Source organism: Rana temporaria, chromosome 1 (assembly GCF_905171775.1).
Source record: "Rana temporaria chromosome 1, aRanTem1.1, whole genome shotgun sequence".
Classification (NCBI taxonomy): Eukaryota; Metazoa; Chordata; class Amphibia; order Anura; family Ranidae; genus Rana; species Rana temporaria.
The window spans coordinates 601,544,202-601,688,380 of NC_053489.1; the positions used below are offsets into that span (position 1 = coordinate 601,544,202).

A 144,179-nucleotide genomic window follows, 5' to 3' on the forward strand; every position below is an offset into this window, starting at 1 on the left:
TGAGCACCAGAATGGGGAAGAAAGGGGATTTAAGTGACTTTGAACATGGCATGGTTGTTGGTGCCAGGCTGATCTAAGTATTTCCAAAACTGCTGCTCTACTGGGATTTTCACACACAACCATCTCTATGGTTTCCAGAGAATTGTCCAAAAAAGAGAAAATATCCAGTGAGCGGCAGTTGTGTGGACGAAAATGCCTTGTTGATGTCAGAGGAGAATGGGCAGACTGGTTGGAGATGATAGCAAGGCAGCAGTAACTCAAATAACGCACAACATATCAAACCTTGAAGCAGATGGGCTACAAAAGCAGAAGACTTCACCGGGTTCCACTGCTGTCAGCTATGAACAGGTAACTGAGGCTACAATTTGCACAGGCTCACCAAACTTGGATAATAGAAGATTGGAAAAGCGATGTCTGGTCTGATGAGTCCCAATTTGAGCTGCAACAATCAGATGGTAGGGTGAGAATTTGGAGTAAACAACATGAAAGCATGGATCCATCCTGCCTTGTATCAACGGTTCAGGCTGGTGGTGGCGGTGTAATGGTGTGGGGGGATATTTTCTTGGCACACTTTGGGCCCCTTGTTACCAATTGAGCAATGTTTAAATGCCACGGCCTACCTGAGTTTTGTTGCTGACCATGTCCATTCTTTTATGACTAGAGTGTGACCATCTTCTGATGGCTACTTCTTCCAGCAGGATAATGCACCATGTCACAAAGCTCAAATCCTCCCAAACTGTATTCTTGAACATGACAATGTTCTCTAATAGCTTCTACAGTCACCAGATCTCAATCCAATAGAGCACCTTTGGGATGTGGTGGAACAGAGATTCAGTTGCCTCCCCAGTGTCATGTGACTCGTTAGGCCCCATACACACGATAGAATCCATCCGCAGATAAATCCCAGCAAATGGGTTTCTGCGGATAGATCCTATGGTGTGTACACGCCAGCGGATCTGTTTCCGCGGATAAATCTCCCCTGGGATGGATTCCAGCAGATCGGATATTTGCTGACATGCACAGAATATCTATCTGCTGGAATCCATTCCAACGGATGGATCCGCTCGTCTGTACAGACTTACCGGATCCATCCGTCCAAAGGGATTCCCCGCACGCGTCGTAATGATTTGACGCATGCGTGGAATTCCTTATATGACAGCGTCGCGCCGTCGCCGCGTCATAATCGCGGCGACGGCGCGACACGTCATCGCCAGAGGATTTCCGCGCGGATTTCAATGCGATGGTGTGTACACTCCATCGCATAGAAATCTGCGGAAATCTTTGAGAGGATTTATCCGTGGAAACGGTCCGCTGGACCGTATCCGCGGATAAATTCTCTTGTGTGTATGGGGCCTTAGTGTTACAAGGTCTGGTGTAAATGGGGAGCAGGTGTGTTAAATTTGGTGTTATCGCTCGCCTCTCACTTTCTCATACTGGTCACTGGAAGTTCAACATGGCACCTCATGGCAAGAACTCTCTGAGGATTCTAAAAAAAGAATTGTTGCTCTACATAAAGATGGCCTAGGTTATAAGAGCATTCCAAAGACTCTGAAACTGAGCTGCAGCACGGTGGCCAAGACCATACAGCGGTTTAACAGGACAGGTTCCACTCAGAACAAGCCTCGCCATGGTCGACAAAATAAATTAAAGCGGGGGTTCACCCTTAGAGGGCACTTTTCCCCCTTAGATTCCTGCTCGTTATTACTAGGGGAATCGGCTATTTATTTTAAAATATGTGCAGTACTTACCCGTTTACGAGACGCATCCTCTCCTTCGCTTCCGGGTATGGGCTTGGGGAATGGGCGTTCCTTCTTGATTGACAGGTTTCCGAGAGGCTTCCGACGGTCGCATCCATCGCGTCACGATTTTCCGAAAGAAGCCGAACGTCGGTGCGCAGGCGCAGTATAGAGCCGCACCGACGTTCGGCTTCTTTCGGCTACGAGTGACGCGATGGATGCGACCGTCGGAAGCCTTTCGGAAGAATGTCAATCAAGAAGGAACGCCCGCTCCCGAAGACCCATACCCGGAAGCGACGGAAGAAGATGCAGCTCGAAAACGGGTAAGTACTGCTCATATTTTAATATAAATAGCCGATTCCCCTAGACCGAACGCTAAGGGGAGATTTTTTTTTTTTTTTTAAATGGGTGAACTCCCGCTTTAAGTGCACGTTCTCAGCATCATAGCCAGAGGTTGTCTTTGGGAAATAGACTTATGAATGCTGCCAGCATTGCTGCAGAGGTTGAAGGGGTTGGTGGTCAGCCTGTCAGTGCTCAGACCATACGCCGCACACTGCATCAAATTGGTCTGCATGGCTGTCGTCCCAGAAGGAAGCCTCTTCTAAAGATGATGTTTGCTGAAGACAAGCAGACTAAGGATATGGATTACTGGAACCATGCCCTGTGGTCTGATTAGACTAGGATAAACGTATTTGGTTCAGATGGTGTCAAGCGTGTGTGGCGGCAACCAGGTGAGGAGTACAAAGACAAGTGTGTCTTGCTTACAGTCAAGCATGGTGGTGGGAGTGTCATGGTCTGGGGCTGCATGAGTTCATTGAGGGAACCCTAATTGCCAACATGTACTGTGACATACTGAAGCAGCGCATGATCCCCTCCCTTCGGAGACTGCGCCGCAGGGCAGAATTCCAACATGATAACGAACCAAAACACACCTCCAAGATGACCACTGCCTTGATAAAGAAGCTGAGGGTAAAGGTGATGGACTGGCCAAGCATGTCTCCAGACCTAAACCCTATTGAGCATCTGTGGGGCACCCTCAAACGGAAGGTGGAGGAGTGTAAGGTCTCTAACATCCACCAGCTCTGTGATGTCGTCATGAAGGAGTGGAAAAAGATTCCAGTGGCAACCTGTGAAGCTCTGGGGAACTCCATGCCCAAGAAGGTTAAGGCAGTGCTGGAAAATAATGGTGGCCACACAAAATATTGATACTTTGGGCCCAATTTGGACATTTTCACTTAGGGGTGTACTCACTTTTGTTGCCAGCGGTTTAGACATTAATGGCTGTGTGTTAAGTTATTTTGAGGGGACAGCAAATTTACACTGGCCTAGATTCAGGTACATTTGCGCCCTCTTGCGGAGGCGCAGCGTACCGTTTTTACGCTACGCCTCCGTAAATTACCTGCGCTACGCTTCATTCACGAAGCAGTAGCTCCGTAATTTGCGTGGGCGCTCCGTAAAAATGGCCGGCGTAAGCGCGCGTAATTGAAATGATCCCGTAGGGGGCGTAGATCATTTAAATTAGGCGCGTTCCCGCGCCGAACGTAGGGCGCATGCTCCGTCGGGAAACTTTCCCTACGTGCATTGCGGCAAATGACGTCGCAAGGACGTCATTTGCTTTAACGTGAACGTAAATGGCGTCCAGCGCCATTCACGATTCACTTACGCAAACAACGTAATTTTCAAACATCGCGACGCTGGAACGACGGGTATACTTAGCATTGGCTGCTCCTGATAATAGCAGGAGCAGCCTTACGCGGAACCCGACGAACGCAAACGACGTAAAATGCGTACGGCGGGCGCGCGTAGGGTTGTGAATCGGCGTGAGTATGCAATTTGCATACTCTACGCTGACCACTACGGGAACGCCACCTAGCGGCCATCGTAAGAATGCAGCCTACGATACGACGGCATAAGAGCCTTATGCCAGTCATATCTTAGGCTGCAGTCGGCGTAACAAGCTTTCTGAATACAGAAAAGTCGTTACGCCGGCGCAACTAATCAATTGCGCTGCGTATCTATGGATACGCAGACGCAATTGCTTACTGAATCTACCCCACTGTTATACAAGCTGCACACTCACTACTTTACATTGTAGCAAAGTGTAATTTCTTCAGTGTTGTCACATTAAAAGATATAATAAAATATTTACAAAAATGTGAGGGGTGTATTCACTTTTGTGATATACTGTATATTGTATATATATATATATATATATATATATATATATATATATATATATATATACACACACACACATACTGTATACATACACAGTATATCTTTGCACACTGGTAGTGACCAGTATTCCAGCTTTTCGCCTCTGCCCCAGTCTCTCTCACTCATTTAGCCAACGTGACCCCATCGCTGATGGAGGGGGGCGGGGAGAACAAGGACAGACCGAGGTGGCGAAACATCCTTCTTACCAACCTATGACATCATCAGTTGCTGGGACACCAGCAGCTGGCCAACATGATGTCCAAGCTTGTATTGCTGCACATTAAAACTATGTGGCTTTGTGTAACAAAATAAAGCAGGCTTGATTCACCTGCTGGCTTGTTGACAATTTTTGGGCAATTTTTGGGCGTTTTGCCAAGGAACACCTGAAGAACCCAGAAGCCACCCAGGTTCCTGGTTGAAAAAGGCTGATATAAACAAAACAAAATAGTAACAGCCAATAGAACAGCTGAGCTACTGTACATTTAGCTCATTGCAGTCCCCCATCCTCCATGGTAGCTGACTCATCTGTAGGCAAAAACATTTGTTTCCATAACCTGCTCCCCATCTCTCTTTTATTGCCTTAATATGCTTAACATTGCCCTAAAATATTTAATATTTTTAACAGCAATCTTGGGTCTATTCCAGTGATATTAGCAGCCACTCCCCTCCTTAATGAGACCAAATTGGTCTAAATACATTTTCCCACTCTGTATAATGCGTACGGAATGGAGCTACATATGAGGTCACCTTTTTGGTTCATTGTTAGTAACCTAACCTGATTGTTAGTAACCTGATAACTCAATATGAAATAATGGATCAGATCATCACAGAGTGGGGCTATGGAACTGAGGTTTAAGGAGTTCACAGTGCCATGTCCCGATAATTCTAAATTGAAAAAAACTAAATGGCAGATGATGGACTTTGAAGGCGTATATAAGTAAAAAATTGAATATTTATTGGAAAAAAAAAGAGAAACATATAAAATCATTAAAAAGCATATAGATAACAGTTAAGGCTATTCCTAAGAATGCCTAGAAACGCTAAAAATTAGCATAGCACAGCACCTATGACCTAGGGATACAATATATAAATAAGAGTGGAGAATTAATGATCAATTCCCACTACTAATATGTAAAAAACAGCCCTTGTGGTTTGTAGGGGGTGGTGTGTCATGAGTAGCTCAGCCCGACATGTTGCGCGTTGCAAGAAAAACGCTTCTTCAGGAGCTTTAAGCGATTCTGGTTTTGGGATATACTCGCCGTATAAGACTACCCCCTTCCTACTAGTCTGTCTGGAAGCTGAGGGCTAGCCAGAACAACCGCTGACAGGAACAACTGCTGACAGAAACAGGCATTTTTCAAATCTCACTGTGCCAATACATTAAATGACATGCCTCACTGTGTCATTACATTACATGCCTCACTGTGCCATTACTTTACATTACATGCCTCACTGTGCCATTCCATTACATGCCCCACTGTGCCATTCTATTACATGCCCCACTGTGCCGTGCCATTACATGCCCCACTGTGCCATTCCATGCCCCCACTGTGCCATTAAATGCCTCCACTGTGCCATTACATGCCTCCACTGTGCCATTACATGCCTCCACTGTGCCATCACATGCCTCCACTGTCCATCACATGCCTCCACTGTCCATCACATGCCTCCACTGTGCCGGCCAAGACGATCTCCCTACCTTATTTTTTTGCTGCGGACATCCATGTTTCAGGCTGCGGGCATCCATGATTCAAATGCCGCGCCTCCTCCTCAGACTGTTCCGTGATAGGCGGAACACTAATTTTCCCAGCGGGGGCCTCTGTTCAGTGTTCCGCCTATCACGGACGTCCTCTCGTCCGAGGATGAGAAGGATTTTTCATAAAAACTGGCACTTTTTCCCCCCGTTCGTAAATGTCCATGGTTGCTGGAATGTGCCAGTAAAAATTGCCGAGATCGGTTCGGCTTGGAACTGCGCATGGAGATTGGAGGCAGGGGGTGATTGGAGGCAGGGGGTGATGGTGGCTGCGGTGGCACCGCAGAGGGGGATGGGGGCAGGGGAAGATTGGAGGCAGGGGGTGTTAGTGGCAGGGGGTGATTGGAGGCAGGGGGTGTTGGTGGCATAATAAAAAATAATAAAAAGAGGGGGTGTTGGTGGCACCGCAGAGGAGGATGGTGGCACCGTAGAGGGTGGGGGATGGAGACAGGGGTTGCTAGTGGCACCGCAGAAGGGGATGGAGGCAGGGGGTGATGTGACTAAATAATTTGCCCTTATTATATCGAAACTAACAAAAATATGTTTTTTTACCTTTAATATCTACCTTTAATATTTAATATTTAGGATCACTAAAGGAAATTTTTTTTTTTGCTGAAATGACTGTTTACAGGGTATAGAGACATAATAGTTAACTGATTCCTTTTAAAAACGATTAAAAATAGATAAAATTCAATCATATAATGTGCCTCTAAGGCCCCGTACAGACGACCGAACATGTCTGCTGAAACTGGTCCGCGGACCAGTTTCAGCAGACATGTTCGGTCGTGTGTAGGCCCGAGCGGGCAGGATTCCAGCAAACATTTGCCCGCCGGGCCTTTTCCCAGCGGGCAAATATTTCCGGACTTGTTTTAAAACAGCCCGCTGGAATCCTGTCCCCTCGGACATGTTCGGTCGTCTGTACAGACCTACCGTACATGTCCGAGCGCCCGCCATCCCTCGCATGCGTCGAATGACTTTAACTGCATTTAACTGGCAGGGCCGCCCACGTCGCTGCGTCATCGTCATGGCTAGGAAAACTAAACTAAACTCTCCCATGACTTTTTTCATATGGAGCCAGACAACCAGGAAGTGTCCAGAACAGAGCAGTTTTACAGCAACATCAGAGCAAAAACGAGCAATGAGGACATGAAACCAGGACTGCAGTAAGGTAAAGGAAGCTATTTAGCTAAAAAAAAAAAATCCTTTAGTGACCCTTTAAATCACATTGCTATTTGCCTAGCGAACTTGTTTGTAGCCTAAATACTGAAATTTGCACCTAAAATTGTAATTTAGTAACTTTTGTGAAATTCCAGTAAATTTCGGGTGTCGTGCCAATAAATTTTAATCTGGTAGGTTGGCAACACTGGGGTGGAGTCTCATAGGACGTAGGTCGAATGAACGTTTGGAATCATTCAACCTGGAAGAGGAGTGGTGCCGCATTTCTGAATTGGTGAGCCAGCTGGGGAAAACACGTTTTTTTTAATTTATAACGTTTTGGGTGTATCCACTTTTGGGTTTATTACCTACACTATTAAGCTTCTATATATCTGACAATATTCAGGTTCTTTAATTTTATATTTTACAACTAATTTGAATAACTTTTTGTTTTTCAGAATTCAGAAAATAACAAATTTGGAAAGCCTTAAAAATCTTGATGTCTTGGACTTGCATGGAAATTAGGTATTGTTTCAACTTTCATTAACTTTCATTGGTTTTTACTTTTCACTTACTTTTTCCAGAGAGGGCGCAACATTTTTTCCATAGCCCTGTGCTACATTACTCTTCAGGCTACCAGAGTTGACAAGAGGGATCGAAAAGGGCATCCCGCTCACCCTTCTTCCCAGTGTGATGCTGAGGGGATGAAGGTGACAACTCTTGGGGGACAACTTTCACTCCAGGGAAATCAGTAATTTCACCCTGTTGGAGGAAGGCCCAATCATTGGCTTATTTACCAGGTATTTATTAAAAAATAAATAAAGATTAAAAAAAAGATTAACAAGTTAAAATACGTAGCTGACTTTACTTGATTGTAATGCTTCATTGGTTATTTTTTTCTTGGTCATAGACTATTGTTCTATTTTGAATGTTGACCATTGTTAGGTTATTATGAGTGCTTTCTATCAAAATAATATTTTTTTCTACTCTAAAAAGTTGGTAAACTTTGTGATACAAATCATTTTTTTTTTATTCTACTCGAGCCTGAAAAGAATGGAGTTAATTTGTTACTAAGGGAAAGAGTGGATTTTACCCTCTGTGCTGCCATAAAAGTAAGGATAGCAGAGTGATTAATGGAGCATTATAGAAGAAGCAAGATAAGGAGTGTGTTCTATGACCAGTTCTAGAACACATTAAAACACATTCAGACTGGACTGAGACGGTTCCTCCTAAACTTTCATCCAGACCTCCACTATGACCGTCCTTAATACCCTCTTATTTGGGTTATTGCTTGCAGTTTGTACTACTGCCCAAAAAGGTAAGACCGCCATGTTGGCTTTTTTCAAGTAAAATTTTGTTTTGCTGTTGTTATACTTATGACTGGATTTAATAATGAGTGAAACATTTGTTCTGTAAATATAAAGGGTTAGCCTACGCAAAACTGATGTAAGATAACACTGGATTTACCCATAGATGTGTCTGGGTGTCTGTTGTATCCACCTGGCACGGCCTTCACAAGGGGGTCTCACTTTCCCCTCAGATATGTGGTACAATTATTTTACTTTATAGAGACTGCATAGGGAGCACTAAGGATGGACTTTAAGGTATAAGGCCCCGTACACACGACCGAGTTTCTCGGCAGAATTCAGCCAGAAACTCGATCGGAGCTGGATTCTGCCGAGAAACCCGGTGGTGTGTACACTTTTCACCGAGGAAGCCGACGAGGAACTCGTCGGGCCAAATAGAGAACATGTTCTCTATTTCCTCGTTGTTCAATGAGGAAAGTTGGCCCGCCGAGATCCTCGGCGGCTTTAACACAGAACTCGACGAGGAACTCGATGTGTTTGGCACGTCGAGTTCCTCAGACGTGTGTACGGGGCCTGAGAGTCAGAGCTAAGATTTGGTTTTGTACAGGAAGATCATGTTTTCAGTATTGACCCATTAAGGCTAAATTCACACTGAATTGCAATAAAATGCAGGGAAACTGGATATACATTTCTGCCGATTTTTGCACATTTTGTCGCGCGCTGACTCTCATTGATGCACGTTTTTACGCGCGTCGATGCGTATTTTAGAGCACATTAAAATGCACTGCATATTTTTGTATTTCCTGTGACATCACATCCTGTGGGTTAGAGATGGGGAGATGAGTGAAGACGGTAATCCTTTTGCTGGGTGTCGGAAAGAATTTTATGTGCCCAAACATGGGCTACAAAGTTGTCAATGTCGATACATCCTGACACGCTAACAGAAGGCACCTGATCTGCACACACTTCTCTTTTCCTCTCCCATCCCCCAAAGATGGCCGCTGGTATGGGTGATTGTATGGTCACTGCGTTGACCTACTGCGTTGACCTACATTGTGTTAAAATGCATACATGTTTCATTTTAACGTAATGCAACGCAGATCAACAGAGCACTGTAGTATGAACAGGACCCATAAAAAATATTGTTTTTTAGGTGTCCTTGCGTTGACCGGCATTTTACAGCTGCGCTAAAATACAGATGAGCGCACTAGTGTGAATTAGCCCTTCACTGTTAATGCTACACGAGAATGTTTTTTATCATAATAACAATTGGCAACAAAACCAAATTTCATAGGAATCCTGTACATAGCTTTACTAAACCTCACAGCAGTTGCCTGGATCCTGGGAGGAGTTATGCAAATATCAAAAATGCCTTGATAAGTTGATGTCATTCTGGCGGCATCAACATTCTTAGGCAGACTGTATTGGCATGTAGACTGTCCTAGGTAATGCCCATATGTGATGCTGAACTCCATGATTGAAAGTACTGAAATCCAATGCATAGAAAGGGTGGACCAGGCACAGTAACACTAGGGGAGGGAGGGCTAGATGATACTTGATCTCTTCCAGCCAGGAAATGAGACAGGCTATATTTATTTTTGAACTTGGTCAACCCCAGTTCCAGAAACGATGGGACACTACAATATACATAAAAACAGAATGCAATGATTCACTTACATATAGGTTAAATAGAACAGGACCCAGTAGAGAGCCTTGTGGTACCCACTAGTGACTGGTCTCTGTTCTGAGTGAACCCCATTTACAACCACACTCTGGTTTCTATCCTTTAGCCAACTGAACAGTGGCGGCTGGTGCTCAAAATTTTTGGGGGGGCGCAAACGAAGAAAAAAAAAATTCGCACCACTGTGCCATGCCATCAAACGCAGTCATTGTGCCATCAATTCGCACCACTGTGCCATGCCATCAAACGCAGCCACTGTGCCATGTCATCAAACGCAGCCACTGTGCCATCAATTGTCACCACTGTGCCATGCCATCAAACGCAGCCACTGTGCCATCAATTGTCACCACTGTACCATGCCATCAAACGCAGCCACTGTGCCATGCCATCAAATGCAGCCACTGTGCCATGCCATCAATTGTGGTCACTGTGCCATCAATTGTCACCACTGTGCCATGCCATCAATTGTGGTCACTGTGCCATCAATTGTCACCACTGTGCCATGCCATGAAATGCAGCCACTGTGCCATGCCATCAAATGCAGCCACTGTTCCATGCCATCAATTGTGGTCACTGTGCCATCAATTGTCACCACTGTGCCATGCCAAACGCAGCCACTGTGCCAATTGTCACCACTGTGCCCATTCATGCCGCTGTGCCAATTGTCCCCACTGTGTCACTGTCCAGTCATCCATCCACCTCGGAGCTTTATATTATAACCTGCTGGGACTTGTAGTTCTCCATAGTCTCCTGGGGCTCAGGTGCATGCAATCCACCATCTTTGTCCAGTTTTTCTCACTGCTGGGACTTGTAGTCCCATAGATGGTGGATTGCATGCACCTGAGCCCCAGGAGAAGATGAACTACAAGTCCCAGCAGGTTATACATACAATAAGGCTCTGAGGTGGATGGGTGTGGATGGCATGCACCTGAGCCCAGGAGAAGATGGGGAACTACAAGTCCCAGCAGGTTATAATATAAGACACCCATCCACCTAGGAGCCTTATATTATAACCTGCTGGGACTTGTAGTTCCCCATCTTCTCCTGGGCTCAGGTGCATGCCATCCACCTCAGAGCCTTATTGTATGTATAACCTGCTGGGACTTGTAGTTCTCCAATCTCCATCTTCTCCATTAGCCCCAGGAGAAGATGGAGAACTAAAAGTCCCAGCAGTCTAACTACAATAAAAGGCTCCGAGGTGGATGGGTGGGGATCAGGCAGTGAATGTGCATTTTAAAAAAACAATAATAGGGGGTGCTTCCTGACGGCAGACATTTAAAAAAAGTTTTCAACCAGCGGGAGGGGGGGGTGCTTCCTGACGGCATGTTGAAGTCTCAATAAGCGGGTGGGGAGGTGTGCCGGCCGCCGATGCTGTTGCTGCTGCCGCCGAAGCACAGAACAGTACAAACTGGGGTGAGGGGAAGACATGGAATGCAGCTTACCTGTTCCACGAACGGGCGCACTGAGCTGGATAGTGCCGACGTCACTTCCTGTTTGTCCAGTGACGTCGGAACTAGCACAGAGACGGGCGGGTGCACATAGAAAGTGTATGCACCCGCCCGCCAATGACAATACTACTGTCCATCGCGCCGGAAGCATGTGGCGCGCTGGGAAGCGCCACAAAGGCATATTTTGGCTGCCAATGTAGCGCCACGTCTGCAATCCCGTGATTGCACAGACGTGGCGCTACTCCTACTGCTCTGTGCCCGGCGCGCGGACACAGTGCACATAAGGACCTTTTTAGGATTTTTTTTTTTTTAAAGGCACAGGTTTAAATAAAAAAAAAATTTTTTTTCTTCTGACTGGGGGGGGGGGGGGGGGGGGCGGCGCCCGGGCGCCCCCTATGGACGGGCCGCCACTGCAACTGAACCACCCAAGGGTTAAAGGGGTTGTAAACCTTCGTGTTTTTTTCACCTTAATGCATCCTATGCATTAAGGTGAAAAAACACCTTGCACTCTCCAGCCCCTCCGAGCCTCCGTTTTACTCATCTGAGCCCCGAACTTCCGTGGGCGCGATCCCGCATCGCTTTCCAAACGGCTTGGCGGCTCTTCATTGGTTAGATTGATAGCAGTGCAGCCATTGGCTCTCGCTGCTGTCAATCAAACCAATGATGCGGCACACCAGGGGCGGGCCGAGTCATACACTCGGCGGCTATGGCCGCCGACTGTATCACACGGGAGTGCGCCGGCAAGGTAACCCCTTCGGGAGAGAGCTTCCCAGAGGGGGTTAGCTCTTGCGGGGAGGAGCCGCAAGAGCCACCCCAGAAGAGGATGTTCGGGGCCACTCTGTGCAAAATGAACTGCACAGTGGAGGTAAGTATGACATGTTTGTTATTTAAAGAAAAAAAAACCTGAACCTTTAGTGTCCCTTTAAGTCATAGCTTGTACAACTTTTATATTAGATCATTGTGTGGAACTGTATCAAATGCTTTGCTGAAATCAAGATATTCTTTGTCCACAGCATCACCCTGGTCCAAAACACAGGTAATATAGTCAAAAAATTCAACCAGAACTGCAGTTGGTAAAGGATAGATACAAGAATGTGGCTGTAAACGGGGTTCACTCAGAACAGAGACCAGTCACTAGCGAGGTTCCACAAGGCTTTGTACTGGGTCATGTTCTATTTAACCTATACAGTATCTCACAAAAGTGAGTACACCTCTTACATTTTTGTAAATATTTTATTATATCTTTTCATGTAACAACACTGAAGCAATTACACTTTGCTACAATGTAATGTAGTGTACAGCTTGTATAACTGGGTACATTTTCTGTCCCCTCAAAATAACACAACACACAGCCATTAAAGTCTAAACCACTGGCAACACATGAAAATGTCCAAATTGGGCCCAAAGTGTCAATATTTTGTGTGGCCACCATTATTTTCCAGCACTGCCTTAAAGCGGAGTTCCACCCAAAAGTGGAACTTCCACTTTAAGCACTCCTCGCCCCCTTACATGCCACATTTGGCATGTAATTTTTTTGGGGGGGAGTGGGGGCTTCAGTAGGAGTGGGACTTTCTGTCCTACTTCCTCCTTTCCGCCCAGGAACCGCTTAGGCGACTCGTCATATCACCTTAGGCGGTCCCTCTCTGTAGGCGATCACCTGGGATACGTGACAGGTCTCAGGGGATCGCCTGTCCACTGAGGGAGCGCAGCGCCGCTCGCCCATGCGCAGTGAGTGCCCGGCCGTGAAGCCGAAAGCTGTCACGGCCGGGTGCCCACAGTTAGAATGGAGGCGCCGGCGGAGAGGGGCTGGACAGTGGAACAGGTAAGTGTCTGTTTATTAAAAGCCAGCAGCTACACTTTTTGGAGCTGCTGACTTTTAATAACCATAAAACTGGCTGGAACTCCCCTTTAACCCTGGGAGCTTCACAGGTTGCCACTGGAGTCCTCTTCCACTCCTCCATGATGACAGCACTCATGCAGCCCCAGACCATGACAATCCCACTCCTCACCTGGTTGCCGCTACACACGCTTGACACCATCTGAACCAAATAAGTCTATCTTGGCCTCATAAGACCACAGGACATGGTTCCAGTAATCCATTTCCTTAATCTGCTTGTCTTCAGCAAACTAAGGACATGGATTACTGGAACCAATTTTATGCAGTGTGCAGCATATTGTCTGAGCACTGACACCCCTTCAACCTCTGCAGTAAGGCTGGCAGCACTCATAAGTCTGTTTCCCAAAGACAACCTCTGGATATGATGCTGAACACATGCACTCTACTTCTATGGTTGACCATGGCGAAGCCTGTTCTGAGTGGAACCTGTCCTATTAAACTGCTGTATGGTCTTGGCCACTGTGCTGCAGCTCAGTTTCAGGGTCTTGGCAATCTTCTTATAGCCTAGGCCATCTTCATGTAGAGCAACAATTCTTTTTTTCAGATCCTCAGAGTGTTCTTTGCCATGAGGTGCCATGTTGATCTTCCAGTGACCAGTATGAGAGAGTGAGAGAGAAAACACCAAATTTAACACACCTGCTCCCCATTAAAATCTTAGACCTTGTAACACTAATGAGTCACATGACACCAGGGAGGGAAAATGTCTAATTGGGCCCAATTTGGATATTTTCACGTAGGGGTGTACCAGGGGCAGATCCAGAGTCTAGTCTCGGGAGGGGCACTGCCAGAAAACAATTTTTTTTCAGGCAATTTATCGGGGAAATGGCTGGTGTTGGCGCTTCAGTCATCCTGGTACTATGGTTGTTATTGTGTCAGGATGATTGAAGAGCATTATTTCTATTATTACATGGTAATATAAAATTAAATGGTTCAACTCACCATAATGCAGAATCAGTGGGTGCCCCAAGTTTGTCACTTGCTACCGTTGCCTTCCACCAGATGCGGATTGTCACTTGCCATGTCACCTGCTACAAGTTGCGGATTGTCACTTGCCTGCCACCAAATGCGGATTGTCACCTGCCACGTCACCTGCCACAGGTTGCGGATTGTCACTTGCCACGTCACCTGCCACACATTGCGGATTGTCACTTGCCACGTCGCCTACCACATCTTGCGGGTTATCACTTGCCACAAGTTGCGGATTATCACTTGCCACGTCACCTGCCACACCTTGCGGATTGTCACTTGCCACACGTTGTGGATTGTCACTTGCCACACCTTGCGGATTGTCACTTGCCACGCCGCCTGTCACAAGTTGCGGATTGTCATTTGCCAGTTGCCACGTCACCTGCCACACATTGAGGATTGTCACTTGCCTGCTAAGGTGGTGTTTTGCTTGTCTCTTGCTGTGTCCCATCCAGAGTCAGGCAGCAGAGAGATGATGTAATCTCTTTGCTGCCTGCACAGTGAGGGTGGAAGTTACTGCAGGGATGCAAGGCGGGCCTGGGGCGGTGAGATATGAGGTCATCTCTTTGCTCCCCTGCCTGCCGGCTTGCTGATTGGCCAGCTGCCCGCTCACACACCGAGCCGCCCAGCTGACCAGCCGCCGCCAAGTCGCCCGCCCGCTCACACACCGAGCCTCCCGACAGCCCGGCCCGCCTGTTCATTCATGTACTGTCTGGAAGAAAGAAGGGAAAGGGGAGATATGATTCAAACCTTTAAATACATCAAAAAATTCAGTTTTTATGTCGATTTTACACAGCGTTCCAACTCTATTTGGAATTGGGGTTGTAAAAAGCTCACAGTGTGCAGTGAACTCAGAGTCAGCACATAGGTGCACAACGGAAGCTAAGGCTGCAGATTAGCTTAATTCCATTCATATAAGCGTAGTACAAATAACCATATCTATGTTTATATTATCCTCCTGTGATTCCTAACACAATAAGGCTCTTAAAGCCTCGTACACACAATCAAACTTTCTGCGGACAAAGCCTCTGACTTTTGTCCGAAGGGCGTTGGCCGTGAACTTGTATTGCATACAAAGGCAAAGAATTGTCGGCCAACAAACACAAAACTACGTGTTTTTACAGCTCTTTAGCGTCACCATTTGGGCAACTTCTGCTAATGTTAATGGTAAGTATTGCTTCCGAGCACTTTGGACTTTTGTGTGATGGACTTGTGTACACACGATCGGATAATCCGACAACACACATTTGTTGGTGGACAATTTTAAAGCATGCTTAAAGAGGAAGTAAAGGCACAAAAAAAACTGAAAAAAACCCCTGCAAGACAAAGGCATAATGAGCCAGTATGCACAGCATACTAGCTCATTATGTAATACTCACCTCCGATCAAAGCTGTCCTCGTACACCGCTCGGGCGGCCGACATCTTTCCCAGGGGTTACTTACAGGCATCGCAGGTATCGCATGCTCGCAGGAGCCGCCAGTCACAACACGGCCTCCCTTTGCAACGGCACGATCGCTGTTGCTAAAGTGCGCCTGCACCAATGTCTACGTCCGTGATTTTAGTAAATATCTCCTAAACCATGTAGGTTTAGGAGATATTTGTTGCACTTACAGGTAAGCCTTAATCTAGGTTTACCTGTAGGTTAAAGTGGTTGTAAAGGGTAAGAGAGGGCACCAGTATAAGGCAATCATGCATTGCACAGTAATGTCAAATTAAAACTGTATGTGCTCCTCAAATCTAGTAATGGGGGCAATCAGTGATATTTTTTTGGTGACTGCGACATTATGGCGGACACTTTTAACACATTTTTGGGACCATTGTCTTTTCACAGTGAAAAGTGCTATAAAAATGCACTGATTACTGGGAAAATGACACTGGCAGTGAAGGGGTTAACCACGAGGGGCGCTGTAGGAGTGTTCTTACTGTGGGGGGGGGCGTGGCTATGAGTGTGACGTCACTGATCGTCGTTCCCTAACACAGGGAACATGACGATCAGTGACAGCCACACTAGGAATAACAGGGAAGGTTTGTTTACATTTACCTCTCTCCGTCCTTCCTCTCTGCGACCCGATCAGGCCTGCGGGTCCCGCGTCTACGGTCACAGACAACAGGACCAGGTCGCGAGCGCGCCGCCGCTGGCACGCTCGCGACCCATAGCTGGGTTCTTAAAGGCGACGTACAGGTACGTGCCTGTGCCCAGATGTGCCCTTCTGCCGACATATATCTGCGTAAAGGGCTCCTCAAGTGGTTAAGGAGGAATGGGCTCCCTCCAGGAAAACCTGTCTTTAATTTATCTATTGTTTTATATCCTCCATCATGGGGGCTCTCATTGATTAGAGTTAATGCCCATCCACACGATCAGAAAATTGTAAGGAAAATATCGCTTTTAAAACGATCGTATGTATTTGAGTCCCTTGGCCTGCTGGGACTGCCTATTTATTTGGGTGGAGTCAGGTGATCCGGGTTCTGTGCCACCTGGACGGCTGTCTGGGTGGACGTGTGTTGTACTGCCTTGGGCTGCTAGGCCAGAGACCTGAGGCCTATCCCGGGGGCATATGGCTGCTAGGCTGTCTGAGGGCCTATCCAGAAGCAAGGTAGCAGCGTAGGGTTGGGACTGGGGCTTGCAGTCCAACCAGAAGTAACGGTTCTGCCGGCCGGAGAACCTGTCATGATCAGAGGTAGAGGGGAAGCTGTCGCCACCAGGGCTGGACTGGGACAAAAATTTGGCCCTGGACTTCATCCAGACTGGCCCACTTTGACAGGTCTCTCCCATGGCGGCCGGACAACTCCCGCACCCCCCCAGCCACCCAAGCCCCCTCTTCCCCTTCACTAGCCACTAGCCGTTCTACTTTATTAGAGTAGAACGGCTGGTACTGGTATTCTTATAGGCAGTACCAGTGGGGAAGCTAGATATTATTTCACCGGGGTAAAGAATCAGTTTGGTGCCCCCCTTATGGGACAAGATTAGGCAGAAGTGAGAAACTCCCAGGCCATAGCTGTTGAGTCAGCTGTCTGTCCCCTCCCCCATGCTCCTCTGTCATCCCCCCTGTTTCTCTGTTCCCCCCAGGTGAGCGCTGCGGGGAGGTGAGCGCTGCGGGAAGGGAGAGACAGAGGAGCGGAGGGGGGCGGCGGTCTGCTGTCACTGAAGCCGGCCCACTGAGCCATCGGCCCACCGGGAAACTCCCTGTAGTCCCAATGGCCAGTCCATCCCTGGTCGCCACTAAGGGACCATCATCCATGTTACCAGGGACCACGGTGAGTAGCTGAAGCAAGTACCAGAGCATTTTTCTAACCAACTGGGGACGGCGAAGAATTGGGAAACTTCAGCAGATGTTAAGCTAGGGACCCAGCCAGTGGAGGTGACGCTTGCAGAGCAGTATTTTGTGCCAAGCCAGGGACCAAGCAGGCCAGAGGGGTGATGCTTGAGGAGTATCTGTGAGTGGCAAGCTATGGACCCAGCAGGGATGTGGGGGTGACGCTTGAGGAAGATATTGTGTGAAAAGATTGGAAGAGCTTAGGGGATCCAGTGGCAGTGGATTAGCAAGTCTAGTGAGAGAGACTGGGAGCTCAGATCTACAAGTAAAGGAGTTTGTTACAACTTGTGTTAAAAACTGTTACAAGACTGTTGCCCTGATGTCTAGGTGGATCCTATACCACCTATATATTAATTTATAGCCCTGTTCCTAAAAGTGGTTAGCAATAGAAGAGCTGTGGGCTAATTGGATGCAGAAGTAAAGGATGCAGCAGTAAAAAAACAAATCCAACATTCATAAAAATAAAACTGTGTTTGGAGGGGGAAGCATTTTTCTGAGCACAGCTGACTTCCTGTCCAACACAGGCATGCCACAAGTGACAGTTATGTCATCTCTACCTTCAGAGAAGCTGCATGAAAAGATTTAGCTGGTTTTGGTCTGGGTGAATCATAGGACCAGAATGTTCGATATACTTTTATCCTTATATACTTTTGTATCCAATGTCGTCGTCCAGCCACGCTTCAGAATAGACATGTCTTAAGTTTTTTTCGGAAGGCCGATGGTTCACTTCCATCCGAATGCCTGTAGGTAGAGCGTTCCATAGCCGCGGTCCTTGGACTGCGAATTTTCATTCTCCTTTAGATTTGTAGCAGGATGTGGAGGTGGTTCTGATTAGTTGATCGTAGAGCCCGATTTGGGGTGTAGTGTTTTAATTATGGCTAGCCAGTGGAGGGACCTCAAGACCGGGGAGATTGGTTCCCACATTTTTTTACCTGTTACCAGTCTGGCTGCAGTGTTCTGGACGACTTGTAGACGAGACATCTGGTATTTGGGTAGTCCTAGGTAGAGGGAATTTGCGTAGTCGAGTCTGGAATTGATGAGTGTTCCCACTACTACTGCTGTGTCTTCTGGTTGAAGGGGATGAGTCTACGCAGCAAGCGGAGAAGATAGTGAGATCCGCTGACCACTGATGTCCTTTTGGCAGTGATTACAAAAGGTTTAACATATATACAAAGGCGATTATTGATTGGGAATTCGAGTGCAACTCCTAAAGGGAGTGGAATCACTTGGTGTGGTAATGGTCAAATGTCCAAACAGCTGATGCTTTATATATGAACTGTCACATTGATTCCCCAAATTATTCCTCACCTGAATCCACATATTATTATTAGATTTATTATGTTATAAATGTTTAGCGCTGCTTAAGCCTGAAGGACTAAATATTCGATCTTTTTTGCTTACCTTTTAATTGTTTCGTACCAATATAGCAGCTGCTTAGTTCAAAGTCCAATGGAGCATACACACGGTCGGGATTCCCGACTGAAAGCTCTTATCATCAGGAAAACCGATCATGTGTACGGGGCATCAGATATTTATAAATCTCTAAATACCTTGAGAGTCTCCACAATTTCCAATATCTCATTTAGTGTTAAATAATTATTGGAACCTCCATGTGTAGTATATACTACCACCCCTTTTATATGTTTGATAAACTTACAAACTTCCATCCATTGGTTTCCATGTACTTTATTATTCCTCTCCTATTCCAAAAGAAAAAAAAGGGGGGGGGGGGAGTCCCATCTGTGTGCTACACCCTAATAACCTATCTCTAACTAATTGTGACCAAATCAACCCTAGAGTGTCAAACCATTTTCCCCAGAGTTTTTATAAATGTATCTGGGCATCCCCTATGTTGATAAACCATATGTTCTCTTTGGAAAAAGTTATTTATGGATTTTACCCACAAAGAATAAGTTCAGGGAGCCATTGGAGCTCTATTTCTGGGATATCGACTTTTGTGCCTTATACAACAATCAAAGAATTGCCATATACATCTGAGGGGTATAATACTCTCCATCCAGCCTCCGCAATACACATCTTGGGTTCCAACAGGACATTATTTCTGAACATCTTATTAATAGTATTTAGGGGTAAGGTACAATACCTAACCAACGTAGGATATCTCCACATCATATGTACCAATGTACCAACCTCCCTTTCACATTGTGGACATAAAGGGCATAATAAGCATGATGTATAATCAGGGCCGGATTTGCTCTCCCTGCCGTCCCAAGGCCAGGTTCCACAATGTACCCCCCCTTCTCCCAAATCAACGGAGAATGGTAACCGGATGGCAGGGGCGGCAGGGTTAGTTCAAATATTTTTGGTTTCTTTCTTTTTTTTAACTTTATTACTTTTTTTATTTTTATTTATTTGTAGCTTGTCGTTTACTTTTTTTTTTTATACTTATATATAAATATATATCTCTATATATATAAAACTCAACGTGTGTGTATGTATGTATGTTCCAGCATCACGTCCAAACGGCTAAAGATATTAACATGAAACTTGGCACACATGTTACTTATATGTCAGCAACAAACATAGGATAGGTGGTTTAACCCTTACCCACCCCCATTTGCCATGGTCGGGGTTTTCCTTTAAAGTCCCATTCAACTCTATGGGAAATACGTGTTACTTCATAACTTCCAAACGGCTGTAGATATTTCGATAACACTTGGTCACATGTTACTTATATGTCCACTTAAACTATAGGATAGTTAATTTATCCCTTAACTACCCCCATTTGTGAGGGTCGGGGTTTTTGTTTAAAGTCCCATGCAAATCAATGGGAAATGTATGTTCCCACATAACTTCTGTACGCCTGGAAATATTTCAATAATACCTGGTACACATATTACTTATATGCCAAATAAAAAATATATGACAGTTAAATTAACCCTTACCTACACCCTTATATAAAAGATGGGTATATTTATATTACTATGATTTTCCTCCCCAAAAGGTTAAGATAGGAAGACCGGGCAACGCCGGGTATTCAGCTAGTATATATATATATTTATATTATTTTTCTTATTCTTTACTTTTTAATTACTTTTTTATTTTATTAATTGAATTATTATTTCTTATTTTTATTTTTTTCACCTAACTTCATTGCTATCACAGGAGAAAACAATTCCCTGTGTGATAGCAATTGGAGATTACAGGTTCTCTTTATTGACCCTGTCACCTCCAAAACAGGAGTCCTAGCACTGTGCTAGAACTCCTGTCACAGCTGAGATGGGAAGAGCACAGCTCACCCCTCTCACTGTGTACATCGGGGGGAGGGACAGGAGAAGGACTCGCGGCTAGGGGGAGAACAGAGTCCCGAAGACAGAGCCAGCAGAGAGAGGTATGTGGGGGGGGAGGGGTGGACGGACGGCAGCACACATTTTACAAGTGATTTCGGCAACATCGCCACAATCACTTGTTAACGAGCAAGCGGATTTACCCGCACTACATTTACCCCTGCTAGAAAGCAACTTATCGCCCTTAACTGTATGTTCTGGCCGTCGGGGGACTCCATGCCGCTGCCGCCCCTCTGTGCCCTGCCGCCCCAAGGCCTGGCCTCGGTGGCCTTGTGGGAAATCCGGGCCTGTGTATAATAAAAAGTTAGGCAAGTCTCTGAGATGCAGAAAGATACATTATTAGGAACGTCTGACCACTCCTCATCGGTAAGGGGGCCGTTTGCCAATATGTCCTGCACCTCAGAGAATTTGACTTTGACATTTCCTGTAGCAATGCACTATAAAGCTTTGTAATTTGTCAGCACTTAGAAATTGCTACTAGGTTTTGGTTAAGAATTGTGGGTGCAATATAAACCCAAGAGGTCAATCTCGACTGCATTTGAATAGCATGGCAGAGCTGTAAATTTAAAAAAAAAACTTTAGTGGGCAAGCCAAATTCCTCCTGTAAAGTGTGAAAATCTTTCAAAAGTTGTCTAACATATAACTGCAGAATGTACATGAAACCTCACTCTATAGAGATAGAATTTAATCAGATATATTTCCAAAGCAAAGAGACACTTCGGCCATACAGTAGCAATGAAAATGTGAGATTACTGGAACGCAAAAGCATGATTTGTAATACATAACCTTTCATACCTAAAAAATATCGAAACAGAAAATTTGAAAAAAGATGATGAATTAGATACATGATTCAACTTCTTTTTATCTCATTGACATTTATTTGTAACATGACTAAACTCTGGTTTTATATCACAGCTATATTTTAATTACTGAGATTAGGCCAATAAATTATTAGCAGAGGCCCTAATGATTCAGTAAACCAATGGACGATTGATAAACAGTAACCCATAATAGCTGCAATTGACTGACTGCATAACACCTACAACCTTTGGAATAAGGAATCATGGCTACACCTGACAAAAATCACGTACAAAGCTTTTTTTTTTTTTTACCTGGACCCAGCAAAAAGTTTGTATTTACCAGTTGTTCTCAAAAGTTTGCATCCCCTTGCAGAATTGGTAATATACATTGGCCCGGATTCAAATACATCGGCGCATTTTTAAGCGGGCGTAGCGTATCTAATATACGCTACGCCGACGCAGCGCACAGAGGCAAGCACTGGATTCACAAAGCACTTGCCTCCAAATCTGCGCTGGGTTTCGTAACTCGTCGTAAGTGGAAGTGGGCGTGAGCCATTCAAATGAGGCGTGACCCCATGTAAATGATGGATTGAGCGTCATAAAGATACGAATAACTTACGACGCATGCGCCGTCCCGTCGGAGGCATCCCAGTGCGCATGCTCAGAATCACGTCGAAACAACTGCCTAAGATACGTCGAATCACTGCCTACGATGTGAACGTAACCTACGCCCAGCCATATTCACGGACTACGTAAACGACGTAAAATACAACGGCTGTGTTCCCTGGTCCATACCTTTGCATGAGTTGCGCCTCCTATATGGGGAATAACTTTACGCCGGACGTAAGTCTTATGCAAACCGCGTATATTATGCACTGGGCACAACTACGTTCGTGAATCGCCGTATTTCACTCATTTGCATATTTTAATCGAAAATCAATGGGAGCGCCAGCGTAAATACGCGCCCACGATACGCCGGCATAGGAAAGTTACGTCGGTCGGATGCAGCCTATTTTCAGGCGTATCTTGGTTTCTGGTTCGGCGCATAGATACGATGGCGCAGATTTGTTTTTACGACGGCGTATCTCAAGATACGTCAGCGTAAGTGCTTTGTGAATCTGGGCCTTTATTTAAAAAAAAATACGAAAATTAGAAATAAGTGAGCAGGTAAAACACATTTCTTTATTTCTTATGGGATTCATATTCAACTGTAGGTCATAACAGAATGGCACAATCATAAACCAAAACATGGCAAAAAAAAATTTAAAATTTAAAAATAAACGATCCCTGTTCACAAATCTGCCGTTTTTAACAGGGTGGATACAAATCAATGATTAAAAACAAAAAAAAAAACAGATTTTTTTTATTTATATCGATTTGTTTTGATATTTTTTGAGTAAAAATCTATCTAAAGATAGTTTTCTATTCAGGATACATTAATAATTTAGTTTATTCAGCATGAAACAGAGCTTAGTTATGTAGCATGAGGTTGTATATTCTGCACTATTTACATTTTTGGTAAACTCATTCAATGAATCCAAGCTCTGCAAGCTGAGATAACATGCACTGCAATGATGCATTCACATAATTTCACAGTAACCATGAGATAAAACAAATTTCAGGAATATTCCTTTATCCCATTGTTTTTCAAATCTATGTACACTACGAACTGTATGATTAAATTGGTTCTGATATCGCTGATTTACTAACCTGAAAGCTTATTATTCTAAATAGGAAACCTTCATTTCAAAGATTCTAACTACCAGCATGAATAAGTCCTTACATTTAAAGGGCAACTGTCATTTCAGATCCATCATGACAGCGCCTGTTAGCGGGCATCCACTCACCTGCTGTCGCCACGTCCCTCGCCTTGTTGTTTCACTGCCTCATCACCAGCCATCCCATTAAAATGAATGGGACTGTCGGTGAGTCAACAGCGGGTCAGAGGAGGAGCCCCTGTGGGACAGAGATGACAGTTGCTCTTTAAAAAATATGATTTAAATCAGGCCTTTTTACTAGGCCACCCTGGTTCTTAATATTGTGAATTGCCCCCTTTAGCATCAATGACACTTTGCAGTCTTTTGTAACAGTTGTCTATAAGGCTCTAAATGCTTGCAGGTGGTATAGCTGCCCATTCGTCTTGGCAAAATGCCTCCAGCACATGCAAACTCTTTGGTCCTCTTGCATGAATTGTCTGTTTGAGATCTCCCAAGAGTGGCTCGATGATAAAGGTCAGAAGACAAAGATGGCTACCCAGGAGCCTTCACCTTTTTCTGCTTTAACCTCTGGAGGGTCAACTTGGCCTTGTGCTTAGGGTCATTGTCATGCTGGAAAGTCCAAGAGCGTCCCATTAACAGCTTTTGTGCAGAAGAATGCAAACTATCTGCCAGCCTTTTCTAACATGCTGCATTTACCTTGCTATCAATTTTCACAAGATTCCAGTCCCTTTAGCACTCACACACCTTCAAAACATCAGTGAGCCACCACCATGCTTTGGAATGGTGTTCTTGTTGACTCCTCTCCAAACATAGTGCTTATAGTTGTGTGACCATAAGGCCTCGTACACACGACGGGACCAGTACGATGAAAACGGTCCGCCGGACCGTTTTCATCGGACATGTCCGCTGTCGGATTTTGGTCTGATGGCTGTACACACCATCAGACCAAATTCCCCGCGGACAGCGAACGCGGTGATGTGGCCGCGCCGTCGCCGCGACCATGACGCGGCGACGTGCGCGACCCTGGAAGGTCAATGCTTCGATGCATGCGAGGGCTTTCGGCCGAGCAGACATGTCCGGTGAGTCGTACAGACGACCGAACATGTCCGACGGACAGGCTTCCAGTGGACATGTTTCATAGCATGCTATGAAACATTTGTCCGCTGGAAACCTGTCTGCTAGGCCGGGAATCCGGTCCGGTCGGCCGTACACACGACCGAACATGTCCGCGGAAACTGGTCCGCGGACCAGTTTCAGCAGACATGTTCGGTCGTGTGTACGAGGCCTAAAGCTCTGTTTTGGACAGAAGCTGTGAGGCATGTCAAGGTGTTGTCGGGCATATTGTAACCCGGCTTTTTTGTGGCATTGGCACAGTAAAGCCTTCTTTCTGGCAACTCGACCACACAGCTAATTTTTGTTCAAGCATTGTTATACTGTGCTCCTTGAAACAACCACACCATCTTTTTCCATGTCTAGTCATTTTTTCACGTTTTTGAAAACAAAAGGTATTGTCTCTTTAAGAAGACAAACAGCAGGTTGGGGTAAAACCGTTCAATGTAGAGAAACAGTTTTTAACATTCACATGCACCATGTGCTTTCACAAGATGGCGGATGGCACTGAGCTTGATTGCAGATCAGGCACACACAGGCTGAAGGAAATCTATACATCTTTTGACTGTTCTGACTCTGATTGTTGTGAAGCGATTTATCCCTTGTGAGATCTTTATGTCTGGCCTGTATAGGCAGATATAATCCTCATTATATGTCTGTAGCTTACTATGCAGAATACATGTGTCCTGCTACATGTGGCCTGTTAGTTGCATCCATTACACAGGAAGTACAATCACAGGAATAAAGGGTGGAGCTTTACATACAAAGGAAGTGTGTCATAACATCAGGGAAAGACATGGAAAAAAACAAGTACATTACCATAAAAGGTCACTAGATGGCAGCATGTGAACTAAATATAAACGTCGATTGAAAAATGGTTTAGGGAAACAATTCTATGCCCCATTGGGGCGGCACATTACCCATGTTTTTAAAATCAAGAATTAGGATCTTCCCACATGGAGCACTTCTGACAACACCGAGGATAGATATTTGTAGTGTCCACTTCAGCACCTGGTTTTATTAGACTCAAAGTCTAATTCAAATATATTCAGTATATGATTGATATGTACAGTACAGTAAAATCTTGGTTTGAGAGTAACTTGTTTTGAGAGCATTTTGCAAGACAAGCAACATGTTTTAATACATTTTTCATTGATATACAAGCGATGTCTTCATATAAGAGTAGCATCATGTCACAACTGAGTATAAACAAGAACATTGGAACCTCTAAGGCCTCGTACACACGAGGGGACATGTCCGATAAAAACGGTCCGCGGACCGTTTTCATCGGACATGTCCGCTCAGAGATTTCGGTCTGATGGTTGTACACACCATCAAACCGAAATCCGTGCGGACAGGATACGCGATGACGTGGCCGCGCCGTCGCCGCGACGATGACGCAGCGACGTGCGCGACCCTGGAAGGTCAATGCTTCCACGCATGCGTCGAATCACTTCGACGCATGCGAGGGATTGCGGCCCAGCGGACATGTCCGATGAGTCGTACAGACCATCGGACATGTCCGACGGACATGGTGCCAGCGGACATGTCCGGTCCGCTCGCCCATACAGACGACCGAACATGTCCGCGGGAACTGGTCCGCGGACCAGTTTCAGCAGACATGTTCGGTCGTGTGTACGAGGCCTTAGTGCAGCAATATGGTTACATTTAATGAAGGTACATACAGAATTTAGCAACTTATTGCTACACTTAGAGGTGCCTCTCTTCTTTTTTATACTCTGTAAAAAAAATGCTTTGATATACAAGTGCTTTGGATTACAAGCATGTTTCTGGAACGAATTATGCTTGCAAACAAAGGATTTACTGTATTTATATATGTGATGTCCAGAAATATAAGAATAAAAATAAGAATTTACTTGTTTAAAATATACCTATGTTTATTTTTCTAGATGGATCTCGAGCATCATCAAGTTCCAAAGTATTTCAGCCATGGCTGTTGGGTCTGACAGCAACAGTGGTGTTCCTTTTCCTTGTTTTTTCATTGATGATAATAAATAGACTATTCTGCAAGAAGAAAAAGTATGTACAAAACTCTGTGAAGGATGTTACCCTTTGCATTACACATGTCCCTTTACAGGTAATAGTGTAAAAAAACTATAGATATTTATTGGTAAAAAATTGTATACACAATTCCGTAAAACCGTATACTAACAACATATAATCTCAGTGCATATAACACAAGATAAAAAGGCTTATACTTATGCAGATACACTCATAACATAGAGACGTATAGCACCAGAAAGTATGTATAAGCTTTTTGGTTCTTGAAGCTGAGATCAATATGTGAAAAGGTAAGTCTTGCTTTTACTCTCGACATGTTTCGTGTACAGGACGCTTCCTCAGGAGCATAGAAGTGGATCAGTCAAGTTTCCAAGAAAACATTGGTCCGACCGCTAGTGGTAGAATAAAGCGCGTACAACGTATTTACCTAACCAGCCTCCTAGGCATATGGTGGGTATTTGTTGTATAAAGCGATAAAAGGTTGAAGAATGTCACCATCTGTTGGTAAACAGTAATGAAAGGAGAGCAGCGGGATAAACCATCCAATGTATCCCCAGAAATGCCCTTGACTTGATAAGGCTCCGGGTGGAGGCTAAATGGGGGCTAAACGTTGGAGGGGGGGTAAAACCCTCAGCGTAAAGGCAGAAAAAGAGGGATTTTTAAATAGTCCCTTCAGTGGTTCCGCATTATCTTAACAATGATTAGCCAGAGAGAATAGCTGTGGGAAAAAGAGAGATGGTCATATATGGTCGCCCTGCCTTTATCTCAACAATGATTAGCCAGAGAGAATAGCCGTGGGAAACAGAGAGATGGTCATATATGGCCCCCGTGCCTCTATGTGTAACACATAGAGGCACGACGGCCATATATGACCATCTCTCTGTTCCCCACGGCTATTCTCTCTGGCTAATCATTGTTAAGATAATAATCCCTCTTTTTCTGCCTTTGCGCTGAGGGTTTTACCCCCCCTCCAACGTTTAGCCCCCATTTAGCCTCCACCCGGAGCCTTATCAAGTCAAGGGCATTTCTGGGGATACATTGGATGGTTTATCCCGCTGCTCTCCTTTCATTACTGTTTACCAACAGATGGTGACATTCTTCAACCTTTTATCGATTTATACAACGAATACCCACCATATGCCTAGGAGGCTGGTTAGGTAAATACGTTGTACACGCTTTATTCTACCACTAGCGGTCGGACCAATGTTTTCTCGGAAACTTGACTGATCCACTTCTATGCTCCTGATGAAGCGTTCTGTACACGAAACATGTCGAGAGTAAAAGCAAGACTTACCTTTTCACATATTGATCTCAGCTTCAAGAACCAAAAAACGTATACATACTTTCTGGTGCTATACGTCTCTATGTTATGAGTGTATCTGCATAAGTATAAGCCTTTTATCTTGTGTTATATGCACTGAGATTATATGTTGTTAGTATACGGTTTTACTTTATATGTGTTTTTACCAATAAATATCTATAGTTTTTTTACACTATTACCTGTACCGCCAAAAGTCCACTTTATTAGCCCAGATTAATTTCCAAGTTCACATTATCGGGACGTTGGTACACTAGGACAAGGTGCATTCACAGCTAGTAACCGCCCTGTGATACATGCACATTTTGGCAAGTTCCATTTAAACCTTTACAAAGTGTATCATTAGCTTGAATTCCAGTGAGCTGCTGAGAGCCTGAGCCAGCCGCCCCCCCACAGCTCAGTGAGTATGGGGGAGGGGGCAGAGCAGAGTGCTGGTGACTGATAGTCACTAACTCTCTGCTCACAGAGATGTGAGAACCCAAGCGATCAGCAGTGTTTGATCCGGCAGGGGACAGATGCAGCATCGGAAGCGATACTGCATCCAGCTAGCTAAGTATGATTCTGAAAAAATCCCATACTTCTCCTTTAAATGTAAATCTCCCAATCTGTCTAGGTCCAAGAAATTATGTAAATGGCTATAAATCCTGCCCGTTTCAAACATAAGATCCATTCCATTCTAATCCGATTCAGCAGGAGATTTGTTAATGTATTCTCTTCTGATTTGAACAGATACCACCTGCGTGAAAGGGTCCTTATTCCATAGTCATATTCTTCATAACTGAAACAGTTGTGTGCAAGTTGAAATAAATCGATGTAATTGAAACCTGCATTGATCATGTCTACTGTACAAACACAATTGGTTATTGTTAGGTTGATTTTCTCTTAATTTGTCTGATTTTCTGAGTCCTCCCACCATAAATTAGAGTTAAAGTGGATGTAAACCCTCCATACACCCAGTGAAGTGAACAGCCTCAGATTATACACAGAGATTAACCAAACCTCCCTACATAGGTTTTATATGTATATCTGCTGTCTTCACATTTATATACTGTTTAGAAAGTTCAGATTTTGTAAGGAGATTTTCTCTTCCTGGTTAACACAGAGTGTGATGTCTGGGCATACAGCCAAGATAGCTAAAATGTCTGATTGGAGGAAAGGCACACACCCCCTCTTATCATAGGCAGAGACTCTCAGAGCTGTTTTGTAATAGAGCTGCTCTCTGCTAATCTATTTTAGCAACCTCCTTTGACAAAAGATTCAGGCTGCTTTTGTCTAAAAAGTCAAAAAATATGTCAGGAGTTCTCAGGCTGATAACAGAGGAACCGTTCAGAGAGCTATAAGACTTAGCTCATTGAAAAGAGATAACAAAATACTGCAGATATGTGCCCAGCTCAAATTTCATGAATCAGGTTTACATCCAGTTTAAGAAAGTGGTCCTGGACTGAAAGTGGAAACACACGTGGGGAAAAAAGTTAGGAAGTATACCTACACCCAGCTTCTGCACAACAGAGAGTGACATCACTATTCTCCCAGCAAGATTTCAGGGATTGTTGAGTATCTCACATTCATCGAGAAGATGCTCCTGCACAGTCCAGGAACATTTTAGGTACCCTACCAACTGGGACTGTAGCTCTATGTGTGTTGGCTCACAGGATCAACCAATGTAACACCTCAACACCCACACACTGATAAAGCTGCACTGCTCAAAAAATAAGTATTCTTTGTGGTTTATTTACTAAAACTGGAAAATGCAAAATCTGGTGCAGTTTTGCATAGAAACCAATCAGCTTCCAGATTTTTTGTCAAAGCTTAATTGAACAAGCTGAAGATAGAAGCTGATTGCTTACCATGTACAGTTGCATCAGGTTTTGCACTCCTCAGTTTTAGTAAATCAACCCTTTTATTGGATCCAAAAACAAAAATATCATAAATCAAAATTGCAAAAATGCAGGAGGATAAAAACACAACTCTAGCCCCTGTAAAGAAAATATCACAAAATATGAGTTCTTTCACTCCCCCAGCAGACAGTGATCTTTCATGAACTGTTCCTCGGTGTCATCATGCACTATGCAGGGCTAAAGTCCTTGCGTAGGTCTTGAGAACATCAGGACCATAGACCGCTGGAAGCACGGGGGAGAAGACACTACGGAGACCAGTTTAGCAGTGCGTAGGCTGGGGAAAGTAATTATTTTATTCTATGTCCCCTAGACCTAAGCCCCACTGCAAGGGAGAATTTTCAAGTTTGAGTTGCGCTTCAAGTTGGAGGTTTGTAGAGGTTAGAACCTCTGTCAAGTATTTATTGCTATCTGTGCACCCATTTGGGAAATCTACTATATTACCAAAGTCATTGGGTGCACATGAACTTTAATGGCATCCCAGTCTTAGTCCGTAGCTTGCTTTGTGCACTGGTCCAAATCATTTGGTGAAGGGGGAATTATGATGTGGGGTTTCTTTTCAGGGGTTGGGCTGGGCCCCTTAGTTCCAGTAAAGGAAACTCTTGAAGTGATACTAACATCCTTTTTTATTATTATTACTAAAAATAACAAACACATAATACTTATCTACTCTGTGCAGTGATTTTGCACAGAGCAGCCCAGATCCCCCTCTTCTTGTGTCTCTCGCCGACGCTTCTTGCCCCTCCCCCCTGCGGCACTTGAGCTGAGACGCTGCTCTTTGTGTCCATTCAGACACAGAGCCGTGGCTCGGGAACCAGCCAGCCCCTCTCTCCTCTGATTGGCTCACTGACTTTGATTGAAAAGCAGCAGGAGCCAATGGTGCCCTCTGTGTGTCTCAGCCAATCAGAAGGGAGAGCCCCGGACAGCCGAGTCTCTCCTGCAAAATTGCTGGATTGAGATGGGGCTCAGATAATTATTAAGGCACACAGAAGGCCTTTTTATCTTAATGCATAGAATGCATTAAGACAGGGGTGTCCAAACTTTTTTCAAAGAGGGCCAGATTTGATTAAGTGAACATGCGTGAAGGGCCGACTATTTTGCCTGACATTCTTTGAACCATTAAAATTCTGCCTGAGTGTGTTCGTCTGAGCACTAATACACGGCCCAACAAGAATTCTCTTGCCTTTGTGGCTGTGTGTGGTGAAGAGATGAGCTCGGGCCTGTTATTTGGATCTACTGTATATATTTTATTTGTGGCCCCAACGAATCCCAGAGCGCTGCTTAGGACTAAGGATGAGCTTGGGCGTGTTATTTGGATATACCGTATTTATCAGCGTATAACACTCACAGGCTTACCATTGCCATGTATGCAGCCTCACCATTGCCATGAATGCAGCCTTACAATTGCCATGAATGCAGCCTTACCATTGCAACCAATGCAGCCTTACCATTGCAACCAATGCAGCCGTACATGTGCCATAAATGCAGCCTCACATGTGCCATAAATGCAGCCTCACATGTGCCATAAATGCAGCCTTACCATTGCCATCAGTGCAGCCTGAACGATGCCCATCTGCAGCCTCGGAGGGCAGAGGGAGGGGGCGGGACGAGTGCCAACAGATTAAAAACAGGACAATGCCTTGTTTATCCTGTGGCCTCTTTAATAGACAGAACAGTCGTCCAATGGCATCCCAGCAGACGCTGCTGAGTAAACAGGAGATTCTCTTCATGTAATCTGACGGCGCTCGTCCTGCCCCCTCTCTGTCCCCTCCAAGGCTGCGCCAATAAATACAGTATATATCTTTTGTGGCCCTGGGGGCCACAAACAATATATACATCCAAATCCCCAGGGGGGCCATATTAAATCAACAGGGGGGCCGCATTTGGCCCCCGGGCCTGACTGTGGACATGCCTGCATTAAGATAACTCTTCTGCCTTTACAACCACTTTAAGGTGTCAACATACCAAAAAATTTTGGACAATTTCATGCTCCCAACTTTGTGGGAACAGTTTGGGGATACCCCTTCCTGTTCCAACATGACTGCATACCAGTGCACAAAGCAAGGTCCATAAAGACATGGATGAGTGAATTTGGGGTGGAGGAACTTGACTGTCCTGCACAGAGTCCTGACCTCCACCCTATAGAACACTTTTGGGATTAATTAGAGCGGAGACTGTGAGCCAGACCTTCTCATCCAACATCAGTGCCTGACCTAACAAATTCGCTTCTGGAAAAGAAAACATTCCCATAGACACACTCCTAAACCTTGTGGACAGCCTTCCCAGAAGAGTTGAAGCTGTTATAGCAGCAAAGGGTGGTCCAACTCAATATTGAACCCTACAGACTAAGACTGGGATGTCATTAAAGTTTGTGTGTGTGTTAAGGCAGGTGTCCCAATACTTTTGGTAATATAATGTACTTTATATCAGCGCCATAAAGAAGAAGACTTGAGGAAAATCTGTCAACTTCCTCTTTATTTTATGGGTGTCAGACGTGGCAAAAAGGGAGGGGAAGTCCAACTAAGCCTAAAAAAAAGCCTAAAAAAATAAAACTAATGCAGCCATTGTGGTAAACTGCATTTCTTTTAGAAATACTTAAATTTTATTGTAAAGTAACACTAACAATATTCTGGTAACACTCCCTTTAATTACTTTATAGTTTTCCTATTGTACTAAAGAGCATTTGACTTAAAGTGAACCAGTCATGATTGGGCATATAGAATAATCGCTATTAACGTAGGATGATTCTGCGCTCTTATCTGTGAAATTCAGCTCCCTATTTAGTTTTACTTGATTTTATATTTTCTAGGAATGAGTTTGAGGAGGAAAACAAAGAAAGGTAAGCTATCGGTACTTATATTTGTTGTATTTTAACGTAATGTGTACATTGTAATACAGACGCCTCGTCATTAGATGCAGTCACTGTTTGGGTATTAGGCAGCCATGGATGTTGGACTACAATAGCTGGCAGAGGAGATTCCTCCATCTTTGTAGTCCTCGTGGCTGAACGAGAGAAATCAATTGATTCCCTATCCAGTATCCACATATGGCTAGTCTTGGAGCCGCTGCCATGTTTTGGTTGTTGCCGTGTCGCTGCAGGAGATATTTCCCCTAATTTTCTGACCTGGGGATAATTAGCTAGATTCAGAGAGAGTTAGGCCGGCGTATCAGTAGATACGCCGACGTAACACGGAATCTGCGCCGTCCTAAGTTTAAGTGTATGCTCAATCTGAGATACACTTAAACCTATCTAAGATACGACAGCCTGCGCCGTCGTATCTTAGGGTGCAATATTTAGGCTGGCCGCTAGGTGGCGCTTCCGTTGAGTTCGGCGTAGAATATGTAAATGACTAGATACGCCTATTCACGAACGTACGTGCGCCCGTCGCAGTAAAGATACGCCATTTACGTAAGGCGCTTTCAGGCGTAAAGTTATTCCATCAAATAGCTGGCCTAGTCAATGTTAAGTATGGCCGTACTGGGAAACCAGTATTCAATCAGCCTCTGCAACCAATGTATTCTGATGGGGGGGGGGGCCTGCTGTCCGAATACAATAGTGAAGCATGAGAAATTACGGCATCCACATCACTTGTGTTGATGCAGGGATCTGTGTTTTTTTATTTTTCTCGTTCTACCGACTTGTTGAATGAAAAAAACTCTGGCCCAGATTCAGGTAGCAATTGCGCCTGCGTAACCATAGTTACGCAGCGCAATTGCTGACTTGCGCCGGCGTAATTTGTTCTCCTGATTTAGAGAACTCGTTACGCCGACTGCAGCCTAAAATCTGCGTGGCATAAGGCTCTTATGCCACGCAGATTTTAGGCTGCATTCTTGCGTTGACCGCTAGGGGGCGCTCCAATTGTGGTCAGCGTATAGTATGCAAATTGCATACTAACACCGATTCACAATGTTGCGCGGGCCCTGCGTACGCAAGTTACGTCGGTTGCGTACGGCGTCTTTAGCGTAAGGCTGCCCATGCTAAAAGCAGGGGCAGCCAATGCTAAAGGATACCCGGCGTTCCCGCGTCGCGACGTTCGAATTTTACGTCATTTGCGTAAGTGAATCGTGAATGGCGCTTCCCGACGGAGCATGCGCTGTACGCTCGGCGCGGGAGCGCGCCTAATTTAAATGATTCCCACCCCCGGCGGGATCATTTACATTGCGCGCGCTTACGCCGGGCAATTTTGCCGGCGCGCCTTCGCAATTTACGGAGCTACTGCTCCGTGAATCGAGGGCAGCGCAAATTATTTGCGGCGGTGTAGGGCAAAATCGTTGCCCTGTGCCTCCGCAAATAAAGCGCAAGTCCTACCTGAATCCGGGCCTCTGTGTATACCCAGCTTAACTCTTCCTCATGCTATCCAAAAGCATAAAAATTGTTTTTTTAGCTGGAGTTTCACTTTAAGTCAAGCCTCTAGCCTAAATGAAAGCAATATACAGTAAAACCTCGGATTGCAAGTAACGCGGTTTACAAGTGTTTCGCAATACGAGCTGTTTTTAAAAAAAGACTTGATTTGTGAGCATTCTCTCGCAAGACGAGCAGGATTCAAGCCTCTGGGGTGTGCAATACCACATGTGGCCAGAGGTGGCGCTGGAGACACTCGGAGACTCTTAGCTAGATTCAGAAAGAGTTAGGCCGGCTTATCACTAGAATCTGCGCCGTCCTAAGTTTAAGTGTATTCTCAAACTGAGATACACTTAAACCTAGCTAAGATACAACAGCCTGCGCCGTCGTATCTTAGGGTGCAATATTTAGGCTGGCCGCAAGGTGGCGCTTCCATTGAGGTCGGCGTAGAATATGTAAATCACTAGATACGCCTATTCACAAATGTACGTGCGCCCGTCGCAGTAAAGATACGCCGTTTACGTAAGGCATTTTCAGGCGTAAAGTTATTCCATCAAATAGCTGGACTAGTAATGTTAAGTATGGCCGTCGTTCCCGCGTCGAAATTTGTAAATTTTACGTCGTTTGCGTAAGTCGTCCGTGAATAAGGCTGGACGTAATTTACGTCCACGTCGAAAACCAATACGTCCTTGCGGCGTACTTTGCCGCAATGCACACTGGGATATGTACACGGACGGCGCATGCGCCGTTCGTAAAAAATGTCAATCACGTCAGGTCACCCCCCATTAACATAAAACACGCCCCTTCAGCCTAATTTGAATTAGGCGCGCTTACGCCGGCCACATTTACGCTACGCCGCCGTAAGTTAGGAGGCAAGTACTTTGTAAATACAGTACTTGCCTATCTAACTTAAGGCGGCGTAGCGTAAATACGATACGCTACGCCGCCTTAAAGATGCGGCGGTCTTTATGAATCCAGCTATCTGTCTCCGAGTGTCTCCGGACATATTTCTTAATGGCACCCCAAAGGCAGGTAGCAGGCCCACAATTTATATTGCAACAAAATGCCCAAAAAATGCTTCAAAACTTAGTACACGGAACACAATGCATATTTTGCTCAGTGCCAAAAAAGGTACTTAACCACTTCCCTACCGAGTCATTGTAAAATTACGTCCTTGCATTCCCGGCTGCTAGGGGGTGCACGCCCGCAATCACGGCCATGGATCTGTGTGTGTAAACACACAGATCCATGTCCTGTCAGCGGTAAGGAGACTGATGTGTGTTCCCAGTACAGAGGAACACATATCGATCTCCCCTTGTGAGTTCCCTCCCCCTACAGTTAGAACACACTTAGAGCCCTGGTTCACACTGGGTACGATTTGGAACGATTTGAGATGCGATTTGACATGTCAAATCGCATCTCAAATCGGCGGCAATTGTCGGCAATGGCACTGTCCTAATCAGTGCGACGCAGCATCTGCGATTTCAAAAAGTAGTTCCTGTACTACTTTTTGCGATTTCGGGCCGCGAAATCGCGGTAAAATCGCGCATTTTACCGCGATTTTGAATTCGCAGCAGTGTGAACCTAGGCAGAGGGACATATTTAACCCCTTCAGCGCCCCCTAGTGTTAACCCCTTCCCTGCCAGTCACATTTACACAGTAATCAGTGCAGTTTTATAGCACTAATCGCTGTGTGAATAGTCCCAAAAATGTGTCAAAAGTGTACGACATGTCCGCCGCAATGTCACAGTCACAATAAAAATCGCAGATCGCCGCCATTACTAGTAAAAAATAAAAATGCTATAATTCTATTCCCTATTTTGTAGACGCTAGAACTTTTGCACAAACCGATCAAAAGCACTTATTGCGATTTTTTTTTTTACCAAAAATATGTAGAAGAATAAGTATCGGTCTAAACTGAGGGGAAAAAACGTTTTAAAAAAAAAAATAATTATGATATTTATTAAATCAAAAAGTAAAAGATATTGGGCTAGATTCAGGTAGGGGCGCGCATAGTTACGGCGGCGCAGCGTATCGTATTTACGCTACGCCGGCGCAACTTACAGGAGCAAGTGCAGTATTCACAAAGCACTCGCTCCGTAAGTTGCAGCGGCGTATCGTAAATGGGGCCGGCGTAAGCGCGCGTAATTCAAATGTGGAAGGGGGGCGTGTTTTATGTTAATGTGTGATGACCTGACGTGATTGACGTTTTTTACGAACGGCGCATGCGCCGTCCGTGTACATATCCCAGTGTGCATTGCTCCCAAGTACGCCGCAACGACGTATTGGTTTCGACGTGAACGTAAATTATGTCCCGCCCTATTCACGAACGACTTACGCAAACGACGTAAAAAATTCAAATTTCCAAGCGGGAACGACGTCCATACTTAACATTGGCTGCGCCACCTAATAGCAGGAGCAACGTTACGCCGAAAAAGCCTTATTCAAACGACTTAAAAAACTACCGCCGGGCGCACGTACGTTTGTGAATCGGCGTAACTAGGTAATTTGCATGCTCTACGCCGAAAACTACGGAAGCGCCACCTAGCGGCCAGCGTGAGAATGCACCCTAAGATACGACGGCGTAAGAGAATTACGCCAGTCGGATCTTAGGCTAATGTCGGCGTATCTAGCTTTCTGAATACAGAAAGTAGATGCGCCGGCGCAGCTTTGAATTTACGCGGCGTATCTATGGATACGCCGGCGTAATTCTTTGCTGAATCTGGCCCATTGTGTTTTTTTCAAAATTGTCGCTCTTCTTTTGTTTATAGCGCAAAAAATAAAAATCGCAGAGGTGATCAAATACCACCAAAAGAAAGCTCTATTTGTGGGGAAAAAAGGGCGTCAATTTTGTTTGGGAGCCACGTCGCACGACCGCGCAATTGTCATTCAAAGTGCAACAGCACTGAAGACTAAAAATTGGTCTGGGCAGAAAGGGGGTGAAAATGCCCGGTATGGAAGTGGTTACAGAGGTTTTCCCAGCCTGGGAAAAGTTTTTAAAAGTCAGAAGCTACAAATACTAGCTGCTGACTTTTAATATATGGACACTTACCTGTCCAGGGAGCCTGCGATGTCAGTACCCCAGCCAATCTTCGAATCGGCTGTCGGTTCTGCCGCCATCATGTCCACTAAGGGAAAGCAGCAGCAAAGCCTTTGAGCTTTATTGACGGTTCCCTACTGTGCATGCACGAAGCACGCTGTGCTTTCTAATTGGCCTGGCAGCGGAGGAAGGGGGGCCGAACTTCCCGAGGGATGGCACCATGGCTTACCTGTAGGTAAAAATGACCATGTGGGCAATACAACCGCTTTACGTCACCATGATATCTTCTGTGAAATGTCAGGTTATCTGCATTTGAGTTTAGGTTTGTTTTATGACCCGTATTCCTTTCTCTTTTCATATATCGGTAATAGAGTTACCATGAACGTCTATGATAATGTTATACTTGACGACGAAGAAACAGCCACTGACAAGAAAATAGTAACGGAGGAAATGAAGAAGGCTAAGTGGGACAATGAAAAAGAGGAACAGAAAATCACCGCTATGTGATGCCGCAGCCAAGTCCAATAAATGAAAGCATCTTATTTGCTGGTGTGTCATATAAAATGTTCTTGTAGGGACAGAACTAATAAACGTTCTCCCTCTTGTCTGTTTCAGGCTGTGTTTAGCATTAGAACTGCAATCAGATCCATTTTCCGCATTTAGCTTCTCAATTTCACCATATTGCTTTCACCCATAACACAGTCTATCATGAATTTACGCAGTCCTTTGCCTCTAAATTGCTCAAAACAAGTTCAATTCAATAAATATCAAAACTGACAAATCAAATAACTTTTAACAAAGAGTATATACATGTATTTTATTTTTAAGTGTAAGTGAACTCTAAGGGCCAGATTCACGTAGAGCAGGCGCATCGTAACGTAACCGGTTTACGTTACACCGCCGCAATTTTTCCAATTTAGTGCCCGATCCACAAAGCACTTACCTGGAAATTTGCGGCGGTATATCGTAAACAGGTCCGGCGCAAGGCGGCCCAATTCAAATGGGGCGGGTACCATTTAAATTAGGCGCGCTCCCGCGCCGGACGTACTGCACATGCTCCCATCGCAAATTTCCCAACGTGCTTTGCGCGAAATTACGACGCACCGACGTTTTGTGAATCGCGACGTGAAAAAAGACTTACGCCGGGAAAAATAAAAGATTTAAAAAAAATTCAAAAGCGACGCGGGAAAGACAGGCATACTTTAACATGGTGGAGTACTTTTACACCATGTTAAAGGTGCCCTATCTTTGCGACGGAAATCTAACACTTGCGACGCCGTAACAACGGGAAAAATCTTCGTGGATCGCCGTAACTCCTAATTTGCATACCCGACGCTGGTTTACGACGCAAACTCCCCCCAGCGGCGGCCGCGGTACTGCATCCTAAGATCCGACAGTGTAAAACAATTACACCTGTCGGATCTTCTGGCTATCTATGCGTAACTGATTCTATGAATCAGTCGCATAGATAGAAACAGAGATACGACGGCGTATCAGGAGATACGCCGTCGTATCTCTTTTGTGAATCTGGCCCTAAATGTCTTATTTTTTTTAAGTCTTTATAGAGTACAGAAGGGTAAGAACCTCTTTTAAACTTTTATTGCTGTCTATGTCTCCATTGGTGAGATTTTTTCTCATTTCTTTTATGCCTCTAGAGCAGGAAGTGAAGGCTCCGCAGTAAAATATAACCAAAGGGGTTTTAACCACTTCCCGCCCGGCGCATAGTCAAATGACGGCCGCAGGAACCTTTATTTCTTCCAGGCAGCCATCATATGATGTCCAGGGATTCCCTGCAGTGTGGCCAGCAAGTATTTTCACTTGGTGTACTGTGACCTCTGCACAGTGTGCACCTAAAGCTACGTGAATACAATTGCTGTTGTTCTCATATTAATACCACAGGCAGTGACTGATCAGCAAGTATTTTCACTTGGTGTACTGTGTCCTCTGTACAGTGTGAACCTAAAGCTACGTGAATACATTTGCTGGTGTTCTCATATTAATACCACAGGCAGTGATCAGCAAGTATTTTCACTTGGTGTACTGTGTCCTTTGCACAGTGTGCACCTAAAGCCACATGAATACAATTGCTGCTGTTGTCGTATTAATATCACAGGCAGTGACTGATCAGCAAGTATTTTCACTTGGTGTACTGTGTCCACATGCCCAGCAGTTGAATGCTAGCTTAGGTAAATTGCTAGCACTTCAACTGTTGCCTTTTCAGTTGGTAGATTCTGCCCCCTTCCGTGAGTTTGTGGAATGTGCGGTACCTCAGTGGCAGGTTCCCAAACACTACTTTTTCTCACGGAAGGCGATTCCGGCTCTCTACCGGCATGTGGAAGGCAATGTCCATGCCTCGCTGGACAGGGCGGTCAGTGGTCAGGTGCATATTACCACTGACTCATGGTCTAGAAGGCATGGACAGGGACGTTACTTATCTTTCACGGCGCATTGGGTGACTCTGCTGGCAGCTGGGAAGGATGCAGGACAAGGTACAGTAGTGTTGGAGGTTGTTCCGCCACCACGCCTCCAAAATGCTACTACTGGTGATTGTGACACACCTCTCTCCTCCACCCCCTCCTCTTCTTCTTCTTCCTCTGTGGCCTCTTCCTGTGCTGATGTGTCCTCGGAACCAGCGGTGCTCCATAGGCGTGCAAGGGGCTTCGCAGGTATGGAGGCAAAGAGATGCCAAGCGGTGCTCTCGCTGGTGTGCTTGGGGGACAGGGGCCACACTGGGGCAGAGGTTCTGTCAGCTCTGCAGGGGCAGGCTCAGAGGTGGTTGATGCCACGCCAGCTTAAGCCAGGAATGGTGGTTTGCGACAATGGCATCAACCTCCTCTCCGACCTGCAACAGGGACAACTGACCCATGTGCCCCGTTTTGCTCATGTCCTTAACTTGGTGGTGCAGTGGTTCTTGGGCAGGTACCTGGGCTTAGAGGATGTCCTGAAGCAGGCCAGGAAAGTCTGTGTGCATTTCCGACGGTCATATAATGCCAGTGCTCGACTGGCAGATCTCCAAAAGGAATACAACCTGCCCAAGAACCGCCTAATCTGTGACATGCCCACCAGGTGGAACTCTACGTTGGCCATGCTGCAGCAGCTGAACACGCAGCAGAGGGCCATCAATGAGTATCTGTGCCAATATGGCACCAGAACTGGGTCAGGGGAGCTTGGTTTTTTCCCCACGCCAGTGGGCCATGATCATGTTTCTTATTGAGTACAGCCATGGCTGGGCCAGGGGCTAAGGTGCTACCATAGGCGTACGCAGCCTATTGCATTAGGGTGTGCACCCCAAAGCTCAAATACACACTACCGATCACTTACCATGTTCATTCAGAAAGGGAAGGGGCTGATAAATACATATTTACTGTCCCCTTCCCTTACTCATCCTAAAACATCTCCGCAGCAACAGCCGGCAGGAGAGGAGGGAAGCCGGGGGGGGGGGGGGGACTGCAGAGGGAAGGAGTGGGGTGCCAGGGCGGTAGGGGGAAATCTGTGCTGCACAGAATGATTAGGGTGTGCCTGGGCACACCCTGTGCGCACGACTATGGGTGCTACCAATGAGGGTGGAAAGCATATGCAAAATTTCAGTCCAAAATGATTGGACAAGTGGGCAGCTTCACCAAATATGGAGATGTGTGCCATTGTCTGAGCAGCCTCAGAAACAAGCAGGAGAGTAGGACTTATTTGGCAATCCGGGAAGGGACAAGATACTAGCGCATTAATAGTTTATACCGGATTTTCCGCTCCATAAGACGCACCTAGGTTTTAGAGGAGGAAAACAAGAAAAAATATATATTCTGAAACCAAATGGTGTACCAAAATATCAACCAGTGCCCATGAAATGCAGCCTGACCTGTGCCAAATAAATGCAGCCTTACCAGTCCCATAAAACCACTTCTCTTCTAATTTCAACGAATGGCCGTGTGTCTTTTTAACCACTTGCCGCCCGCCAATGACAGATTGACGGCAGCAAAGTGGTTGTCTAATCCTGACTGGACGTCATATGACGTCCTCAGGATATTGAGCCGCTGCGCGCCCCCGGGGGCGCGCATCGCCGCGATCGTTGTTGCGGGGTGTCAGTCTGACACCCCGCAACACCGATCTAGGTAAAGTGTCTCTCATGGAGACACTTTACCACGTGATCAGCCGTGTCCAATCACGGCTGATCACGATGTAAACAGGAAGAGCCGTTGATGGCTCTTCCTCACTCGCGTCTGACAGACGCGAGTAGAAGAGAGCCGATCGGCGGCTCTCTTGACAGGGGGGGTTCGCGCTGATTGTTTATCAGCGCAGCCCCCCCTCGGATCGCCACACTGGACCACCAGGGAATTAAATAAAAAAAATTGTAAAAAAAAAGATGCCAATCAGTGCCCACAAATGGGCACTGATTGGCAACATGGATCCATCAGTGCCACCCCTCAGTGTCCATCAGTGCCACCCCACAGTGTCCATCAGTGCCAATCCGTGCCCAGTGCTCACCTATCAGTGCCCATCTGTGCCACCCATAAGTACCCATCAGTGCCACCCATATGTGCCGCCCATGAGTGCCCATATGTTCCGCCTATGAGTGCCCAGTGCCGCCTATGAGTGCCCTTCAGTGCCGCCTATGAGTGCCCATCAGTGCCGCCCATGAGTGCCCATCAGTGCCGCCTATGAGTGCCCATCAGTGCCGCATACCAGCGCCGCCTATCAGTGCCACCTCATCGGTGCCCATCAGTACTACCTTATCGGTGCCCATCAGTGCCACCTCATCGGTGCCCATCAGTGCCGCCATATCAGTGCCCGTAATTGAAAGAGAAAACTTACTTATTTACAAAAAAATTAACAGAAAAAAATAAAAACTTTATTTTTTTTCAAAATGTTCAGTCTTTTTAGTTGTTGCGCAAAAAAAAAAAAAAATCGCAGAGGTGATCAAATACCACCAAAAGAAAGCTCTATTTGTGGGGAAAAAAGGACGCCAATTTTGTTTGGGTACAGTGTAGCATGACCGCGCAATTGTCATTCAAAGTGCGACAGTGCTGAAAGCTGAAAATTGGCTTGGGCGGGAAGGTGCGTAAGTGCCTGGTATGCAGGGCCGGCCTTAGGCCTTTAGGCGCCCTGTGCGAGAAAGCTTTACAGCGCCCCCTAGTGACCACGCCCCTCAGTAACCACGCCCATTGGTAACCACACCCCTCGGTAACCACACCTATTTCTCCAATACCGGCTCCATTTAAAGCCTTCCATTCCGTTAAGTTCCCAACAAAAAGATTACAAGCTATGATAAAAAATACAACTTTTATTCACACGCTATAATAACGCCACTTATAAAGTAAATCACAAGGTATAATAACGCCACATATACTGTATATCACACGGTATAATAACGCCACATATAAAGTAAATCACACGCTATAATAACGCCACTTATAAAGTAAATCACACGCTATAATAACGTCACATATAAAGTAAATCACATGGTAGAATACCACTACCTGTAAATTTACTATCAAATATCAAACATAATTACAATAAAGTATTTTTTAACTTTTGCATTTACAGTTCCTTTAAGAAACACCCTATTTAAAAAAGAAAATACAAAACAGACATTAAGCAGTACACTGCACTTATAAAAAAATAATTTACTTACAGAAAAAAGTTTTTACATCTGCTGCCTGCTTCTGTGGATTTTTGCCCTCCTTTGTCTTTTCAGTGCGCATGGCATATGAGCTCCTCATAGCAAGGCAAGGACAGCCGCCATGCCGTCTTTCCGGCAGAATCTGCCTGTGGCCTGCCAGGTGTACCTAGAGCATTTGGCACCCGGGGCGGATTCTATATCTGCCCCCCCCCATAAAATTTAAAAACACCCCACTGTGCCCCCTGCATCCTTCAATATCTCTGTCACTACTGTGTACCCCCTCTCCACAACTGCACCAATGGACCTCTCTACATTACACAGCACCTTGCACCTCTGGACCCCTTTACATTACACAGCACCCTGCACCTCTGGACCCCTTTACATTACACAGCCCCCTGCACCTCTGGACCCCTTTACATTACACAGCACCTCTGGGCCCCTTTACACTACACAGCACCCTGCAGCTCTGGACCCCTTTACATTACACAGCACCCTGCACCTCTGGACCCCTTTACATTACACAGCCCCCTGCACCTCTGGACCCCTTTACATTACACATGTTACGGAACCATGAACCAGACGTACAACAAGAGATAAGTGAAAATAAGAAGGCTTTATTGAAAATCAAGCTGTAAAGCAAAAGTCCAAACGCATGGTGAAACCGAAGCAGAGTCTTGCGAAGCCAGATGTCAGGAACCAGAAGGGTAGTCAGACGAAGCCAGGATCAGGAACCAGCAGGGAAGTCAGACGAAGCCAGGATCAGGGAGCAGCAGCAGTCTTAGAAGCATGTGAACACAGGAGGACCAAGCAAGGAACTGAAGCCACAGAACTCCTATATATATGAGCCAGGCATCCAGCTCCTCCCAGTGGGAAGGAGGAGCCGCAGGGTGGGAGGCTACAAGAGTCCCAGAAACCAAGATGGCCGCCAGCACATGTCAAACGAAGGAGACAGGAGAGAGGTAAGACCATGACAGTACCTCCCCCTCAAGGGCCCCTCCTCCGCGGTGCAAAAAACGGTTTCTGAGGAAAACGTGCGTGGAAGGCTCGGAGCAAGGCAGGAGCATGGACATCTGCGGAGGGAACCCAGGAACGCTCCTCTGGACCATAACCACGCCAGTGGACCAAAAACTGCACCCGACCGCGGACCAGGCGTGAGTCCAGGATATTGCTCACCTCATACTCCTCATGATTGCCCACTTGGACCGGACGAGGCCGAGGAACCGAGGAAGTGAAGCGATTGCACACCAGTGGCTTCAACAGGGAGACATGAAACACGTTGGAGATCCGCATGCCAGGAGGAACCGCAAGGGCATAGGCTACCGGGTTTACCCTGCGAAGCACTCGGAAGGGACCAACAAAGCGAGGAGCCAGCTTGGGAGTGGGCACTCGAAGGTTGAGGTTGCGGGTGGACAACCATACACGATCTCCGACCTGGTAGGAAGGAGCAGGCGCTCGTCTGCGATCAGCCTGGAGTTTCTGGCGCTGCGCAGAGACCTCAAGGGACTTCTGGATCTGTACCCAAGAGGCGCTTAGGACGGAAAGGTGATCCTCCACAGCCGGAATATCCTGGGGGGAGAATGCCTCCGGTAACACAGCAGGTTGGAACCCATAATTGGCCATGAAGGGAGACCTCCCAGAGGAAGAGTTCACCGCCGTGTTCCTGGCAAACTCAGCCCAAGGCAGGAGGTCAACCCAATTGTCTTGGTGATCGGAGACATAGCAACGAAGGAATTGCTCCAAGGCCTGATTGGATCGTTCTGCGGCCCCATTGGACTGAGGGTGGTAGGCCGAGGAGAAGGAGAGATGAATCCCCAACTGGGAGCAAAAGGCGCGCCAGAACCTGGACACAAACTGACTCCCCCGATCCGACACTATCTCCTTGGGCAAACCGTGCAACCGGAAGACCTCCCAGGCAAAAATCGTGGCCAACTCTTGTGCAGAGGGTAACTTCCTGAGAGGAACACAGTGGCACATTTTGGAAAACCGATCCACAATCATGAGAATGACCGTATGGCCTCGGGATGCAGGGAGGTCCACAATGAAATCCATCCCCAGGTGTGACCATGGGCGCTCCCCGGTGGCTATGGGTTGCAGCAGGCCCAACGGAAGGTGCCGAGGGGACTTACTTTGGGCACAAACGGAGCATGCCGCTACATATGCGGCGATGTCGGAACGTAGGGAAGGCCACCAGAACAGACGTGAAACAGCCCAGGACAGCTGATTCTTACCAGGATGCCCCGCGGTCTTGGAGTTATGGTAGGTTCGCAACAACCGAGTGCGCAACTCCTCAGGCACAAAACATCTGCCGTTGGGTCTCCCAGGGGGAGCACCAGATTGAGCCGCCAAAATCTGCTCACCAAGGGGAGAGGTCAGGCTGGTGCGAATGGCGGCCAGGATCTGATTCGGAGGTATGACCGAAGTTGGTATAGATTCCTCCCTGGACAGCTCGGAGTACTGCCGTGATAAGGCATCTGCCCTGATGTTCTTGGAACCGGGTAGGTAGGAGACCACGTAATTAAAACGTGACAAGAACAGAGCCCATCTGGCCTGACGTGGTGTCAATCTCTTGGCCTCAGAAAGGTAGGTCAGATTCTTGTGGTCCGTCAGGATGAGAACCGGAACCACCGAGCCCTCGAGCAAGTGCCTCCACTCTTTGAGAGCCTGCACTATGGCCAATAACTCCCTGTCACCAATCTGATAGTTGCACTCCGCGGGTGACAGTTTCCGGGAGTAAAACCCACAAGGAAGCAGCGGACCCTCTGGTGTTCTACGCTGAGACAGAAGGGCGCCTACTCCCGTCTCAGATGCGTCCACCTCGAGGACAAAGGGCAACCCAGGATTGGGATGAGACAGAATCGGGGCCGACACAAAGGCGGATTTTAGGGCCTCAAAAGCCCGGATGGCCTCGAGCGGCCAGACCTGGGAATTACTGCCCTTCCTGGTCAGATCCGTGAGAGGCTTGGCCAGCGTGGAGAAGTCCCTGATGAACTTCCGATAATAATTGGCGAAGCCCAAAAAGCGCTGCAGGGAACGAAGACCACTGGGCTGGGGCCACTGTAAGACAGCCGAAACCTTCTCAGGGTCCATGGAGAACCCCTCAGCGGAAATGATGTAACCTAAGAAGGTTACCTGGGACCGGTGAAATTCGCATTTCTCAAGCTTACCGAACAGCTTGTTCTCTCGTAACCGTTGCAACACTCGCTTGACATCCAGAATGTGGGCCTCCATGGATTCAGAATATACCAAGATGTCATCCAAATAGACCACCACACACTTCTGCAACAGGTCACGGAAAACATCGTTGATGAATTCCTGAAAGACTGCGGGCGCATTGCACAACCCAAAGGGCATAACCAAGGATTCATAATGACCGGTCCTGGTGTTAAACGCGGTCTTCCACTCATCGCCCGCCTTGATCCTTACCAGGTTATATGCCGCCCTCAAGTCGAGTTTGGTAAAGACCGTGGCCCCCTTAAGGCGATCGAACAGCTCAGAAATTAAGGGTATCGGATAAGCGTTCTTGATCGTGATGCGATTAAGGCCCCTGTAATCGATGCAAGGCCTCAACTCACCGCCCTTCTTTTTCACAAAGAAAAATCCAGCCCCTGCCGGGGACGAGGATTTGCGAATGTGACCACGGGACAGCGCCTCCCTCACGTACTCCTCCATGGCCTCATTCTCCGCAACCGACAGTGGATAGACCCTGCCGCGAGGAGGAACGGCACCAGGTTGTAAATCTATGGCACAATCGTATGGGCGGTGCGGAGGTAGGGCAACTGCGCGCACCTTATCGAATACATCCCGGTACTCCTCGTATTCAGGAGGCAACAGAGAGTCCGAGGAAGTACACAGCAACTTGACAGGCCCATGGATGCAACTAGCCCCACACTGTGGTGACCATGAGAGGATTTCGGCCGATCTCCAGTCAAAAGTCGGATTATGCTTCTGGAGCCAGGGGTACCCCAAGACCACCGAGTAGTGTGGAGACGAAATAACCTGGAAGCAGACCGACTCACTGTGAACGGCACCAATGGCTATCCCCACTGGAAGGGTCTCATGAGTCACGTGTGATGGCTGGAGGGGTCTGCCGTCTATCGCCTCTAGAGCCAGCGGGGAACCTCGAGCCTGCAGAGGAATGGCATTGGCGGCAGCGAACTCACTATCAATGAAAAAACCACCAGCACCAGAGTCCACCAACGCCTGGGTCGTCACCGAGCCCCCGACCCAGGAGAGGACAACAGTGATCAGTGGTTTATCAACACGGGAAACCGGGGACGAGGAGACTCCACCCAAGATCTGCCCCCGACAGGATCTCAGGTGCGAGCGTTTCCCGGACGGTTCGGACATGCCAACCGAAAATGCCCACCGAGACCACAGTACATGCATCGGCCCTCGCGTCTCCGGAGTACCCTCTCCCCCTCGGACAGGCGAGCAAACCCCAGCTGCATGGGTTCACCCCCAGACAAGTCAACCCCAGGAGGCGTGGGAGGAGAGGGAGGCACGGGTGGGACAGCAAACGTAGACGCCAAACTGTTAGGAGGCCTCCGCAGGCTCTCCTTAAAGGAAGGTCTCTCCCTGAGTCTGGTGTCAATCAAAATCAGGAAAGAAATAAGAGCCTCGAGCTCCACTGGTAGGTCCTTAGCTGCAACCTCATCCTTCAAGACATCCGAGAGACCATGAGAGAAAGCAGCGACCAGAGCCTCATTATTCCAGCCCACCTCTGCTGCCAGGGTACGAAACTCAATGGCGTATTCGGCTACGGATCGTGAACCCTGTCTGACGGACATAAGGAGCTTCGCAGCAGAGGCGGCGCGAGCCGGCACATCGAATACCTTCCGAAGAGAAGCAACAAAACCGGAAAACTTGGCAACCACCGGATTGTTGTTCTCCCATAAAGGGCTGGCCCAGGCCAAGGCCTTGTCCGAGAGCAGCGAGATCAAGAAGCCCACCTTTGATCTCTCAGTGGGAAAGGCATGTGGCAGCAACTCGAAATAAATGCCCACTTGGTTAAGGAAACCTCGGCACTGAGTTGGCTCTCCCCCAAATAGCTGTGGAAGGGGGGCAGAACCGGTCATACCCGAAACACTGCAGGCGCAACAACAGGTGTCGGGGTAGACTCTGGCGCAACAACCGGAGCGGCAGTAGGAGCGGGACCAGGAGCGACAACCGACCCATCGGCAACGGGAGCGAAATGAGCTGTGCGTTCAAGCAGGGTTTGCAACACCACAGCGAACTGACCCAACAGGGACTCCAGCTGATCAAGTCTGGCAACCAGCGTGGGTAGCGAGGATGGCCCTGTACCGTCAAAATTCATGGCTTGGTCCTAATGTTACGGAACCATGAACCAGACGTACAACAAGAGATAAGTGAAAATAAGAAGGCTTTATTGAAAATCAAGCTGTAAAGCAAAAGTCCAAACGCATGGTGAAACCGAAGCAGAGTCTTGCGAAGCCAGATGTCAGGAACCAGAAGGGTAGTCAGACGAAGCCAGGATCAGGAACCAGCAGGGAAGTCAGACGAAGCCAGGATCAGGGAGCAGCAGCAGTCTTAGAAGCATGTGAACACAGGAGGACCAAGCAAGGAACTGAAGCCACAGAACTCCTATATATATGAGCCAGGCATCCAGCTCCTCCCAGTGGGAAGGAGGAGCCGCAGGGTGGGAGGCTACAAGAGTCCCAGAAACCAAGATGGCCGCCAGCACATGTCAAACGAAGGAGACAGGAGAGAGGTAAGACCATGACAACACAGCACCTCTGGGCCCCTTTACATTACACAGCACCCTGCACCTGTGGGCCCCTTTACATTACACAGCACCCTGCACCTCTGGGCCCCTTTACATTACACAACACCATGCACCTCTGGACCCCTTTACATTACACAGCCCCTGCACCTCTGGACCCCTTTACATTACACAGCACTTCTGGGCCCCTTTACATTACACAACACCCTGCACCTCTGGACCCCTTTACATTACACAGCACCCTGCACCTCTGGACCCCTTTACATTACACAGCACCCTGCACATCTGGGCCCCTTTACATTACACAGCACCCTGCACCTCTGGACCCCATTACATTACACAGCACCCTGCACCAATGGACCCCTTTATATTACACAGCACCCTGAACCTCTGGGCCCCTTTACATTACACAGCACCCTGCACCTCTGGGTCCCTTTACATTACACAGCACCCTGCACCAATGGACCCCTTTATATTAGACAGCACCCTGCTCCTCTGGGCCCCTTTACATTACACAGCACCCTGCACCTCTGGACCCCATTACATTACACAGCACCTCTGGGCCCCTTTACATTACACAGCACCCTGCACCTGTGGGCCTCTTTACATTACACAGCACCCTGCACCTCTGGGCCCCTTTACATTACACAACACCATGCACCTCTGGACCCCTTTACATTACACAGCCCCTGCACCTCTGGACCCCTTTACATTACACAGCACTTCTGGGCCCCTTTACATTACACAGCACCCTGCACCTCTGGACCCCTTTACATTACACAGCACCCTGCACCTCTGGACCCCTTTACATTACACAGCACCCTGCACATCTGGGCCCCTTTACATTACACAGCACCCTGCACCTCTGGACCCCATTACATTACACAGCACCCTGCACCAATGGACCCCTTTATATTACACAGCACCCTGAACCTCTGGTCCCCTTTACATTACACAGCACCCTGCACCTCTGGGACCCTTTACATTACACAGCACCCTGCACCTCTGGGTCCCTTTACATTACACAGCACCCTGCACCAATGGACCCCTTTACACTACACAGCACCTTGCACCTCTGGGCCCCTTTACACTACACAGCACCTTGCACCTCTGGGCCCTGTTACACCACACCTTGCACCTCTGGGCCCCTTTACATTACACAGCACCCTGCACCCCTGGGCCCCTTTACATTACACAGCACCCTGCACCCCTGGGCCCCTTTACATTACACAGCACTCTGCACCTCTGGACCCCTTTACACTACACAGCACCTTGCACCTCTGGGCCCCTTTACATTATACAGCACCCTGCACCTCTGGACCCCATTACATTACACAGCCCCCTGCACCTCTGGACTCCTTTACATTACACAGCACCCTGCACCTCTGGGCCCCTTTACATTACACAGCACCTTTGGGACCCATTACATTACACAGCCCCCTGCACCTCTGGACCCCATTACATTACACAGCACCTTTGGGACCCATTACATTACAAAGCCCCCTGCACTTCTGGACCCCTTTACATTACATAGCACCTCTGGATGGACCCCTTTACATTACACGGCACCTTGTACCACTGGGCCCCTTACATTACAGAGCACCCCACAGCTCTGGACCCCTTTACATTACACAGCACTCTGCACCTCTGGACCCCTTTACACTACACAGCACCTTGCACTACTGGGCCCCTTACATTACACAGCACCCTGCACCGCTGGGCCCCTTTACATTACACAGCACCCTGCACCTCGTTACATTACACAGCACCCTGCACCTCTGGACCCCTTTACACTACACAACACCTTGCACCACTGGGTCCCTTACATTACATAGCACCCTGCACCTCTGGGCCCCTTACATTACACAGCACCCCACAGCTCTGGACCCCTTTACATTACACAGCACCCTGCACCACTGGACCCCTTTACATTACACAGCACCCTGCACCACTGGACCCCTTTACATTACACAGCACCCTGCACACCTTTACATTACACAGCCCCGGACACCTATATGTAACACAGACACCCCCTAACAGTTCTGGACCCCCTGCATGTTACGCAGACCCCCGTACAGTGCATACCCCTCCCCCTAAAATACAGATCTCTCCTTACAATACAGAACCCCCCCCCTACAATAGACCACCCCTATAGTGCAGACCCACCAACAGTAAAGAACCCCCCCACAATACAGAACATGCCCCTACAATAGACCACTCCTACAGTGCAGACCCCCCTACAATAAAGAACCCCCCCACAATACAGAAAACACCCCCCCCCCTAGAATACAGATCAACCCCTACAGTGCAGACCCCCCGACAATAAAGAACCCCCCACACACACACAATCCAGAAAACACCCCCCCCCCCCCACAATACAGATCAAACCCTACAGTGCAGACCCCCCAACAATAAAGAACCCCCCCCCCCCCCCACACACAATACAGAAAACACCCCCCCCCCACAATACAGATCAACCCCTACAGTGCAGCAGACCCCCCAACAATAAAGAACCCCCCCCACACACAATACAGAAAACAACCCCCCCCCCCCCACAATACAGATCAAACCCTACAGTGCAGACCGACCCCCCTACAATAAAGAACCCCCCCCTAAAATACAGACCACCCCCCCCCCTTTAGCCCTGTAAAGCAAGCAGGCTCAGATAACCTGCTTGCCGCGTGCTGCACACAGTACAGACAAGGGGGAGGCTGCTTCACTGCTCGGCTGCGTGACTAAGACAGTCACAGGCAGCCGAGACTCAGACCCGCGGAGCTGCCTAAGGAGAAGGGGGATCACTGCGGCCAGGTCCCGGGTGTGCCGACGGCTCGCTGGGATGCGGCTTGCACGGCACCCCCCCTGCAAAGCCAGGCACCCGGCACCACGCCATGCCACCCGAAAAAGGTCCTCTTCAGTCGCGGGGGGGGGGGGGGGGGGCGCCGGCCTGACAACCCCAGTGTGCGGCACGCCCCCCGCCCACTACTTAATACGCGGGCGAATTAAAAAATCTGTACGGTCGCCAGGCGCCCATGTTGCTATGGCGCCCTGAGCGATCGCACTGTCCGCACACCGCAAAGGCCGGCCCTGCTGGTATGGAAGTGGTTAAACTCCCTTTCACAGAAAAGTTTTTCCCCTATGCTAGGGTCACCAGTTAGGTATTTGTACATTGATATCATATCCACTCTCAAGCATCTCTTCTCCAGAGAGAATGGGCCAGATTCACAAAGGTTAGCGGATCTTTAGATCCGTGTAACCTATGTGTTTTAAGATCCGCCCTCGCAACACAACACACTTTCCTCCAAACTTGCGACGGCGGATCCTAACTCCCCCGGCGGAATTCTAATTCCGCGGCTGGGGGAGTGTACTATTTAAATCAGGCGCACTCCCGCGCCGATTTAAATACGCATGCGCCGTCCGGGGAATTTCCCGGCGTGCATTGCTCCCACTGACGTCAATAGGACGTCAGTGGTTGCGACGTGAGCGGGACTTGCGACGCGCGTGTTCGTGAATCGGCGTACGCAAACGACGTAGGAAATTTCAAAATCGACGCGGGAACGACGGCCATACTTAACAATACTTACCCCTGCTTTTAGCAGGGGTAAGTATACGACGGGTACCGCGCTACGGAAACGACGTAAGAACACAGCGTCGGGTCTGCGTACGTTCGTGAATTTCGCGTATCTCGCTGATTTACATATTATTCAGTGTAAATCAGCGGGAACGCCCCCGGCGCCATTTTTAAATCCAAAAAAAGAACCGACAGTGTTAGGCTGGGTTCACACTACGGTTTTCCCGTCCGTCAGCCGCATACGATTTCAGTATTGAAAACGTACGGGCACGGACGGGAAAACGTATAGATAGAGAATGCATTGCAAATCGTATGCACTCAGATGCATCCGGGTGCGTACGATTTGCTGGCAAAACGTTTTTTAAACGTTCGCAAAACCGTGTTCAACCACGGTTTTGCGGTCGTTTTTAAAACAGTATGGCAACCGCATACGTTTTCCTTTAACATTAATGTCAATGGAAAACGCACATATGTGCGGTTCCATACGTTCCCGTCCGTTTCAGCCGCATACGGTTTTACATATAAATCGTATGCGGCTGACGGACGGGAAAACCGTAGTGTGAACCCAGCCTAACACAGTGTGACACTGTCGGATCTCAGCCCTATCTATGCGTATCTGATTCTATGAATCAGGTGCATAGATAGGACCAGTAAAAATCAGAGATACGATGGTGTATCTGAGATACTCCATCGTATCTCTTCTGTGAATCTGGTCCAATGGGCCAGATTCACGTAGCGCAGCGGATCTAATAGATCCGCTCGTTCTACGTGAATTAAGATCCGCTCCCGCAAGTTTAGGAGGCAAGTGGCTAATTCACAAACCACTTACCTCCAAACTTGCGACGGCGGATCCTAAATCCCCCAGCGGAATTCAAATTCCGCGGCTAGGGGAGTGTCATATTTAAATCAGGCGCGCTCCCGCGCCGATTTAAATACGCATGCGTCGTCCGGGGAATTTCCCGGCGTGCATTGCTCCCACTGACGTCAATAGGACGTCAGTGGTTGCGACGGGAGCTAGACTTGCGACGCGCGTGTTCGTGAATCGGCGTACGCAAACGACGTAGGAAATTTCAAACTCGACGCGGGAACGACGGCTATACTTAACAATACTTACCCCTGCTTTTAGCAGGGGTAAGTATACGACGGGTACCGCGCTACGGAAACGACGTAAGAACACTGCGTCGGGTCCGCGTACGGTCGTGAATTTCGCGTATCTCGCTGATTTACATATTATTCAGTGTAAATCAGCGGGAACGCCCCCGGCGCCATTTTTAAATCAAAAAAAAGATCCGACAGTGTAACACAGTGTAACACTGTCGGATCTCAGCCCTATCTATGCGTAACTGGTTCTATGAATCAGGCGCATAGATAGGACCTGAAAAAAGCTGAGATACGATGGTGTATCTGAGATACACCGTCGTATCTGCTTCGTGAATCTGGCCCAATATGTTTAATGCTTGCAGTCTTTCCTCATAGCTGAGATCCTCCAGGAGTCTCACACTGGCGGCTCTCCAGCTGATGCGAAACTACAAGTCCCATCATGCCTCTACCTGTGGGAGTCAAGCCTCATGGGACTTGTAGTTTCACAACAGCTGGAGAGCCGCCAGTTTGAGTCCTGTATTGGCTTTGTTGTCCTTCTCTGGACTCTCTCCAGTTCCAGCACATCCTTATAAACAGAAAAATGATTTCAATCTTTTACTACATAATGATTAAAATGATTAGGCCTAGAGCAGTCAGACTCTGGTGGAACCAATCACATTCTATCTTCGAATTGTTCATGCAAGCTTTGTAAATGCAACATAGAAGCTGATTGGCTGTCATGCACATCTGCTCCAGGTTCTTCTACTCATATTGTCGCTGCAGTTGTACTACCAGCTTGTGACTTCTCGTGCCAGATTCACGTAGCTCAGCGGATCTATACATCCGCTCGATCTACGTGAATTAAGATCCGCTCCCGCAAGTTTAGGAGGCAAGTGGCTAATTCGCGGCTAGGGGAGTGTCATATTTAAATCAGGCGCGTTCCCGCCCCGAATTTAAATGCGCAGGCGCCGTCCACGAAATTTTTCCGGCGTGCATTGCTCCCACTGACTTCGCTAGGACGTCAGTGGTTGCAACGCTTACGTAAACGACGTCCGTCCGTATTCGAGAACGACTTACGCAAACGACGTTAAAAAATTCAAATTCGACGCGGGAACGCCGGCTATACTTAACATTGGCTGCGCCTGATAAAAGAAAGGGTAAGTATACGACGGGTACGCCGCTACGGAAACGTCGTAAGAAGACTGCGTCGGGTCCGCGTACGTTCGTGAATTTGCGTATCTCGCTGATTTACATATTATTTCTTGTAAATCAGCGGGAACGCCCCCGGCGCCATTTTTAAATTTAAAAATAGATCCGACAGTGTAACACTGTCGGATGTAGCCCTATCGATGCGTATCTGATTCTATGAATCAGGCGCATAGATAGGACCAGTTTACGTCAGAGATACGATGGTGTATCTGTAGATACACCGTCGTATCTCTTTGTGAATCTGGCCCCTCATGTTTATCCCGCCCTCTAGTGATCAGAAGCAGCACTGCACTCATACACAGCACTACATGGTAAGAGGAGCGTCTGAAACTTCAGTACATAATACCACGCCCCCTAGGCGGGTCTGGCCCCGAGTCTAGACTCTCTAGAAGAGCGTATCACATCGGAACTCGATTGGCACATCCTGGAGCTTCTCCCTCGCCCATTGGCTGCGTTGGTCATGGTAGGCGGTGTTTGTCGTAGCTGTATCACGCTGTGACCTAAGGCACCGTGTCAGTCCTCTCTTCCGCCGTCATGAACGGGGAGAGTTTTACCGCTGGAGAGCAGCTGGTCTCCCCGGCCTACGTCCGCCAGGGCCGGGAGGCGAGGCGCAGCCATGAGCAGCTCATAAGACTTTTGCTGGAGAAGGTGAGTGGTGACCACGTGACTCGGCAATGCATGATGGGACATGTAGTTCTGACGCTGGAGCTGCTGTCATGGGGCTCTGGGGGAGCAATGTGACTGACAGGGTGAAGGACATGGCGGGGCGGACAATGGGGAGGTGACCTATGATAACAGCTCTTATGGTGATAGGAGACAGCTGTGAGCAGGAGTTCACACACAAGGATCATTTACACCTCAATCTCTGTGTTTTCAGGGCTGGCTAACCCTAGAACACGCGTGTTCACATGTTTCTGTGTTCTATCAGAAAATGCAACAGAAGTGACGCTGCAAACAAAATTGCTCAATGCACATGCGCTATGCGTTCCAGCGTGGCCCCTATGCGTTCCAGTGTGGCCCCTATGCGTTCCAGTGTGGCCCCTATGCGTTCCAGCGTGGCCGCTATGAGTTCCAGCGTGGCCCCTATGCGTTCCAGCGTGGCCCCTATGCGTTCCAGCGTGGCCCCTATGCGTTCCAGCGTGGCCCCTATGCGTTCCAGCGTGGCCCCTATGCGTTCCAGCGTGGCCCCTATGCGTTCCAGCGTGGCCGCTATGCGTTCCAGCGTGGCCGCTATGTGTTTTAATAGGTTTCCTAAAGTGACAGAACATAAAGGCGGCAGCGGATTTCACACTTAATTTAGCAGTTAACTCACCTTGTATACTAAAATATACAATTTCACCTTGACCAAGTGAAATAGTCTATTTCAGTATATAATCAGTTTTCCGCTGAGCAGTGCAGGGTGTATCAAAATGCTGTCACCACCTCCTGGGTGTACCAAGATGGCTGTCGCCACAACCTGGCTGCTTGCCTGGGTGTACCAAGATGGCTGTCGCCACAACCTGGCTGCTTGCCTGGGTGTACCAAGATGGCCAATGTGGATTTCTGGGTGTACCAAGATGGTTGCCGACACTTGGCTGGGTGTACCAAGATGGCCACTACCTGGGTGTACCAAGATGGCTGTCACCTCCTGGTTGCTTGCCTGGGTATAAAAAGATGTCCGCTCCTGGCTTTGTGTTCTGTCAGATTAGGAAACCTATTGGAGCACATGGCAACCATGTTGGGGCCCATGCTCAGTAAGGCCCCGTACACACGGTCGGTTTGGTCCGATGAGAATGAACCAAAGTTCATTTTCATCAGACCAAACCGACCGTGTGTATAGGCTATCGGTCTGTTTTACTTCGGTCCAAAATTTCTAAACATGCTTTAAAACCGAACAGATGGACCGTTGCCCCATCGGACCAAACCGATGGTTAGTACAGAAAAGCATCGGTTCAAAACCTGCGCATGCTCAGAATCAAGTCGACGCATGCTTGGAAGAATTGAACTTCGTTTTATTCAGCATGTCGTGTGTTTTACGCCACCGCGTTCTGACCCGATCGGATTTTGAACTGATGGTGTGTACACACATCAGGCCACTTCAGAGGTGAACCGATGAAAACGGTCCGTCGGACCATTCTCGTCGGTTTTGTCCGACCGTGTGTACGGGGCCTAAGCGGTTTTTTTTGTTTTTTGATGGGCAGCGGTATTCTGACAAGACACTGGTATTGACAGCCCATTAATTTCAATGCACAGGAACGTGCAAAAAATAGTTCAGAAGCTAATTTTGCGAATCCGGCCACACTAAGGGGCATGATACCGCAGTGATTGGGGTCCCCACACAGCTACCAGAACACCACTCTGTAATACAGTTCATACACTGCTGACAGATGCTTCTACACTTGCTGGGACTTTGACCACTATACTCGTATAGTGTATGTGTGTGTGTGTGTATGTGTGTGTGTGTGTATATATATATATATATATATATATATATATATATATATATATAATACAAAATCTCTATCTCTTTGTTCTTCTGTGCAAAAATCACATTACATGATTCTGCACTTTTTGGTCTGGGGCGTGCATACGCACTGTCGGCATCCTGCTTTCAATGTGATTGGACACAGTGGGAGCCAATCAGCGGGATCATTCAGGACACAGACAGAACAGCATCCTGTGAGAAGGGAAGGCCGCGTTTATCCTTTTTTTTTTTTTTTTTTTTTTTTTTAAAGCGTGTTTAATGCCAGATTTTGAAGCAAGTGTGAACAAGCCCTCAGTGAAGGAAATGGTTCTTTTGGACTACTTTAAAGTTCACTAAAGCAGGGAGGGAGGCTTTAACACAGGCAGTGAGGAGTCTGTATATCCTTCCGGACACCTGTCAAATGCCCCGGAAAAGCCATCAATTGCTTTTTAGAAGGACAGCTAAGATGGCCAAACATTTATATGGCCCCTCCACATCATATGCGATGCTGGAAATGTGCATTTCTGTGTGAAAGAATGCGTTGCTCTTGTCAGACCACACGCAGTTCAAGTCACGCCTGCTGTACTTTTTCTGCACATTTGGCAGCCCCTTGAAATTTATAAATAAATGTGTTGCTATATCACTTGATTATTAAAAATCCTTTATGAATAACAATCAGAAATCGACAAGGGAAAAATGTCATTAAAAAAACAAATGGCACATGCCGATCAGTGGGTCCTGGCCAATGATTTATGGCTGGTACCTGCCAATCGGCTGAGCGAATGACAGACAAGAGCCCTGGGTTGCTAAACAAACCAGGGCTGGCTACAGACAGCAGTGATGTGCCGTTTATTTTAATTTTTATTCTCCCTGAAAAGCAGGAAAGGAGAGCCTGTAACCGGTGATTCTGACACATTTACAGTGATAATCACTCCCGGAAGGAGGTGAAAGTGTCCGGTAGGCAAGTTGTTAACATCTAAAAACAAACATCCGCTTTTCGAATTCCTCCCCACCTCCGGTGTCACATTTGGCACCTTTAACCACTTAAGGACCACCGCATGTACATATACGTCCACAATATGGCACGTATAGGTACGTCCTCGCCTATTAGCGGGTGGGGGGTCCGATCGGGACCCCCCCCGCTACATGCGGTGGTCGGGTCCGCTCGGGGAGCGATCCGGGACCACGGCGCGGCTATTTGTTTATAGCCGCTCCGTCGCGATCGCTCCCCGGAGCTGAAGAACGAGGAGAGCCGTGTGTAAACACGGCTTCCCCGTGCTTCACTATGGCGGCGCATCGATCGCGTCATTCCCTTTATAGGGAAGACACGATCGATGACGTCATTCCTACAGCCACACCCCCAAACAGTTGTAAACACATACTAGGTGCACCCTAACTCCTACAGCGCCACCTGTGGTTAACTCCCAAACTGCAACTGTCATTTTCACAATAAAGAATGCAATTTAAATGCATTTTTTGCTGTGAAAATGACAATGGTCCCAAAAATGTGTCAAAATTGTCCGAAGTGTCCGCCATAATGTCGCAGTCACGAAAAAAATTGCTGATCGCCGCCATTAGTAGTAAAAAAAAAATAAAAAATAAAAATGCAATAAAACTATCCCCTATTTTGTAAACACTATAAATTTTGCGCAAACCAATCGATAAACGCTTATTGCGATTTTTTTTTTACTAAAAATAGGTAGAAGAATACGTATCGGCCTAAACTGAGGAAAAAAAATTTTTTACATATGTTTTTGGGGGATATTTATTACAGCAAAAAGTAAAAAATATTGCTTTTTTTTCAAAATTGTCGCTCTATTTTTGTTTATAGCGCAAAAACTAAAAACCGCAGATGTGATCAAATACCACCAAAAGAAAGCTCTATTTGTGGGGAAAAAAGGACGCCAATTTTGTTTGGGAGCCACGTCGCACGACCGCGCAATTGTCTGTTAAAGCGACGCAGTCCCGAACTGTAAAAACACCTTGGGTCTTTAGGCTGCATATTGGTCCGGGGCTTAAGTGGTTAAGAGGGGGGTGAAAGATTGCCGCAGGATCCGCGGCGATCTACACCATGTCCGGCCCAGAAGGCAGCAGGGACCACTCAGAGCGTGCAGTAGGAAAACAGGCTGTGAAGCTGCAATGCTTCACTTCCTTATTCTCTTACTGAAGATGCCGGCTCCTCCACTTGAGAGCCGAGGGACAGATCGGCTTCGGGTAAGTACATCGCGGGCGCCCTGGACAGGTAAGTGTCCTTAGTTTAAGGACAGCTGCAGTGTTTGTAGCTGCTGATTTATTTATATTTTTCAGCGGAACTCCGCTTTAAGAAAAGGGGTTTTGTTGTTGAAAATAAAAGCTTGTTAGTTTAAAAGAAAACAAAAACTGTCTCCAAACTTATTTTTTTTTAGCTGGCTCACAGATTCAGAGCAAATTTGGCAAGCCATGCTTTACACCACAGCGCTTGTTGTGCTGTAACAGTTAGTGAGGTTATGTTTCTTCTGATTTACAGTCTCCTGTCATTTGCTTTGTTTGTAAAGAACTATTTGCATAGCTACTGGAATTCTAAAGGGGTTTTCCATTGATAGGTTCACTCCAAACAGAAAAGACATTCAGGTAGATCCTTAAGGCCATCCGAATATCGTACTAAAAATGTCATCCAAGGAAGAATCGTATGAAAATCGAATCGTTGGTACAGAGCCCTCGAGAGCCGATCATGACAGTTCACCCCCCCCCCTTTTTTTAAATATATATATATATATATATATATATATATATATATATATATATATATATATATATATATATATATATATATATATATATATATATATATAGTGGTGAGCCGTTGGTATTACAAGTTATTACCACCAGATGTGAGCTGGCGCCATCTGGTGGTGGCCGTTGGTATTACAAGTTAAACAGCAATTCTAATGTCATTTTTCACTGCCATCTTCTTCCCTCTAATTAGAACCCCCAAACATTATATATATTTTTTATCCTAACACCATAGAGAATAAAATGGCGATCATTGCAATACTTTCTGTCACGCCGTATTTGCGCAGCGGTCTTACAAGCGCACTTTTTTGGGGGAAAAAATTACACTTTTTCTAATTAAAAAATAAGACAACAGTAAAGTTATCCCCGTTTTTTTTTTTTAATATTATGAAAGATAATGTTACGCAGAGTAAATTCATACCCAACATGTCACGCTTCAAAATTGCGTCCGCTCGTGGAATGCCGACAAACTTTTACCCTTTAAAATCTCCATAGGCGACGTTTAACCACTTGACAACTGGGCACTTAAACACCCTTAATAACCAGACCAATTTTCAGCTTTTGGTGCTCTCACGTTTTGAATGACAATAACTCAGTCATACAACACTGTAACCAAATGAAATTTTTGTCCTTTTTTTCCCACAAATAGAGCTTTCTTTTGGTGGTATTTGATCACCTCTGCGTTTTTTTTTTTTTTCCCCGCTATTAATGAAAAAAGAACGAAAATTTTGTAAAAAAATGAATTTTTCTTCATTTCTATCATATCATTTTGTAAAAAAGTAATTTTCCTCATACATTTGGCCTAAAATGCATACTGCTACATATTTTTGGTAAAAAAAAAAAAAAAATTTGGATATTATTTAGTCTGGGTGAAAGTTATAGGGTCTACAAGCTTTGGTACCAATTTCTGAAAATTGAACAATTTGATCACACCTGAAGTACTGACAGCTTCTCTCATTTCTTGAGACCCTAACAAGCCAATAAAGTACAAATACCCCCCAAATGACCCCTTTTTGGAAAGTAGACATTCCAAGGTAGTTAGTAAGAGTCATAGTTAGTTTTTTGAAGTTGCCATTTTTTCCCACAATTCTTTGCAAAATTAAGATTTTTTTTTTTTTTTTTTTTTTCATACCAATATTTGTCATTATAACAGGTTATTTCTCTCACATGGCATGTATATTCCACAAATGACACCCCAAAATATATTCTGCTGCTCCTCCTGAGTATGGCGATACCACATGTGTGAGACTTTTACACAGCGTGGCCACATACAGAGGCCCAACACCGAAGTAGCAACTTCAAGCATTCTAGGAGCATAAATTACACATCTAATCTCTCAACCACCTATTACACTTTTGAAGGCCCTGGAGCACCAGGACAATGGAAACGCCCACAAAGTGACCCCATTTTGGAAAGCTAACACCCCAACGTATAATCTATGAGGCATAATGAGTCTTTTGAACAGTTCATTTTTTTGCAGATGTTTTTGGAAAATGTGGAAAAAAAATGAAAACGCATTTTTTTTACACAAAGTTGTCCATTTATAGGATATTTCCAACACATAGCATGTACATAGCAAAAATTACACCCCAAAATATATTCTGCTGCTCCTCCTGAGTATGGCGATACCACATGTGTGAGACTTTTACACAGCCTGGCCACATAGAGACCCAACATCCAAGAAGCACCATCAGGTGTTGTAGGGACACAAATTACACATCCAATTTCCTTACAATCTATCACATTTTTGAAGGCCCTTCATATTTCTAACACAGCATGTACATACCAAGAATTACACCCTAAAATACATTCTGCTGAGTAATGGGTACAAAAAAAAAGGATTACCTGTGTTTTTAGTAGTGCAATTGTCCACAGGAGGAGAGCCCTGATCCAGGCAGCAGGCAGGAACGTGGTCAGCGACAATGAATGGAATTGTCCAGGCAGCAATATTGTTCATAGTCGGTACATAGCCAGCAGTGCCAAAATATTGGTCCTGGTAGTAAGGCCAGGAAAGAATGGGGACAGGGGTAGAGGCTTCTCCCACCCAAATCTCTTTGAAGCCTCCGGGCAACCAGACCCTAATCTGGGAATGAGAAAACTAAAAAATTAGTTTTTTCATCCAGAAAAACAATTCTGGAGCCCCTCACATGTGTGAGACTCCTGTGTTCCCACTAGCATAGCAGGGTAAAAGATCAATCCAAGGGGCAGGCAAAAAACGTGGTCAAACAGTCCAGGGTCAATTCCAGAGCAGGCAGATGTAGGTACAGTTTAGGGTTAGGCAAAAGAGTGGTCGTATAACAAGCCAGGGTCAGTTCCAGAGAAAGCAGAGGTATTTTTAGCATTAGGCAAAATTGTGGTCGTATAAAACAGTCCAGGGTCGGTAACGGAGAAGGCAGAGGTAGGTACAGTGCAGTGGCATAAGGGGTGTGGAGGAAAATGACAGGGAATTTGAATTTTGTTTATCTAATAATTTTCAATAGTGTGGTAACGGCGGAAACATGCACCTAAACAGAGGCCTGGTTGGGAGGGACAATCGGGACAATAAACTGTTGTGTCTCTTCTGACTCCTCCTCTGGCGCACACCCGACATTTCTTCTGACGGGCTGCACCTGTTCGACGGGGGGGGATTTTGTCAGGAAAGTGCCGTTCGTGAAGTCTGCTCACGCAATCAGTGCGAAGAATGTCTGGTGGCATTTCAGGGAACAAAAGGGCGGTGATAACGTCTTCTTGGTAGAGTAGATATGGAACGGGATTCTGTGTTGCTTTTTTGTAGATAACATAAGAGTTATAGAAGGCCAAACTGAAAAAGTAAATGGACACTTTTTTATACCAGTGACGGGATTTTCGGGAGGGAAGATAGGGTTCAATCATCTGGTCATTGAAGTCTACGCCACCCATAAATAAATTGTAGTCGTAGACACAAGATGGTTTCTGCACTGGGCCGCTTCTTTTGGGGACTTCCACGTAGGTGTCATTGTGGATGGTGGTGAGCATGTGGACATCTCGTCTGTCCCTCCACTTGACAGCCAATAGCTCCTGGTTCCGTAAAGACGTCGTCTCTCCTCGTCTCGGCTTCTGATTCACCAATTTTTGGGGGAAGCCCTTTCTGTTTATTCTCACTGTGCCACATGCTGGGGTGTCTCTCCGGTAAAGATTTCTAAACAGGGGCAAGCTAGTATAAAAATTGTCCACGTAAAGGTGGTATCCTTTTCCAAGTAGTGGATAGATGAGCTCCCAGACGACTTTTCCACTTGTTCCGATGTATTCGGGGCATTCGGGGGGATGTAGTTGGGAGTCCTTCCCTTCGTAAACAATGAAGGAGTAGATGTACCCCGTGTCTCGGTCACACAGTTTGTACATCTTCACCCCATATCGGGCCCTTTTGCTTGGGATGAATTGTTTAAAGCCCAGCCTGCCGTGGAATTTTACAAGGGACTCATCTATTGAAATATTTTGTTGAGGGGTATATAACTGGGGGAATTTTTCAGAAAAAAAATTTAGAAGTGGCCGAATTTTAAATAATTTGTCAAAGGCAGGGTCATTTCGGGGAGGGCACTGGGTGTTGTCATTATAGTGGAGGAACCGTAGAATCATGAAGTATCGGGATCTGGGCATACGGGATGAGAAGACGGGCATGTGGTGGATGGCTTTGGTAGACCAATAGGCGTACCCTTTGTTTTTTTTTGAGAGACCCATATTGAAGGTCAGGCCTAAGAATATTTTAAACTCCTCTACGGTCAGGTCTCTCCAATGAAAGGGGCGGGCATAGCTGGAATCGGGGTTGCTTAGAATAAATTGCTGAGCGTAGAGATTGCACTGGGCCACAATAGATGACAATAATTCGTCTGTAAAAACTAAATGAAAAAAATCAATCGTGTCAAAATTATCGGTGTTCACCTGTACACCTGGTTGGGCGGTGAAAGGGGGGATACTTGATGCTCCAGAATTCGAAGGCAGCCACAGGGGGTTTTGAAGGCCATAGGGAAGGCTGGCATGGCCCCTATCCCTTTGGGGCAGAGAGGACACCCTACTGGTGCCTGACCTTTGTTGCACTGCTTGCGGGGTGGACGGCACTGCTTGCGGGGTGGACGGCACTGCTTGCGGGGTGGACGGCACTGCTTGCGGGGTGGACGGCACTGCTTGCGGGGTGGACGGCACTGCTTGCGGGGTGGACGGCACTGCTTGCGGGGTGGACGGCACTGCTTGCGGGGTGGACGGCACTGCTTGCGGGGTGGACGGCACTGCTTGCGGGGTGGACGGCACTGCTTGCGGGGTGGACGGCACTGCACTAGTAGTAGGCTGCTCCACGCCAGAACGCCTTCTTTTAACGGGCACAGGTTCCTCCTCTGAATCAGTATCAGACCCGCTTCCTGTTACGGGCTCATAGGCCGAATCGGAATCGGACAGAGACTCCTCACAGCTGTCATCAGACGCCCATAGTTTCTGGAAGGCCTGCTCGGTGGTAAAAAATTTTTTTGCCATACTGGTGGCTAGTGAGGCTGGACTGCAGAACACTGGTGGGCACTAGTGGCACTGCAGTGGCGCAGGTGTAACTGATGGGCAAATGTGGCACTGGTGTGGCTCTGGTTGCACTGCTGTGGCTCTGGGGTCACTGATTAGCAGGCGGCACTGGTGGGCACAGGCGTCACTGCAGTGGTGCAGGTGGAACTGGTGTGGCACTGGTGGGGCACAGATGGCACTGGTGGGGCACAGATGGCACTGGTGGGGCGCAGATGGGCACTGGTGGGGCGCGGATGGGCACTGGTGGGGCGCAGATGAGCACTGGTGGGGTGCAGATGAGCACTGGTGGGGTGCAGATGAGCACTGGTGGGCACAGGTGGCACTGATGGGCACAGGTGGCACTGATGGGCACAGGCGGCACTGATGTGGCTCAGATGACACTGGTGTGGCACTGGTGTGGCTCAGATGACACTGGTGCGGCACTGGTTTGGTACAGGCGGCACTGGTTTGGTACAGGCGGCATTGGTGTGGCACAGGCGGCACTGATGGGCACAGGCGGCACTGATGGGCACAGGTGGCACTGATGTGGCAAAGATGACACTGGTGTGGCACTGGTGTGGCTCAGATGACACTGGTGCGGCACTGGTTTGGTACAGGCGGCACTGGTTTGGTACAGGCGGCACTGGTGTGGCACAGGTGGCACTGATGGGCACAGGTGGCACTGATGGGCACAGGCGGCACTGATGTGGTTCAGATGACACTGGTGTGGCTCAGATGACACTGGTGCGGCACTGGTGTGGCACAGGCGGCACTGGTGTGGCACAGGCGGCACTGGTGTGGCACAGGCGGCACTGGTGTGGCACAGGCGGCACTGGTGGGCACAGGCGGCACTGGTGGGCACAGGCGGCACTGGTGGGCACAGGCGGCACTGGTGGGCACAGGCGGCACTCGTGGGCACAGGCGGCACTTGTGGGCACTTATGGGCACAGGTGGCACTTATGGGCACAGGTGGCACTTATGGGCACAGGTGGCAGTGTTGTGGCACTGATGTGGCAGTGTTTTTACTTTTACTTTTTACTTTTGTGGCACTGGTGTTCACTGGTGTAGGACAGGTGGCACTGTTGGGGCACTTGTGGGGCACAGGTGGCACAGATGGCACTAGTGGGGCACAGATGGCACTAGTGGGGCACAGATGGCACTGCCTGGGGCACAGATGGCACTTCCTGGGGGACAGATGGCACTTCCTAGGGGACAGATGGCACTGCTGGGGCACTGCTGGGGCACTGCTGGGCACTGCTGGGGATTGCTGGGCACTTACTATTGATTTGAAAAATCTCTCTCCTCTCCTCTCACGCTGCAACGGTGTGAGGAGAGGAGAGAGATGACCTGCATCTGACCCAGCCGCAGGGTTTGTTTACAAATGTGATCGCGCCGTCATTGGACGGCGCGATCACGTGGTAAGGAGCCGCGTCCATTGGCTCCTTACCGCGAGTGCTGTTGCTGCGGGTCCCGTAGACCCGGCGAGCACCGGCGATCGCGTGTGCGCGCCCGCTCGGGCGCGCACAACGCAGTCTCTGGGAGGACGTACATTGACGCCCTCCTAGAGTACAGTAACCGCTCTGTAGCCGTATTTTGGCTATAGGGCGGTTACCAACTGGTTAAAAAAATCTACAGGTTGCATGTTTTGAGTTAGAGGAGGGCTAGGGCTAGAATTATTGCTCTCGCTCTACCAATCGCGGCAATACCTCACATGTGTGGTTTGAAAACCGTTTACATATGCGGGCGCTGCTCACGTATGTGTTCGCTTCTGCGCGCAAGCTCGTCGGGACGGGGTGCGTTTTCTGGCTCCTAACTTTTTTTAGCTGGCTCCTAGATTCCAAGCAAATTTGTCAACCCCTGATAATATATCTGATATGCACAAAAAAAATTTGTGTACGATACCAGATCGTACATCACTTCTGTGTTTGTTTTTTTTTTTTTTTTTTTTCTGTCGTACGAGAATTTTCGGGACTTTAATAACCTATTTAATTTCTACTTGCGACTGTTAAGCGAAAAAAGTTGTACGATATTCGGATCGTGTGTAGGGGGTGTAAATCTCCTACTGATTTGTGGACTCCTGTGCCAAGATCTTCCTGCAATAGTTTCTGCGTCTTTTCCTGCTGACCTGCATCCTGGGTGTTTCTGCACACATTGTAAAGTTGCATAATATAATATAAACTAAATTAAAAAATACAACAAAAAAAAGTGGGCCATGGCAAGTCCTGGAATGACTCCAGACACTGCTGGTGGTTAAACGCTGCATTATCCACTAAACGCTGAAATATCTGTTTTAGGTAAACTTATCATTTTAAAGGTCATCTCATGTCAAACCTGAAACCACAGATGTGCAAAGATACTAATGGAGGCTGCAGCCCTGAAACAGAGGAAATAGACACACAGGCTGCTGGGAAAGGGAGTATAGGATCCAATGAGGGATCTTTCATCTGTCTTTTTAAAGACCAGATAAGGTCACTACAATAATACTAGATCCAGATATCATTCATATACCAACTCCAGATTTGTTTTTCTTTTTTTAGTTAGGATATAGTAGGAAAGAATGAGAATTTGTGTAACCTCATTGGGAACATTTTGCCACATTTCCTGTCCCTGCAATTCACTGACTCACAAAAAGAGAAAATTGTCCACTTTGCCCTAGGGCTGCATGATTCTGGTCAAAATGAGAATCACGATTCTTTTGCTTAGACAAAAGATCACGATTCTCAAAAATGTAATGCCAGAACCCCCCCCCCCCCCCAAAAAAAATAATAAATAAACCTGTGATTTATCTGAAAATATGAATATATAAAAAAAGAGACCAGTGATATGTCTATAATGTTAAAGATCATATAACTCCTATGAAAAAAGCAGAATAAAACTTTTCTGATTTTTTTCATAGGAGTTATGTGGTCTTTAACATTATAGACATATCACTGGTCTCTTTTTTTTATAGATCAGAAGCGGTACTGCCAGCAACCATTGGGTAGCGCATGGATACACACAGTTGTACAGAACTGTGAGAAGGTTTAATACATCAGAAGCAGTACCGCTGGCAACCACTGGGTGGCGCATGGATACAAACTACTGTTGTGAGAGAAGCTCAGGCATCTATCCAGCGACGCAGGCTGCTGACGTCGGTTTTCGATGTCGGCGGCATTTGCGTTCCACACTGGTTATGTGGACGGCGGTGACGGCAATGACATGTAGGAGAATCGTCGGTCATTCTGAGGGGAGATCGCGGAGGAGGAGAATGTAAATCGCGATTCTCTCCGCGATTAATCGTGCAGGTCTACTTTGCCCTGAAGTCTTCTATTGACACAAAGGTCCATGAGACCAATTCCAAGATCCTAACTAGATGGTACAGGGTGCCCACAACTCTGCATCACATCTTTCCTCAGGTACCAGACACCTGTTGGCGATGTGGTTCTGGACCGCGCACAATGCTACATTGTTTTTGGGACTACCCAAAAATTACACAGTTTTGGATAGCAGTGGCCGGGACGGTTAAACACCTAAAGGGTGTTTACCTGGCGGGGAAGCCTGCAGCATGCTTTTGCTGCACATCATGGAATGACCCAATTTAAAAATATAAGGCTTCTCTTTACAATTCACCTATTGAACGTGGTAAAGACGTGTATCCCTTTGTGCTAGAGGTCTGTCAATCTGCCTTCCGAAGCCTCTGTGCTTTTCTTAAATTAATGAACTTGGGGACATGGAGGACCTCACAGGTACCCCACATAATAGGGAGGAGATCTTTCATGACACCTGGAGGATGTGGCAATATTTTGTGTAAATTGATGCCTATTTGCAGGAGATCTCGCAACCCAGCTGAGCCCCCAGGGACTGTAATTTGCCCCCAGGTGAGAGAGATTGCTTTTCCTGGTCTCTTTTTTTTTTTTTTTTTTTTTTCTTCTTCTTCTTCTTCTTCTCCCTACCCCCTTATTCTCCTCCCATACCCTTTATTGAGTTCTGTGATGCATCCCTTGCAGTATTGGTAGTTATCCAGCCATTATATTGTGTCCAGTTGGTTTTCAGCCCTGCTTGGGTTACAGTGGCCTCTTGGGCCTCTCTGGCGATCCAGTTTTATTTTTTTCCTATTGAACATGGTTAAATCTTGTGCCACACTTCATCTGTTCCTGTTGGAGACTCTCACCTGCCACCTCTTTCAGAGACTTCCATGTTTTTTAATGGTATTCGCTTGATTTTCAGATTGTAATTTCTTGGGTGCTCCTTGATGCTGTGCGGACCTTATTGCATTGCCACTGATATTGCATGTCTGTCTAGTCATATGACCTTTGCTTGTGTATAAATTATTATTTTTTTGCACATGTTAAAACATTGCACCTTTTTATTGTTGCGGCTTGTGCGCTGAGGATCTTGAAGGGGATCCCTCGCCAAAATGACCATACCAGGCCACATGCCCTTGGCATGGGGGGGGGTGCTTTTGGGGCAGGGGTGCCCTGGGCCCCCCACCCCAAAGCACTTTGTCCCCGTGTTGATGAAGACAAGGGCCTCTTCCCAACAACCCTGGCCGTTGGGGTATGCGTGTGGGGGCATATCGGGATCTGTAAGCCCCTTTTGACAATGGGGGGGAGCCTACCCTATGTGAGTATGGGGTACATTGTACCCCTATCCATTCACCCCCAAAAAGTGTCAAAAATAAAAAACAGTACACAGGTTTTTGACAAAGTAATTTATTAAAGCAGTTCTGGTGTCCCCTTCTTCTAATTTCTTCTGCTGCCAGTTATCCTCTCTGCGCTGTCTTCTCCCTCTGTTCTTCCTCTGATGTTCCTCAGACACGTTCTCCTGCTGTAATTCTGGGTCCGCCATGTGCCATTACGTGTATAGTCATGGGGCAGCGTCCAGGGCATGACGGGGGTGGTGACATCACAAGGGGTGGGACCTCTGGTGACCTCACAGGGTGGCCCAGCCCCATGGTTATATAAGTAATGGCACACAACGGATCCAGCATTACAGCAGGAGAGAGCGTCGGAAGAACATCGGAGGAAGACGACAGCGGGAGAACACAGCGTAGAGAGAACAGGCAGAGGGAAAAGAACCAGAGGGAGAAGAAATTGGAAGGAGACGAGACACTGGAGCTGCTTTAATAAATGTTTTTTTTTTTTTTTTTTTTTTTTGCGAGGGTTCACTTCTGTCACCACTGTAGCCATATGGGAATGGCCTGGTGATGTTCATCTTGTCTTTGGATACATGAACTGTAATATCTTCTTGTTTGTTCTTATTGTGATCGATATACTAAACAAATTCAATTATTTTTTTTTTTTGTCTCCTCAGGGGAAATGTCCACAAGAAGCTTGGGATGAAAGCACCATTGAACTTTTTCTGCAGGAGTTGGCTGTGATGGACAGCAATAATTTCCTTGGCAATTGTGGTGTTGGAGAACGTGAGGGAAGAGTTGCGAGCAGCATGGTCGCCCGTCGTCATTATCGGTACGGCCCGCTATAAAAGGGCTGGTTCACACCTTTGCAGTTCAGGTGCGGTACATTATACAGGCCTCACCATTGAACTCTATGTAGCATGAGTTGCATATGAGATTTGATGAAGGTACATTAAGGATGCAGCAAGCAGAATGTTTGTTTTTTACCGCACCTCAAACACACTGGTGTAAGCAGGTCTTATGCTATATGGGCTGGTTAATATTTGGAAAGCACATACAACCAAATCCAATTCTTTTGCAGAATGAATCCTGACGGACTGCTATAGGCAACAGCTACACTTTTACACTGATTGCTATAAATAACCTCTGTTTTAATTTTCACATACACTGCTAAAGGTGTAGATGCAGTAATAAGGTGCAGGTTCCTGAATGTGTTTAGTTTTTATTTGAGTCAGAGAGGCACTTTTCACAGTTTGGGGCTCTTTGTATTGCCTTCTATTTTATTCAGATTCTTGCCTAAAGGTTGACCATGTCTAATTTTTAGAAGCATTTGAAGGCTGCCCTATTGAAATGTCCAAATAACTCGGGTTCCTTAAACCACCTTTAAAATATTTTGCAGAGATACTTAAAGAAGAGCTAAACTACTGCTGAGCATCAAAAACACAATTTAATGCGCTTGCCATCTGCATCACGAGGATGTACTACAGCAAAGCCACGACTCTATGTGCTGGATCACATACCTAATACGTGATCTGGCACTTCCGGGTCGGGTGCGTGTCACTTCTGCTGTGATTTGTCGCAGCAGAAGCTGATCAGCAGCTGCCAGCGAATGGATGTTTACCGATCGTCGGGAAATTGCACAGAATGGAGCTCTGCCTGTCTAAACAAGGCAGAGTGTTCTTTTAATAGGGGGAAAGGAATGGATTTTCTTTCCCTGCAAATCCCCTTCCTTAGTTAAAGCGGAGTTCCACCTAAAAATGGAACTTCCGCTTAATCCACTCCTTGCCCCCTTACATGCCACATTTGGCATGTAATTTTTTTGGGGGGGAGTGGGGGCTTCAGGAGGAGTGGGACTTCCTGTCCCACTTCCTCCTTACGCCAAGGGGCTAGTAAGGAGAATAGATTAATCGCCTTATTGCAGCCCCTCCCTGTAGGCGAGCGCCTGTCCAATTGGACGGCGCCGCTCGCGCATGCGCAGTGCCGCTCGCGCATGCGCAGTGGGTGCCCGGCCGTGAAGCCGAAAGCTGTCACTGCTGGGTGCCCAGACTAGGAATGAAGACGCTGGGGGGCGAGGAGCGGAGCCCCGGCCGGCGCGTCGCTGGAACCGTGGAGCAGGTAAGTGTCTTTTTATTAAAAGCCAGCAGCTACACTTTTTGTAGCTGCTGACTTTTAATAAACTTAAAAACAGGCTGGAACACCCCTTTAAAGCCCCTCACTTGGCCTACAAAAACATTGGCTAGGCACACATTTAACCCTTTGATAGCCCCAGCAGTTTAACCTCTTCCCAGCCAGTGTCATTAGTACAGGGACGGTGCATATTTTTAGCACTGATCACTGTATTGGCGCCACTGGTTCTCACAAAGTGCCAGAATGTCTGCTGCAATATCGCAGTCGCCACCATTACTAGGATAAAAAAAAAAAACATTTAATAAAAATTCCAGTATATATCCCATAGTTTGTAGATGCGCAGTAGGGAACCAGGAAGTGAAGCCGCAACGCTTCATTTCCTGATTCCCTCATCGAGGATGGCAGCTGAGAGCCGAGCCATTTTCCTCTGCCTCGGCTGCCAACATCGCGGGCACCATGGACAGGTAAGTGTCCATATATTAAAAGTCAGCAGTTGCTGTATTTGTAGTTGCTGGCTGTTAATTTTTTTAAGTGGGACCTCCGCTTTTAATATTCAAAGCAAACTTCCTGATCCATCCATGTTTTCATGCTTTATATTGAGTAAAGCCCCATACACATTATTTATTATTATTATTATTATTATTCTTCAGGATTTGTATAGCGCCAACAGATTACACAGCGCTTTACAATATAAAAGGGAGACAATACAGTTATAATACAATAAAATACAAGAGGATTAAGAGGGCCCTGCTCAGACGAGCTTACAATCTAATAGATTTTCTGCAGATGTGCAGCACTAAGGTGCATGATGGGTAATAAGTGCTAATCAGGTGCATCCATACATTGAAACTAAATTCAGCAAACGGCACTGGATGTGCAAAATGAGTCCAATATAAACAATAAAAATAAATATCTTCATGCAATTGTGCAAAAACGCATTAAAAGTGCAAAATTCCGGATTAAAAATCCAAACATGCAAAAAAATATGTAAAAAGTCCACAACGTTTTCCAAATGTGCAGTGCTCAGAAAGTGCTTCACTCCCCATGTGCCCAGTCTCACCAGCCTCTTACCTCTAAGAGGCTTAAAGTAAGCCTTATGTGAAATCCCAATGGCAGCTCCTCTTTCCCTCCAATTGCAGCAGCGTTGCAGATCAACTTCACTCCACAAAGGCAGCGCTTAGCCAGTGTACAAGCCCCTCTTCATTTGAATCAATGACTCCCCATAAGGCACATATGGAAAGAATAACGCTCACAATCGTGTAAAAACATCAGCATAATTTTAATATAGACATAATAAACACTCACATTTCAGTTAAGGATATCAGACATCAAACACAGTAGTATCTCCACTCCCCGCCGAGAGCAGAGACGTCACCAACAGCTCACATCCCTCACGCGTATCGTGGCTGTGCACGCCACTTAATCATAGGGTATCTATGACTTTCATCATTCTTGCCTACACACCATCAGTCAAAAATTCAACCGTTCCAAAACGCGGTGACGTAAAACACTACGACGTGCTTAGAAAGATGAAGTTCAATGCTTCCGAGCATGCGTCGACTTGATTCTGAGCATGCAAGGATTTTTGTCCGATGGACTTCTACACAGACGATCGTTTTTTTTTATCCATAGGAAAAATTTTAAACATGCTCTATTTTTTTTTCACGGATTGGAAAACAAACCGATGGGACCCACACACGATCGGTTTGTCCGATGAAAACAGTCCATCGGTCTGTTTTTAGCGGACAAACCGATCGTGTGTACGTACAGGGCTTAAGAGTTTTAATTTGTATGCAATCAGGCAGGCCCCTGCACTACATGGTTTTAGTAAAAAACCCAAAATCAGCAGAAAATCTAATAGTGTGTGTATGGGGTAGAAGATTCATGTAGTATTTACTTCTTGGAATCAATCTGCCCTCAGCTCAGGCATGCAGGCACAGGAGTGTGTGCTTTGCTGAGAAAAATCCTCCTCCTTCCCTCCTAAAGACTTCTGGGAGGAACAACATCATTTGGCTCAGGGCTCGACAAATCCCGGGCGCCAGGTCGCCATGGCGACTAGAAATAGGGTCCTGGCGACTTGGCTTGGAAGGGGGGCTGGTGAGCTGGTGCCATCTGGTGGTGGCCGTTGGTATTACAAGTTAAGCATTACAAGTTAAACAGCAATTCTAATGTAATTTTTCACTATTTTCACTGCCATCTTCTTCCCTCTAATTAGAACCCCCAAACATTATATATATTTTTTATCCCAACACCCTAGAGAATAAAATGGCGATCGTTGAAATACTTTCTGTCACGCCATATTTGCGCAGCGGTCTTACAAGCGCACTTTTTTGGGAAAAAATTACACTTTGTTTAATTAAAAAATAAAACAGTAAAGTTATCCCCATTTTTTTTTTTTAATATTATGAAAGATAATGTTACGCCGAGTAAATTCATACCCAACATGTCACGCTTTAAAATTGCGTCGGCTCGTGGAATGCCGACAAACTTTTACCCTTTAAAATCTTCATAGGCGACGCTTAAAAAAATCTACAGGTTGCATGTTTTGAGTTACAGAGGAGGACTAGGGCTAGAATTATTTCTCTCGCTCTACCAATCGCGGCGATACCTCACATGTGTGGTTTAAAAACCGTTTACATATGCGGGCGCTGCTCACGTGTGTGTTCGCTCCTGCGCGCAAGCTCGTCGGGACGGGGTGCGTTTTCTGGCTCCTAACTTTTTTAGCTGGCTCCTAGATTCCAAGCAAATTTGTCAAACCCTGATTTGGCTAGACCTAAAGAAATGCAAAAAAAGTTTAAAACAAGTGTATATATGATATAAGTTCCTATCTATTTACTAAAGCTAGCAACTTAAGGATTACAAATAGTCAGTGTTGATTGAGAGTGAAGTTCTGCTTTCAAGTGACTCTGTTATGAGAGAAATAAAAGGGTTGCTATTGCTGGCTTCCATCTGAAAAATGCAAGGTGCCTGGCTGTGTCTGACTTCAGTACATTTAAGTCGCATACCCAGAACATGCATGTTTTAAAAAAAAAAAAAAAAAAAATAGGTATCAGAATTTCTTTTCTCTATACTCTTTGTGAGCGCTGAAGCAAAAGCTTCACCAGAGAAATGGCATCCCAGAAGAGGTTGGCATGGGCAGTCTCTATTATTCCCTTGTGACAGATTATTATAAAAGGGAGTTGCCTTATAGGAGACAACATTGCTGTCTTGTTTCTGAAGGTACATGTAACATACTGCTGATTGCGTTACTTTTTTTTTTGCACAACATACAGATGACCAGTCCACTGAAGTGTATATTAAGCTTCATTCACACGGATGTAAAAAAAAAAACATATACAGTGTTTTTCTAACTGTGGATCTGAATGCAGCTGCATTGTTTTCAATGGGTCCATTCACACCGGTGTATAAACATGAGCGGTTTCAGATCCATAACGTAGAATCCAAACGTCACTGTATAGGTACATGCGCTCTACAGTCTATTTACGCTAATAAATTATCGTAAAAACAAGTTATACATACGCGTCTTTATGCATTTAGACGCATCTATTTTACTGATGATTACACAAACTTTTCTCCTAAAAAAATAAATAAAAACGGCTACATTTTTACGGCCGCGTAAATGAGGTCTTTTATGCTTTTAACTGCTTCATGTTGTACAATTGGACAGGGTGGAGTGCATTAAAGTCTGTTATGAATAGCAGACTTTTTTTTATCATGTTTGCCCAGCCATTATTCCATCCATGAAAGACCGATCTCTCATGCACAGTGAAAGCAGATAAGTGACCTGCCTCTCATTTCTTTTGTAAACTCACTGCAGTAAAGTCTTATCTTGAAGGGCTCCCTACTGACATTTACATACACAACCTTAGGTTGGCCATACACAGAGAAAACTTCTTTCCTGCAAATTCACTTGATTTTCTCTCATTAACACAGACCATGTATGATGCAGGAAACCCTCCTCCGCCATTGTCTTCTACCGGCTATAGCAGCCACTAGCAATAATCGTAGGTAAAACCCAGGTGGCTGGTTGTATCCAAGTTGATGGATTGATCAGCTTGGTACAGTCTATGGCCTGCCTTACATGCTTGTGTAACTGTGTCACTCATAACTCCCTCCCTTTCCCCTGTGTAAGGTCCATCACCTGCTCTGCCATCCACACTGTTTGAGGTGTGCCCCACTCGTACTACTCTCAGGTGCTGACTGTAAGCACACTTCAGATGAGAGGAAGTACCAGAGTGGTCCTGGAAGTGATGTTTTATTTATTTTCCTCTACGTCCAGCTCTTTGCTATAGTGCAGACCTTCTCTGGGCTGCCAATAGGCACACTTTTCACATTAGAGACTGTTGTGAGGACCCACTAGAGCAGTGCTTCTCAACCTGGGGGTCAGGACCCCCTCGGGGTGGAATGATTATTTGCCAGGGGTCACCGAATCCTGAATCCGAATTTTGCGCCCCCCCAGCAGGGCTGTTCCTGGAGCCCGCGGCTGCCCACTCAGCCTCTTTGCAGCCGCCCATTCAGTTCACAGCATGGCTAGGGGGCAGAGAGTAGAATTCAGCTGACTGATGAGGAATGTGAATTGGGAGGGGCTGGAGGAGACCCCATTTTCTGATTTCGGCATAGGTGTCACTGCTATGAGACGCCACAAAGTCAGAGATGCAGTGAAGCCGGAGATGCAGTATGTAACCTGTGATTGGAGTTGCCATTAGAAGTCCCCACTACAGTTCTCTGATCAGATGACCTTCATCAAGAGCACCTTAGTTGGCTGATCAAAACTCCCCCAAGCATTGCCCCTGATCCCACCCCACCAAGGAGTAAGAGAAAGAATACATGGAAGGGAGAGGAAAAGAGGGGGAGGAACCAAGAAAACGGGAGAGAAAGAATAAGAGAACAAGAAAGACAGCTACAGAGAGGGATGGGGGGCAAGATATTAGGATAGAGAGATAAAAGGGAAAGAAAGGAGAACAGAGAGAGAGTGATACATCCTAAAATGTATTATAAAGGGGGTTTTAACATTATACGAGTGTAAGGAACTCGGGGAGCGCTAAATATCTGTGGGTTAGGGGTGCAAATTACTTGTCTTGCCACGCAAATAATTTTACTGTTGGGGGTCCCCATAACTTGGGAAATTTTATCGAGGGGTCATGGTGCTAGACGGGTTGAGAACCACTGCACTAGAGGATGCTCTGGTGGACCAGCCTGAGTGGATGCTGTACGGCTGTCATCCTTATTTTATTTATTTCAGGTACTTGTATAGCGCCGTCAATTTTACGCAGCGCTTTTACATATACATTGTACATTCACATCAGTCCCTACCCTCAAGGAGCTTACAACCTAAGGTCCCTAACACACAATCATACATATACTAGGACCATATTAGACAGGATCTGATTAACCTACCAGCATGTCTTTAGAGTGTGGGAGGAAACTGGAGTACCTAGAGGAAACCCACACAGGCACAAGGAGGACATGCAAACTCCAGGCAGATAATGTCATCGTCGGGATTCAAACCAGCGACCCTTTTTGCTGCTAGGTAAAAGTGCTAACCACTACACCACTGTGCTGCCCTTGTTTTCTTGTCTAACTACTTAGAAGCCCCAAGCCTGAACCATGCATGTGCAATCTAGATGTCCCAATACCTGATGTGTATATATCTTGAGTAACTGGGTAATGAAGGAAGGGTCACATAGGCGGCCTCGATATTTCTTTACAGGTTCATTTAAGGCTGAGCACCGGCAGAAAAAAAACATCTATTGTACCCCTTTAAATGTTTATTAAAGCATTCACACTAGAAACTGCACATCCACTGCACGTTTTTCCCTTGCACGTATGCATGCTTGTGTCTTTTATATGTGTTTTGCATGCAGTTGACATGTGTCTTTATATCTGCATTTGTGCTGTGAGGTCACTTCTTTCTTTTCCTGAGCTTCTATGTGCAGTGTGATGCGGTGTGTTTGCATGCATTTTAGCATGTTTGCAGTGTGGAAAAAAAATGCAGAATGCTCTACACCCACCCTTCCCCACGCAAAAACGCACTGCAACACATCACAGTGCACATAGGAGCCCAAGGAAAGAAAGACGGAATTGACCTTGCAGGACAAATGCAGATGGAAAAAAAACATCAACTGCATGTAAATTGCGCATCGCATGCATACGTACAAGGAAAAACACACAGTTACTTGCACTTTTCTGGTGTGAATGGGCTCTTAAAGTGATTATAAAAAGGGGGTGTTTTGTTATTTAAAAAAAAAAAAAAACATGTTATGCTTGCCTGCTTTGTGCCATGGTTTTGCACAGAGCAGCCTTGATCCAATTCTTCTCAGGTCCCCTGCCAGTGCTCCTGTCTCCCCCTGCTGAGGACCCCCATAGCAAACCTGTTGCTTTGGGGGCACCCATGTGGGCTTGATCCGCACTGTGTGTCCATTGAGACACCACCACCACCACCCAATCTCCCCTTACAGGCTGTGATTGACAGCTGCAGAAGCCAATGGCTGCCTCCTTGGCTAGTGAGAAGAGAGACACTGCTTGTGGGAACAACCCTGGATCGAGATTGGCTCAGGTAAGTATAAGGTGGGGGGTGAGGGAGGAGCGGCATACTGAAGGTTTTGTACCTTAATGCATACATGCCTGTAGAACTACTTTTAGGCCCCTTTTCACACTGGGGCGTTATTTGAGCGAAGCCTCATCTGCAATGCCAATGTGCTGGTAAAGCACCGCTAAGACCCTAACGTTTTAGGGTGTTTTTGCCGCGCCTCACTGTGAAAGGGTAAGGCGTTTTTACAGCGCTTTCAATTCATTTCAATGGAGAGGGGCGTTTTTGGAGCGTTTATTTCAGCGCCCAAAAGCTGCTCCAAAGATGCTGCTTGCAAGACTCTGTGTGAAAGGGTCCATTGAGATGCATGGAGAATGTTTTATAAGCATTTTAATAGCGCTATTTTTAACGCTAAAACGCTTTGGTGTGAAAGGGGTCCAAGTACAAGCAGCATGAGTACCTCAACTCTGTCTTCGTAAAAGCTTTTCTTAAACATAACCCTACAAAAGGGCACCAAACTGAGCTGTACAAAAGTCCAAACTTCTTCAATGGTGCAAATATTTTGCCTTTTTAATATGAACCATTAAAGCAGTTTGGACTCCTATTTCAGTCTTCTACTCCTGTGTTTTTGGTGACTTTCTGAGTACCCACTGGAGGGTAACAGTGTTCTATATGAGCTGCAAAGCCAGTGATCTCTTTAAATCATAACTTTCATTTCGCTGCTCTGTAGAAATTAGGCTTCAAATCCCAGCACCTCTTGGCTTTCATTTTTTAATTCAAATACACTTCCCACATTCAACTCTAGGGCTCAGACTGGGAGACGGATGGGCAACACTGTGAGCCAATCACACTTTACTGCATGGCCTAGTGCTGTCGGACAAATGCTGAGAGCTTGCTGACAGGAGGTGAGAGCAGAGTGATGTCACGGACATGTGGTGATGCTCATTTGTTGACCAGTCTGCAAGCAGGTTAGTGGATAAACACTGCAGTGGAATAATGTTATGACAGCAAGATGGCTGAATTGTCTGTCATGGGTGCCTGGAAGACAAGTCTCTGGCTGAATACAAATATAACATAAAATGTGCATTTTAGCTGTGTTTCTAGTTTATCCGGAGTTGGGATTTAAATGCCGGTACTTCTTCAGCAGAAGATAGATTGTTGACATTTCTCTTTCCTTTCTGTAGCAGATGTGACTTCACCCCGGGGGATTATCTTCTCACACAGCCTTTCCCGGGGGGTATCGTACCTGGGAACCCAGGCCGCCGAGTCACGGCTTGCAGTCTCTCCTGAGAACATTGGCTGTTTACATTTATTGGAAAAACATATCATCTGTCATGACTGATTCAGTCTGAGTCATTCCAAGAATTTCAAGTCATTTTTTTATTTTTTTTGTTTTCTGCAGACTCATCCATGGGATCGGAAGATCAGGAGACGTCGCTGCCGTACAACCCAAAGCTGCGGGCTCCAGTCTGTTGAATAAGCTAACCAATTCAGTGGTGCTGGATGTTCTAAAAATTGCAGGCAGGTGGATTTGCAAATTCCATTTCAAATCATGTCAAAGTGCGGCACGATGACAAAGGGGTTCATTACAGTTCTGACTTACAATTACAGGTGTGCGAGCCGCAACAAGCTGCTTTGTGGTCCCCATGGCAACTGGGATGAGCTTAACCCTGTGTTTCCTGACACTTCGGCATAAAAGGCCAAAAGCAAAGTACATCATTTGGCCGCGAATTGACCAGAAATCTTGTTTCAAGTCGATGATCACTGCAGGTAAATTGTGAAATGTTAGGCTCTGGGTAATGAGTCGGATATGGCTGACAAAGCCAGACGTCTGCTGGATACATTGTATAAGTTAATGAGAGGAATATGAATGCTGCCACTGCTGACCTTTCCTGAAAATGCAAGTTATCTGGCCATTGTAATGCTGATACTTTGATTTTACTCCTTTGAACTGCTGACCTGGAATTGGCACACGGATAAGAAATTCTGACTTTTTTTTTCTGCCTCTAATACGATGTATTGCCATTCTAGCTCTTGGTCTGGGTTCACACTAGTGAGGGTTTCCCTGCATCCAGTTCGCATGACAGAAGATTGTGACTGGCTCTCTATGGTGCCGGTTCACACATCTCCATGAAGGCTGCAGAGCGGGTTGCACAGCGGTCCTATGCGTCTTTTGGCTCTGTTTCGGGGCCAAATTTAGCCAAAATGCACTGGACCCCCTGCTGCGGGTCGCTTCCAGTATCGGTGTGTGAACCCAGCCTTGGACCCCTTTCACACGTGTACGACTTCAAAGTCGTGCGATTTTGACAAGACAGTCATACGACTGTGGATCCGACTTTGCCCCACAACTTAAAGTACGACTTCAATGAGCAGGGACGCCACTTTGATCCCCCACTAATTAGGGGGAACTCCAAGCCAATTTTTTTTCATGAGCATAAGGGGGCTTGGTGATGACACAAGGGGGCAGGGTAATTATGTTGTCACCACCCGGAGCATGCTGGGACTGTGATGTCATAAGAGGTCTATATAAATCGTTGCGCACCGCATAACCGGCATTGCGGCAATGGCCGCCGCTAGTAGAAGAGCTTCACAGAAGATGGCGGCCGCCGGCCCCGGAGAGTGGGAGAAGAACCGGGGAGTGCGGAGAGCAGAAGGAGAGCAGGGAAGACCCCCAAAGTCAGAGGAAGAACCCCGGAGCTGACTACAGATTTTTAAAACCTATGTAGTGTTTATTTTTTTTACACTTTTCCTCCAGGTGAATTTGTAGGGGTATGATGTACCCCATACTCATTCACCTAGGATGGGGGGCCGGGATCACCCTTATTAAAGGGGGCTACCAGATTCTGATAAGCCCCCTGCCCGCAGACCCCGACAACCAACAGCCAGGGTTGTCGGGAAGGGGCCCTTGTCCTCATCAACATGGGGGCAAGGTGCTTTGGGGTGGGGCCCCTTTCTTGACCGGCTGGGCTGGTGCTCGGATAAGGGTCTGGTATGGCTTTGGGGGAGGGACCCACGCCATTTTTTCGGCGTGGGGGTTCCCCTTAAAATTTATACCAGACCCAAGGGCCTGGTATGCTCATTAAGGGGGAACCCATGCCGTTTTTTTTTTTTTTTTTAATTGGCGTGGCTTTCCCCTTCGTGTACAAGTCGCATGCCAAAGTCGGATCCGTTAATCCGGAATCCGACTTCAGAAAAAAAGGAATGCAGGAACTACTTTGAAGTCGGCACAACTTAGTCGTGCCAGTATGAATGGTAGTCATTGAAAATCATGAAGAATGACTTGTCATACGATTTTGCAGTCCAAAATCGTGGTACAAGTGGTATAAGTGTGAAAGGGGACTTAGGCTAACCATATACAACTCCAGTTTCAGCAGATTCCTGCTGAATTGGCTGAAAGGTAACCTGTTGGTGGCACTGGACCATCATTAGATTTTTTTTTTTTTATTATTTATTTATTTATTTTTCAAATCAAAGTAGCCAAGTGGAAAATTAAAGTGAAAAAACTTTTTTAATGATGCAAATTTTTTTTTTTTTCCGTGTACAATTTTTTATATACATACTATTATATTTTTTTTTTTTTTTTTTATATTTGTTTGCCCATACCTCCGACACAAGCAAGCAGTTACACTTGAAACTGGTAGCTTAATGAATAACAGCGCCAGGGTCGTTCATTGAGCACTACAAGCCAACAGCCGCAAAGGCTGTTGGACTTTGTAACTTGCCCAGTCACAGAGCACTGTGAAAGGATGATTCAGCCGGGCGGGCAGAGTGTCTATTTTAGATTGTGACAGCTAGCCAGGGGAGAAGGTTTGGTCAGGCACATGGCATTTTCAGAAGTGACTGACGCCACACTGTATATATCTTCAATGACAGGTGTACTTGAATGGGTTGGTCTGTATTTAAGGTTTCACAAAAGGGTAACCTTGTTTTTCTATTTTGGATAGAGTAAGGGAGGGTAATATAACCCCTTTTTGTTTTTATTTATTTTTTGTTGGAGAGATCTGCCTTCACTCCTGTGGCATAGCCAAAACAGGAAGGGAACGGAAATACCTCCAAAATGAGGGAATCCCTGGGTGTCATCAGAGTCATCAGAACTAGTGTCCCCATTGGAAGATTTCCCTTCTTTTCCTGTTCCACATTTTGGGTGAACATCAGGATTTTCTTTTACTGTCACACTGGGTGAATCTCTGCAATAAAAACCTGAGTTCTAATCTTTCCCTGCGCTATGCAAAACTTTAAAGGATAAGTTCACCTTTTGTAACACGCTACACCCATATTCAGGGTGTAATATGTTTCAGATGTAAGCCCCCCACCCAAGTGGAAATACCCACTGTTTTCAGAATACAGCAATTGTCAGAAGATTTTCTGACATGTCCCTTCAACAGAACTCAATTATTGACTTCTGAGGGGCAGGCCACACACAGATGGCAATGCAGTTGGTCCAGCAGAGACCAGCCACATTACCATCAGTGTGGGCTCCTCTTCTGTGGCAGAGGTCAATTATTTTAACTGCGTCTGAAAAGTTTCTAGTGATCAGAAAAATTGGGCCTTTTGATCTCCTTTTGAGACGCACTGATCTACAGGACAATCCACTATATAGGAGAAATAAACGCCTTTAAAATGCTATGAAGTTATCTTACAATTCAGCTAGTGAAATTACCTGAAATTCCCTATACTAAGCCAACACACAGTAGCTGGAAAAAATGAAATGAGGCCGGTGAAAAGCTGGCCTTATTTCATTCCATCCATACAAGCGAGGTGGATGGAGGAATCCTATCCACTGAGATATCATACTCTGACAGCGGGACTCTCTAATGATCGACTTCTGTTGAACAGGCGCAGCCAACCATTGATCGAAATTCAGCCGGTTCCCTGCTTAACTGGCTCAAATTTGCATCCATCTATGGCCAGCCTAAGGCTCTGTAAGGTAATGGGTGGTAGAGGAAAGTCTTTGGCTGGCATTACAGGACTTAATGCAGTTGTCTTGTGATTTGTTCATTGCATCATGAACTAGTGTTTTTATTCTTTGTAAAGGTTTTGAGCCAGTAGTGATTGAGAATGTGCTGGAAGGAGATGAGCTACGCACAGATCTGAACAGTGTAGAATCTCGAATCCAGGATCTTGGAGCAGAGAACATCCTGTGTGTTCACTCCACCACATCATGCTTCGCTCCACGTGTGCCTGACAGGTAGGATGTCATTGTGACCTCTCTACTGCTTAAAGTGATATTAAAGATAAATACAAATAAACACATAATTGCCTGCTCTGTGCAGTGATTTTTGCACAGAGAAGCCCATATCCTCCTCTTGTGTTCCCCTGCTGGAGCTCCTGGCCCCTCCCCTTTAACCAGTGCCCCCAGTAGCAAGCTGCTTGCTATGGGGGCACTGGTGTGTGTGTGTGTGTGTGTGTGTGTGTGTGTGTTTGCTCCCAAGCCCTGCTCTATAAGACGCTTAGAGCTGTGGCTCGGCCCTCGCTCTCTCGTTGGCTCACTGACTATGATTGACAGCAGTGGAAGCTGTTATGTGATGTGAGGGAGTCCCAGGGCAGCAAATTTTTAGGGTGGCACCACTATAAAGGGAGGAGCAATAGAAACACTCTTGGACAGAAACATTGTTCGAAGTGGGAAAGGTTACAAGGTCTTGTAGATCTAGTTGGACTTGACTAAAGTCAACAAATAAAAGCTGAACTCCAGCTAAGAGCTTCTTGGGCAGACACTTGTGTGTGCTTCTCTCCTCTCAGAGCCTCAACAGCTATGCTTGCCGCCACCTCCTCCTCCTCTGCTGCCCATTCACAGAAGACTTTGTATGTTTTGAATGAGTTCACATAATACAAAGGCTCCTGTGATTCGGTAGAAAGAGGAAAGGGGCAGGCATAGCAGCTGCGTTGACTCTGCACTAAAAGAGCTGAGACCAAAGCATCCAGTCTCGGAGCTCCGGAAGTTAACTTCTTGACTTGTGCCTAGATTCAGGTACGTTGCCGCAACTTTGCGGCGGCGTAGCTTAAGGCATTTAAGCTACGCCGCTGTAAGTTAGTGAGGCAAGTACATGATTCACAATTTGACTTTTTTTTACTTTTTTTTTTTTTTATACACTGCGCATGCGCCGGGCGCCTACATTTCCCAGTGTGCATTGCGGCTAAGTACGCCACATGGGCCTATTGATTTCGACGTGGACGTAAACTACGTAAATCCCGATTCATGGACGACTTGCGCAAACAATGTAAAAATTTTGACGCGGGAATGGCGGCCATACTTAAAGCGGGAGTTCAACCATTTCTTTTTTTTTTCCTTAGCTTCCTGCTCGTTCGGTCTAGGGGAATCGGCTATTTGTATTAAAATATGATCCGTACTTACCCGTTTTCGAGATGCATCTTCTTCCGTCGCTTCCGGGTATGGGTCTTTGGGAGCGGGCGTTCCTTCTTGATTGACAGTCTTCCGAGAGGCTTCCGACGGTCGCATCTATCGCGTCACTCGTAGCCGAAAGAAGCCGAACGTCGGTGCGGCTCTATACTGCGCCTGCGCACCGACGTTCGGCTTCTTTCGGAAAATCGTGACGCGATGGATGCGACCGTCGGAAGCCTCTCGGAAGACTGTCAATCAAGAAGGAACGCCCATTCCCGCAGCCCATACCCGGAAGCGACGGAGAGGATGCATCTCGTAAACGGGTAAGTAATGCTCATATTTTAAAACAAATAGCCGATTCCCCTAGTAAAAACGAGCAGGAAGCTAAGGGGCAAAAGTGCCCTCTAAGGGTGAACCTCCGCTTTAACATTACTATTCCAACTAGGGCCTAGCTCTAACTTTAGGCAGCCTATGTCTAACGTAAACGGCGTAAAAGTACTGCGTCGGCCGGGCTTGCGTTCGTGAATCGGCGTATCTACTAATTTACATATTTTACGCCGACCGCAATGGAAGCGCCACCTAGCGGCCATCCGAAATATTGCAACCTAAGATAGGACGGCGCAAGCCGTCGTATCTTAGATATGTTTAAGTGTATCTCTGATTGAGAATACACTTAAACATAAGTCGGCGTAGATTCTGAGTTAGGTCGGCTTATCTACTGATAAGCCGGCCTAACTCTTACTGAATCTACCTATATGTCAGCATGTGCTTTTATATCTGTAGTACTCAGACATACCTGGGAACAATGTAACTGATGAGACTGCAGTACACGAAGCGTACCAGATTTTTGGTAAAATCAATTTTTTTTTTTTTTTTTTTTTTTTTTTTTTTTTTTTACATTTATATCAATTGTGTACTTCCCAAACCAAATGAAGGAAGTTCATTATTAGGGTTTTCATATACTCCATACTGTACATGGAGATCCATACAGGGAACACAGCCTACCAGTTCCTACGTCCCTGTTTTTGATCAGTCCATCTATGATTGGTAATCTGATAACCCATGCTTGTGTTGGGGAGTATATCAAATGTGGGCTCATTTCTTTCTCTCGAATACAGAAAGAAAGCTGTATTTAAAAAAAATAAAAATGAGAGAGAGAGATACATATACAGTATCTCACAAAAGTAAGTACACCCCTTCACGTTTTTGTAAATATTTTATTATCTTGTTTCATGTGACAAAACTAAATAAATTAAACTTTGCTACAATGTAAAGTAGTGAGTGTGCAGCTTGTATAACAGTGTAATTTTGCTGTCACCCTCGAAATAACACACAGCCTTGAAAGTCTGAACCGCTGGCAACAAATGTGAGTACACCCATAAGTGAAAATGTCCTAATTGGGCCCAATTACCCATTTTCCTTCCCCAGTGTCATGTGACTCATAAGTGTTACAAGGTCTCGTGTGAATGGGGAGCAGGTGTGTTAAATTTGGTGTTATCGCTCTTGCTCTCTCATATTGGTCACCGAAAGTTCAACATGGAACCTCCATAGCAAAGAACTCTCGGAGGATCTGAAAAAAAGAATTGTTGCTCTACATAAAGATGACCTAGGCTATAAGAGGATTGCCAAGACCCTGAAACTGAGCTGCAGCACGGTGGCCAAGACCGTACGACAGTTTAACAGGACAGGTTCCACCAAGAACAGTGCTCACCAAGGGTCAACCAAAGAAGTTGGTTGCACGTGCTCGGCGTCATATTCAGAGGTTGTCTTTGAGAAATGGATGTATCAGTGCTGCCAGCATTGCTGCAGAGATTGAAGGGGTGGGTGGTCAGCCTGTCAGTGCTCAGACCATACACCGCACACTGCATCAAATTGATCTGCATGGCTGTCATCCCCAGAAGGAAGCCTCTTCTAAAAGATGATGCACAAGCAAGCCTGCAAACGGTTTGCTGCAGACTAAGGACATGGATTACTGGAACCATGTCCTGTGGTCAGATGAGTCCAAGATAAACTTATTTGGTTCAGGTGGTGGCAACCAGGTGAGGAGAACAAAGACAAATGTGTTTCACCTACAGTCAAGCATGGTGGTGGGAGTGTCATGGTCTGGGGCTACATGAGTGCTGCCAGCACTGGGGAGCTACAGTTCATTGAGGGAACCATGAATGCCAACATGTACTGTGACATACTGAAGCAGAGCATGATCCCCCTCCCTTTGGAGACTGGGTCACAGGGCAGAATTCCAACATTATAACAACCCCAAACACACCTCAGAGACGATCACTGCATTGCTAGAGAAGCTGAGGGTAAAGGTGATGGACTGGCCAAGCATGTCTCCAGACCTAAACCCTATTGATGGAATGGAAGGTGGAGGAGCGCAAGGTCTCTAACATCCACCAGCTCTGTGATGTCGTCATGGAGGAGTGGAAGAGGAAGGCTAAGGCAGTGCTGGAAAATAATGGTGGCCACACATAATTTCTACACTTTGGGCCCAATTTGGACATTTTCACTTAGAGGTGTACTTACTTTTGTTGCCAGCGGTTTAGACATTAATGGCTGTGTGTTGTGTTATTTTGAGGGGACAGCAAATTTACACTGTTATACAAGCTGTACACTCACTACTTTACATTGTAGCAAAGTGTAATTTCTTCAGTGTTGTCACATGAAAAGATACAATAAAATATTTACAAAAATGTGAGGGGTGTACTCACTTTTGTGGGGTACTGTGTGTGTATAATATGTTAACCTCCTTAGCGGTATCCCCGAGCGTGACTCGGGGTGGTTTTTCCATGCTAGGATCGGTATCCCCGAGTCACACTCGGGGTAGATGTGCAGAGCGTGCAGCGGCGCGGCTTACCTTCTCCTGGTAAGTTACTTACCTTGTCCCTGGATCCAGCGATGCATCCCCGCTGTGTAAGCGAGCGGCGTCCTCGCTTGATTCACACAGTGGCCGTGTGCCGCCGATCTCCGTTCCCTGCGACGTTACGACGCACGGGAGCGGAGAACGGCGCCAAATTAAAAAAAGTAAACCAACACAATACATACAGTAATCTTATAGATTACAGTACTGTATGTAAAAAATACACACCCTCCTTGTCCCTAGTGGTCTGCCCAGTGCCCTACATGTTCTTTTATATAATAAAAACTGTTCTTTCTGCCTGCAAACTGTAGATTGTCCATAGCAACCAAAAGTGGCCCTTTATGTCAAAAGTGGTTTTAGAGCAGATAGAAAACAGCGATAATAAATTATAATCACTTACAGAATTGTGCGATAGCGATTTGTGGAGAAATTCGTCATAAAAAACTAAAAGTAATGACAGCGACAATTCTGCAACTGAGCAAATTTCAGTGATTTTGAGTTGATTACATTATTGAATAATTTTTATTATAATTATATTATTATTTGTTATAATTATTTATTATATTATTTTGTTTAAAAAAAAAAATTCATACCCGGGATGCCTACTAGACTCTTGTTTGGTCAGATTTGAGTGAGTTATTCCTAAGAATTGCAGGCCTACAGTATAAAACGCCAAATTTCCTTGCAAAATAATTGTACCGCTTTTGGTACGTAATTCCAGACAGAATCATACCGCCAGGGAGGTTAAACAGTTTCTCTTAGTTGTCAGTTAGATTCAAAGCTGCCTTAAGGCTTAAATGTGATTGGTGGAAGGCCTCGGAACTACATATCCAGTGACCTTGTGAGGTGCTCTCTGGATCTGGCTACAGTCACTCACTCGGCTTAAGATAAACTAACCAGACTTTTTGATATTCGCACCGCTTCAGTGTTTGCTGCATAGCATTAGTAGTTCACCGTTGCCTGGAATTACTATTTTAAGTTTCTAGATGTGTAAAAATTGTTGATGGCATACTGACATATGGGGGATACCTAACAAATAAACTCCTTGTGCTTTGTTTAGGTTGGAAGAATTGGCAGAGATCTGTGCCAAGTATGATATTCCACACATTGTGAATAATGCCTACGGTGTTCAGTCTTCAAAGTGTATGCATCTTATCCAGCAGGTATTGCCATTATTGGGATTATTATTAGGTGTGTCACCTATATACAGTAAAGTGTATTTTCATGAATAATCATTCTTATAGAATTTAAATAGATTTTCTGGGGTAAACTAAATTCCATCCTCCTGGAGACCTCCAATGTGTATGCAGATTTGCAGCTATTTTAGTGCAAGTGCAGCTTGCTGTCTCAATGAATCTTAGGAGATGGAGGAGGAAGGACGCAATGGAATGGTCTGCAGCAATTCAGATTTGGCTCACCTTAATCTAGAGTTTTTTTGAGTACCCTAATTTGAATATTTTACCCATATTTGAATCTAGAACTTTGCATGTATGCAATTTTCTGTACCTATTAGGGAGGGTTTGTAGACATAAAATGTTAGGGATGTCACATATGCAGACCTGTTTAAAAGTATAATCATCTCCTTTCAAAAGTTTTGTTGACTTTCTCAAAAAACTTGTGTGTATGTCCAACTAAGTGGGAAATGGTTAGCGCCCCGTCAGGTTTGTGCGGTTGACCAGGGGTGAGGCACACTCCGTACGAGAGCAGGAGCGTAGCTACAGGGGTCACACTTGCGACTCTGTGTTCTAACAATATGGGTCCCCTATCAAAGAGTGCTCGGCCTGGACTGCGCATGCGCAATTGGAGATCACGGAGATCTCAGAGATTGAACATCTGTTCCACCAGCTGTAGTTGGAGCATGAGCAGTTAACACGCCGCTCGCTCTATCAGATGGGGGACCCATCAAGATAGAACAGCACTGCCCGCGCTCAAATACAGCAAGGGGCGGGTGTATTATGCTTATCCACGCCGTTCGTTGATAGTGCAGCACTGGCCGCTCACTCTAAACGGCAAGGGGCGGATATGATTATAAGAGGCCACGCTCGCTGAATAGAAGAAATTTATGATGTCCAACCTCAAAGGGGCGGGTGCTTTTCTGAAATGCTCGGCCAGCGATGTTCTATCAGTGAGCGGTGTGGATAAGCATAATACACCCGCCCCTTAGAAAAAAACATCCGCCCCTTGCTGTATTTGAGCGAGGGCAGCGCCGTTCTATCTTCATGGGTCCCCCATCTGATAAGCATCGGGAGCGACCGGCGCAAGCAGCATGTTAACTGCGCATGCTCCAACTACAGCTGATGGAACAGATGTTCATTTTCTGAGATTTCCGTGATCTCAGATTGTGCAGTCCAGGCCGGGCACTATCTGATAGGGGACCCATAATGATAGGACACCGGCCCTATGCTCCAGGGGGACTGTGAGGCTTCCTTGACAAGCTGACTAGGAGGGGCAGCATATAGCCGAATCTATACCCCCCCGCCTCCTGCAGCCGCTGAATGCCTGCTTCTCCTTTCCTTCCCACAGGCATTCGGCAGCTGCGGAAGACAGGAATCCCTGTTACAGCCCCGTCGCCCATCCTATCCAGCTTCCCTCTGCTGCTCCTGAGCCCTTCTCTTCTAGCTCCAGACTGAGCTGCTTGGGAACACACCTTGTCATCACGGCACGCCAAGCAACCAGCTGCTCCCAAGTGAGACATCCCTAAGCTGCTGGTATCCAGGTCACCAAACAGGTGAGAGCTGTGAAGGGAGATAAGCCGCCATAGCGTTCCGCCACTGTACGGGGTGGGGCCTCAGCGGGGTTGCTTGCTGCAGGGCTCTCTCATATGGCTCAGATCCTGCACTAACAGTTGCGCCCCCTCGTATGGACAGGAGAGAGCAAATCTTCTCCTTCTCCTCCCTCTTAACACTTTCCTCCTACACAGGTGGAGAGGGGAGGGAGGAGAAGGAGCAGATCTACACTCTCTTCTGTTCTGTCTGTGCAAGGGAGGGAGTGGGAGGTCCAGTGCAGGCTCTGAGCTGTATGAGAGAGATGCACTCGGCTCAGAGTCCTTCTGATAGGTACCGATAGGTGGCATTGATGAGCACCAATATGTGACATTGATGGACAGCACAAGTGGCATTGATTGGGTACTGATGATCAGTGTAAACAATGTACTTGACAGTTTTGCAGGTTAACGGCTCTCCTTTTCTCGAAAGGACTGACAATAACTGGCAAGTCTGTTTACATGTGATCAGCTGATCACATGGTAAAGGGCACCTGTGGTTGGCCCTTTACCGTGATCTGTGATCAGCTGTGTCCCAAAGCGTGCTGAATGCGCACCCCAGGCAGCACGCGGGAGGCAGGGTTCTGGGAGGATGTCCATGGACACCTTCCCAGAACTGGAAGCTGAGGGCTTGGATGGAAGGTGGGGGAGGGGGGGTTTGGGGGCCTTTATGGTTTCTTGCACTGGGGCCCTGAGAAGGATCGAGTTGTGCCTCTGTACGAGAGCATTTGCAGGTGGAAGCATGAGCATCGTTTCACAGATGTAGTAGAGGGACTGTCTCTGATGGAAGATGGGGCTACTTGGTTTCTCAAAATGCAAAATAACCGGGGAAAAAAGGGAAAGGACAACTAAACGCGTCAATGTGTGCTAAACACAATTCGCATGGTGTGAAACCGGCTGAACAAAGAAACGCTACGATGTCCAGGGTTCAACTATTCTTCTGTAGCTTTAAGCCACTTTTTTCTTTTTTTTTCTTTCTTTTTTTTTAAGCACTGCCATAATGAAGCAAATCTGTCTTTACTTCACTTGAATGCTTCTCTTCTGTTATCTGTCAGTTGCCTGGCTAAACATTAGGTCAAGTGCTGAATGGTTGAGTTAAAGGTTTTGATATAAGGGGAGACCCAGTTGAAACAAGCAACCCAGGTCCCCAGTGTTTTTACATGAGACTTGCATACATCTTTGCTATGATGGTAACCTCTTGGCACTAAACATTTCCATATTCAGTCCTACCTTGGCTTGTCCTGAAATGTCTATAAATGGTCTATGTATTGCTTTTGGGTCCTGTGCCAAGCGGATCCCTGGCTGCATTCTGAACACAGGAGGTTGGCGGCTTAACAAGTGTGCGCGCATGCCTGTGCCAAGTTGCCTGTGTTCCCAGGTACAGTGTGTGTGTGTGTGTGTGTGTGTGTATATATATGTGTGTGTATGTATATGTATGTATGTATGTATGTATGTATATATATATATATATATATATATATATATATATATATATATATATATATATATATATATATATATATATATATATATATATATATATATATATATATATTCTGTATAGTTACATTGGTATAAAATAAATTGTGTGTGTGTGTGTGTGTGTGTGTATATATATATATATATATATATATATATTATACACACACACACACACACACACACACACACAAAAATGTATATATATAGTAAAAATAAATGTTTTTTGTTTTTTTTTCCATGCACTATTTTCTATACATGTAAAGAGCCTTCATTTCTATTTTTGATTTCTAGGGAGCTCGGAAAGGAAGAATAGATGCTTTTGTGCAGAGCTTGGACAAGAATTTCATGGTTCCAGTAGGGGGAGCTGTTATCGCTGGTTTCAGCAATTCTTTTCTGGAGGAAATTAGCAAAATGTACCCAGGGAGAGCATCTGCCTCTCCATCTCTGGATGTCCTAATAACACTGCTGTCACTTGGTGCAAGTGGATATAAGAATCTCTTGACAGAAAGGAAGGTAAGCTGTTGTGCTAGAGAAAAAAGGAGGTCTGTTTAAATCTGAAGAGGTTAATTGAAGTTTGTATAAATGTCAGTCTGTAAATGCTGAGAGATTTAACCCAGTTGCTGCTATGGGTATTCCGGTCTCCAGGAAACTGCCTGAAAGCCTGTGCCTTGTGTCTGATTTAGGAACACTTTGCTTTTCTGATCGAAACAAGTGTTCTGGGCAAAGAAGAAGCCAAGAATTATACAAAAAATACTGTAATAACCCATACAGAATAGCTAACTGTAATCTGAATGTCACAGTATATTGTCTCAATACAATGTGTGCAGTGCACCATTTTTTAAAGGACATATGATGCAGCATTTATGTACCTGCTACCTTCTAATAACGGATCGAACAATAGACAGGGATCACTGTAGCTTTTGTCTGGAGTTGCTTATCTAAAGGAGGAACTGAGTGTGTCAAGGCTGCAAAAACCCTCATTCTCACAGACAAAAGCCAAGTCCTTGAAGACTACACTTGATCTTTTCCAAAAGGCTGTGAAAGTGATCAATGAACAAGACTAAAGCCTAGTACACACAGGCTGAATGTCGGGGCAGCATCAGCCGGTTCAATCAAAACGGGGGGGGGGGGGCTCCTCCTGAAGGGGTGGATATACTGAAGGGGGGTCTGTGTAACATGCAGGGGGTCCAGAGCTGCAGGGTTCTGTGTAATGTAAAGGGGTGCAGGGTGCTGTGTAATGTAAAGGGGTCCAGAGGTGCAGGGTGCTGTGTAACGTAAAGGGGTCCAGAGATGCAAGGTGTTGTGTAATGTAAAGTTAAATTAAAACAAATTATTTGTTCCAAATAATTTTTTCCTCTTTGTGTATGTTTAGGTGACCGGGGGGGGGGGGGGGGGCGTGCACCACAGGATTAGCTTGCACAGGGTGCCTGAACAACTAAGGCCGGCCCTGCCGACGGCCGATCTGAAAATTGTCTGGGGTGCCGACATCGCGGGAATCTTGGACAGGTAAGTGTCCCAATATTAAAAGTCAGCAGCTGCGGTATTTGTAACCACTCAAAGCGGGGGTTCGCCCGAAATATATTTTTTTAACATTAGATTGAGGCTAATTATTTGAAGCAGAATCAGGTGTGTTTTTTTTTTTTTTTTTTTTTTTTTAAATCAATGCAGTACTTACCGTTTTAGAGATAGATGTTTTCCACCGCTTCCGGGTATGGTCATCGGGACTGGGCGTTCCTATTTGATTGACAGCCTTCCAACGGTCGCATACATCGCATCATGAGTTGCCGAACGTCAGTGCGGCTCTATACGGCGCCTGCGCACCGACGTTCGGCTACTTTCGGAAACTCAGGATGGAGATGATTCGCTCAGTAATAGCAGCGCTCCATCAGGGGGATTTCCTAGCATCCTTGGTTATCAAGGACGCGTACCTGCATATCCCAATATGCGCGAAACACCAGAGGTTTCTGCGCTTTGCGGTCGGGGAGGACCACTTTTAGTTTGTGGCCCTCCCGTTCGGCCTGGCTTCGGCACCACGTGTTTTCACCAAAGTGCTCATCCCCATCCTGGCCCTGCTGCAGCAGTGCGGGATCGCTATCGTGGGATACCTGGACGACCTTCTTCTGAGAGCTTCCTCCAAGCTCAGAATTGGAAGAGGACGTGTCTATCACCTGTCAGACCCTCCGAGAATTCGGTTGGCTGCTGAATATCCAGAAGTCAGTGCTGGTGCCGTCTCAGCGGCTGGAATATCTGGGGTTGGTCTTGGAGGCGAGAGTTTTTCTCCCAGCGGAAAAGCTGCAGACTCTACAATCTGCGGTGCAGCGGTTGGCGACCCAGAGATGGGCGTCGCTTCGCTTTTGCATGAGAGTGCTGGGTCTGATGGTGGCCTCTTTCGAGGCAGTTCCGTATGCCCAATGTTACAGAAAGAGAGATTCTGTCACGTTGGAACAAACTTCCTTCGTCTCTGGATTACCAGATTCGGGTGAGTCGACTGACCAAGTCCTCCCTAGTGTGGTGGCTGACGTCTCTGGTACTCCGGACCGGGAAATAGTTTCTGCCGTGTTATTGGATAGTCATCACGACGGATGCCAGCCTCTCCAGCTGGGGGGGGTGTGTCTGGGGTGTCCAGTCAGCCCAGGGGCGCTGGATTCAGGAGGAGTCCTGCCTTCCAATCAATGTTTTGGTGCTCCGAGCAATCAAGTTGTGTCTCTCCAAGTGGTCTCTGGGTCTGCAAGGCCGACCGATCAGAATCCAGTCCGACAACGCCACGGCTGTGGCATACGGCAATCATCAGGGGGGCACACGAAGCTCGGCTGCAGCGACGGAAGTCGCGCACATCCTCCGGTGGGCCGAAAGCTACGTTCCAGCTCTGTCGGCGGTGTACATTCCGGGGGTGCTGAATTGGCAAGCCGACTATCTAAGTCGCCAAAAGCTAGACCAAGGAGAATGGTCGCTACACCCGGAGGTGTTTCAGAGTCTGTGCCAAAAATGGGTCACTCCGGACGTGGACCCTTTTAGCGTCTCGTCTCAATCGGAAGGTGTCACGATTCGTGACCAGGTCGAGGGACCCGTGGGCGGACACGTCAGAAGCGCTGGTGGCGCCTTGGGGTCACTATCGCCTAATATTCACTTTCCATCCCCTTCAGCTTCTTCCTCGCCTGCTGCGCTGGGTGGAAGCCGAGGGAATACCAACAATCCTTCCCTGGTACGCTTACCTGGTGCGTCTGGTGGCAGACGTTCCCTGGCGTCTACCCCTGAGGGAAGACCTTCTGTCGTATGGTCCTATCTTTCACCCTGCTTTACAGTCGCTGGCTTTGACGGCGTGGCTGTTGAGAGCCAGGTGTTGATGGACCGAGGTCTGTCGGGCTCGGTGATCTCTACCATGCTACGAGCACGGAAGTCTACTTCACAAAAGATTTACCATCGTACGTGGAAGGCCTACATGTCTATGTGTGAAGAGATTAAGTGGCACCCCCGTACATACGTGATGTCCCGGATTCTGCTGTTTTTACAGCGTGGAGTGGATCAGGCTCTCGCCTTAAGTATGGTTAAGAGTCAGATCTCGGCTCTAGCTGTTTACTTTCAGTGACCCTTGGCGGCGCACTCCTTGGTGCGTACGTTTGTGCAGGGGGTCCGGAATGTGGCCCCTCCTGTGCGTCCTCCACTGCCTCCATGGGACTTGAGTTTAGTTCTTTCGGCGCTTCAAGAAGCTCCGTTTTGAGGACATTCAGAAGATTCCTTTACGGACTTTGTCTCAGAAGGTGGTTTTTCTGGTGGCAATTACGTCGGTCAGACGAGTATCTGAACTGGCGGCCTTGTCTTGCAAGGCTCCTTACTTAGTCATCCATAAGGATAAGGTGGTGCTGCGGCCGCAGCCATCATTCCTTCCAAAGGTTGTTTCGGCTTTTCACATTAGAGAGGACATTGTTTTGTTATCCTTATGTCCTTGACCGAAAAACCCGAAGGAGGCCACTTTGCATTCCTTGGACGTGGTTCGGGCCCTACGGGTGTACTTGGCTGCTACGGCTCCGTTTCGGAAGTCGGACTCACTGTTCGTGTCGGTGACTGGTCCTAAAAAAGGTCTGTCGGTCTCGTCGGCCACCATTTCTAGGTGGATCAGACGGGTCATGCTCCAAGCCTATGCCCTAAAGGGGTGGGCGCCTCCCTTTTTTTTTAAATCAATAGGTTTTTATTGAAAATTTTTCTTTTTTATCATAAGTAACAGGGGATACAAGAGAATAGATATACACAATAATCGATGTGGAAGTACAGTACGATTTTCAGCAGTAGTACAACATGTAGGCTTAAAAATACATACATCATACAAGTTTAGGCCATATAGACCAACAGTTGTCAAATGCCCTACATTTTAATGAGTTTATAGCTATTCGACGTTCAAAAGTATAGTTTCTATGGACTGCAGTAACGACTTCATGGGCGCCTCCCTTTCAGGTCACGGCGCATTCGACCAGGGTGATTGGTGCCTCTTGGGCTTTCTGTCATCAAGCGTCTGTCTTACAGGTATGTAAGGCGGCGACCTGGTCGTCAATCCACACCTTCTCAAAATTTTACAAGGTGGATGTGAGTGCATCTTTGGATGCCTCCTTTGGTCGCAAGGTTTTACAGGCGGCCGTTTAAGGTTGAAATTCCTCTGTTGAGGAACTCTGGTTTGTTTGGGGTGAAGCTTGGTTTGCGTGTTTTTTTTTTCACCCCTCAATTTTTTTTGACACTGCTTGGGGACGTCCCTAAGGTCAATGTAGCTGTGTCCGTCCATGAACGGAAGAGAAAATAGGATTTTTGTACTCGCCGTAAAATCCATTTCTCTGAGTTCATGGACGGACACAGCACCCACCCCTCCTTTGTTTGTACTGCTTGTCTACGAACTGAGGCTGGATGTTCCAGAGAGTGGGATGTACCCGGGGACATGCCCCCTGGGAGGTGCTGTACTGAGAGAAGTGTTAACACTTAAAGTGCTGTTTTTTCTGCCTAGTCTCTCCTAGAAGGAAGGTATATAACCCTAAGGTCAATGCTGCTGTGTCCGTCCATGAACTCAGAGAAATGGATTTTACGGCGAGTACAAAAATCCTATTTTTCCGTGAGCAGTCCTGTAACCAATAATGGTGGTATGTGTGGCGGATTCGCCACAAGATCACCATTATCGTAGGCGATTGGGTATGGAGACAAGTTAGGGGAAGATGGCCCCCACCCATCTCCATAGCAGGGCGGAAGCGGCGTCAAAACGTCACTTCCGCCCATACTTATTTTTTTGTTGTCATTTTTTCAAATGACAAAATTGTATTACATTTTGTATTGCATTTTAGTCTTAATATGAGATCTGAGGTATTTTTGACCCCAGATCTCATTATTAAAAGGACCTGTCATGCTTTTTTCTATTTACAAGGCATGTTTTTTCTTTTTTTTAACTGTATAAAATTAAATAAAATCAAGTAAAATAAATAATAAAAAAAAGCGCGAATGCATACGTGAGTAGCGCCCGCATATGAAAATGGTGTTACTACCACACAAGTGAGGTATCACCGCAATCGTTAGAGCGAGAGCAATAATTCTAGTCCTAGACCTCCTCTAATTCAAAAGATGCAACCTGTAGAATTTTTTTTTTAAACGTCGCCTATGGAGATTTTTAAGGGTAAAAGTTTGACGCCATTTCACGAGCAGGCGCAATTTTAAAGTTAAAGATACATGTTTGGTATCAATTTCCTCGGCGTAACATTATCTTTCACAATATCAAAAAAATTGGGCTACCGTTACTGTTGTCTTATTTTTTTAATTGAAAAAGGTGAATTTTTTTCAAAAACAAGTGCGCTTTTAAGACCGCTGCGCAAATATGACAAAGTATTGCAATGACCGCCATTTTATTCTCTACGGTGTTAGAACCTCCAAACATATTTTTTATACATACATACATACATACATACATACATACATACATACATACATACATAAAAAAAAAAATTCTAAGTAAAAACTGAAAAACAGGCTAGGTCCTTAAAGGAGTTGTAAAGGAAAAAAATGTTTTGCCTAAAATTAATGTCTGCAAGGTAGACAGACAGAATAGTGTAATGATTCTGTTAAAAAACGAGTACATACCTATTAAATTCCTTCATCTATATCACCTCCGGCATTCTAGTTTCTGTTCTCTCATTCACTTCCTGGTTTGAGGTGCTCATTCATGTAAGAACTACATTTCCCAGTATGCATTGCGGCACGCCCAGTAATTCACACCTCCTTGAAGTCTCTAACACGTAGAGAGCGTCCTGCCGCACAGATGTAGTTCCCAAGAGGGGGCGAGCACGTTACTGACCACCGCAGTAAAGCCTCCCTTCGCGGTGGTGAGTAACAATCAGACAAGCAGGAAGTGAACAGAACAGAGAAGAAATAGAGTAACTTCTGAGCAAAAACAAACAATAAGGAAGTGAAAAGAGGAATGTCTGCAGGTAAAGGATGCTTATTATGAAGAAACATGTTTTCCTTTACAACCCCTTTAAGTGGTTAAGGATAAGAGGTTCATTTTGCACACAACTTTCAGGATGCATTTTTCCGATTGAATCCAAATAGAAAAAAATTTGAATCTTTTATGTGAAAACCTTTTTATGTACAAGTTCACACTGCCTACAGCTCTGTAGCAGAAAACCCTAAAGAGGTATAGGATAGGATTGCACCCGTCATCCACTGATAGTGAGTGCAATACTCTGCAGGCTCGTGTGTGTGGGGGGGGAGCAATAAATGCATTTTTTTTTTTCCTGCACCTTTTTGAACCTGGCCTTTAGGACCGGGTCTATATATGCAAGATGGGAAGAATTGATTATTAGGAATACAATTGTTTTGTAATAAAAAATATGCTGTTGTTTTATCAAATTTATGAATTTTTGCACAAGTCTCAATTTTTATAACCTTTTGAAAATGTCAATGGATTTGCCTGGACCAATTATCTTGTGCATATGCAATACTAACCTGTACAACAGAACACTTGCTCTGAGATGCCTTCTCAATTTCTAATAATACCAAATATGGCGTAAAACAAATTCTAGACACCTTTTTATATATATATATATATATATATATATATATATATATATATATATATTATATAAATAAATAAATTTAGTGGGTGCTTTTAATGAATTTTAATGCACAAAACGCAACATAATACCCAATTATTTTGTGAAAGATGAAAAGATTTTATGGCAAATAAATGGATACCTAACATGTCAAGCTTTAAAATTGTGCACGCTCGTGGAATGGCGACAAACTACGGTACTTGGATCTCTATAACCAACACTTTCAAGGCCTATAGGTTACCAGATTAGTTACAGAAGGTCTGGTGCCAGAATTGTTGCTCTTACGTTTGCGACGATACTTCACATGCGCGACCTAGGTATGCATTCACCTTTGCATGCAAGCACAGGGGGACAAGGGTGCTTTTAAAGAAATGTTATTTTTATAAAAAAATAAATTCAAAGCAATTTTCTAGCAAAAAATATTAATATGAACTAGTAAACCGTTCCAGGAAGGGCCTAATCAGCAAGTGGCTAAGGTAATATTCCACATCCTGCCCCATTGGGCATGTAGGATCATCTCCGGTTAAGGGTGTGGAGTATTTTTAAGACGGTTGCCATCCAAGTCACATGACGGGACTTTTTTTTTTTTTTAAATGTTAAAAGGATTATGTGGCCACTTTGGATACAATGGTACTTGGCTTAGCTTTTATTCCCCCACCTATAAAGCCTAACCATTGCACAAATAAGAATATAATACCCAGACTGTATTGCAGCGTAAGAGGTTCTAATTTAAAATGTTATATATTTTGAAGATCACTTTACATCAAGTACGAGTACCCGACAGATAAAAAAGTGGACAGTGCTCTTTAATGGACCTGGATTGTTTCTACATGAAGGTGCCTTTGCCATGTTGCTGCTTCATTGGCTGGCAATAGCTCTGACCTTCACTTCTGCTTTGTCTATATAGCATCCTATTGAGAATCAATTGCTATAAAAATACTAAGAATTCGTTTTTATATTTCTTCAGTCACATGTAGCCTTTTACCTTCACAGGACCTTTTACCATTTGACATTGATTTCTTTTTGTGGAAGTTTTTTTTTTTCACCACCAACACAAAAACCTCCCGCTTATGTGGGCATGTTACATACTTAAGCCTTTTCAAAATTTGCAGATTGTTCATCAAAAAAAAAAATAAAAAAAGCATTGAAATGGAGTTAAATATAGTACATGAAAATCAATGCTTCTGCCATCTCATTTCTCTGAAATAAGACCTTGTGCTCCAGGTTTGCTTGGGGTGCTATTAAGTTCCCCATAGAAGTAACTCCGGAAAAAAATAGCCTGTTATTGATTTGACCCCTAAAATAAAAAAATTCAAGCCCAGAAGCGCTATTAATCTCTTCTGCATTAAATTGGATCCCCATCTGTTTGTATGAGACTAAACTGGATGCATGTACGGTATGTTAGAGGTGGGGGAGCTGGAAAGTTATTTTCCCAGCTAGAAGTTAGAAAAAAAGTGATTGATGGCGACAACTTGCATGGTATTCCCTTCCTCTGATAAAAGCCTGATTATTTAATGCATTTTATTGACTGGTGAGTCCAAGGGCAAACATCAGTACATGCATCTCCCAGGCAGCTGAAGGTGAAGTCACAAATCCAACCTTATCTGATTAAGCATCACATAATATTAATTTATCTTATCGAGATTTACATTGCTGATGGCCAAGAGCTGACCTTCGCTATCACCTGATGCATTTTGTATTTACTTTTATTTATTTCTTTGAAATTGCACTGCAGCCAACTTTTTAATATGAAATGGAAATGCAAATGAGGTAGATGGGCAACCCTACAGTTTGTTTTTATAATGCAGATTTCGGATATTTTTTTGGTATAAACACTTTAATTTTGGCTACATTGTTTTGCAAATTTTTTTTTTTTCCTGTAACCAACTAAAACAAAAAAAAATTATTCTGATTTGATCAGTGTTGGTTAACCACTTGACCTCTGGAAAATGTATTCAATCCCCCCCCCCCCCCCCCTTCATGACTAGGCCTTTTTTGAATTTTGGCACAGTTTTTTTCCACAAATGGAGCTTTTTTTTTCTGTGTTTTTTGCGATATAAACAAAAAAAAGACAAACTACCTTTTTTATTTTTTTTTATTATTATTTATTTATTTATTTATTTTATTTCCGATATATAAAACCTATCCAATAAAAATATAATGTCTTGATTTAAATCTAGGCCAATATGTATTCTGCTACATATCCTATATACCCAATAAGCATATTTTGATTGGTTTGTGCAAAAGTTATAGGGCCAGATCCACATAGATCGGCACCGGCGCAGCGTATCAGATACGCTACGCCGCTGTAACTTACTTGACTTTGTTTCAAATCCACAATGAATTTGCGCCGTAAGTTACGGCGGCGTAGTGTATCTCTGGTGGCGGAATTCAAATCGGCGATTAGGGGGCGTGATTCATTTAAATGAAGTGCGTCCCCGCGCCGAATGAACTGCGCATGCTCCGTTTCAAAATTTTCCGCCGTGCATTGCGCGAAATGACGTCGCAAGGACTTCATTTTTTAAACTTAGACGTGACTTACGTCCATCCCGATTCACGGACGACTTACGCAAAAAAAAAAATCTAATTTCGACGCGGGAACGACAGCCATACTTAACATGGCAAGTCTAACTATACGCCGCAAAATACCAGCTTTTAACTTTACGCTGGAAAAAGCCGACTAGAGACGACGTAAGAGATAGCGACGGCCGCGCGTACGTTCGTGGATCGTCGGAAATAGCTAATTTGCATACCCGACGCGAACTCCACCCAGCGGACGCCGAAGTATTGCATCTACGATCCGAAGGCGTACGAAGCCGTACGCCTGTCGGATCAAACCCAGATGCCGTCGTATCTTGGTTTGAGGATTGAGGAAATTTGAAAGTACGCCGGCGTATCATTAGATACGCCGGCGTACTCGCACTGTGGATCTGGCCCATAGTGTCTAACCCCCCCCCCCCTCTTGCCTCTCTGTGGAGCGATTGCGGCCGCCGGACCCGCTTATCGGCTCCCACTTCGTGCCACGGACATGCACGCGCAAACATTATCTACTACAGGGAACAGTGTACGGGTACGTAGTTTCGTGCAATAGAGCCACCCTGCCGCTGTATATCTGCGACGGGCAGTCCTTTTAAGTGGTTTAAAGCTGAACTCCACAAAAAGTAAAAGTCCTATCTTACTGTGGGGCTCTGCCTGCACTATAAGTGCTAACTGCTCATTTATGTCTAGGGGACTGGGTAAAGCTGTATAGTTATCTGTTCCTCCACTCCCGCAGACTCCTCCATATTGCAAGTCCAGTCACTGCAGCATCTTCCCCACTGCACTCCAGCAGTCGGATGTCAGTGACCTCATCAATGCCAACCGGGGGTCTATTGCCCTTCAATGGACAGGAGGACACTCGCTGTCAAAATGTAGGGGAACGCCATCTGCCTGGGGTTCAGCTAAACGGAGGATTGGGTGAGAAAGGTACTTTTTTCCAGGGCTTTTTTTTTCAGTGGGAACTTGGCGGGGGGGGCGGGCGCCGCTGCTCACCACAATCGCTTGTAAACACAGAAGTCCGGTTTTTGTGTTTACAAGTGAAAGCTCTGCACTCTGTGTGTAACCCCCCTGAACTCTGCACGCTGTATGTAATGCAATCCTGGTATTTAATGCCCCTTTAAAACCCTCCGCCTGTTTGTGAAATTTGACTGACCACACCTACTATTTGATGTGATTTGGCGGGTGTGTGTGGGGAAGGGGTTTTAGGGGGGTTGCGGTTGAGTTCCAGCACCTATTATTTGAGAAAAAAAAGCCCTGACTTTTACCATCCACTAGACATAAATGGGCATGGAAAACCTTATAGTCTTCACTGCAAGGATGGCTTTCACTTTCCTGCGTTGTGCTTTAACCGACATCATATGCAGTTCAGAGCTCAACCCTTTGATCTGTAGATGAATAAAATGGAGTAGATAGAAAAGTAACAGTGTTTGACAGAAGCAGCTTTTACTCACTGATGCAAAGTCTTGTATTCTATTTACAGAATACAATGCATTCTGTGATTGGACAAGGGGCGGTCCTGTTCATCTGCCTCTTCCCTCCCCTTGTTCAATTACAGAATGCTTTGAATGCTTTGAATAGAATACAAGACGTTTTATCAATATGTGAGGGGAAGAGGGTGAGCAAATTCCCAGCTCACCTACCAGCCAGCCTGCAACAAACCAAATTGTCCTAACAGTTCATGTTAAAAACAAGGGCTTTAGTTTGCACACATTTGCAAATATATGTGGAATCTGCAGCAGCCACGTCACGGCACCCCCCGGTGTACTGCAATCCTAACTTTAATTTTGAGTCTACCAAGTTGGAGCACATATATAATAATGGATAGATTAAGGGCAGGTGTGCAGGCCTATTATGTAGCAAGAACTGCTGTATGAAAATCAGTTATAGGATAAACCCCCGGGAGATTATATCCTATCAGTAAGTGTCTCAACAGAATTTAGACCCATACTAAAAAAAAGAGAGGAACATTAAGGCTATGTTCACACTGCTGCAATTTATTTTTTTACCGCATTTGTGCCGCGATTTCAGGGAGTGCCAGTCTATAGAGCTGAATTTGTATCTCACACGGATCAAACTCGCACAGGACCCTTTTTTCCCCACAGCTTATATTCGCAATGCATTGATGTAACTATGTACCGTATTTATCGGCGTATATCGCGCACTTTTTTGCCCTGAAAATCAGGGCAAAATCGTGGGTGCGCGATATACGCCGATACCCGCTTCCCGCGCCGAGTTTTGAATACTGCGCCGGCATATACCGAGCGCAGTACACTCGGGCAGGCTCGGCCAGTCTCGGCTTCTTCCGCGGTCACGTCCTGTACGTCCAGGACGTGACCGCGGAAGAAGCCGAGACTGGCCGAGCCTGCCCGAGTGTACTGCGCTCGGCATATGCTGGCGCAGTATTCAAAACTCGGCGCGGGAAACGAGCGGTGAGGACGCGAGGACACCGGACCCGCCGAAGAGGACACCGGACCCGCCGAAGAGGACACCGGACCCGCCGAAGAGGACACCGGACCCGCCGCAGAAGGACACCGGACCCGCCGCAGAAGGACACCGGACCCGCCGCAGAAGGACACCGGACCCGCCGCAGAAGGACACCGGACCCGCCGCAGAAGGACACCGGACCCGCCGCAGAAGGACACCGGACCCGCCGCAGAAGGACACCGGACCCGCCGCAGAAGGACACCCGACGACGCAGAAGGACACCGGACCCGCCGAAGAGGACACCCGAAGCCGCAGAAGGACGCCGGACCCGACGAGGCCGCCGATGGACGCCGCGCAAGACACCAAAACTGTAAGTACAAAAATAACTTTTTTTCCACAGGTTTGGGGGTGCACGGTATACGCGGGAGCGCGTTATACCGCGATAAATACGGTAATTTAAATTTGCAATAGAATTCGCAGCAGTGTGGACCTAGCCTAAAGCACAAAAACCCCTGCACTACTGAGTTGCATGCAATCTCCTTTAGTTGGCTGTTAAGCTGCTTATCTGATGGACCTAATAAGATCCCCCAACAGCCAAATGTAAGGATTAAACTTCACGGTTTGTATTTTCATATTACTTTTTCACAGAGACCAGGACAAAGTTGTTGTTGTTTTTTTTTTTATCCTATTCCCTTTATAGTAGATTAAACCACACCGTGCTTGTTCTGTCTAATCTCCCCTGCTTCCCCGTGCTTCACTATGCTGCATCGATCGAGTGATACCTTATATAGGGAGACTCGATCGATGATGTCATTCCTACAGCCACACCCCCCTACAGTTGTAAACACACACTAGGTGTACACTAACTCCTACAGCGCCACCTGTGGTTAACTCCCAAACTGCAACTGTCATTTTCACAATAAACAATGCAATTTAAATGCATTTTTTGCTGTGAAAATGACAATGGTCCCAAAAATGTGTCAAAATTGTCCGAAGTGTCCGCCATAATGTCGCAGTCATGAAAAAAATCGCTGATCGCCGCCATTAGTAGTAAAAAAAAAATAATGAATAAAAATGCAATAAAACTATCCCCTATTTTGTGAACGCTATAAATTTTGCGCAAACCAATCGATACACGCTTATTGGGATTTCTTTTACCAAAAATAGGTAGAAGAATACGTATCGGCCTAAACTGAGGAAAAAAAATAATTTTATATATGTTTTTGGGGGATATTTATTATAGCAAAAAGTAAAAAATATTGTTTTTTTTTCAAAATTGTCGCTCTATTTTTGTTTATAGCGCAAAAAGTAAAAACCGCAGAGGTGATCAAATACCACCAAAAGAAAGCTCTATTTGTGGGGAAAAAAGGATGCCAATTTTGTTTGGGAGCCATGTCGCACGACCGCGCAATTGGCTGTTAAAGCGACACAGTGCCGAATCGCAAAACCTGGCCTGGGCATTTAGCTGCCTAAAGGTCCGGGGCTTAAGTGGTTAAAGAAGGAATGCTGCCTATGACCCCAAGAACACCATCCCCACCGTCAAACATGAAGGTGGAAACTATGCTTTGGGGTGATTGGGACAGGACAGGACAACTTCATTGCATCAAAGGGACAATGGACGGGGCCATGTACTGTCAAATCTTTGCGTGAGAACCTCCTTCTCTTAGCCAGTGCATTGAAAATGGGTCGTGGATGGGTATTCCAGCAGAATGACCAAAAGGCAACAAAGGAGTTGTTAAAATAAACCGTTCATTTAAAATTATAGAATGATCATTTATTTGTCAGTGGGCAAACGTACAAAATCAGCAGAGGATCAAATACTTTTTCCCTCACTGTAACAGAGGAAGGAAGCACCAGAGAGAAACAACACTTGGAGTTTTGGAGAGAGAAAAATAAACCCTACAGATTATGTGCTTTGTTCACATTTCATGACTAGGGTTTACAATCACTTTAACTGAATCAGTTTTAGTATATAAACCTCATTATTTAAGGAGTATAGTTACTGTATTTATTGGCGTATAACACTCACTTTTTTACCCTGAAAATAGAGGGTAAACTGTGCCTGCGTGTTATACACAGGGGGCTGTGGAATAATTTTTTCCTGAAACTTCCCTCTTAGGCCGCGTACACACGGTCGGACAAAACCGATAAAAATGGACCGAGGTTCAGTTTCATCGGTCCAAACCGACCGTGTGTATAGCCCATCGGTCTGTTTTGCTTTGGTCCAAAATTTTAAAGCATGCTTTAAAATCGAACCGATGGAGCGCTGCCCGATCGGTCCAAACCGATGGTTAGTACAGAAAGCATCGGTTCAAAACCCGCACATGCTCAGAATCAAGTCGACGCATGCTTGGAAGCATTGAACTTCGTTTTATTCAGCACGTCGTGTGTTTGACGTCACCTCGTTCTGACCCGATCGGTTTTTGGAACGATGGTGTGTACGCACATCAGACCATCAGGCCACTTCAGCGGTGAACCGATGGAAATGGCCCGTCGGACCATTCTCATCGGTTTGAAACGACCGTGTGTACGTGGCCTTAAAAGTTCGGGTGCGTGTTATACGACTGCGTGTTATACGCTGATAAATACAGTATATATGGGGCAAATAAATGAGTTTTCAGTCATTGGATCTTTTGCCAATTTTGTTTAGCCCTTTCGTGGGTGAGACACTGCCCTGTGTTTACTATGACTTATGACATATAGATTGTTGCATCGGTTGTTGTTGAGTTCACAATTCAAGTGTACATTGCGGCTTTCTCACACATCTATGCACAGTAACCCGGTTCTTTTCTTGTAGGAAATGTTTACATATCTCTCCAGTGAATTGAAGGCACTTGCAGAAAAGCACAATGAATGCTTACTAGATACGCCACACAATCCAATTTCACTAGGTAAGTTAAGCTAATTCAGTTTTGGGTTGATTTTTGATTGGCTAGATCAACTCTTTGCTTGTATCTCTATAATACGCTGAATGTCTAGGGAGGTCCTAGATCTGTCTGTCCTCCATAGATTCCCAACGGTATCGGCCGGTCGTAGGTCTCCTGGACCCGGAAATTGGCACACATGTAGCCCCATTTCTCCTCTACAAGTGTGCAAAGTTTTTTGTCTGGGGGACCTACGGCTGGGGAGCACCGTTGTGTGTGTGTGTGTGTGTGTGTGTGTGTGTGTGTGTGTGTGTGTGTGTTTTTTTTTTCAAAGCTGGTACAAGCCCTAGGCTTATACTCGAGTCAATACGTTTTCCCATTTTTTTTTTTTTTGTGGTAAAATGAGGTGCCTCGGCTTATATTTGGGTCGGCTTATACTCGAGTATATGCGGTAATTTTGTACATTGAGGCTTCCAGCATTCTAAAAGCCCATTCATTTTTAAATAGGCTGGCAGAGCACCTTGGCACGTGGGGAAAAAACAAAACACACCTGCATTATTTTTTAGCACAAATGCACAGCATGTGTGTTGCGGTGCACGGTATTCGTACATTAAGGTGCCATTGTAAATGGTGTTTTCACGACACATAGGTTTGGAGTTTGGATCTGGGAATCAAGTCACTGGGCTTGGCAGCATCCACCCAAAACCTAAATCCCTTGTTATCTGGATTTACCATTTAAAATGATAAAAGCCCAACTCCAGGTTGGAAACTCCTCCGACCAACCCCTCCACCCCTAACCCCATTTTGGTTTGGTTAATTTGTCTGATCTGTTACGTGACATACACCTCCTCTTCCCCCTGTTAGTAGGCAGGTCCCGAATCCTGCAGAGAACACTGCCACATAGGGGACAAGGAATGTGCTTGATATCCTGAGCTCACAAGAAGTGGTATAAAATATACTAGGTGTCAGTCAACCAGGAGAAGGGCCAACCGCACTTGATGGAGGTGTATGTCTTCAAGGAACAGCACCGAAAAGTTGCGCATTGCAGCCAGAGCTGCTTTTTCTTTTTCCCCCTTTTTTTTTTTTTTTTTTTTTTGTTCTCCAATAACCCTTGGGTAATATTTCCTGTATTTCAGTTTTCAAGTGAAGCAAGTTGATTTTTCAAAAGAAAATAATCTCAGAGTTTACTGCGTTATTTATGTCTGCCTACAATGAATGTGTTTTACCAGTACAAAGCCTTTACACAGCTCCATGTAAAATAGGTCTATTGATTGCACTTGCTATTATGTCCAGTCTGAGAGCTGAGTACAAATGGTCTTTGATAGCCCACTGTGCATTGTTAGACTGTTTAGTATTAATAAGCTGAAAATGTTCAAATCCAAATTGGAGCTGAATTGTTAAAAACAAACAAAAAAAAAACCCTTGCAGTGGGGTCCCCCCATATTTCAATGGTTAAGTATAGGTGTGGCCGAAAAAGCTGTGATGTCATATTCCTTGCTCCCTGGGCAGCTGCCGCTCTCCTCCTCTTCTTTTGATTCTGCTGGTTTGTGGGCGGGCCTTTGCCATCCTAGCATGCAATACAGGACTGCTGGATGGGGCTTGTCAGTGCAAGGATTAAGGTATATCCCAGAATTTAGCTTCATTGGCTCACTCAAACTCCAAAAGGGATAATTTTACCAAACCACATTTTTACCACTTCCCTTTAAAAGAGAAGTATGGGTTTGGGGGCTATTGCAGTTTCATACTTGCCTAGGTGGATGCAGTATTGGTCTGATGCTGCATCTGTCCCCTGGCGCCTCTGCGCTGAGAACCGAACATTGCCGATGGCTCAATTCTCACAGCTCCCTAAGCAGAGAGCTGCTGCCTGTCAGTCAGCAGCTCTCCTCTCTGCTTCTCCACGCTCACTGGAGCACTGAGCTGTGGAGGGGCGTGGAACGGCGATCTCAACGGCTCACTGAGACTGGCAATCAGTTCTGGCACCTGGCTGATGGAGACTCTTGGAGTTGGGATGTTGCGGTGCCTGGACTGATTGGTGACAACAGCAGAGAGCCGACTGCTCTCCGCTGAAAACGGGTCACAGGAGTGCAAAACTAATTTCACTCCTGTGACCCATAGGAGAAGCTCAGACTGGACTTCTCCTTTTTAAGCTGCAGTGGCCAGAGGTGTGCACATGTCTCAGCCATGTTACTTTGCAGTCATTGCAAAGAATTAAACTCCCTGTTGTGTTTGGTGGGTATTCCCGTCTTGCAAATGTGACCATTTCATATGAATAGGGCTGTGCTGCATGCAGTTGGGGAATGTTAGTGCATTAACAGCTATAAATATGCACTGATTACTATGTAAATGTCACTGGTAGGGAAGGGGTTAACACTAGGGTGTGATCAAGGGGTTAAGTGTGTGTGTGTGTGTGCGTGTGTGTTCCCTAGGTGTGATCTAATTGTATGGAGATAGGACTGACTGGGGGATCAGACATATCATTGTTTCTACTTCTACTCCCTGACAGAATAGGGATTTGTTTTTACACACACAAAACCCCGTGCTGGCTTTTGTGAATGCGACCGCGCCCGCCGGCGACGCGCATTGCATCCCCCGCCAGGCAGGGCACGCATCCTCTGGCAGCTCTTGGAGGATCCCGTACCTTACGGAGTTTCGCACAGCGGTGCCATTGTGCCGCAGTAGAAGTACATGAGGCGGTCGGGAACCGGTTAATGCATTCAACTCCCTTTTTAAGCCCTGTTGGGGTTTTTTTCTGCCATCTTTGTCCCATTGGGGAGCTTTACCTTCACTTCCTGTCCCATAGCCGAAATAGGAAGTGAGAGGAAATCCTTTCAAAGAGAGGGAATCCCTGGTTGTCACCGGAACTAATGTACCCATTGAATGCTGTCGCTCAAATTCTGTTGACAACCCAAAATTTGGGAGTTTTTCACTTTAAAGGATAATCGTAAAGCAGTCCCTTTACCTAAGTAAGAGCGCAATACCAACCAATGTGCAACAAGTAAATATTCAACTTTATAAACGTATATCCAAAAGTCCACAGTAATGTCATATATGCTATTCAAAATAAGTCAACCTGGCATAAGTGCTCTGTGTCAGCTTGAATCCAAATCGCACGTGCTCTGGGCTAAACCTGTGTCTTTCACTCCACTATGCCCTTAACACCTGCACACATACACATACACACCCCACTCAGATTCCTATGGTTGGAGCACAGAGCACCAGCAGGGGACCCTAGAAGAGGAGGATTGGGGCTGCTCTGTCACAAAACCATTGCACAGAGCAGGTAAATATAACATGTTTGTTAATATAAAAAAAAAAACTTGGCAGCATAAGCTATATATAATTTTTTATTTTTCTGTCTTTGTGTGGCAATTAGCTATGTCTTTGAAGAATCTGAATGATGAGGGCGGGACAGCCATCACTCAGTTGGGATCTATGCTTTTCACAAGACAGGTGTCTGGGGCAAGGTAAGTGGCCTCTTGTTCTATGATCTATTTACACAGTAAGTTGGATTTAACCACTTCAATACCAGGCAGTTTCCTCGCTTCCCAGGGCAATTTTCAGCTTTCAGCACTGTCGCACTTTGAATGACAATTGCACAATCATGCGACACTGTACCCAAACTACATTTTTATCATTTCCTTCCCACAAATAGAGATTTCTTTTGATGGGAATTGATCACCACTGGGGTTTATTTAGTGCTAAACAAACTTAAAAATGTCTGAAAAATAAAACTGGTGGTCGCTGATAGGTGGCACTGGATAGGCAGCACAGAATTGTGTGTATGTATACGTGTGTATGTGTGATTCTGCACTTGCGGTTATCGGGCGCTACCAGCGGCTTGTTCTTGCTGTGATTTTTACACAGTGGGAGCAGATCAGCAGGACCCATGGACCCGATGTCTGCCGGCAACAGCTGACCGTTCGGCAGTCTGCCTATCCATGCCTTCCACTAGTAAAATTGCCTCCCCCACTACACTAAAACACATCTTGGGCACACAGTTAACCCTTTGCTTGCCCCCTGATATTAACCTCTTCCCTGCCAGTGTTATTAATGCAGTGACAGTTCATATTTTTTTTTAGCAATGATCACTGTATTCGTATCACTGGTTCTCAAAAATGTGTCGGATCGTGTCCCGCGCAATATATTGCAGTTCCGCTATAAGTCGCTGATCGCTGCTATTGCTAGTAAACAAATCAATATACGATTATTATGACTTAAAATATGTAGCAGAATACATATTGGCCTAAATTGATGAAGAAATTGATATTTTTTTTTTGTATGGGTTTTAGAGCATAAGGGAAAACAATTACTAAAAATTTGCATGAGATTGCATTCACTTATGTGGGTGTCCTATGAATGTTCAGTGAATGCAGATGTCACTCAGCTCATCAGATACCATTGTTGCAACCTGAGGAATGATCTGCTAGGGCTATTCCCCGCAGGGGAAACACATGGATTTTGGAATGGAGCTTTGAAGTCCTGGGATGATCTCATTTTGAGTTTAGAAAATGCAACCCCTGCTCCTATACAGCTCTTAAAGGATTTGTTTTTTATTTCTAATACCTTTTATAGGTGTGTAATGCTTGCATTGCCATACTGCCAGATGAATTTATTATTCTTTCAATTTTTCTTTAAAGCGGGGGTTCGCCCTGTAAAAAAAAAAAAAAAAGTTTTTTTTATTAGACAATTAAATTCGGCATCGTAGCGCGAGCTACGGTATGCCGGTCTTACATTTTTTATGCCCGTACTCACTGCGGTATCGTTGATTGAAGAATCCGGGGAATGGGCGTTCCTCTGGTGAGAGAAGGTGATTGACGGCCGGCCCTGGCACGTCACGCTTCTCCGGAAATAGCCGAAATAGGCTTGGCTATTCACGGCGCCTGCGCATAGCCTGTGCGCAGGCGCTGTGAATAGCCGAGACCTACTCCGGCTGTCTTCGGGGAGCGTGACGTGCCAGAGCCGGCCGTCAATCATCCTCCCTCTCCATAGGCACGCCCATTCCCCGCGGGAGTCGGATTCTTCAATCAACAATAGCACAGTGAGTACGGGGTTTAAAAATTTAAGACCGGCATACCGTAGCTCGCGCTACGATGCCGAAAGTAATGGAATAATGGGGTGAAGGAGGGTGAACTACCGCTTTAAATGGTAACCTCCATTTCAATATAATCTTGGGACATTGTATTTGACTCCAGTGTGATTTGCAAGTCTGAATGATTTTCTGGTCTCTGATGGCCTTGAGGAACATTTGTACTTCAGGGCGAAATGCTTCATTACACTGAATTGTTCTGAGTTTACTTGCTTGGGAGCAAACTGCTGTATCCACACATTGGCCATCTCTTCGTTCAGCAGTCTGGCAGATCAGATTCAGCTGAGGTGGTTCTGTCTCCGTAGTGCTGGGATGCTCGGCAGCTGACACACTTCTAGCTCAATGCTAGTAAACTAATTCATAACATGGGAGGCTTGTGTAGTCATTTGAACAGTGCATCTTTATTAGGACCTTCAAATGAGGAACATCCCAAACACGTACAACATGGTAGCTTGTTTGTGCCATGAGCAAAAATGGGGTCATATACCGTGTTTCCCCGAAAATAAGCCCGGGTCTTATATTAAATTTGGCAACACAAGACACAGTAGGGCTTTTTTTCGGGGTAGGTCTTACCATGTAATGTGCTGTCTTTTATCCCCCCCCCCCTTCCCAGTCAGACCGAAATCCCCAGTGTGAATTGAGTTCAAATGCTTGTAAAATCCTATAATCCACTCTATTACAGTAGTATATAATGTACAATGTGTGTGTTTCTGTAATATCATTTTGACACATACCTTCGTTATAGCGCTGCTCTGTGACCCACCGGAGCTCTCTTCCCCGCATTTATATCAGAGAAACACACACATTGTACATTATACACTACTGTAATAGAGTGGGTTATAGGATTTTATAAGCATTTTAAACTAGGGCTTATTTTCGGGGTAGGGCTTATATTGACACCCTCCAGGAAATTAATGCTAGGTCTTATTTTTGGGGTAGGTCTTACTTTCGGGAAAACACGGTATAAGTAGCCTGATAAATCGAATCATCTACTTATCTATTTAACATGTACATAGGGGGAGGTATAAACCACGCCTGTTGCTGCCCTGTGCTTTTAAAAACGCTAGCTACCCGATTGTCATGGTAATCCCATGGCTTCTATACTTTGTGAGTCATTGGCCTAGAACAAGTATGCATGTTGGGAAATCCTGACTTTTTTTGCAGATGACTATTTGCTTGTTGCTCAGTTTTGAAGAAATTGGGTCAACATGACAACCAGGCAACTAGCATTTTGAGGAAGAGAGGTTAGTGGTGACTTTATCCATACTTCTCTGGGCACTTGTTTCCTTTTTATGAGATAAAATAATGCATTGTCCCAGTAGTGCCGGTTGCCAAGCTATAAAGGCAAGTAGACACAATAGGTACTGTTCACCTATACACTATGGCCAGGCATTAAAAATGTTCTTTATACAAGCAGACTTGTTTATTAAATTGCTGCCTCTTCGCTTTAGGCATCTAGGGCTAGGCTGTGAAAGTCTAATACGTGATATATACTTGGGAGGCATAGCAGAATGTGTTTTTGTGGTGTAATTAAAAGTATTGTTAAAATGACAACTTTGTGAAAAAATCTAATTCTATTTAATAATTTTCCCCAAAAATTGTGACAAACACCACTTAAAAAAACTCGCCATGCCTCCTTCTAAATATATTGTTTACGTTCCAAAAAAGGGTCATTTGGAGAGGGGGTGGTGTTGTACTGTCCTGGCATTTTAGGGTCTCAAATGATATAGTACATCACGATCGATCAATTTTCTGATATGTATACCATAGTTAATTTTACACGGATACACTGATTTGGGTTATATTTTTTTTCCAAGGAAATGTAGCAGAGTACATTTAGGCCTAAATTTATGAAGTAAGATGGCTTATTTGCATAACAGAAACTAAACTTTTTTTTTTTTCATTTATAATGCAAAAGAAAGCTCTATCTGTCCCAAAAAATGATTGAATGCCAGTTATTCGGTCATGCAAAACTGTATCCAAATAAAATTTCTGAGTGTGACAGTGCTAAGAGCTGAAAATTGGTCTGCAGGGGTGGGGGTGAAAGTGTCTTGTATCGAGTTGGTTAAGACAGTTTATCACATAAATAAAGCATCTTCCTGTTCTTCCCAACTTCTTTACAGCCTTGTGTATCATTACAGTACAGTTGCTCTAATGCACTACCTTGAAGAGTTAAAGCCTGTACAAACCACTCTTACCTACAGGTAAGCCTAGATTTAGGCTTACCTGTAGGTGCAGGAAAGATCTCCTAAAACTCCACGGTTTAGGTGATATTCACAAAAGAATATAGAATATAGAAACAGCGATCGTGCCGTTTCTAAAGGAAGGTCATGATGTGACTGGTGATTCCGGGCAGTCACAGAGCTGGAGTTCGTGGCCCCGGAAGGAAGATTGGTGAAGAATGGATTCTTCCTGCAACAGGGGACAGCGGTGACATCGCAGGCTTCGGTTTTAGTTATGTGACACATAATGGGCTACTATGTGATGCATAGTAGCCCATTATGCTTTACCTTTGCAGGGAAATAAAGAGGAAGTAAAACTTATTAGGGTTTACTTCCTTTTAAAGAGTAGAGTGGAGGTCTCCAAACTTTCTAAACAATGGGCCATTTCACTGCCATTCAGACTTTTGGGGGGCCAGACTGGCCAGTGGGAATAGAAAATGCCTCTTGCTTGGTGGTCCTAGTGTCAGTTGGACACATAGTGCCAAGTCGGTGTCAGTGGATGGGATAGTGACCCATCGTTGGTGTCAGTGGATGGGATAGTGGCCCATCGTTGGTGTCAGTGGATGGGATAGTGGCCCATCGTTGGTGTCAGTGGATGGGATAGTGACCCATCGTTGGTGTCAGTGGATGGGATAGTGGCCCATCGTTGGTGTCAGTGGATGGGATAGTGACCCATCGTTGGTGTCAGTGGATGGGATAGTGACCCATCGTTGGTGTCAGTGGATGGGATAGTGACCCATCGTTGGTGTCAGTGGATGGGATAGTGACCCTTCGTTGGTGTCAGTGGATGGGATAGTGACCCTTCGTTGGTGTCAGTGGATGGGATAGTGACCCTTCGATGGTGTCAGTGGATGGGATAGTGACCCTTCGTTGGTGTCAGTGGATGGGATAGTGACCCTTCGTTGGTGTCAGTGGATGGGATAGTGACCCTTCGTTGGTGTCAGTGGATGGGATAGTGACCCTTCGTTGGTGTCAGTGGATGGGATAGTGACCCTTCGTTGGTGTCAGTGGATGGGATAGTGACCCTTCGATGGTGTCAGTGGATGGGATAGTGACCCTTCGTTGGTGTCAGTGGATGGGATAGTGACCCTTCGTTGGTGTCAGTGGATGGGATAGTGACCCTTCGTTGGTGTCAGTGGATGGGATAGTGACCCTTCGTTGGTGTCAGTGGATGGGATAGTGACCCTTCGTTGGTGTCAGTGGATGGGATAGTGACCCTTCGTTGGTGTCAGTGGATGGGATAGTGACCCTTCGTTGGTGTCAGTGGATGGGATAGTGACCCTTCGTTGGTGTCAGTAGGAGGAATAATGTTTTGTACCAGAGAGGAATAGTGCCCCAAGGGCTGGAAAAAAGGCAAGCAAAGGGCCACAGTTTGGAGACCACTGTCTTAGTGAACCCCGTGATGCAAAAGTCCCATGCCAAACACCTAAAGTAGATTTCATTTGACTTGAACTGGGAAATGGCTTCATGTATATTTTGGACAGGACAGTGGAGCTGCCAAGAGAAATACTTGGGAGATACAAACTTTAAATAGGTTTACTAAAAATTTTAGTTATGGGCTGAATATTTTTTTGCCGTACTTGGGGCATGTGGCCTCCAGCAAGACCATAGATCTAGGGAATGCAGTTGTCGGTACTCATGGACACTTCCTTTAGTGCCAAACATTTTTTTTTTTTCAGGACCCCTTAGCATGAAGTATAGCGGTATCCAACAAGCTTTAGGCTTTTCAGGGTAATACCTTGTTTACAAATCGGTCATAACATTTTTAGATTGTGGCTACAGAAATAGTGTTGACATTTGTGTATACTAGTCCTTTAACCTCTTATAGGGTATGCTACTATTTTATATTTATTCTTTTCCCCCTTTATACAGGGTGGTGCCGCTTTGTTCTTCACAGACCGTTAATGGGTACGTTTTTAAGGGTTTCATGTCTCACAGCAACAACTATCCATGCGCTTACCTGAACGCAGCGTCTGCCATCGGCATTAAAAAGCGAGATGTTGACATATTCATCAAAAGACTGGACAAGTGCCTAAGGCTGTGCAGGAAAGAGAAACATTTAGGAGCTGAAACGGCGGGTGATCTGCAGGCAACAAAGGAGGATGTCGCGGAGTTAACACAGCAGCTCGCAGAATCTTTACAAGTGGAAGCCGAGGATCAGCCGCTATTGACTTAACACGATAAGGATTATTTATAAGCTGAAGAACATTTCTTTAAACTGCAATGCAGTTGACTGTGCCCACGCTTGTACTTAATCATACATACACAAAATGCAGGGAATATTTATGGTTGAAATTGGTTTGCAGCCAATATAATAAACCTGAGATTTTTTTTTATCAACACATGCAGAAATATTTTAGACATATTTGCAACAAATGTGACATTGAACTTGCAACATCTTTCCTCTTTTGTAATCCACACACTGATACTGGCCTGAGGTATTTCTAAAGTGAACCTGTAGTTCTATCCTATTGGGCTCCCCCCCCCCCCCATTCTTCTGTTAAAAGTAACAGGGGCCCCTTCCCCTGGCCAAAAGTTACTGAGGACAAAGATTTATCCGTTCCTTTTCTCTGTAGCCTCAGCTGAACAGATGAATGAATAGGAAGTGCTCCAAGGCTTCCTGCTCATTCACTAACTAGCATAGTAAACAGCGTTTACTATATTTCAGAGTGACACATGACATGGACACAGGGTGATTGGTAGCAATCGCTCACTGTGTTAATTCAGGAATGGAAGGTAAATTATTTATTTACGGCCCCTTCCCCCCCCCCCCCCCACACTCTCTATACCAAAACACACACATACACCCCCCCCCCCCCCCGTGTGCCTGCAGCAGCTGCCAGCAGGGGAGGAGGGAAGCCATAAACTCTGCAGGGAAAAGGGGCACGTGGGAGCCCAGATAGCAGATGGAAGGGGGGCACGTGCTAGAACCAATCCCTCTGCAGTGCAGCCGGAGGGAGAAAGAAGAGCAGAAGATGGCAGTGTGCTGCAAAGGGAGGCAGAAGAGGATTGGTGTCTGCTATCGGACAGTACAGCTCACCCTCCTGCCGGGCCACCCTTTTGAACTGATGGGGTCTGGTCCCAGTACAGGAGGGCTGGCTGTACTGCGTTATCAGAGGCCCTGACACTCCTCTTTAACCAGACCTCTGCCGACTTAACAGCCCAACCATTGGCTGTGAAATGCCTGAACCACTACTGCCTGTTAAAATTCTGGTATTTGACAGCTGAATGACAGTGGGTGAGGCTTAATTCAACTTTAGCAGAAGCTGATGCCCTACATCTAGGTCCTAGGATTTTTTTCCTCTTTTTTTTGCATTGCACCGGGCATCAGTGGAACACGGGTACATCATTTTCTGCCCATACCTCCTGTATGGGCTTTCAGTTGAAAAGCTGGAGAAAGTATCAATGAACTACAAGTACAGGACTTGTAGTATATTCATTCACAGATTTCTGTGAAAGGGCAGATGTGCGGTTTGGAGACCCTGCGAACCCCTGCGCACAAGCAGGGAGTGCTTGGAAACATGTTGCACCCTAAATTCTGATGTAACATGTTTCTAAAGGCGTACTAATACCTAGTACACAATGAGAACATCGGACAACTGTCCATTAACCTGATCATCATTACACCGCAGAGAGCAGATTAAAAATGTTTCCCGTACAGTACCAGAACAAATGATTTTTGTTTTAATTAGTATAGTATTTGTACGAAAAAGATTTGTGGGACTAAGACCATGCATGCGTGGAAACGAAAGAACACAATACATTACATCACTTCCGAAGTTGTATTCTGTCGTATGAGAATTTTTGTAACTTTAGTAACCTATTGATTTTCGATATGAGACTAACATGCAAAAAAAAAAAATGGATGATCATTTGTCCGATATTTTTATTGTGCATACTAGGCATTAGACTTTAATTTTCACACTGTGTGAGACAAGTCAACTGTGGATGATATAGCACTTATAGGAAGCATTCTGCAATTGCTTTTGACCAATTTTTTTTTTTTCATCCATTGCACAACTTTCACTGATGACACCACCAATGTAGCCAAGATATGTCTATTGTCCTGATATACTCGTGAGATGCTGAAAGAACGGTGTGCCTAGGCGCAGTCGCTTGTAAAGATGTGCTCTGCTGCTTAAAATTGGAACTTCTAATTGGAAATTATTTCGTAAAGCATGTTTGTTGGTTTGTTTTGTTTTGTTTTTTTTCCCCCCTTCCAATGATTTGCTTTCTCATATTAAATGATGTTGGGGTCCTTTTACATGAGCGTTCCATTTGTTTCATCAGTTCAGTCAGTTTCTTATCAGTTTCTTATCAGTTTTACATCAATTGTATATCTTTTACATCCACTACCAATGCAAAACGGACCATTTTTACAGTTTACTTCTGTGTGTTTGTTTTTTCTTTTATTTATTTTTTGTCAGTTCCATTTTTTTAACAGAAGAAAAAAAGGGCTTTGATACGTTTCAAAAAAAAGGATGTTGACGGAAGCGTAAATGGATGTGTGTGGATAGATAGAGAGAGAGATAGATAGAGATATAGAGAGATAGATCGATAGATATATTTGATCATCCGTTTTTTCCATAGGGATTCAGTTATGTCTGTTTTTCATCTGTCGATGGATGGATGAGAGACGGGACAAAAGGAATGCCTGTGGGAATGGAGCCTTAAATTGATGCTAAAGCATCATGTTTTTTTTTTTAATATATACACCTAACAAACATACTTGCCTCCACCGTGCAGCATGTTTTGCACAGAGTGGCCCCGAACACTGACTTCTGGGGTCCCTCGGCAGCTTCTCCCCACATCAGATAACCCCCTAGGAGAAGTGCTCTCCTCTGGGCTTACCTTGCGGGTGCACTCCCCAGCCATTCATTCACTGTCCATAGACTCCGAATGTATGACCCGGCCCTGCTCCCCCGGTGCCCATGTCATTGGATTTGATAGACAGTAGCGGGAGCCAATGGCTGCACTGCTATCAATTTATCCAGAGAGGCAGATCGCTTCACCGCCGAGTGAATTCCACGGCTCAGGTAAGTAAAACGAGGGGGCTGGTGACTGCCATAGGATGCATTAAGGTGAAAAAACACAAGGGTTTACAAACCCTTTTAAAGAATCCCTGTTAAGCATAATAAAAAGTACAGTATTTACAGGTCAGCTGCATCTTGCTGGTGCATATACCACAGACACCGCCTAACTTTATAGTATCGTGTATTTCAAATTGTAGTTGTAGCTGGCTAATTGACCATCATTTTTCCATTTATAAAAAACTAGGGCTTGGGGGTGAAATTAGATGATTAGTTAAACTTTGTGTTTCTTTTTGTCCCCTCCCATAAACTGAAGAAAAATTTACATTCTTTCTGTTCTACATAATTTTTGCTGTACTTTTTTTTTCCTGTTTTAATGGATAACTTTTTGGTTCCTTTTAGGTCCATCTAACCATACTCTGATGCCGCGTACACACGATCGGTTTGTCTGATGGAGCGTTTTCATTAGACGAACCGTTCGTGTGTGTGGGCCCCATCGTTTTTTTTCCCATCGGTGAAAAAACATAGAACCTGTTTTAAAATTATCTGATGGTTAAAAAAACGATAGAAAAAAACTATCGTCTGTGTGGAAATCCATCGGTTAAAAATCAATGCATGCTCGGAATCAAGTCGACGCATGCTCGGAAGCATTGAACTTCATTTTTTCTCAGCACGTCGTTGTGTTTTACGTCACCGCGTTTTGACACGATCGGTTTTTTAACTGATGGTGCGTAGGCATGACTGATAAAAGTCAGCTTTATCGGATATCTGATGAAAAAATCCATCAGACCGTTTTCATCTGATGAACCGATCGTGTGTACAGGGCATGACTGTTTAGACTGTCTGTATAGGTTGTATAATGGGTCGTTTACCATCTATGGAGATCTTGGGATACAAGCGGATATGCTTTGTACAAAGCTGTTTTTGGCCCATCTGATTGTTAGTGTGAAAACCTGCAGGTTCTGAACAGTTCTATGCAGTTTCATCCCTAATTACACTTTTCTGAAGACCAGGTTACAATTCTAGTTATGCTGGATTGCATACAAATGAAAATTTAAATGGATCATGCTTTAAAAATATCTAAGTGCCTTTTTGCCCTTAATGTTCACTGTCCAAGGAAGCTGATTTTTTGTTTTTTCTGAATAAATATTTTACACCTCATCTAATGTGGTTTTCTTCGCTTTTTTTTTTTTTCCATCTTTGTTGGAAAGCCATTTTAAAATCGGTTGCCAGTTGCACAAAGAAATCCTTTCATGAAAGAGATGTCATTGCTGACCTTCTGGAAATGATGGCTACCTGGCTGTCGCTAGCTTTAATAGTCATGGATCTGGAAAAAGCAGGAAGCCAGTAAATTCAGAACTCCTGATCTCAGCGACACAAAAATCATCAGCCTACAAAAACATGTGTGCATTTAGATTCAAGATGGTGCAGCTACAAGACCAACAAACAGTACAAAACAGATTATAGCGCACACATTCAAGAATGCCATTTATCCTGCAGGGCTAGTTAACCACTTAATGCCCGCCGCACGACTATTTACGTCCGCAAAATGGCACGGACAGGCAGATGGGCGTATATATACGTTTCCGTGGGTCGGGGGTCTGATCGGGACCCCCTGTGCGGCGGGCGGCTTACCTCGGGGAGCGATCCGGGACGACGGCGCGGCTATTCGTTTATAGTCGCGATCGCTCTCCGGAGCTGAAGAACGGGGAGAGCCGTATGTAAACACGGCTTCCCCGTGCTTCACTATGGCGCTGCATCGATCGAGTCATCCCTTTTATAGGGAGACTCGATCGATGACATCAGACCTACAGCCACACCCCCCTACAGTTGTAAACACACACTAGGTGAACACTAAATCCTACAGCGCCCCCTGTGTTTAACTCCCAAACTGCAACTGTCATTTTCACAATAAACAATGCAATTTAAATGCATTTTTTGCTGTGAAAATGACAATGGTCCCAAAAATGTGTCAATTGTCCGAAGTGTCCGCCATAATGTCGCAGTCACGAAAAAAATCGCTGATCGCCGCCATTAGTAGTAAAAAAAAAAAAAAATGTTATAAAAATGCAATAAAACTATCCCCTATTTTGTAAAAGCTCTAAATTTTGCGCAAACCGATCCATAAACGCTTATTGCGATTTTTTTTTTTTTTTTTTTTTTTTTTTTTTTTACCAAAAATAGGTAGAAGAATACGTATCGGCCTAAACTGAGGAAAATTTTTTTTTTATGTTTTTGGGGATATTTATTATAGCAAAAAGTAAAAAATATTGCATTTTTTTCAAAATTGTCGCTCTATTTTTGTTTATAGCGCAAAAAATAAAAACCGCAGAGGTGATCAAATACCACCAAAAGAAAGCTCTATTTGTGGGGGGAAAAAGGACGCCAATTTTGTTTGGGAGCCACGTCGCACGACCGCGCAATTGTCTGTTAAAGCGACGCAGTGCCGAATTGTAAAAAACCCTTGGGTCATGTAGCAGCATATTGGTCCGGTCCTTAAGTGGTTAAGGTTTCTAAGAGGATCTTGACCTTGGATTCAGGGTGTCCCACCATAGCTAAAAACAAATAGATGCTGCTCCAGGCTGGTCTGCTACAAGTTTTTCCCATGCCATCATCAAGCAATTGGATGCAATGCCAAACTCATCTGCTGAGAACCAAGGTACACAGAAACTTCAAATGGCTGCACTCTGCACAATTCCAATTCATTAAAAAAAAAAAAAAATCACGTAAAGACACATGTATACAGGCATACAGTGGGGATTGAAAGTTTGGGCACCCCAAGTAAAAATTTGTATTAATGTGCATAGCGAAGCCAAGGAAAGATGGAAAAATCTCCAAAAGGCAATCAAATTGCAGATTAGACATTCTTATATGTAAAAAAAAGTTAGATTTTATTTCCATCATTTACACTTTCAAAATTACAGAAAACAAAAAAATGGCATCTGCAAAAGTTTGGGCACCCTGCAGAATTTATAGCATGCACTGCCCCCTTTGCAAAGCTGAGACCTGCCAGTGTCATGGATTGTTCTCAATCATCGTCTGGGAAGACCAGGTGATGTCAATCTCAAAGGTTTTAAATGCCCAGACTCATCTGACCTTGCCCCAACAATCTGCACCATGGGTTCTTCTAAGCCGTTGTCTAGAAAACTGAAACTGAAAATAGTTGACACTCACAAAGCTGGAGAAGGCTATAAGAAGATAGCAAAGCGTTTTCAGATGTCGATATTCTCTGTTTGGAATGTAATTTAAGTAATGGCAGTCATCAGGAACAGTGGAAGTTAAAGCAAGATCTGGAAGACCAAGAAAAATATCAGACAGAACAGCTCGCAGGATTGTGAGAAAAGCAATTCAAAACCCACGTTTGACTGCACGATCCCTCCAGAAAGATCTGGCAGACACTGGAGTTGTGGTACACTATTCCACTATAAAGAGAAACTTGTACAAATATGGTCTTCATGGAAGAGTCATCAGAAGAAAACCTCTTCTACGTCCTCACCACAAAAATCAGCGTTTGAACTTTGCAAATGAACATATAGACAAGTCTGATGCATTTTGGAAACCAATGAGATTAAAATTGAACTTTTTGGCCGGAATGAGCAAAGGTATGCTTGGAGAAGAAAGGGCACAGAATTTAATGAAAAGAACCTCTGTCCAACTGTTATGCCGCGTACACACCATCACTTTATGTGATGGAAAAAAATGACATTTTCTGTGAAGTAAAAAACGACGTTTTTTGAAACTTTAATTTTCAAAAACGACGTTGCCTACACACCATCGTTTTTTCACAATGCTCTAGCAAAGCGAGGTTATGTTCACCACTTTTTTCCATTGAAGCTCGCTTCATAACTAGCTTCTGAGCATGCGCGGGTTTAAAAACGTGGTTTTAAACGTAGTTTTTTGCTACACACGGTCAATTTTTGTGACACAAAAAACAACGTTTTGAAAAATGACACAAAAAATTGAAGCATGCTTCAAATTTTTTTTTGATCGTTTTTCACAAGACATAAAACAACGTTTTCCCCCACACATGGTCATTTTAAATTGACGTTTTTAAAAACTTCTTTTTTTTTCATCACATAAAGTGATGGTGTGTACGCGGCATTAAGCATGGGGGTGGATCAATCATGCTTTGGGGGTTGTATTGCAGCCAGTGGCACAGGGAACATTTCACGAGTGGAGGGAAAAATGGATTCAATTAAATTTCAGCAAATTTTGGATGGTAACTTGATGCCATCTGTGAAAAAGCTGAAGTTAAAGAGAGGATGGCTTCTACAAATGGATTATGATCCTAAACACGCCTCAAAATCCACGGGGGATTACATCAAGAGGCGTAAACTGAAGGTTTTGCCATGGCCTTCACAATCTCCTGACCTCAACATAATTGAAAATCTATGGATAGACCTTAAAAGAGCAGTGCGTGACAGACAGACCAGAAATCTCAAAGAACTGGAAGACTTTTGTAAGGAAGAATGGGCAAAGATACCTCAAACAAGAATTAAAAGACTCTTGGCTGGCTACAAAAAGCGTACAAGATATTAACTCTGCAGGGTGCCCAAACTTTGAAAGACGCCATTTTTTTGTTTTCTGTAATTTTGAAAGTGTAATGCCGCGTACACACGGTCGTTTTTCGGCATAAAAAAAGATGTTTATCCAACTTCATCATTAAAAACGATGTTGCCCACACACCATAATTTTTGAAAAATGATGAACAAAGCGTGGTGACGTACAACACGTACGACGGCACTCTGAAGGAGAAGTTCTATTTGCCTTTGGGCTGCTTTTAGCTGATTTATTGTTAGTAAAAGAAGATTCACGCTTTTTTGTCTGTTACAGCGTGATGAATGTGCTTACTCCATTATAAATGGTAGTTTTACCAGAACAAGTGCTCCTGTCTCATAACTCGCTTCTGGGCATGCGCGGGTTTAAAACGTTGTTTTAGCCCACACACGATCATTTTTTACAACCCGAAAAACAAAATTTTTAAAAACGACGTTAACCACTTAAGGACCGGACCAATATGCTGCTAAATGACCCAAGGGGTTTTTACAATTCGGCACTGCGTCGCTTTAACAGACAATTGCGCAGTCGTGCGACGTGGCTCCCAAACAAAATTTGTGTCCTTTTCTTCCCACAAATAGAGCTTTCTTTTGGTGGTATTTGATCGCCTCTGCGTTTTTTTTTTTTTTTTTTTTGCGCTGTATACAAAAATAGAGCGACATTTTTGAAAAAAAAAACAATATTTTTTTACTTTTTGTTATAAGAAAAATCAAATAAACTAAATTTTAGTCAAACATTTAGGCCAAAATTTATTCAGCCACATGTCTTTAGTAAAAAAAAAATCGCAATAAAAAAAAAAAAAATGGCTACCTAGCGGGAACAGCGACACTAATACAGCGATCAGAAAAATTATCGCTTAGTGACACTGGCAATAGGGAGTGAAAGGGTTAACTAGGGCGGTGATCAAGGGGTTAAAACTTTATTAGAGGGGGTACGGGGCTACCCTGAACCTAACACTAACTGCCTGTCACACTGACACTAAATGCAGTAATCAGTACATATATGATCACTGCATTCAGTGACACTGTGACAGGGGGGGGGGGGGAATGATCGCAAGGGGTAAATGTGCCTGCGTGTACTGGTGTCAGTGTAGTGTTGTGCACACTCACTGTGTAATGTGATCTCTCCTCAGCGGCGGTAGAAAATACCGTCGAGAGGAGAGATCACATCACTTCCCTCTTCCTGTGTTTACACAGGAGGAGGAAGTGACGCGCAGGGGGAGCATGCGGATTGGCTGAGAGCGATCCGGAGGGGGCGGACAAAAACGAACAGCCGCCCCCTCATCCCGGATCGCTCGGACAGCCACGGGAACCACCGCATGTACATGCGGCGGTTCGCAAGTGGTTAAAAAATGCAGCATATTCGAATTTTTTTTTTGTCGTTTTTCAGAAGCCGAAAAACGATGTGAAGCCCACACACGATCATTTTAAATGACGTTTTTAAAAACGTAGTTTTTTTAATGCCGAAAAACGACCGTGTGTACGCGGCATAAATGATGGAAATAGAATATAACTTTTTTTTTTTTTTACATATTATAAGAATGTCTACTCTGTAATTTGATGCCTTTTGGAGATTTTTCCATCTTTCCTTGGCTTCGTTATGCACATTTGATACAAATTTTTACCTGGGGTGCCCAAACTTTTGATCCCCACTGTATATGGTCAAAAAGGGGAAGGGGGAGCATGGGAAAGTCAATGGCCTGGATTCAAGAAGCAATTGCGCCTGTGTAACCATAGGTTACACAGCGCAATTGCTTACTTGCCCCGGCGTAACGAATGCTCCTGATTCAGGAACCTCGTTACGCCGACTGCGCGGCATAAGGCTCCTATGCCCACATATCTTAGGCTGCATTCTTGCGTTGGCCGCTAGGTGGTGTTCCCGTTGTGCCCAGCGTATAGTATGCAATTTGCATACTAACACCGATTCACAACGTTGCGCGAGCCCTGCGTACGCAATTTACGTTGTTTCCGTACGGCGGTTTTTGCGTAAGGCTGCCCCTGCTATTAGCAGGGGCAGCCAATGTTACGTATACCTGTCGTTCACGCGTCGCGAAATTTGAAATTTACGTAGTTTGCGTAAGTGAATCGTGAATGGCGCTGGACGCCATTCACGTTCACTTTGAAGCAAATGACGTCCTTGCGTCGTCATTTGCGGCAATGCACGTCGGGAAAGTTTCCCGACGGAGCATGCGCTCTACGATCGGTGCGGGAACGCGCCTAATTTAAATGATTCCCGCCCCCTACGGGATCATTTAAATTGCGCGCGCTTACGCCTGGCATTTTGCCGGCGCGCCCGCGCAATTTACGGAGCTTCTGCTCCGTGAATCGAGGGCAGCACAAAAAAATTGCGGGGGCGCAGGGCAAAAAAAGCGCAATTCTTACTGAATCCGGGCCAATGTTTTTAACACAGACTTGGCCCTTACTCATGACCATGTCTGAAAGTGCGGAGCATCTTCCCCTCTGTGTTGCTAGTGCAAATGGACAAATTGCCACTAAGAACAGCCCTTCCCTGCTTCAAAAGTTTTGAAAATGTATGCCTTTTTAAAGCTGAATGAAAGTAAAAGTGTTCGTGTATAGCAGGAATTTAACCTGTGGCCCATGGAGCGCTCTGATGTGGCCCTTGACCTCATACTGAATGCAGGAGTTTTGGTGTACTTTTAGAAAGTGTCTGCACACACCTGCAAGATATGGTAGAAGTCTATGGCAAAGCTCAGGTAGCCCACAGGAAAGGTAAACCACAGTGCATCATTGTGAAAGTAGCCTTATAGAGGGGGGATAAGGACAGTAAGGGCTTGTTTACATTTGCAGTTTGGGGGGCTGTAAAATCCCATAGTTGACACGTGTTTTTACCACACTCCTCCAACCATTGATGTAGCTTCAGGGGTCACAATGGCCACCCCATCCCATGTGTCCTCTCTATCAAATTCTGTTTTGCACCTGGACGTGGGGGGGCGACATATACAGGAACCAATCCTTTATATGAAAAGCTGGCTTCTCCTCCTCTCCCTAATGCTGGCATTCAGCGGCTGCAGTTCATTAGCCTATTCAAAATATACATTTTTAACCATTTCAGTTCAGTTCATTGTGGACCGCGACTGGTTACCAAATCACTTAAGTGGCCCTTGCTCTTCAAAATGTTGAGCACCCCTGGTGTAGAACCCTGGTGCCCAGCCTGTGACTTGCATCCGACCCGTTTGGCACTTTTTGTGTGGCCCTCAAGGCCTCTGCTAATAGTTTCTCATGGCCGAATTATAGTTGTAATTTCTAGCAGTCTGATGTAATGTCTCCAGATGGCTGTCTTCTGAAGAATGTTCCCAGTCTCTAACAACTCCTATAGAATATTTACAGTCTCTGATGGGCTCCTGCAGCATGTCTGCAGTCTCTGACCATCTCTTGTATCATGGGCACAATCACTGACCATCTTCTGTGTTCTGTCCAGTCTATGGCCATCTCTTGTATCATGCCCATAGTCTTTGACTATATCCCGTTGTATGTCTGCTGTCTCTAATTCTGAATATTCACTCAACTTTATGTGCAGCCCTTTGGTGATGCTGGGGGCTACACTTGAGGCCCCCATGTCAAGGAAGTTGACCACCATTGGTATAGAGAAATCATCCCAATGCAAGCTTAGCAAGTATACTTGTCCCAGCTGCTCAAAACTCCTTTGACATGATTGGCTCTACATAAGCAGTTATTTATTAGTGTGGGCTATGCACACATTTAATCCCCTGCTATGGCTGTGTCCTGGCTTTAGTTCCCAAAGCTCCCTAAAGGGCTATTTGTTTAGATTACAGGTCATCAGGAACAGGGGTGCAGAATATTTTTTTTATTTATTTAGGGATAAGGTCTGCTTATATTGGCAATTACCTTGGAATGGTTGGATGGTGCTTGGCAAGTCGGATCTACTCCATGGCTGTAGTTTCCCCATAGTTTCTTTTCTTGGGAGTATTCCCGCCTCAACCCCGGGTGAGACCATTCATCCTGGGCCATCGGCTGACCCCACTTTTGGAGCTAACCCTAATTTATGTGCTGCTTTGTAAGTAGTACAGAAATAGCTTTTTCCTTTATTATCTTTAAGAGTAGATTGCACTTTCATAGATAGTTAACTCAGTTATTATTTAATTACTTTGTAGTTCAACTCATGCATCCAAGTCCTGGTGATTGGCAAGAGGCCATGAAACACATTGTGTTCACCCAGGGGTGCAAAACCAAGCTTGTTCCAACAATTGTAACAAATCATTTTAGATTTCTGTATATATCATTTTGATCGTGTATTTATTACCTGTATGTACTTGATTGTTTATGATTCTTATTGTCTGTCACAAATCATGTCTAATGATGCATTCTTTCATTATTAAAAATAATAAATCAATTTCTCTTACTTATTATATACATCACCATGCCTCATCTAAAGTCCCAATCCCATTCCTCCAATTTGGTTTACATGGTGCTTGGCAAGTGCTGTGGGTGCACACTGTGTGCAGCTTTCCAAGATTCACACAACCTTCACCAAGGAATCACACATTTTTCTAATTGAATACAATTAGAATTGTTTTTTTACATTTCGGCTGAAGATTGTGTGAATCTTGAGTAAAAACCTTTAGAAATAGACCCCTATGTTTATCTATATGTGAGATTTATTTTGGCCTTCGGTTTGACACTAGATCATAAAAGTGATGATATGAATCAAAGACTATTTTTATTGGTGTTCGAACATTTGCTGAAATTAACATCTTTAGATACCATAGAGAGAAAACATCCTAAGGAAACAATCTGGCTATGATTAAGGCGGCCATGCCGGTGCTCAAGTTGTAAAAAGCAGGCAGGTACATCTGTGCTGTGTAGCTGGGCCTCGCACTGTACTTCACATGCTGTCAAGGTCCATTAAAGGTGGATTTAATATTAAGAGAAGACCCCAGTTGGAGGTAGAATAGAAAAAGGCACAATAATCTGCTGTGTAATTGTGTTTTTTCTTTTGTCAGAATAGGCACTTTATAATTTGTAGCTGCTGAGAACAGAAGAGGGCAACCAGATGCATCAAATCTCCTGAGCCCGGTAGGTGGGGGGAAAGAGATTATGTTGCAAACGTTAATGCTGGCATTGCAATTTAGCTCATATAAACAAAGTGTATGAGTGAGAAGTCATTTGTAGTGTATAATCATCATATTCAGGACCGTTGGAGTCCAGAGACCTACATCCTCCTCCACACTGCTGTACATCAGCAATTTTAAACATTTTCATTGCTAAAGGAATGATGGAGCTAATTGAAGATTAACTGAAAGATTAATTGCATGGCTGACTTTTATGAGTAATGGTCACAGCACAACGTAACTGTTTCTAAACAGATGGGGACAAAGTGATGGTCTTCATTATGTTGTTACATCATAAAGGTACCAGATTGAAGGCCGTGTTCCCTTAAGATGGAAACCAATTAAATGGTTCATTTTGTAATCTAAAACCATCAGGATGGACAGCAATGTTAAAAAAGCCACCTGAATTTTCCTGTAGTTATTGATTTGTTGTTTTGTTTTTTTTTATAAAATATTTAAGAGCACATTCATACCAGTATACATACTGTATGAAAATGTGTGATTGATTGGTGTGGTTTCATATGCATTATGCTGAATATATGCAGTCCTGGGCTTTGTGATGGTAAATCTGAATGATGCCTGCAGCTACAGGCATCATTTAGATATCAGCTTTTTCAGCCGGCAATTTCCTACACCATGGATAGGCACTTAATCATTCTTACGGGTGGCAAGAGGGGTCCTCCCGCCGCACTCCAGTGCTTCTACCGACTCACCTCTGCGATCGGTGAGTCAGAGAACAGATCCGCCAGATGGTCGCCGGAGTCTCTATGATCGTCGGAAGCCAGGCGCGATGTTATGACGTCACGCCCGGCCTCTGCATTTAAACAAACGGCGCTGCCTCAGCTGGGAAGCCGAGATCGCTTTCTTACCGCCCAGACCAATTTTTAGTTTTCAGCGGTGTCACACTTTGAATGACAATTGCTCGGTCATGCAACACTGTACCCAAATTGGTGGTCCATAAACTAGTACCTGTGTGAGTATGGCACAATGACAGGCTCAGGCTGTCTCTGCTTTTTTTTCCCCCAATGCCAATGGCTGCTCATAAAGGATGCATTGAAGCAGAGGAAGACATGCGTCAAACAGTAATGTCCTGTACACATGATCGGTCCATCCGTTGAAAACGGTTAACCGATGAAGCTGACTGATGGTCAGTCGTGCCTACACACCATCGTGTCAGAACGCGGTGACGTAAAACACAACAAAGTGCTGAAAAAAATGATGTTCAATGCTTCCAAGCATGCGTCGAGTTGATTCTGAGCATGCGTGGATTTTTAGCCGATGGACGTGCCTACAAACGATCGCTTTTTTTCTATCGGTTAGGTATCCATCGGTTAAATTTAAAACAAGATTGCTTTTTTTTAACCTATGGATAAATAACTGATGGGGCCTACACACGATCGGTTTGGTCCGATGAAAACGGTCCATCAGACCGTTCTCATCGGTTTGACCGATCGTGTGTACCCGCCATTAGAGATGGTTTTCCATCCCAAGAACCCTTGGGAGTAGTACGTGGCTGAGAGGAGGCAGTAACAGATACCGTAATCCTCAGTGACCCAGAGGAGTCTGTTTCTCATGCCTCCGCAAATATGCGGTGCGTGGGCTCCTTCATGCTTCAAGGCCTGCAAAAGGACCCAAGATTAGGTAGCGTAAAGGAGAAGAATCACTATTGGTTGGCAACTCTCCTTGACCACTGTTACAAGGGGAAAGTCTCAAAACTCATCCTGTCCCCACAGAGTACAGAAGATAAAATCTCTTGAGGATACCTTAAAGAGAAGTTTTTACGCTTTTCCTGACTGGTAGGTTACAGTGTCGTGGAAAACATAGATTTGAGGCTTCTGTTGGTCAAGAGAGGAGCAGTGGAGAAAGCATTTCACAATTTTATTTTTTTTATTTTTTAGTCCTCGCCTTCCAGGGCTGTCAGCTTCCACATCCCATCGGCAGCATCTGCATCACATGGTGGACTATTATCTAGGGGTGAAAACAGACATGAAGAGCTTTCCAGTCGATGATCCACTGGCTTACTGGGTCATGAAAATAGACCATTGGCCAGCACTTGCCCAGTATGCAGTTGAGCTGCCCTGCATCCCGTGGGCCTTTTGAACAAGCATTTAGTGCTGCTGGAGGTTTTGTTTCTGATAATAGAATGTGTCTGTCCACAGACTCTGTGGACCGTCTGACATTTTTTTCAAAATGAATCAGTCATGGATTACTAGCAGCTAAAAAGCCCCTGATGCTGATGTCACTGATTAAGTGTTTTTGGGATGGGGAATCTCTGCAGGACTTCTAGGCTATCTAGCGTTGTGGGTGTTTGATTTCATCTGGAAGAATGTTTTTGGTGTAGGTTTCATGTGCACAATTAACACCCAAAGACCAATTTTTCCACACATGTTTGACAGGTGCAGGTCATTGCAATTTTTGACAGCAAGGCCAATTCTTGCTTTCGTCAAGTACATCTACAGGGTTACGATGTGAAGGCACCACCAACACCCAAAACATTTTTTTTCCGCACCTGTTACTTCTATCCAAAGTCTGTGGAGACACCAGAATTTATCCCAAAAAATCTCTAATCTTGTTCCCAGTACACTACATTGTGGCCCTCATCATACAGACTGGCCCCCCAAGCCATTGCTTACAAAATAAAGAAAGCTTGCAGGGAACAAATAAATGTTTTGCTTTATAAATGCAATTATTGTTGCAGCAGCTTCTATACACAGTACAAATATGCCACGTTACAGGTAGACTAAGGCCTCGTACACACGATAGGATAGCCAGAGGACAACGGTCTGAAGGACCGTTGTCTTAGGTTAACCGATGAAGCTGACTGATGGTCCGTCACGCCTACACACCATAGGTTAAATAACCGATCGTGTCAGAACGCGGTGACGTAAAACACAACAACGTGCTGAAAAAAGCGAAGTTCAATGCTTCCAAGCATGCGTCGACTTGATTCTGAGCATGCGCGGGTTTTTAATCGATGCTTTTGCATACTATTGATCGGTTTTGACCTATCGGTTAAATTTTAAAGCAAGTTCCTATTTTTTAAACTGAAGGTTAAATAACCTATGGGGCCCACACACGATCGGTTTTGACCAATGAAAACGGTCCTTCAGACCGTTGTCCTCTGGCTATCATATCGTGTGTACGAGGCCTAAGGCACTATATTGAAAGGAATTTCATTTTTATGCTTTCACTTTAAGCATCAATAAATCACTGCTTTTTTTAAAAAAAATTACCTTTTTTACATTGATACATGTCCCCCAGGGCAGTACCCGGACCCCTAGAACCATTGTATGCCCAATTACTTGCATATAAGCCTTCAAAATAGGCACTTTTGCTTTTTCTAGTTTGGGTCCCATAGACTTCAATGGGATTAGTCATTAGGTTCTGAACTTTTCTCCAATCAGCTCTCACACAGTGTAAGTCCAGTCTCCCCACCCACCCTATGTACTGTTGGAAGATTTTTAACACGATCTGCACATCGGTCTGATGCTGCATCCACATAGGTTTGAATCGCAAATTTAAAAAAAATAAACATACTTCTCTTTTAAAGGAGATCTACGGTGACCGCATACACTTTTTCATTTTATAACCTCAGCATTGTAATAGCAATATAAACAATGATTATTTTTGACAATTAATTATAAGCTTACATGAAGAATCTCATTTTATGTTGTGAGTTCTGCCTGTCTGCTGGCCATCTCTTTCCTCAACTTCCAGGATTCCCTGCACGCTTTGCAGTTTCCTCTGTTGTTTACTTTTAATTTCTAAGGACTACATATCCCATGGTACCTTGATTCTTGACTCCGCCTCCTGAAACTCCTTCTCTCAGCACCTCTGTAGTTCAGAGGGCAGGCTCTGTGAAATGTGTGACCCAGCAGTATCTACTGGCAAGGCATAGTAAATAGGTGTCACAGAATACAAGGAAGTTAATGTGTGAAGATTTTGGAAAAAGTAACTTTACAAACTCTAAGATCATACAGAGGCTAGGGGTAATTGAAAAATAATGTAGAAATTAAGATTTGATTCAAAATGTTGATGATAGATAGATACGTTTTGTCAGTTGTTGTTGGGTTCACATTGTTTTAAAACCAAACCTTATTTACCACCGAAACAGAATTCTTTAAAGCTCCAGTTAAAAATTGTGCCAGGCTTCTAACACCAGTACATCAGTAACCTTAGGAAGGAAGGTGTAGAATTTCCAGTGTACAGAAGATGGGCAGCATGCTAAACACAAGTTATGTACAGTTTATGAAATATCAATGTCAGACAGAATGACAACTACCAACATTTCGGGTGCACGAGAGTCCATTTTCACAAGTTGAGAAACATATTATATATATATATATAATTGCAAAAGTTTTAGCAAGGTGTGAAAAAAATCAAGAATGCTTTCAAAAATAGCAGTGTTATAGTTTATTTTTATAAGACAAAATGGAAAGTAAATGAGAAGAGAAATCCAAACTAAATCAATATTTGGTGTGACCACCCTTTGCCTTCTAAACCTCAATTCTTCTAGGTACACTTGCCCACAGTTTTTGAAGGAATACAGCAGGTACACTGCATTGAAAAAGTATTCATACCCCTTGAAATTTTCTAAATTGTGTCATGTTACAACCAAAAGCGTAAATGTCTTTTATTGGGATTTTATGTGATAGACCAACACAAAGTGGCACACAATTGTGAAGTGGAAGGAAAATTATAAATGGTTTTCAAAATCTTTTACATATAAATATCTGAAAAGTGTGGTGTGTCTTTATATTCAGCTCCCTTTACTCTGATACCCTTAACTATTCTAGTGGAACCAATTGCCTTCAAAAGTCACCTAATTGGTACATAGAGTCCCCCTGTGTGTAGTTTAATCCCAGTATAAATATAGCTGTTTTATGAAGCCCTCACAGGATTGTTAGACAACCTTAGTGAACAAACAGCACCATGAAGGTCAAGAAACATACCAGACAGGTCAGGGATAAAATTGTGGAGAAGTTTAAAGCATGGTTAGGTTAGTGTCTCATGGGGCACTGTTCAATCCTCCATCCGGAAATGGAAAGAGTATGGAACAACTGCAAACCTACCAAGACATTGCGGTCCACCTAAATTAACAGGCCGGGCAAGGAGAGCAAAAAGCAGAAAAGCAGCCAAAAGGTCCATGGAAGAGTGGCAAGAAGAAAGCCATTGTTCAAAGAAAGCCATAAGACATCTCGTTTGCGGGAAGCCATGTGGGGGACACCTCAACATGTGGAAGAAGGTTCTCAGGTCAGATAAGACCAAAATTTAACTTTTTTTTTTACCTCAAAGCAAAATGCTGTGTGGAGGAAAACTAACACTGCACATCACCCTGAACACACCATCCCCACCATGAAACATGGTAGTGGCAGCATCATGTTGTGGGGATGCTTTTCTCCAGCAGGGACATGGAAGCTGATCAGAGTTGATGGGAAGGTGGATGGAGCCAAATACAGGGCTTAGAAGTGAACCTCTTAGAGTCTGCAAAATACTTGAGACTGGGGCAGAGGTTCACCTTCCAGCGTGACATCGACCCTAAACATACAGCCAGAGCTACAATGAAATGGTTTAGATCAAAGCATATTCATGTGTTAGAATGGCCCAGTCAAAGTCCAGGCCTAAATTTATTTGAGAATCTGTGGCAAGACTTGAAAATTGCTGTTCACAGACCGTCTCCATCCAATCTGACAAAGATTGAGCTATTTTGCAAAGTGGAATGGGCACTCTCTAGATGTGCTAAGCTGGTAAAGACATACCCAAAAAGACTTGCAGCTCTAATTGCAGCAAAAGGTGGTTCTACAAAGTATTTGGGGCTGAATACAAATGAACACCACACTTTTCACATATTTATTTGTAAAACAAATTGAAAACCATTTATAATTTTCCTGCCACGTTGTGTTGGTCTCACATAAAATCCCAATAGAATACATTTATGTTTTTGGTTGTAACATGACAAAATGTGAAAAATGTCAAGGGGTATGAATGCTTTTTCAAGGTACTGTTGGTTGTTCCAAACATTTTGGATAACTAACCACAGTTCTTCTGTGGATGTAGGATGCTTTAAATCCTTCACCCAATACCAGACAGACCCGATGAAGTTGAGATTTCTTCCAGGACTCCTTTTTTTTTATTATTATTTTACAGAATTTATATAGTGCCATCAGTTTGCGCAGTGCTTTACAACATTAGGGCAAATGGTACAGTTACAATACCATTTAATACAAGAGGAATCAGAGGGCCTTGTTTGTTAGAGCTTGCACTCTAAACGGGAGGGTCAAGTGATACAAAAGGTAATAACTGTGGGGGATGAGCTGATGGGGAAAAAAATGTAATTACAGTTGCTAGGTGGAGGCAGGTTAGGTTTCTCTGAAGGAAAAAGTTTTCAGGGATCGCCTAAAAGTGGATAAAATAGGAGATAGTCGAACAGATTGGGGTAGGGAATTCCAAAGTATGGGAGAGGCTCAGGAGAAGTCCTGGAGGTAAGCATGGGAGGAGATAAGGGAGCTAGATAGAAGAAGGTCTTGGGAGGAACAAAGAGAATGATTTGGTTGGTATTTAGAGACTAGGTTAGTGATGTACCTGAGGACCAAGTTGTGGATGGCTTTGTAAGTTTTTGTTAGTATTTTGGGGTTGTTGTCCTGCTGCAGAATAAATTTCAGGGCCAATCACATGTCCCACTGATGGTATGGCATGATGGATAAGTATCTGCCTGTATTTCTCCACATTGAGGACACCATTGATCCTGACCAAATCTCCAACTCCATTTGCATAAATGCAGCCTCAAACATGCAAGGAACCTCTACTATGCTTCACTGTTGCCTGTAGACAGTATTGTACCGATTTATAGCCCTTTGGTGAACAAACAGCCTCTTGTTTCAGCCAAATATTTAAAATTTTGACTCATTAGTCCAAAACACCTGCTGACATTTTTCTGCACCCCAGCTCCTATGTTTTCGTACATAGTTGAGTAACTTGACCTTGTTTTCAAGTCAGAGGTATGTCAGTCTGCTTTGAAATGTTTGCCTGGGAGAGACCTTGCTGATTTAGTATACCTTGTGTCTTGTTGCTGTGTTCAATCTTGCCATGGTGTAATGACCTGTAACACAAAACTGTCTTGCACAACCTCACCTTAAGAGTTTGGCTGTCCCACACCCAGTTTTATGCCTCCTAAACAGCTGTTTCTGTTTCAGTTAGTGACTGTATTTCAACCTACGTTTGAAATTGATGATCATTAGCACCCGCTTAGTATAATTGATTAATCATACACCTGACTCTAATCCTACAACGTCCCTGACTTTGTGCAAGTGTACAAAGTATGCAATGTAATGCCGCGTACACACGATCATTTTTCGGGTTGTAAAAAACGTTGTTTTTCAGGCTCTAGAAAAAACAACGTTTTTTTCAACTTTGGTAAATAGTCGAGGGCGCTGATAAATATTTAAACGTGATATAATCCACTCTATGTCATATAAATATATATAAGTCCATATGTGATATCCGTATATATAGGTGAATCCAAATTCTAAATGTATCGCCAAAAGTGTACTCCGTGTACTTTCAAAAAGTGCAGTCCCAATAAATAATTATTATTCCACTCGATCCAGTGATCCAAATAGTGAAAAGACTGTCCCAAATCTTGCTCAATGTGAAAAAATTCCTTCACCACACTCGAATCTCTGTGATCACCCAAAGTGCTCAAATGGTAATGCGCTTACCAGATGTCTCTGACTTCTTTGTTGAGAAAGAAAGTCAGATATAGCCTTTGCAGGTTAGTGCCTGCATACACATCAATCGGACAGGAGAAATGCCAAGGAGTATAAAATGAGATATGTAAAAAAAGGAATATAGAAATCCATTGCGTAATACTGCTTGTTTTTATTTAAAATAAGGGTATAAAAAATGGACGATTATCCTCTTACATTAACCACTTGCCCACCGCAGTACGAGAATATACGTCCTCCCCTTTGTGCGGTGATATCTGAATGATGCCTGCAGCTACAGGCATCATTCAGATATCACCGTCTTCAGCCGGCGATTCTGTGCACAATAAGAACGATCAAAGTGGCAGTTCCGCCGCTTGATCGTTCTTATAGGCAGCGGGAGAGGACGTCCCCCCCTCCCGCCGCCATCCGGTGCTTCTCCGGGCTCTCCCGTGCCATCGGGGGCCCGGAGAGCGAATCGGCCGGCGCTCGCTGAAGAACCATAGAGATGACTGGTGACCAGACGGTCACAGTCATCTCTATGACCGTCGGAGGTCCAGGCGCGACGTTATGACGTCACGCCAGGTACCCGAAAGTAAACAAAGCCGCAATCGCGGCTGTCGGTGTGAGATCGGTGAATGTTTTTTCCCCGATTTCATGCTTGTAAGCCTGGAGGAGAGATGTGGGGTCCTATTGACCTCTGTAACTCGAAAATATTAACTTGTAAAAAAATTTAAAGCGTTGTCTATGGAGATTTTGAAGTACCGAAGTTTGGCACCATTCCATGAGTGTGCGCAATTTTAAAGCGTGACATGTTAGGTATCTATTTACTCGGCGTAACATCATCTTTCACATTATACAAAAAAATTGGGCTAACTTTACTGTTTTGTTATTTTGCATTTTGTAAATTGACAAAAATAAACAATTAAAATACATATTTTTAAAAGCATTCCTACTTACTATTCTTAAAGCATTTTTCATACCTGCCTAAAACTTTTGCATATTACTGTATTGCATATTACACAGTGTGTGTATGTATGTGTGTGTAATTATATATATATATATATATATATATATATATATATATATATATATATATATATATATATATATATATATATATATATATATATATATATATAATCTCACAAAAGTGAGTACACCCCTCACAATTTTTTTTTATATTTTATTATATCTTTTCAGGTGACAACACTGAAGAAATTACACTTTGCTACAATGTAAAGTAGTGAGCTTGTATAACAGTGTCAATTTGCTTTCCCCTCAAAATAACTCAACACACAGCCATTAATGTCTAAACCGCTGGCAACAAAAGTGAGTACACCCCTAAGTGAAAATGTCCAAATTGGGCCCAATTAGCCATTTCCCTCCCCGGTGTCATGTGACTCGTTGGGGTTACAAGGTCACAGGTGTGAATAGGAAACAGGTGTGTTAGATTTCATGTTATCACTTTAAAATTCAACCTACTTCGGTGACTCTCATGCCTACTCACCAACTGTGCCACCAACAACCCATTTGTAATTGTTTAAAAGAACATACCTGTAGGATCAGTAAATGCCAGACTCAGAAAGGAGAGCGGTATTCACAATGCAGATGAAATGTGTTTCAAGTGTCAGAAGTGACCACACCATGCATGCCAGTTATGGTAACTGAAAGTAGTGGGTAGTATGTACCCCATCTTATTTCTGTCTGTGATAGAATTGAGGATATTTTAACTAAGTTCCTTTTCATCAGAGTCTCGTATAATATATAGGATATGCAGGCTTTTGAAAAAGAAAATAAAGAAAACATTTTTACAAGTTCTAACCCTTCCTCAATTTGGAGAGATTCCTAATCACCTTCAGTCCTGTCAGAAATTTCCCTAATAATAATAGGGTCACAAAAAGTGATAAAAACCTGACAGAGGCAATAGCCCATCCCCAGTCTGGCTAAAATAAAAACATTTTGTCTGCGGTTGAGCTTTAGGGGCCATTTGCACCCATGCATAAAAAAAAAAATACCCAACTATTTACTTTTTTCAGTGCATGTCACTGCAGCACATACATATTCTCACCTATGTAGCGTGATCTGTTGACTTGTCAGGTGTACTGTTTATTGTAGGGGTCACCAAACTTTCCAAACAAAGAGCCAGTTTAATGTATTTCAAAGATTTTGGGGGCCGGAGTGTGAGCAGTAAGAGTAAACAGTGTTTTGTGGTCAGTGTGAGTAAAGTTACAGTCAGTATGAGGAGGAAGCACGCCCCATTGTTGGTGTCAGTGGAAGGAATAGTGCCCCATCCTTGGTGTCAGTGGGGGGAATAGTGTCTCATTGTTGGTGTCAATAGGAGGAATAGTGCATCGTATCAGTGAGAGGAATAGTGCCCAATAATGGCAGCAAAGGGCCGAATCTGGCCTGTCACAGTTTGGTGACCACTGGTTTACTGCATTGAGGGTTCATTAGAAAGGAATGGGTTCCCCAAAAATGCAGATGCAATGCTTTTAACGCACATGCTTAAGTGTAAAGTCACCCAAATAGAAAGTGAAAAATGTTTCATCTTAAAGGAGACCTACCGAGAGGCATATGTAGGTTGCCATCAATGACCTCTCCTGACAATTTCCAATGGCTTCAGTCCATTCTGGGTCACTGACCTGGAAAAACTATAGAGATCAGGAGTTCTGAATTTACTCTGACCTTCCTTCCAAGTCGAAGACTTGGTACTGAAGGCAAAAAAGCAAGACAACTTCAGAAGGGAGTTAGCAATGACAGTCTCCATATTTATTTCTGTACAGGTTTTCTTTTACGGTTTAGCATGAAATCCTCTTGAAATGGAATAACTCTGTTGGTGAATTCCTTGGAACAAGGAGTCTAGACTGGATGGTTCAGTAGTTCCAGAAATTATATGGAGTGCTTGTGTTTGCAAAGGCTCGAGGCGTTCATGCCAGCCCTGCCAAGTTTGCCGAGTGTAATCTGAAGTAACAAAGACTTTGCCACTTTCCATTCCCTGTAAAACTTGGAAGACAAAAGCATCAAAAACAATTCAAAGTTAAACTGAACTTTGCCAAGAAAACTTTTCTGCCTCCCAGCCCAACTTATATTCAGAGCATACAGCTTACGGCAACTTTTTTCTTACGTTTTCTAGATCTATTTTAAAGTAGCGTCCAAGTGATTTGCAAATTGTTTTCTTTTTGCTTGTCTTTTTGCTACCTGAATGTGTTTCTCCGCCAGCTCAATTGGGCAGAAATGCTTATGTTTTCATTCCTACAGTTTCTGAGCTTTCTGGGCATGAAATGAACTGATTCTATAGGCAGCAGGTGTCTGTACACATATCATTAGTCCATGCTATTGCAGCTCTCAGCATCAATTGCTATTTTAAGTGGCGGTAACCCATTCTGTACCAAATGCACAGCAAATGGATAAATTCAGTCCAAGGTGTGAGGATTTCATTTTCATGACTGGTGAAGGTTTGAGCTTATTTCAATGTGATTACTTATGAATCCCAGCCTTGTGTAGGCAACTGAATCACTGGGCTATTAAGGAAAAGAGGGAAGATGTTTCTTATCTCAACAGTTTGTTAACTTAATGGCCAATTTAGCTAATTAAATATGTATTGCACACCTATTGTTAACATACATTTATTCAACTGTCATGTATTCGATGTTTAGTGCAAGATATTGGTTACACTTTGAAGCAGCCAAACCACTAGATATACAATTGAAATATATTTGTGGGTCAAGCAATTCCGCTCCTTTTTATAAATAGGAGAGTGGCACGTCCATCCAAAGTCTGCCAATTCTTTGTCAGCACTATTTCTCAACACCCATTGCCTTCTTACTGGTATTAGCATCTAGGGATTGGTTTAAAGTATAACTAAAGCTAAACTTTTTTTGTTTAATTTTGGATAGAGTGGAAAGGGATTAGAATGCCTGTCAGGTTTTATTGCCGCTTGTGCCCCCATTAGGGAGATTCATCCTTTCTATACTGTATGTCCTGTTTACCATTATCATTAAAAGTGAAAGTAAAAGAAAATCCCAAATTTGGGGTTTACTCCAGAAGGGAATGTAAGGAAAATCTTCCAATGGAGACACTACGAAGATGGCAAGAAATTGTGCTGCAAGTTTGAAAATGTATTGTTAAGCTATTGATAGACTTGCCAGGCTTTACAAGTTTGTTGCACAATTGCAGCAAGTCCGCATTGTATGACTCCAGATCAACTTTCTTTGCAAACATTCTGAAAATTTGCTGCACGTTATATTGTGCAATAGTCATCCCACCACAGGGGTCACTGTGGCTAATTTTCATGCTGTAGACTTGCAGAGCTCTTGCTGTAGACTCACCACTGCAACTTTGCTCTTGCTAGAGACTTACAAATTTTCTTCAAATTGGGAAAGTTCTTCAAGTGCTCTGCAAGTGTGCAACATGCCAGAGATAATGTGCTGCAAATTAACACGACTTACAATTCAACACATCCACAAATTTGTGGCTAGTTATCCTTGTTATCTGGGTAGTTCTGGTGACCAGGGGAACCCCAATGGATTCCCCTAATTTGTAGGATTTTTTTTTGGTTTTGCTATGGAACAGGACGTGAAGGTTAATCTCCCCATTGGACACGGATGGCGAGAAAAATAAATAAATCTGACAGCAGTTATAACACATCATTACACTTTTCAAAATGAAAAAAAAGAATGTGTTGCCTTTAGTTACACTTTAATTCTTTGCATCTGGAAAGCCCATTTTAAATCTTTCCTCCAGCACTCAACAATGCAGTAGAACATTGTGAAGGCATTTCCTACTCTCAGCTTTATTTCTGGTGTGCAGGAGAATTAAGCCCCGTACACACAATCTGAATTTTCGATGGGAAAAGTCAGACGGACTTTTTCCATCGGAAATTCTGACTGTGTGTATGCCCCATCGGAGTAATTCCATCGGAAATTCCGATGAATTCCATCTGAGTTTATGGAATTCCGATGGACCTTTGTCCGACCAAGGGGGTATAATATTAAGTTAGACTTTTTCTATTATTTGTTTTATAATTTGTCCATTTGTAAAAACTTGTATGACTGAATACACAATCTCTGTTCAGCAACCCTATGAGGGGTCTCTTGGATTTTGGCCTTCTCATCAAAAAGGGCCACACACACGATCTGACTTTTTGACAATTGTCCGATGGACCTGTTTTAGCGGACAATCCAACCGTGTCTATGCTCCATCGGAACAAACTTTGCTTTTTCATTGGACAAATGTTCACTGTGAGAACAGACAAACTTTCCAGCAACAAGCGTCCTACATCGGATGCCCATTTGGAGCAAAATCCACTGAAAAGTCCATTGGAAGTCCGATCGTGTGTATGAGGCTTTACAGCGCTCCTGATGGTACATTCAGATAACACAAATCTTTTAGGTAATATTCTAGACATATGAAAACCATCAGTGTACATACATTATGTGTATATATATATATATATATATATATATATATATACATACACACACACACACACACAATCACACAGACACTAAGACCCCTTTCACACGAGGCATTTTTCAGGCACTTTTGGGCTAAAAATAGCACCTGTAAAGCGCCTGAAAAACGGCTCCCCTGTAGTCTTAGTGTGAAAGTCTGAGTGCTTTCACACTGAGGCGATGCACTGGCAGGAAGTTAAAAAAACTCCTACAAGCAGCATCTTCGGAGCGGTAAAGGAGCGGTGTATACACCGCTCCTCCACAGCTCCTGCCCATTGAAATGAATGAACTTTGCAGGCAACTTTAACCCTTTTTAGGCCACTAGCTGGGGTTAAAAGGGCCCTGCTAGCGGCTGACAACCTCCGCAAAAAGTATGGTAAAGTTGCTGCTAAAAATGGCGGCGCTTTACCGCTGAAGCCTCGGTGTGAAAGCACCCTTAAAATAAAGGGTGCACCCATAACAAAAGCTTCCTTGAACATATGTTTTCTTCCAGATATTTTGTCTCCGGCTGCAACATAGAAATGCGTAGCGGGGAAGCCCAGCCAATGTGAGTATAAACTTATCAGGGGGGACCAAAAGATACTGTCACTTTGAGCTATTGCCCTGTATGCCTTCTGGCTTACAATAGCAATACTACTCAGTAAAATTACATTACACTTGAAGAAAATCTATTAGAAAAAAAAAAACTACTGACAGATATAAAGTGTAGGAACCTACAGTAGAGGTACTTGCACATACCTTCACACGCACTTCCTGGTGGTGTTTTCCCTTCCTGCCTCCTGGACATTCCTATTGTCAGTAAGGCAACCATCATAATAATGAGCATATAAGAGGGGGATGCAGAAGTTACCAGCAAATTCCAAAACACCCCAAAAAAAATAGGAGCTTTACATTTTGGAATGGGTATTTGGATGGAACGGAAGTGGATTTTGCTGTAAGGGTAGTGTTCTGTAACTTGCTGCAGGTATGTGTGACAGCTTTTGGTGCCTAACATTTCTACTGGCAGCTTTTTACTGACAGAAACACTTTCATTTCTATCTACAAAGTGTAGGATACCAAATTTTCCCAGCAACATTCAGCTAGTCCATATATAGTTTTCCATTGTTGAGTCTAGTGCCCTACCAATACGCACCTTTCCTGCGCTAGTATTAATTTTTTGTTTTTCTATAAACTGTAGGAAGCACCGTAGAGTCCTGACTTTTTGGATTTACAGTTCAGGATTTACAATTTTTTTTTATTTAATTACTTTCATACAATAATAATACATTATGAAAATGTGAACGTTTGGAAATTGTTTTATTATAGGATTTGTCTGGATTAATGTTTTTTTTTTTTTTTTTTGTGAAAAATTGTCTTCCAGGTGCCAGCTTGGGTCAGCATTGATCACAACACAACACAGACACCTGCTACCATAGCCTTTCTAAAGATATAACAGTTTTCAACAAGAATACAAATTGAGAAGGTCCCTGAACAGCTGGCTCTGGTAACTCTCCACCTTCTTATAGATTGCAGCCACCTGGACATGTGCTGACCTAAGACTGTTGGAGAAAGAAAGACACTGTCGAGTTTTAGGTTACACTACAAGTAAAAATAGCCTACGTTTCTGGCACCTGGAGGTTCCTCAACCAACGTCATTAGGAATGGTGATTTATTTCACAAAGCTCATTCAGACAAGCTTGGCGCTGTCGATGTTAAACATTCCGCAGTCTCCTACGTCAATACAAACAATGGAGCTTGTAGTATTTCTGTATGAGTGATGATAAGCATGTGCTAATAATTTCTATAAAGAAGATAAAGTTGCTTTGATATAGTAATGGAATTATGGAAAGGATTTCAAATGTAATTTCCAATTAAAAATTTCTCCTTTGCTCAAATTCAATGTGCAATTTTATAAATATTTATAAATTAATTATACTGTTTAAGTTATAAAATGTTTTATGCTATACGATATTTAATGATAATTTTATGTGCTGGCTCTTCTTTAGTATCCAAGGGCCTTGGAACTGGAAAAATGTTTAAAGGGCCAACATACCCAAGTAATAGTTTTTGTTTATAGATATAGCCTGTTGGACTAATGCTAGCCGTATACCTGTTGAAAAATTATTCAAACACGTTTTCTAAAAACGAACACATGGTCGTGAGAGCAAACGATTTTGCCAACATGTAATGGACATAAATGAATCAGTTTTTCGTTAGTTTTGTCACATATGCCTAGTGCAAACTGTGGGAATTAGAAACACATTAACCTTTCAATTTATTCCATTAGGCAGAAGTTTTCCAAACTTTTCCTTACATTTTTTGGCTCAAAAACGTCACAACCGATTTTTGTTTTGTGCCCAATAACTGGACAATAAACAAACAAACTGTCCAAATGACAGATTTTCTTGTACAAAGGGTTTTATTGAAAATTAACAACATCAGAAAAGTACAAAAACAGTGGTGGACACACCATGAACCAACAACAGGTACAAAACCACAGGCATCAGGAAGGTCAAACTGAGGAATCTAAATTCAAGCCAGCCTTTAGAAGTCCAAGGGCAAGCTCAAGAGAAAGTCCACACCACATAAAATCCTGATAAATTGACATTCTACTGGTCTAAGTTTATAAGCTGAGTGGTACACAGGGGCATGTATGAAACCTATGGCAAAAAAAACAAAACAAAAAAAAAACATTATAATGTTTAGCCACAAATAAGGGAAACAATCTAAAAGGAAGACATAAAGGAGGGTAACCTTCACCAATATGCCAGATGAACAGCAGCACGTCTTGTGTCCAATCCCAGCAGAACCAAGCCTGTGGGCCAGAGCAACAGAGAAAATAAGCGGAGAGAGGAGACAGAACCTGGAGGAAAAAAGACGTAAACATAGAATTCAAACGAGAAAGAAAAGGGAGAAGAAAAATAAAGAAAGGGGGGAATAGAGGGGAAGGAGGGTCCCCGGGCGGGGGGGGGGAACAGAGGCTTATTAAAGGGAAAGAAGCGTTGGGTCAAATCGTGAAGAGTGATTGTGGGTCACCCAGGGTTGCCAAACCCGAACAAACCTATCGTGGGTTTCCGATAATATGGCAGTGAACTTCTCGTTAACCATACCAAATGACAGATTTTCTAACGATTACCTAGTGTATGAGTACCATTATTTAGCCTCTGGTTTATATAGGTCATGGATACTCAAACAGCAAGATATATTGTACCTGTCAATAATTCCAGCTCTGATCCTGTCCACCTGGGAGTTATGGGTGTATCCAACCAATTTATGTATTATCCACTCGCCCTCTAGAAGATTTAGCCCCCATTCATGACCAGGCCATTTTTTGCTTTTTGGCACTGCATTACTTTAACTTACAAATGCACGGTTATGCAGAACTATATACAAATTACATTTATTACATTTTTTCCCCACAAATAGAGCTTTCTTTTTGGTGGTATTTGATCACCTCTGGATTTTTTTTTTCTTGCGCTATAAACAAAAA

General features: G+C 44.9%; 2 protein-coding genes across 2 annotated transcripts; both read left to right on the plus strand.

Annotated features, from left to right (window-relative positions):
• Nucleotides 1-7,986: 7,986 nt before the first annotated feature.
• Nucleotides 7,987-37,818, plus strand: SMIM24 (small integral membrane protein 24). Its single transcript, XM_040335171.1, has 4 exons — nt 7,987-8,179; nt 26,322-26,451; nt 32,456-32,485; nt 37,400-37,818. The coding sequence occupies exons 1-4, from the start codon at nt 8,116-8,118 to the stop codon at nt 37,533-37,535; spliced, it is 360 nt and encodes a 119-aa protein (XP_040191105.1). The 5' UTR covers nt 7,987-8,115; the 3' UTR covers nt 37,536-37,818.
• Nucleotides 37,819-54,645: 16,827 nt separating this feature from the next.
• Nucleotides 54,646-117,139, plus strand: SEPSECS (Sep (O-phosphoserine) tRNA:Sec (selenocysteine) tRNA synthase). The gene is made up of 10 exons (XM_040335172.1): nt 54,646-54,887; nt 69,247-69,401; nt 78,628-78,746; nt 78,837-78,995; nt 82,260-82,413; nt 87,483-87,585; nt 90,957-91,178; nt 105,501-105,594; nt 108,941-109,031; nt 114,748-117,139. Exons 1-10 carry the CDS (start codon nt 54,774-54,776, stop codon nt 115,049-115,051), a joined length of 1,515 nt encoding a protein of 504 aa, XP_040191106.1. The 5' UTR covers nt 54,646-54,773; the 3' UTR covers nt 115,052-117,139.
• The last annotated feature ends 27,040 nt before the right edge of the window (nt 117,140-144,179 follow it).

Bases quoted from the DNA above. Each gene is read 5' to 3' on its own strand.
- SEPSECS (XM_040335172.1), top strand. From the start codon at position 54,774: ATGAACGGGGAGAGTTTTACCGCTGGAGAGCAGCTGGTCTCCCCGGCC. The intron at 78,996-82,259 runs GTAAATTGTGAA...TTCTTTGTAAAG, and splicing joins CAAGTCGATGATCACTGCAG to GTTTTGAGCCAGTAGTGATT. The intron at 105,595-108,940 runs GTAAGTTAAGCT...TGTGGCAATTAG, and splicing joins ACACAATCCAATTTCACTAG to CTATGTCTTTGAAGAATCTG.
- SMIM24 (XM_040335171.1), top strand. From the start codon at position 8,116: ATGACCGTCCTTAATACCCTCTTATTTGGGTTATTGCTTGCAGTTTGT. The intron at 8,180-26,321 runs GTAAGACCGCCA...TTATTTTTCTAG, and splicing joins TTGTACTACTGCCCAAAAAG to ATGGATCTCGAGCATCATCA. The intron at 26,452-32,455 runs GTATGTACAAAA...TATATTTTCTAG, and splicing joins CTATTCTGCAAGAAGAAAAA to GAATGAGTTTGAGGAGGAAA.